Source organism: Dendrobates tinctorius, unplaced genomic scaffold (assembly GCF_039654945.1).
Source record: "Dendrobates tinctorius isolate UK_male_01 unplaced genomic scaffold, ASM3965494v1 ptg000011l, whole genome shotgun sequence".
In the NCBI taxonomy this organism is placed as follows: Eukaryota; Metazoa; Chordata; class Amphibia; order Anura; family Dendrobatidae; genus Dendrobates; species Dendrobates tinctorius.
This window is the reverse complement of record NW_027361679.1, coordinates 95,549,681-95,693,859: the sequence shown is the minus strand read 5'-3', so window position 1 is coordinate 95,693,859 and position 144,179 is coordinate 95,549,681. Positions and strand designations below refer to the sequence as shown.

General features: G+C 46.1%; 2 protein-coding genes and 1 pseudogene across 5 annotated transcripts; 2 read left to right on the top strand and 1 right to left on the bottom strand.

The window, feature by feature from the left end:
* Positions 1–42,562: 42,562 nt before the first annotated feature.
* Positions 42,563–83,595, bottom strand: LOC141100427 (mpv17-like protein 2; annotated as a pseudogene).
* LOC141048866 (mpv17-like protein 2) lies at positions 81,996–128,011 on the top strand. Of its 4 annotated transcripts, none has more exons than XM_073544972.1 (7): positions 82,044–82,127; positions 89,190–89,253; positions 97,238–97,494; positions 101,049–101,210; positions 107,971–108,047; positions 108,526–108,654; positions 126,581–128,011. In XM_073544972.1, exons 3-7 carry the CDS (start codon positions 97,308–97,310, stop codon positions 126,689–126,691), a joined length of 666 nt encoding a protein of 221 aa, XP_073401073.1. In that variant the 5' UTR covers positions 82,044–82,127; positions 89,190–89,253; positions 97,238–97,307; the 3' UTR covers positions 126,692–128,011. The 4 variants fall into 4 exon arrangements, with proteins under 4 accessions (XP_073401062.1, XP_073401073.1, XP_073401068.1 ...); XM_073544967.1 differs by lacking the exon at positions 82,044–82,127 and adding an exon at positions 82,190–82,418; XM_073544961.1 differs by lacking the exon at positions 89,190–89,253 and having other exon boundaries at positions 81,996–82,127.
* On the top strand, positions 114,912–116,651 carry LOC141100170 (uncharacterized). Its single transcript, XM_073588456.1, has 2 exons — positions 114,912–115,113; positions 115,224–116,651. The coding sequence occupies exons 1-2, from the start codon at positions 114,923–114,925 to the stop codon at positions 116,143–116,145; spliced, it is 1,113 nt and encodes a 370-aa protein (XP_073444557.1). The 5' UTR covers positions 114,912–114,922; the 3' UTR covers positions 116,146–116,651.
* Positions 128,012–144,179: the final 16,168 nt, after the last annotated feature.

Below are 144,179 nucleotides of genomic sequence, written 5' to 3'. Positions count from 1 at the left end.
GCAGATGTGACCGCTCTATAGGGCCTCCCAGTGATGAACTGACAGGAGACAATGCCTCCTGCAGTCCATCACTGAGGTTACCCGAGTTCAGAGTCTCACTTTCGTCATGGGACACTCGTTATTGGACTATGGCGGAAATGTGAGTATAGGTTGGTTTATTATTTTAATTTTATTACAGGTGATTGATGACTTTGGGGAATTAGGTGTGTGCGGTATGTACTCTGTTATATGTTGTATGTTATATGTTCTGTATGTTATATGTTGTATGTTATATGTTCTCTATGTTCTGTATGTTGTATGTTCTGTATGTTGTATGTTCTGTATGTTGTATGTTATATGTTCTGTATGTTATATGTTCTGTATGTTGTATGTTCTGTATGTTACAACATACAGAACATACAACATATAACATACAGAACATATAACACAACATACAGAACATATATGTTATATGTTCTGTATGTTGTATGTTATATGTGTTGTATGTTATATGTTCTGTATGTTCTTTTTTTAAAAAATTTTTTATTTTACATTGAACACATTAGCCGGATGGTGGGACTACTACTGTCCCTTCATTGGCTAATGTGTCACTCACTGTCAGGGTAGCAGGCATAGCCCGATGGGACTTGTAGTCCCATCAGACAATGCCTGCATACACACACACACGGCCCCACAGACCTCGCCAGACCCCCCGACAGCCCGATGACTCCCGCACAGGCCCCGCCAGACCCCCTGCCAGTCCGATGACCCCCACATAGGCCCCGCCAGACCACCTGAAAGCCTGATAACTCCCGCACAGGCCCTGCCAGACCCCCCACCAGCCCGATGACCCCCGCACAGGCCCCGACAGCCCTATGACCCCCACATGGCCCCCCCACCAGCCCGATGAACCCCGCATAGGACCCGCCAGATTCCCCAACAGAGGGATGAGCCCCTCACCGCCCTGGTAACCCCCCCTCAAGATCCCCCGACAGCCCGATGCGCCCCACACAGCCCCGGTAACCCCCGCACAGACGCCCGATAAGCCCTGCAGACCCCTGCACACATACACGTCCATTCACCGCCCACACTCTTCCCCCCCTCCCGATCTGCAGTGTTTCATCCGCAGCAACACCGCAGATTTTTTTGAGACCTGCGGTTTTGCTGCAGATCAATGAAAGTCAATGGGTGCAGAAACGCTGCAGATCCGCCGAAAGAATTGACATGCTGCGGGAATGAACCCGCAGCATTTCCACGCGGATTTTTCCGCAGCATGTGCGCAGCGTTTTTCATTTCTCATTGATTACAATGGTACTGTACAGCGCAGGAGATTCTGCTGCGGACCCGCAGGGCCAAATCCGCTGCTGATCCGCAGTAGATTCCGCAACGTGTGCACACACCCTAAGAAGGGAATGCATACAGGGATAAAGGACAATACCAGTCATACAAATATGCTCTCATAAACAAGAGCGGGGAACACCGAGGAGTGAAAGAAGGTTGAACCCAAAGTAGGAGAAGAGGATTTGCCTGCAGCCAAAACCAAGCAACAGTCTTTAGATAAATGCCTCCTCAAACAACAAAACTGCTCCAGCTCCTGAATCATGCAGCATAAAGCTAACATTGGCAATGCCTGCTTGTCAGTATGTAAAGGAGAGGGAACACTGAACAGCTTAGTGCATCAAAGCAGTTAAGCTTCCAGGAGCTCTCATCTGAACCACTGCACTGCTAGAAGAAACCTGCACTGTTCAATGCAAAGGTGAAGTGATTTTAATCAGTCCAGGGGTAGGACAAATCAAACAGTGCGGTATTTCTCCTCTCTGTCACGGTAAACCCGTGACACTACCCCCACTTCTACGAAGGACCTTTGAAGGACCCTTGACAAAATAAAAAAAATTGTGTCCGAAGAAAAATTTTGGGGAAAAAAGTTAAATGTTAATTTTTTCCTTCCACATTGCCTAAATTCTTGTGAAGTACCTAAAGGGTTAATAAACTTCTTGAATGTGGTTTTGAACACCTTGAGGGGTGCAGTATTTAGACTGGTGTCACATTGGGGAATTTTCTGTCATATTGACCCCTCAAAGTGACTTCAAATGTGAGGTGGTCCCTAAAAAAATGGTTTTGTAAATTTTGTTGGAAAAATGAGAAATCGCTGGTCAACTTTTAACCCTTATAACTTCCTAACAAAAAAAAATTTGGTTCCAAAATTGTGCTGATGTAAAGTAGACTTGTGGGAAATGTTATTTATTAACTACTATTTGTGACATAACTCTCTGATTTAAGGGCATAAAAATTAAAACTTTGAAAATTACAAAATTTTAAAAATTTTCATCATATTTCCATTTTTTTCAGAAATAAACGCAAGTTCTATTGAGTAAGTTTTACCACTAACATGAAGTACAATATGTCATGGAAAAACAGTGTCAGAATCAGCAGAATCCGCTGAAGCGTTCCAGAGTTATAACCACATAAAGTGACAGTGGTCCGATTTCAAAATTAAGGCCTGGTCATTATCCTACAGAGTGGCTTGGTCCTTAAGGGGTTAATAGAGTCGCTTACATAATGAGCTCACAGGAAAGACTCCGGGACACTGCTGCTCAGAAGTACTTACTGCCGGCAAGTGGCATCACAAGGCGGCCACAGTCCTCACATAATATCATGTAATAATGGTATAATCACCAGTGCCACCGAGAAAGCTTCAACTGTCAGAGCGCCCCCATAAGCAGTCAGGGAGTACACACAAACAATACCAGAGTGCCCCCATAAGCAGTCAGGGAGTACACACAAACAATACCAGAGCGCCCGCATAAGCAGTCAGGGAGTACACCCAAACAATACCAAAGAGTACATATAACAGTACCAGAGAGCCCCCATAAACAGTGTCAGACAGTACACATAAGCAGTGTCAGGATGTCCATATAAACAGCGCCAGACAGTACACATAATCAGTCCTAAAGAATACACATAAGTGCCAGAGTGCCCCCATAAACAGTGCCATTTGCCCCATAAACAGTGCTATATTGTCCCCATAGACAGTGTCAGACAGTACAGTACCAGAGTGCTCCAATAAACAGTGTCAGAGTACACATAAGCAGTGCTAGAAAGTACACAAATTGTACCAGTGCCCCATCAGCAGTGTCAGACATTACACATAAGCAGTGCCAGAATGCCCCCATAAACAATGCCAGAGTGCCCCCATAAACAGTGGCAGACAGTACACATAACAGTTCCAGAGGGTACACATGCCAGAGGGCCCCTATGAACAGTACTATTGTCCCCATAAGCTGTACCAAGCTACTCACACACACTGCCAGAATGCACCATAAACATTGCCACGGTCTCCCTATAAAAGTGGCAGTGTTCCATTAACAGTACACAAACAGAGCCAGGATGTCCCCATAAAAGTGTCAGTGTGTCCTATAAACTGTCAGTGAGTACACATACACAGTGCTAGAGTCCTAAAAACCACCACCAAAGTGTCCCATAAACAGTGTCAGAATGTCCCCATAAACTACTGTGTCACACACAGTGCCAGTGTCCCATAACCAGTGCCATCATAAAGTGTACTAATGTGCCCACACAGTGACAGTGTCCCATAACTAGTGTGTGTGTGTGTGTGTGTGTGTGTGTGTGTACAGTGTGTGTGTATAGTGTGTGTACAGTAGGGTGACCGCAAAAAAAATCGATGTCGGAATTTTGTCCGTCTGGACCCCACAAAACGATTCCCCTTTCCAGATATTGAGATAGCCAAAATTTGAGCTCGATCAAACGACGTTAACCCGTGCCGCTCGTCGCTCAAAGTTTGAAAAAATCCAAATTGAGGTATTTTAAGATTTAGGTATTTTGCATAGTCTGTTAGACTATAAAGAATGTGACAACAACATTGCAGAAATAGCCCTGACCAAATTTTCGAACCATTTGTGGTATTTGAATGCAGAGTTGGTGGGATTATCGGTTTTTGATCCCACCATTACAGACAATGAAAAGTTGTTAATGGCTAATAAATTGCTCAGTAGCACAGATGAACCATCAGAGCACGCTAGGGTTGTAAAGCCAAAAGTTAGGAAAGAAAAATTAAAAGAGTTGGGAAGTAACCGACTTTAACGACCTTCTGACAAAAGATGAAGAACAAAAGCAATATGTCCTGCAAGTTGTAAGCAAATGCCGAGCATTATATTCTGACGTTTCAAAAACTACTTTAACAAAAGCTCTAGAATAGATTAGATAACTATGTAAAATTATCAACTCATGTAGGTTAGCGTGCTCTGATGGTTCATCTGTGCTACTGAGCAATTTATTAGCCATTAACAACTTTTCATTGTCTGTAATGGTGGGATCAAAAAACGATAATCCCACCAACTCTGCATTCAAATACCACAAATGGTTCGAAAATTTGGTCAGGGCTATTTCTCCAATGTTGTTGTCACATTCTTTATAGTCTAACAGACTATGCAAAATACCTAAATCTTAAAAAAAACCTCAATTTGGATTTTTTCAAACTTTGAGCGACGAGCGGCACGGGTTAACGTCGTTTGATCGAGCTGAAATTTTGGCTATCTCAATATCTGGAAAGGGGAATCGTTTTGTGGGGTCCAGACGAACAAGATTCCGACATTTTTCCCCCCCCATATGAGATCCGGTCACCCTAGTGTACAGTGTCTGTGTACAGTGTGTGTTGGTACGAGCATTTCCGTTGTAACAGGCCAGTTCAAAGCCCCGCCCAGAATATACCCAGGGTTAAAGTGGCCTAGGCCAGATTATACCCCTGCGGGTCAGCATATACCCCAGCTGCTGTAGATCTGGCTGCACACGGGGGGCAGACAGCACACGGGGGCCCCAGGAAGCACACAGGGGGCCACAGGCAGCGTACAAGGGCCCCTGGCAGGGCACAGGGGCCCCAGGCAGCACCCAGGACCCCAGGCAGCACACAGGCCCCAGGCAGCACCCAGGGCTCCAGGCATCACACGGGACCCCAGGCAGAGCACGGGCTACAGGCAGCACACGGGGCCCCAGGCAGTGCACAGGTGCACTGCCAGGGGCCCCTGTATGTTTCCTGGGGCCCCTGTGCGCTGCCTGGGCCCTTGTACGCTGCCTGTGGCCCCCTGTGTGCCACCTGGGGCCCCCCCGTGTGCTGCCTGGGGCCCCCGTGTGCTGTCTGGGGTCCGATTTGCTGTCTGGAGCCCCGTGTGCTGCCTGGGACCCCATGTGCAGCCTGGAGCCCCTGTGTGCTGCCTGGGGCCCCTGTGTGCTGCCTGGGGCCCTGTGTTCTGTCTGGGGGCCCCCGTCTGCTGCCTGGGCCCCCCGTGTGCTGCCTGGAAACCTGCTTGCTGTCTCTGCCCCTGTGTGTTGCCTGGGCCCCCTGTGTGCTGCCTGGGCCCTGTGCGCAGCCTGGGGCCCCCGTGTGCTGCCTGGGAACCCGTTCACTGTCTCTGCCCCTGTGTGTTGCCTGGGGCCCCTGTGTGTTGCCTGGGGCCCCGTGTGCTGCATGGGGCCCCATTTTTGATGGTTCTCAAAAGAGTGAGAAATCTGATCTACAGCAGCTGGGGTATATTCTGACCCGGAGGGGTATAATCTGGCCTAGGCCACTTTAACCCCGGGTATATTCTGGGCGGGGGGTTAATCTGGCCTGTTACACCGGGATTACTCGGCGGGAACGCGGGTCTCCACCCAGCTTTTTTGGCGGACTTTACAGACCCAATCACAATGCAGGGATTGTCTGCCATAGAGGGCCGCCATCAGGGCATTACTGCCCTGACTGGCGTATGGGGCCCGGTGGGCAGAGGTGGCCCGCATCGGGCCCCGTCTCATCTGATCACCGGGCCCCTACTGGCATGCTAAACCGGGCCATGATGGGGCAGATTGCTGGACATGATGGGGCAGATTGCTGGACATGATGGGGGCAGAATGCTGGACATGATGGGGCAGATTGCTGGACATGATGGGGGCAGATTGCTGGACATGATGGGGGCAAAATGCTGGACATAATGGGGGCAGAATGCTGGACATGATGGTAGAATGCTGGACATGATGGGGCAGATTGCAGACACAATGGGGGCAGAATGCTGGACATAATGGCAGAATGCTGGACATGATGGGGGCAGATTGCAGATGATGGGGCAGATTGCAGACATAATGGGGGAAGAATGCTGGATGTGATGGGGGTAGAATGCTGGACATGATCGAGGCAGAATGCTGGACATGATGGGGGCAGAATGCAAGACATGATGGGGCAGAATGTGACAGTGAGACACTGGAGGTGGCAGAATGTGAGGCACTGGGACAGAATGTGACAGTAAGACACAGGAGGGGGCAGAATGTGGCAGTGAGACACAGGAGGGTGCAGGATGGATACGATGGAGACAGATGAGATCATATGGGGCACAATGGATACTCATGAGGGCAGGATGGGAGAACATATGGCTGAAGCCAGGAATGAGACACACGAGAGCCAGGATGGGGAATATTATTACCCCAGGGGCTAATTAAGGGATATTATTACTACAGTGATGTCTTTATTTTATTTTTTGAGTATACTGTTTTAAATGGGGGGATGGTCCTGTTACTGTGTAGAGTGACACTATGTTGCCTTTTTTTCTTCATGTGATGTAATGTAGAAGTTGGGAAAAAAATAAGTAATGTGTTCTGCAAGCGGAGCTCTAGATAACTGTTATTTCCTGCAGAGACGAGTCCTGGCTGGAATACGTGATGGCGGTCTGTGCTGGATGAAAGATGAAAAGCAAAGATGAAGGACTTCACCTACATACATCACTGGTGAGTTAGTGTGTTACCTATACACTGACACTATATACTGTATACTATATACCGAGGTCCTGTGTATAATGTCACCAGTGATCACTGTATTACCTGTACATTATATACAGAGCTCCTGTGTATAATGTCATTGATCACTGTATTACCTGTACACAGACACTGCGTACTAAGTACAGATCTCCTGTGTATAATGGCACTTATGGTGATTGTATTGCGTTTTTTATTACTGATCAGCATTGTAGTATTCAGTCACTATGTGGTGGTAATATGTGGTCTGGACATGGTGTTGTGGTATTTGCCCCTTGTATATACTATTATTTGGTCACTTTGTGGTGGTAATATTTGGTCTGGTCATGGTGCGGTGGTATTTGTTCCTTGTATGTGATATTATTCGGTCACTATGGTAGTAATATGTGGTCTGGTCGTGTGGCGGTATTTTTTCCTTGTATGTGGTATTATAGGTCGCTATGTGGTGGTAATTAGTGGTCTGGACATGGTGCGATGGTATTTGTCCCTTGCATGTGATATTATTGGTCATTTTAAAAATTGAAAAATAAAAATATACTGTACCTAAATTGTATTGCATATTTTAGCAAATATTTAATAGGTTACAGTAGAGTAGGGCTCGGCCAAAAGTGTCTACAGTGTTGTGATGGTGGGTTAAAAAATCTTTTGGCCAAAACAAAACCTGCCGGCTATATGTGTGATCTGGTGATGGGAACTGTTAATGTGTGATTGGTGAGAAGTGGAGTTTTTCCAAGAGAGCGGTGGGACTGTGGACAGTTTGAGGAGTGGAGGCAGGGCTGGGGTGGAGCCTGGGTGGAGTCTAAAGGGGTCCCAAAAATTTTGCTAGTATGGGGCCTCGAAATTCCTAGTGGCAGCCCTGCTGCCAGGCAATGAAACGCTGCAGCCATCTTTGTTGTGGTTGTGCAGTGATTGGCTGGCCGCATAGCATCATCAGGGGTATAAGAGACCGGAAGTGAGCACCAGAAGTGAGTGGTCTCCGCCATCTTTAGTGAGGGAAAATCAGTTTGTTTCAGTTGCTACATTCACATCCGGGTGTTTGGTGTGGCGCAGCAGTCAGCTCCGGATTTAGATAGTGTAGGGAGAGCTGCAGCCTTGACAGGGTCAGAACTGCGGATTTATCAGTCCTTCTAAGGACTAATTCCGGAGTATATAGGTTCCAGCTATAGGCAGGCAGGGTAGTGTATGGCGCTGTATGCACATTAGTGCAAGAGGGTCCATTCCCTTCCTGTGTTCTGGTGCTGCTGCTGCTACCTGCAGGATATATTGGCTGTATATACCTAGCCCCAGGTGTAATTAGCTTTGGAAAGAAATTTTTGGCCAGGGCTAATAGAGCATTTTTTATTGCAAAGCAATCCAGAGATCTTTTTTTTTCCTCCATTTGCTTTTTGACAGTGCACAATACAGCCAAATCCTTTTTCTAGCACAGCGTAAAAATCCAGCTATTTTAAGGGGGTCCAAAAAATCCCTCTGAGTGTGCAGAGTGTTCTGTCCCCACATGAGGCGAATGGAGGTATAGTTGATTGGGGCTGGGAGAGATTCCTACTTTCCGTTTCCTCAATGCAGAGCAGACAGGACCATTGTTGCTGTTTTGCTGTTCATGCGTCCGGAGAGATCATACACACCAGATATTGTGAAGTCCAGACTTGTTTATTGGAAATCTGGACATACAGCGTATGATTGGTAATGCAGTACTTCTCCAGAAATGCAGGTGTAACAACCCAGGTGGTACAGCAATGTGTGTGCAGAAAGGTGTGCAGCAAGTTCGTAGCAAGATGATTCAGCAAATTGAGCAAATTGTGGTAAAAAAAATGATGCCTTCCACAGCCTGGTAAGCGTGTCTCTCCCGGGTGAAAAAGAAACTAGTAATGGCCACTGGCAGGAAGAGAATGAGTCACCTGACCTGGAAGTGGGAGACATGTACTAGAATTAATTAGCTGCCATCTGCTATACAGAAAAAGGACAGCAGGTGGCAGCAGACCAAATGCAAAACTGAACACAAAGAATGGTAACATAACACAATCTATATAAGCATAGTCATAACTTTAGATGGAACAGCACACTCCCCATCTGAAATTCTGTAAGGGATTTCACTATATTAATGTTTTTTGTTTAAATAAAGTTCAATAACCTAGAAAGGAAACACAAATATGCATGCGACAATAACAACTTCAAAATGAGGTAGATGACAGTCAGTTCCTGAGACAATCCAATGGTACCCATCTACGGATTGGAGAAGCCGCACTAGGCCAAACTGTCTCCGACCCAACGGTAATCCAATGGATGAAGTAGTAGCGCAGTGTTCTGTTCGTGGTTCATCCTACTGGAACGTCCTCAATTGGCAATATCAATACGAGCTCGTGGATTGGCCTCTGAAATGTCTTAGGCTCGCCTTTCCTATGGTCCTTCAGCTCCACCTTCCGGACCCTACCGTCTTGACTAGGGAAAGTCTTTGTAACGATTCCCATAGGCCAGTCGATCCTTCGGGCTTGTTCTTTCATTAGTACCACATCTCCTTCTTTCAAGTTCGGTTTATTCTGTCGCCATTTTCTTCTTCCTTGGAGAGTCACGAGATATTCCTTTCTCCACTGGTTCCAGAAGTAGTCGGCGAGGTACTGCACCCGTTTCCACTGTTTCTGGTAGGTGTTTGCATGAGTAAACTCTCCACTAACTGTTAGCGGGTTCCCAGTCTTTTGGGTGAGAGTAGCTGGCGTAAGAATGGTCAGTTTTTCGGGATCCATGGACACTGGGACAAGTGGTCTTGAGTTGATTATGGCAGAAACTTCAGCCAGAAGAGTAACCAAGGTCTCATGTGTAAGCCTTGAAGAGTTTACGTCCATAAACATAGAATTCAGGATGTTGGGTGAGATCCCGATCATCCTTTCCCAGGAACCTCCCATGTGAGAACTATGTGTAGGATTGAAGATCCAGGTGCAACCTCTTTCTGCCAGTTGATCCTGAATTGGCTTGATGTCAATATCCAGCTCTCGACATGCACCGATGAAGTTGCTCCCGCGGTCAGACCTCAACTGTTTCACCGGTTCTCTGATCGCTAGAAACCGCCGGAGGGCGTTGATCAGGCTGGATGTGTCCATAGACTCTATTACCTCTATGTGGACGGCACAGACACTCATGCAAGTGAATAGTACGGCCCATCATTTACTGTTGGCATGACCACCTCGAGTTATGTGTACAGATACCATCCATGGCCCAAAGACATCTAGGCCAACGTAGGTGAAAGGCGGTTCAGCACTCAGTCTGTCAGAGGGCAGGTCGGCCATTTGTTGATGTACCTGTTTTCCTCTGGTTTTCCAACATTGCACATAGCGATGTAGTGATCCTGCTACACGTCTTTTCATACTGTCTTGCTAAATTTTCTCCCAAATTAGGTTATTTACCTTAACTTACGTAGCGCTCACTGGCATCCCAACCAGGCAAAGATTATTGACAATCTTTTATTTTAGCAAGCAATCATTTTGTTTTACATAGCACATGAATAGTCTCAAGATTTAAAAATGACAGTTATGACATGAAAGATTTCAGCATCAATAATAATTACCGAGTTATTGTAGCATCACCCTTCGCATCGGGGGACCTCGATCAGCGGGAAGGGGTTTTCCTCGGTCAGCATCACAGACTAAGTGCGTCCACTTGAATCGTCTGGAAAGTCCCTACCCGCTGAGGAGGTCAGTACTTTTTATAATATTAATTGGAATGATCACGCACTGACATGCGCAGTGAATCAGGTTTCACCTCGATCATGCGCTGTCATGCGCAGTAACTTGTTTTTTTTCACATTCCTCCTTTATCTCAGTTGGTTTGGTTCTCACATTCCTCCCTTCCAACTCCCACAACAATGCCTGAGCAGGTGGTTGCTTTTCACATTCCTGAGTGTGTGCTCTCCTCATGGTAGGAAAAGTTCAGATTCCGGTCACAATCCATAGTATCCAAATGGATGTTTCAATATACTGCAATCACTATCTTATTGACTGGATGCCTATCTATACCAGTCTCTCACTCATGCATATCCCATTTGTATCACAATCGGTCCTTGATTGCAGTCTTTTAAACGCCATTTTTATAGGACACCATGAGCACTTGTGGTTTCTTGCAACACATTTTGTAAGCTATATAGCAATTCCATATGGATAATAGGATCACTACAATAGCCATCACCAACACGGGATGAATCAGCCAATTCAATAATTTGGTAGCTGAGGGCGAATACCCTAGAAAAATATCATACCAATGATGAGAGGTAGCATCAGCAATAATCGATCCCATTTTTACAATCTTATCTGCTATAATAGTGGTGCTTATCACATGCATTTGTATAGTTCTATTTAATTGAGTAATCATATATTTTCCTTCTTCTGATTGTTCAATTATATGTTTCAATTTCGTTAAATTTACCTCCCAATTATTGATTTCTAATGTTGTTGGTTCCCACTCAATAGTGGCAGCAGTTGTTACATCTGAGCTTAACAGAAAAGTTCGATTTTCCCATTGTAGTGCGGTTACATTTCTTAGGCATCCCACATAAGGTACTATCATTCCAGAGATTATTGGAACATCCGTTATTACACATACCTCTTGTGGGGCTATTTCAATCAACATTCTATATGAGGTTGGCAAAATGATGAATTCACATACATTCATAGTATTTTGTAACAAACATGGTTCATATACGGCTGATTGTAACCTGCAAATTTTCCCCTCTAAAGTATCCTCACATAAACTTAAATCATGAGTACGATTATTTTTATCAATATATAACCCATTAAACTTGGGCATCCATAACCACTGTTGTCCAGGAATACCTAATAATAATGGCATCACTACAAATCTACACATTACTTGTTGATTGGTTACATTATAAACAATCAATAGTCCTGAACACAAAGTGTCGTTGCAAACCATCTTAGGAGCTTCTATTCTTAACCAGGAAACCTTGGGGATTGTATTTTTAAATACGGTCCTCCAGACTAACTCATTCCCGGTCATAAGTTGAGTTTGCATATTATTTTTCTGCTGAATTTGATATATAGCTTGCAGCGTACATATTGTCCAGTTAACTATTATACTAACATTAGTATTAATTTCTAAATTTAAAGTATCTGAAACATTTTTCATTTGTAAAAGAAAAGTATCCATTTGTAATGCCTGCTTCCAAGGACGCCAAATAGTAGGCATCCATCTACCTTGTATAGTTAAAGAATCTTGGATATCTTTTCCGGCATTATGCATTTTATTTGCCAAAGTTTCAATATCAAATGAGTTCAAAGTCCCAGTCACAGCCCCGACTCCTCCCAATACTGTATCATACCATGCCCTTTTACCCCTATAATGGCATGCAGGAGTAGGTGGGAAGATTATTTTGGCTGCAACGACAGTCTTCTGCGATTGAGTTCCTGTTTTTACACATGATGTGGGAATCTTCTTCATCTGTCCTGGATCAGCTTTAGTCTGTGACATCAGATACACCCGGAGTATCCTTCTCCATGATACACATGATAAACTAGGTATCCCACAACATAGTCCTGTTCCGTTATAGGTTCCCGTGTGATTATTACAAGGCGGATATTTCTGTCCTGTCATCGCCACCATCTGACGATTGGTGGCATTACCACAAAATATAATCATAGTTTTGTTCAAAGTAAAAGTGAACTCAGTTTTATTCTCCCCTTTTGAACTATAATTATCCCATATCGACTGATCAAAGGTTAATTGTTCAGTCGTCCAACAAATAATATGATCTTCAGCTTGAATATTCAAAGTGTCATTACTATCAGCTAAGTATATAGTAGACTTAGTCCCATTATAATACCATGGTCGGGGAAATTTTGCATTTATGGTGAGATTAACGTCAAAAATCACTTGAGTGGTGAGTTTTCCCCAACCTCCACATCCGGCATTTTCATTCGGGGTGGTTCGGTTGTATTCCTTCCAATCTCCTGACCTCGGAACGTACTCCTTCCTGAATTTTGTAGTCAGACAGATTCCAGGAGTCCAGGCACCGATACTGTCCAAACACGCGAGCCCAAGGATTCCACTTAACCATATTTGAAGATTTGGAATCTATAAAATCAATAATCAACATTATTCTCTCAAATAACATTTTTCTTGTGGGATATATTCCCATTTTTCCACTCCTGGCCTCATAATTAACAGGGTATGGTCTTTGCCTACTGCTATCACTTCAGCCTCTGAAGGCGGTCCTTGGGTATTTTGAACCCAGATTTTGGCTCCCACATTAGTAATGTTAGAAGAGCCAAAACCTTTTGAGCCTCTGATCGTTAATTCTGAAGGGGCTGTTCCCTCTTGCACATCTGACAAATTTATTGGAATCAAAAGCATTTGCGCAATACGCTGTCCTTTTTCCAAAATTAGAGGCTCATTCCCCAAATTTATCATTAATACTTTGATTTGTCCTTGATAATCTGCATCTATGACTCCTCCCACCACCATGGCCCCCTTTAATGCCAAACTAGACCTAGTGGCTATCTGTCCATAGTGGTCCTTTGGAATCTGACACCCCAATCCTGTAGCTATTGGTTTTACTTTCCCCTGTGGGATCACAACAGTTTCCAATGCACTCAAATCCAAACCTGCTGAATGTGGAGTTGCTCGTTCCGGTATTCATGCTTCTTGATCAGTTTTCCACCATACGACGGACCTTATCAGGTGTGCCTCATGTATGGTGAGATTGGGTGTAAGCATCCTCATGAGAGGAGTCATAGAGTCTGTGATAGGCCTGTTGTTAATTATCTGTAAAGCCTCACTCAAATTGTCTCTCCATTGTCCATACTGTGTATCAGATTGATTAAGTTTTCTCAATGTGGATTTTAATAATCCATTCATTCTTTCCACCAAACCTGCTGCTTGTGGATAGTAAGGTATATGATATACCCATTGTATATTGTTGTCCTGAGCATATTTTTTAATGGCATCTCCAGTGAAATGAGATCCATTATCAGTTTGAATTTGTAAGGGGACCCCATAATACTGTGTTATTATCTCTAAGGTCCGCTCTGTGCTCCATTGGGTGGCTGCTTTACACGGAAAGCCCACCATCAGTCCTGAATATGTATCTACTGCAGTACAGACATACTTACACCCCCTACTCTCTGACAAAGGGCCGATGAAATCCATTTGCCATATCTGAGCAGGTAACTGGCCTCTGCCTATGTGTCCCATTACAGTATGTGGTACCTCTCGTTTTTGTGAAAGTTGACATATTGGGCAATGTTGTATAGTTTGTTTTATTATGTCAAGTGTCAGAGGCACACCTCTCTCCTGGGTCCACCTGTAAGTGGCTTTTTCTCCAAGATGTCCGCTTTTCTGATGAGCCCAAACGGCTGTACCTTGCAGCCATGCTTCTTTTTCTCCAGCATCAATCTCAGTAGTATTTTGTCGAATAGCAGCTGCTTTATCTGCTTCAGAGTTAAACAAACGTTCAAGTGAGTCAATTGGCATATGAGCATCAACATGAAAGACAGTGGTAGGTGTCTCTTGCACCATTTCCTCCAAATATTGCCACACTTCCCTACCCCAAATTTCTTTACCATGAATCATCCAATTATGCTTTTTCCATCCCATCATCCATGTTGCTAAACCATTTGCCACTGACCATGAGTCAGTGAAAACATGACATTGTCTCCCTTTTTCAAAAGCTATTGCTAGGAAAACAGCATATAGTTCAGCATATTGACTACTTTTTCCCTCTCCTTCCATTTGGAGATGCTTTTCCAACTTTGGATTATAAGCAACACTTTTCCATAGTCTCTTCCCTCCTACATACCTAGCTGAACCATCAGTAAACCAAGCATGCTCTTGCTGGTCTGCAGTTAGATCCTCATAGGTTTTTCCCCATTTTACAGGGGATTCCTCCATCATAGATGCTTTTTCAAGTGGGTTGACTATGTCATCCCCAATTTCTGCAACTTTCTCATGGAGGGTGGCGGTCCCGCCTTCCCCTTTTTTCGCTCTTTCAGAGACATACCACTTCCATTTGATAAAACTTTGTTCCTGGGCATGGCCCACTCTGTTGGTTTTCGGATTAGACAAGACCCATTGCATGATTGGTATCAACGGTCTGAGTAGGACTTCATGTCCTAATGTCAACTGTTCTGTTTCAACCAAAGCCCAATAACAGGCTAACAATTGTTGTTCAAATGGGGTATATTTTTCTCCCGCATCTGGCAATTTTCTATTCCAAAATCCAAGGGGAACTCTTTTCCCCCCTTGTTTTTGCCAAAGGGACCAGTTAGCATACATATGCTGAACAGTGACATGTAATTCCACTGGCCCATTAGTCATTGGCCATAAATCTACAGCCTGTTGTATTGCTTCTTTTACCATCTCAAAGGCCGTTTGTTGTTCTTCACCCCAATGAAATTCATATTTTTTACGAGTAACTTTGTACAAAGGGGCCAACATAAGTCCCAAGTGGGGAATATGTTGCCTCCAAAATCCAAACAAACCAATGTAGGATTGTGTTTCTTGCTTCGTTTTTGGGATAAGGAAATTAAGTATCTTCTGTCGAGCCTTCGGGAGGATTTCCCGATGCCCTTTGTTCCATTGTATGCCTAAAAATTTAACCGTCTGTGACGGTCCTTGAATTTTTGCCTCATTGATTTCCCAGCCTTTTTGTTTCATATGGGCCAATAGAATGGCAAGCTGTTCTCTTACAACCTCTTCTGATGTTCCTTGAATCATTATATCATCAATATAATGAGAAAATTGCATATCTGATGGTAGTTTTAACTCATCCAAATGTTCTGCCACCGTCCGGTGACAGATGGTGGGACTGTGTAACCATCCTTGTGGTAACCTGGTAAAGGTATATTGTCTACCCAGCCAGGTAAAGGCAAATTGATCTTGTGCCTTTTCTTCTATTGGTATGGTGAAGAAGGCATTAGCCAAGTCTATCACTGCATACCACGTCCCTTCATGGGTTTGAATATTTTCTACAATGGTGATAGTGTCCGGTACAGCCGCAGTCAAGGGGGGAGTATGTTTGTTTAGCTCCCTATAATCCACAGTCATGCGCCAGGAGCCATCGCTCTTTTTTACTGGCCATACAGGATTATTCCATGCAGTAGTGGTAGGGCGCATTACCCCTGCCTCTACTAGTTCTTTCACTGTTTCCCCAATCTCCTTATGTCCTCCTGGAATTCGATATTGTTTCATTGCTACCATTTTGGTGGCAGGAGGCACATGAACTGGGGGCATTTTCACTTTCCCTACTGTAACTGGCCTCATTTGAACATGGCCAGTTTTTACTCCAAAAGAAAATTTTCCTCTAGAAAGGTTCAATGTCATTCCTTTCAGTATATCTATGCCTAAAATATATTCTGGGATGGGCACTATCAACACTGGATATTTTCTAATAGGAAGATTACCTATTTTAAGTGCAACTTTTGTTTGGACTCCGGTGATCAATTGTCCTCCGAGCCCGGCAATTTTTACTTTTGGACCTTTTATTTTATTAGGATTTCCATATATCAAGGTAGCCTCCGCCCCCGTGTCAATCAAAGCGGGAACTCTTTGTACATTCCCTCCTTTCCAATGTATGCTAAGATCGACATAGGGACGTTCGTCCCTTTTAATCCAAACGGGGGCTCGGCTCGCTACCTATAGCTGATCATTATCTTCCTCTGATGATGATAGATTGTGCCCCAAAGTGGATCTATTTTGGGGAAGGACCCGTGTAGCCACAGCAGCGGCCAATTCTTCCCATGGATAGATATTCTGAAAATCTTCCCATGAAACTTTTTTTGGTTTTTCCTCTTCTTTCTCCTTCTTTTGGGGCTTAACTACTCCTTTTTTCGATTCCTCAGATTTATCCACCTTTTTGGCAGATAATACTTTTTGTTTGTATAATTTCCACAAATCCCGTGTATCCTTTCCATCTATTTTATCTTTCTCAACCCCTGCTTTCAAGAGGGCTTGAAACATTTCCCTTCTTGATACTCGATTACCATCCCCTCCAGTATTACCCTTCCAATCGGGATTGTAGGCACTCTTATTACCTGGATGAGGACCTTGGGGTTTTTGTCCCGTTCGCGGGGGCTGATCCCAATCCCCCATATCTTGTAGTTCCCTCATACGGGTTATTACTATATGGCAAGGTTCTCCTGTCATTGCCACCGTTAATGTTAAAATCACAGCTTTATAAGCAGGGGGAGCCGTTTTAACTATCCTGTTCCTCATACTAGCGGTGAGAGGGTATTGCAAATAATCATCCTCCGCTCCCATTACGGGCAAAGCAGTTCTCATTGCTTCTTCTTTGAGACGTTTGATTCCGTCTCGCAATGTATACCATTGTTTGTCACTTATTGGAATATCTGCCTCAGTAGCATATTTGTCCATAATGGCCGATGCCAGTTTAACACTCAAACTTTGCATGGAATGTGCATTATTCTCTGTGAAATAATGTTTCATAGAGCGGGAGATAGCAGGATCTTTGGACAAGGAGATAAATTTTCCTATATCTCCTGCATCCATTTGTATCCCGGCTCCCCCATTGTCATGGATTCTTACCATCCATTCCAATTCACTTTCTCCAGTGCGTTGACCAAAACGTTTGAGAATGTCATCAATTTCATTTTGTGAGTAATCCTCCGTGGTTACTCTAGTACGAATAGGAAGGGATTGTTCATTAGTTATCATAATAGGATTCCCGTCCTCATCAAATTGAGGGTTTCCTTGCCCATCTACGGCTTGGGTATGGGTACCTTGTTGCTCCAACCTTTCTGACCTCTTTTTGATAGGGTTGGCCTTCACCCCTTTGGGTGGATTAATTACGGGAGACGGTGGGTCCTCCCAATCATCCGATGATGAGGTAGAATCCCACACATCCCCATCCCATCTTTCAGGATCCCAATCTACTGCAGCTGATGCAATCATTTTGTGTACTTTAGTCTTATTGATTTTTCCTCACCTCTTCTTATATTTATTTTGGGCTATTTTTACAGCTGCCTTTTCTGCAATATTCTGGTAATGCTCTAACTTATCTTTCAGCAATCGGGTGTTACAGTCTAACAATGTCTTCTGACCTCCCAGCTCAATGGTCTTTTGTTCTAGCTGAGAGCATTTTGCCTGTAATTTTTTATTCCTCTCGTGCATTCCTCGATATGCATTTAAGAGAATCCACATACGGCGCCCTAGCGCCACAACATCACCTGACTTCGCAGGGACACTACCGAGTACAGAAACAACATCGGTAGGTTCACAACCCTTGAGCTTATCCTTCCATGGTTCTGCCAAGCCACACTGAGCCAACTCATGTGCTATTATATTATATGGAGCCTCGGTCCAGCCGGGGATCTCCGTATGAGTCACTTTAGACTTTTCTTTTTTTCTAAACATCTTCAACAATGATAGTAATAACAATTATATTTTTTTTTTTTCCAAATCCGTATATCTATATGCAATATACATATATATATATATAAATTCAAGGATCCTGCCGACTACGCCAATTTATGTCTTGCTAAATTTTCTCCCAAATTAGGTTATTTACCTTAACTTACGTAGCGCTCACTGGTATCCCAACCAGGCAAAGATTATTGACAATCTTTTATTTTAGCAAGCAATCATTTTGTTTTACATAGCACATGAATAGTCTCAAGATTTAAAAATGACAGTTATGACATGAAAGATTTCAGCATCAATAATAATTACCGAGTTATTGTAGCATCACCCTTCGCATCGGGGGACCTCGATCAGCGGGAAGGGGTTTTCCTCGGTCAGCATCACAGACTAAGTGCGTCCACTTGAATTGTCTGGAAAGTCCCTACCCGCTGAGGAGGTCAGTACTTTTTATAATATTAATTGGAATGATCACGCACTGACATGCGCAGTGAATCAGGTTTCACCTCGATCACGCGCTGTCATGCGCAGTAACTTGTTTTTTTTCACATTCCTCCTTTATCTCAGTTGGTTTGGTTCTCACATTCCTCCCTTCCAACTCCCACAACAATGCCTGAGCAGGTGGCTGCTTTTCACATTCCTGAGTGTGTGCTCTCCTCATGGTAGGAAAAGTTCAGATTCCGGTCACAATCCATAGTATCCAAATGGATGTTTCAATATACTGCAATCACTATCTTATTGACTGGATGCCTATCTATACCAGTCTCTCACTCATGCATATCCCATTTGTATCACACATACCTATGATCCAAAGCCCTGCAAACCGTAACTTGACTTCTGTGATCTGCCTGCCTTGGTGCTCGTTTTTTTCATGAAAGTGCCGGATCAGTAGATCAGTGATATGATGTTTAGTGGGAATGATGCAAGGATGTTGCTCTGAAGCCGCTATCTTGGCTTGATTTAAACAACCACTGACTCTCAGCACACCGAAGCCATCCATTACTGAATTCAAGTGGGCGATGGGGCTTTTCAGAGGGATCTGCTGTTTGTGGTGTAGGCATTCCCATTCAGTACTGAATACGCTCTGCTGGACGTAACGTATTATAAGGGACTCACAGTGAGAAATGTCCTCTGCAGAGAGTGGTTTACGGCAGACGTGCCAGCCGTCACAGTCTTTGTCTCCAAGTGAGTTGTGATACGATCTCGCAATGTGGACTAACCTTGCTATAGTCTTGACGAGTCTCATCCAATTGGAGAAGCGTTCAAAGCGCTGGCAACTGAGGCTGGAGGTTGGTTTAGTGTTCGTCGCCAAGGCACTGACCTCGGAGCGGACTTCTGGATCGCCATCTGGATCCTGGATGCTGAAGACTTCCTGGACACGTTCACTTCCCCTCTGTTCCAACAGAAACTTAGGACCTGAAAGCCAAGAAGAGTTAGCAAAGGACCTTATAGACATAGGTCTCGTGGCATGGTCAGCTGGATTAAGTTCAGATGAGATTTGAGATATAGTGCCATTGTTCAGGCTTGGAAGACCTCCTTATTCTTTCGATGCAGTTACTGACGTACACGTAGAAACGCCTTGTTTGGTTGTAGATGTAACCTAAGACAACCTTACTGTCACTGTAGTATTGCACATCATCTATGTTGGTGTCCAGCTCGTGCTGTATAAAGTCTGCGAGTTCTACTGCAAGCACGGTCGCACAGAGTTCAAGCCTGGGAAGTGTGATCAGCCAACTTAGCCTTGCCAAAAACAAATCCAACATGATCTTGATTGTCGGGACCCGTCACCTTCAAGTAGGCGACAGCTGCAATGGCTTCTGTGTATGCGTCTGAGAACACATGGAGTTCGGTCCTAGTGCTGGCCGCAAGTGAGGTTCTGGCGTAGCATCTTGGTATATGGATTTCATCCAAGGCACACAAAGACTGCTTCCAGGTTTCCCATTTCGGTTGCTTCTCAGGAGGGAGTGGGGCATCCCAGTTCTTGACGGTTTTGGAAAGCTGTCTCAGAAAGGATTTACCTTGTATGGTAATTGGTGCTACGAACCCCAGTGGGTCGTATAAGCTATTCACCACTGACAGGACACCACGTTTATTGAATGGTTTGTCTGCACAGTTGATTTGGAAACTGAAGGTATCGACTGACAGGTTCCACCTCAAGCCTAAGCTTCTCTGCACAGGCGGACAGTCTGGTCCCAGGTCTATGTCCTTGAATCCTGGTGCGTGGTCACTTGAATCAAAGGCTCTCATGACAGCCAGGCTGTTTGAAGCAATTTTGTGCAATCTAAGCTTAGCTTGATTCAGCATTCCTTGGGTCCTCTTGAGTAGATCGATAGCCGCTTCTTCTGTGGGCAGAGATTTTAGTCCATCATCTACATTGAAGTCTTTCTCTACAAAGTCTCTGGCATCTGTTCCATATTCGGACTCTCCTTCTTGAGCGGTTCTCTGCAGGCCATAGGTTGCCACTGCGGGGGAAGGGCTGTTCCCGGATACGTGCACCCTCATGCGATACTCCACCATCTCTTTGCTGGGGTCATTGTCCTTGTACCATAGGAACCTGAGGAAATTCCTATGGTCCTCTCTGACTATGAAACAGTGGAACATCTGTCCAATGTCGGCGGTGATGGCAATGGGCTCTTTCCGGAGCCTCATCAACACTCCTACTAGGTTGTTTGTGAGGTTAGGACCCATGAGGAGGACATTGTTGAGAGATACGCCTTGATGTTTGGTGCTTGAATCAAAGACAACTCTAATTTGCTTAGGTTTCCGTGGGTGATATACTCCGAATGAGGGTAGGTACCAGCACTCCTCGTTTTCCTTTTAAGGGAGGCGCTGGCTCCGCATGGTTATTCCAGAATATCTTGCTCATGCAGGTGATAATGTGTTCTTTCATCTCTGGTTTGTTGCTAAGTGTGCGCTGGAGAGAGTTGAATCTGGACAAGGTTTGTTCACGATTGTTCGGGAGTCTTATCCTGGTAGCTCGGAAGGGTAGGGGAAAAACCCAGTGATTGGTCTCGTCCTTAAAGAACTCATTGTTCATTATCCTGACAAATTCCTTGTCTTCCATTGATGGGGCTACTTTGTTGTCATCCTTAGTTGTATGAAACACTGATCTTCCCAAGTCGTCAGCATAGGGAGAAGGAATGACATCAGGCAGCTGTACTGGATCTGGAGGCTTCTCTTTCACCTCATAGTGAAGAGGGCATGGTTTGCAGAAAGTAGCTTGTCAGTCTCTGCATACATAGGTCTTAAAGGAATCGACTCTTGTTCAGTCCAAGCACACATTTCCTATGATTACCCACCCCAAGCCGAGTCTCGGTGAATAGGGGAGAGAGCCGGGACCATTGCACCGTTGGCGGACCTTACGCATCTTAAATTGTCTCTGCCGAGCAGAAGTAGGATTTCAGCATCTGGGTCCATAGGTGGGACAACACCGACCAGGCGCCCCAGGTGTGGTTGGTGGAATGCAGCTTCCGGGGTAGGGATCTCAACCCTTTGGTCGGGTATTTGATCGCATTCGATTAGCGTAGGCAAGGGCATTTCCACGCCTCCGCCGACAGAAGCAATGAAACCCCGTGTCCCTCCGCCGCTAGTCTCCACGCGGCCCGAGCAAGTATTCAGAGCATACGGCGCCGCCGATCCCCTGACTCCAAAGGCCGCAAAGAACCTAGGTCCAGCTAGGGACCGATTGCTCTGATCGTCAATGATGGCATACATTTTTACTGCCTTCCCTGGTTGCCCTTCTGGATAAACTCTGATTAGGCATATCCTGGCACAGCATTTATCACTTTGGCTCTCCCCACATACCTCTGAGCATGAGCAGGAGACAGCCGTGGTAGAATTGGCATTATTCTGTGGCTCCCCGCCATGGCTTGTAGCCGGACTAGAGGTAACTACGCCTGCTGGATCACTGGTGGCTGAGGTTGGATGCAGAGCTGAAGGGTGTTTGTCACTATGACACTCTTCACACTTAATGTCAGATTTACAGTCCTTGGCCATGTGTTCTAATGAGGCGCAGCACTTGAACATACCCCAAGTTCGCTGAGGATTTTCTTGCGCTCCTGCATGGTTTTGGACCTGAAGCTTTTATTATTATTTATTGTTATAGCACCATTTATTCCATGGCGCTTTACATGTAAGGAGGGGTATACATAAAAACAAGTACAATAATCTTAAACAATACAAGTCATAACTGGCACAGGAGGAGAGAGGACCCTGCCCGCGAGGGCTCACAATCTACAAGGGATGGGTGATAATACAGTAGGCGAGGGTAGAGCTGGTCGTGCAGCGGTTTCGTCGATCGGTGGTTACTGCAGGTTGTAGGCTTGTCGTAAGAGGTGGGTCTTCAGGCTCTTTTTGAAGGTTTCAATGGTAGGTGAGAGTCTGATATGTTGTGGTAGAGAGTTCCAGAGTAGGGGTGATGCGCGAGAGAAATCTTGTATGCGATTGTGGGAAGAGGAGATAAGAGGGGAGTAGAGAAGGAGATCTTGTGAGGATCGGAGGTTGCGTGCGGGAAAGTACCGGGAGACGAGGTCACAGATGTATGGAGGAGACAGGTTGTGGATGGCTTTGTATGTCATGGTTAGGGTTTTGTAATGGAGTCTCTGGGCAATTGGGAGCCAGTGAAGGGATTGACACAGAGAAGCTGGGGAATAGCGGGGGGACAGGTGGATTAGTCGGGCAGCAGAGTTTAGAATAGATTGGAGGGGTGCGAGAGTGTTTGAGGGGAGGCCACAGAGCAGGAGGTTGCAGTAGTCAAGGCGAGAGATGATGAGGGCATGGACTAGGGTTTTTGCAGATTCTTGGGTGAGGAATGAACGGATACGTGAAATATTTTTGAGTTGAAGTCGGCAGGAAGTGGAAAGGGCTTGGATATGTGGTTTGAAGGAGAGATCAGCGTCAAGGATTACTCCGAGACAGCGAGCTTGTGGGACTGGGGAGAGTGGGCAGTCATTTACTGTAATTGATAGGTTCGTAGGGGGGGCCACGTGAGATGGGGAAAGATGATGAATTCTGTTTTGTCCATGTTGAGTTTCAGAAATCTAGCGGAGAAGGATGAAATAGTGGACAGACATTGAGGGATTCTGGTTAGTAGGGAGGTGATATCTGTTCCAGAGATGTAGATCTGTGTCATCAGCGTAGAGATGATACTGAAAGCCATGAGATTCTATGAGCTGTCCCAGGCCAAAGGTGTAAATAGAGAACAGCAGGGGCCCAAGGACTGAACCTTGTGGGACTCCGACAGATAGGGGGCGAGGTGAGGAGGTGGTGTGTGAGTGGGAGACGCTGAATGTCCGGTCTGTTAGGTATGATGAGATCCAGGATAGGGCCAAGTCTGTGATACCGAGGGATGAGAGGGTCTGCAATAATAGGGAATGGTCCACTGTGTCAAAGGCAGCCGACAGGTCCAGTAGGAGGACAGAGTAGTGTCGCTTGCTCTTGGCGGTTAAGAGGTCATTGGTGACCTTAGTAAGGGCAGTTTCAGTGGAGTGGTGTGACCGGAAGCCAGATTGTAAGCGGTCGAAGAGGGAGCAAGAAGAGAGATGGGAGGACAGTTCAAGGTAGACGTGTTGTTCCAGTAGCTTGGAGGCGTAGGGGAGAAGTGATATAGGGCGATAGCTAGATAGAGGATGGGTCAAGAGAGGGCTTTTTGAGGATAGGTGTGAAGGAGGCATGTTTAAAGCTTGAGGGGAAAACACCAGTTGTTAGTGATAGATTGAAGAGATGGGTTAGGGTTGGGATGAAGACTGTGGTGAGGTTTGGTATGAAGTGGGATGGGATCGGGTCGAGTGCACAGGTGGTGAGATGTGATCTTGAGAGTAGAGTGGAGAGTCGATCTTCTGTAATGGTGGAGAAGTTGGTTTTGAAGGTGGAGGGCTGGGAAGTCAGGGGGAAGGGCTCTGGGGGTTGTTGACCAAAACTGTCTCTGATGTTATCAATCTTCTGCTTGAAAAATGAGGCAAAGTCTTCAGCTGAGATGAGTGGGGAGGGAGGAGGTGCTGGGGGGTGGAGGAGAGAATTGAAGGTGTTGAATAACTGTTTAGGGTTGTGAGACAGGGAGGATATGAGAGATGAGAAGTAGGTTTGTTTAGCTGTGGCGAGTGTGGTCTTGAAAGTAGTGAGGGACTGTTTGAATGCGATGAAGTGCTTGATGGAGTGGGATCTTTTCCATCTGCGCTCAGCAGCCCTGGAAGCTTGCCTCAGCTCTTTGGTCAGGCTGGTGTGCCAAGGCTGTCTATTGATTTTGTGAGTTTTGGTATGTGTAAGTGGGGCAGCGGATTCCAAAGCTACAGCTATTGTGGTGTTATATAGAGCGGCAGCGTCATCCGCATTGTGTAAGGAACTTATATCTGTATAGAGTTAGAGAGGTTAGATAGGGAGCAGAGGCGGGTGAAGATGAGGTCCAGTGTGTGGCCATCTTTGTGGGTGGCTGTAGACCATTGAGTGAGGCCGAAGGAGGAAGTGAGAGATAGTTTAGTGGCAGCTGAGAGGGAAGTGTCAATGGGGATGTTGAAGTCGCCCATGATGATAGTAAGGATGTCCGCGGAAAGGAAATGAAGTAACCAGGTGGTGAAGTGGTCAAAGAAGGTGGCGGCTGGCCCTGGGGGGCGGTAGATGACAGCCAGTTGGAGGTTGGAGGGGGAGTAGATGCGCACAGAGTGCACCTCAAAGGAAGGGAGGGTAACAGAGGGTGGCAGTGGGATTGGGGTGAAGGAGCAGGTATCTGACAGGAGAAAACCAACTCCTCCGCCATGTTTGCTGCTGGGGCGGGGGATGTGAGAAAGGTGGAAGCCGCCATACGAAAGTGCAGCAGGAGAGACTGTGTCAGAAGGGGTGAGCCAGGTTTCGGTGATGGTGAGGAAAGAAAGTTTGGTAGTGAGTGTGGTTTTTTGTGAATGGGACACTCACGATTGAAAGACTTATCTATCGATGGAATAGTGTACTGTTTATCGGCAGTTACTGCAGGTGGTGGCAGGTTAGTCTTTCTGACACTTATACTGCTCCTCAAGTCCTTGCGTCTATGTGAGACACTTTCATACCTTGATGAAGGTGTTGCTGGAGCTGCAGTGTTAGACTCCAGGAAGGCTAGGCTAGGGTCGTTCCTCATTTGGGCCTGTTCATCGCCAAACTTGCAGAACTGATCGAACGGAAGAAAGGTGACATCATGTCACCTTTTGAACCTGGAAGCGCATACTGCCCACTTCTCTTGCAGACTATGTGGCAGCTTTGAGACGATTGGGTTCACCCCATGGGCAGTGTCCAGGTAGCGTAATCCAGACAGACGAGGGTCTCTTTTTGCAAGTTCCAGCTCCATAAGCAGATCACTTAAGTTCAGAAGCTTGTGGGCTTCCTTAAGGTTGATCCTTGGAACTTTCTGCAGTCTCTTGAATAGGGACTTTTCTATGGCTTCAGCACTGCCATAGGTTCTTTCGAGTCTCAGCCTGGCAGCAGCGAGACCTGCTTCAGCTTGCCCCACGTAGATGGTCTGAAGACTCTTGATACGGTTTGTGGAGTCAGGACCCAACCATTTTACCATGAGGTTGAGCTCCCGTTCTGCAGATAGATTGAGGTCAGCAATGGTGGCCTTGAAGGTTGCTTTCCAGGCTCTGTAGTTCTCTGCACAGTCGTCAAGCTTTGAGAGGCTGGTGCTGATTAGATCTTTGCTCACCATAAACCTGGCTAACTCGGGCATATCCGATCCTTCACTCCTTGTTACCATGTTAGCTTGTGTTGCCTCTCGGGCATATAAGCTGTGTGGCGTGGAAGGGTGAATTGTTCCCCGGTAGAATGATGTTGCTGCAGGGTTGAGCTGTGGTTTAACCTCTGGAGATTTCGATGACTGCGGCTTGAACTGTGGAGATGGACTGGAGTGCATCTTGTGGTGATTGCTGCACATGAGGAGACACATGGCGTTGGTCTTGGGTCTCTGCAGATGCTGTGGGTAACACTAGCACCGTAAGTTGGGCTGACTTGGACGTTTCCACATTGTTGAGTTGAACGTCGCTGGAGAAGGCGTGTGCTGCAGATATCTGTTTCTGCACGTAATCACTGGTACGGACAGCTGGGTCCTCTTCTTCCAGTGGTGGTAGGCAAATCGGGTCGAGGTTTTGCTTCAATGCTAGCTCGAGTATTTTTACTTCAGCTAATGTGATTTTCTTCCTCCATCTTTGCCTGAGCCTCTGCTTGTTTTCTTTTCTGTGTAGGAGCGTCTTAGTTTGGATCGCTCTGCATTTAAACGGGCCTCTAGGATTCTGTCGCTGAGGGCTGAAGTTCTTGAGCAGGATGATTTGTATGACCAAGCAGAGTGTCTGGATGAGCCTGACCTGTGAGATCCAGCTTCTTGCAGATAAGCGATACGGAGCTCCACTTTATCTTTGGCGTCTTGCACAGCGGTGTCCCTTTCTCTTTCTGTGGAATCCACTTTGCTTAATTCTGATGAGGCTTCATCAATATTAGAGTATTTTAGGAAGGCAACGAACCTTGTGGACAGTCTCTTGTATCTTTTGTGTGCCTGTGATACCTATGTGATATGTATGGTGTGTGCATGAAGAAGATAGGTGTCCAGATTCCGGATTAGGTGATCACGGGTCTTATTATTCCTTTTTGCATTTAATTCAGCACAGTTTAAGATGGCTGAAGTGGTTGACCGCTACATGACCTGATAAAAGCATGGGGGTTTCGGTAAAAAAAAAAATTATACAGCGCCTGCGTGACATGAGCTGATTACAAGCTCAAGAATTAACCACGCAGGCGCCAAACAGATAGCTGAAAGGGTTGACCGCTACATGACCTGATAAGAGCATGGAGGTTTCGGTGGGAGACAATTATACAGTGCCTGTATGACATGAGCTGATTACGAACTCAAGAATTAATCATGCAGGCGTCAAACATAAACATGTTATATGAGTACTACTTACAAAAAGTGTACTGCGCATGACTGAACTGATATCTGATCGTAAACAGCATATAACAAAGGGGGTTCTCACTGGTGAGCAGGGACATTCCAGATTTTATGGACGCATAACTTCTGTGATGATGTGCTGCTGGATATTTCCTCCTCACCAGTCGAGTCTCCCGATGGAGGAGTGATGCTGCAATATCTGGTAATATATATTGATGCTTACTTTCTCTATGTTAGAGAAAATCATCATCTATGTTATAGATGATGATGATGATGATCATAGAATCATAGAATCGTAGAGTTGGAAGGGACCTCCTGGGCCATCTGGTCCAACCCCCTGCTCAAAGCAGGATTCGCTAAATCATCCCAGTCAGATGTCTGTCCAGCCTCTGTTTGAAGACTTCCATTGAAGGAGAACTCACCACTTCTCGTGGCAGCCTGTTCCACTCATTGATCACTCTAACTGTCAAAAAGTTTTTTCTAATATCTAATCTGTGTCTCTTCCCATTCAGTTTCATCCCATTGCTTCTAGTCTTTCCTTGTGCAAATGAGAATAAAGTTGATCCTTCTACAATGTGACAGCCCTTTAGATATTTGTAGACAGCTATTAAGTCTCCTCTCAGTCTTCTCTTTTGCAAACTAAACATTCCCAAATCCTGCAACCTTTCCTCATAAGACAGGGTTTGCAGACCGGTCACCATTCTGGTCGCTCTTTTCTGAACTTGCTCCAGTTTGTTGATGTCTTTTTTAAAATGTGGTGCCCAAAACTGGACACAATATTCCAGATGAGGTCTGACCAAAGAGGAGTAGAGGGAAATAATGACTTCACGTGATCTAGACTGTATGCTTCTGTTAATACATCCTAGAATTGCATTTGCCTTTTTTGCTGCTGCATCACACTGTTGACTCATATTCAGTCTGTGATCTATTAGTATACCCAAGTCTTTTTCACATGTGCTGTCACTTAGCCCTATTCCTCCCATTCTATATATGCTTTTTTCATTTTTATTGCCCAGATGTAGTACTTTGCATTTCTCCCTGTTAAAAACCATTCTGTTAGTTGCTGCCCACTTCTCCAGTTTATTTAAATCTTTTTGAATCCTCTCTCTCTCTTCTCTAGTATTAGCTATCCCTCCTAGCTTTGTGTCATCAGCAAATTTAATCAGTTTACCCTCAATTCCTTCATCTAAATCGTTGATAAAGATGTTGAACAATACAGGGCCCAGGACAGAGCCCTGTGGTACCCCACTTGAGACATTCTTCCAACTGGATGTGCAGCCATTTACTACCACTCTTTGGGTCCGATCACTAAGCCAGTTATGAATCCACCTAACAGTTGCCTTGTCCATTCCATACTTAGTCATTTTTTCAATAAGGATTGTATGAGACTTTGTCAAATGCTTTGCTGAAGTCAAGATATACTATATCTACAGCATTTCCTTGATCCACCCAATCAGTGATACCGTCATAGAAGGAAATTAAGTTAGTCTGACATGACTTATTAGTTAGAAACCCATGCTGACTCTGTTTAATCACTTCATTCTTATCCAGGTATTGACATACATGTTGTTTAATAATTTGTTCAAAGATCTTTCCTGGTATAGAAGTCAGACTCACCGGCCTATAGTTGCCTGGGTCCACCTTCTTCCCCTTTTTGAAGATAGGAACAACATTTGCTCTTCTCCAGTCTTCTGGCACTTCTCCTGTTCTCCAAGAATTTTCAAAGATTATGGAGGGGTTCAAAAATTTCTTCTGCTATCTCCTTCAGTACTCTGGGGTGTAATTCATCTGGACCTGGAGACTTGAATTCATTTAGGTTAGCTAAGTGTTTCCTCACTATCTTTCTGTTTATAGATATCCTGGATTCTTCTATTCGCTTAATAGGACAGTGAATAACAGTTGATGTTGCATTTCCTTTCTGAGAGAAAACAGATGCAAAATAGGAATTTAAAAGTTCAGCCTTCTCAACATCCTGTCTTACCATTTCATCATTTTCATCCTGTAAAAATCCTATAGCATCTTTGACTTTTCTTTTACTTTTGAGATATCCCCAAAATCCTTTATTATTGCTTTTGACATCTCTTGCAAGCCTCAGTTCATTTTCAGCTTTAGATAATCTGATTTGTGCCCTGCAGGTTCTGCAGACAGCATTATATTCTTCTTTAGATATGCCTCCCTCTTTCCATTTTATAAACATTTTTTTCTTCCTTTTTAGCATGTGCTTAAGTTCTGTGTTCATCCATCCTGGTTTCCTTAAATGCTTCCTATTCTTCCCTCTTTTCGGAATTGTTAACAACTGTGCTTTGAGAATTTCATTTTTCAAGATTTCCCATCCTTCCTGGACATTTTTGTCTTTAAGGATATCCAGCCATTGGATCCCTCCAATTCTCTTTCTGAATCCCTTAAAATCTGCCTTTCTGAAATCTAACCTTGACGTCTGAGTCTTCACAGGTCTTCCACCTCTAGTAATCCAAAATTCTAAAATAGCATGGTCGCTACCTCCTAGGGTCCCAGCCACTTTTACCTCCTCAACCATTTCCTCCCTGTTTATAAGGATTAGATCCAAGGTAGCAGTTCCCCTTGTTTTCTCCCTTACCTTTTGGAAGATAAAGTTGTCAGCAAGAGAGGATAAGAATTTCCTTGACCAGTTAGTTTTGCCTGAGAGAGATTCCCAACAAATGTCTGGATAGTTGAAATCTCCCATGACAACTATGTCATATTTTTTGGAGAACTTGGCCATCTGATGCATAAAGAGTTCATCTATATCTTCGGCTTGCACAGGCGGCCTGTAGTAAATGCCTACAATGGTGTCCTTTCCATTGTTCTGTCCTTGTATTCTTACCCAAACAGTTTCCACAGAACTCCCAGTCTCTGAAGCTTCAATCTCTGTGCAGATATACGCGTTTCGAACATACAATGCGACACCCCCTCCTCGTTTATCAAGTCTGTTTCTTGCAAATAAGTTGTATCCTTCTAGTCTTGTATTCCAATCATGTGTATTGTCCCACCAAGTTTCAGTGATTCCAATTACATCATATTTCTGTTCCTGTGTTAGTAGTTCCAATTCTCCTTGTTTGTTGCCCATGCTTTGTGCATTAGTATAGAAACATTTTAGTTTGTGATTGGTTTCTCTTTCTCCAATATTTTTATTAATTAGATTCTTTCGTCTTTGTTCTTCCTTTCCACTTCTAATAGCAGAGTTCTCAATAGCATTTGTCAGGTGTATGGCTTTTTCTGGTCTTTTGCTTCCCTTCCCATGTTGTTCTAGTTTAAAGCTCTCCTTACAAGTGTAGCAAGGCGACTTCCAAATACATGCTTTCCAGTCTTCGTAAGGTGCACCCCATCTCTAGCAAGTAGTCCATCGTATAAGTAGTTCACTCCGTGATCCAGAAATCCAAATCGTTGCTGACGGCACCATCGACGTAGCCAGTTGTTCACCTGCAGAATCTTATTCCACCTCCTTGTTCCATGGCCATCCACTGGGAGGATGGAAGAGAAGACCACCTGCGCTCCCAGTTCTTTCACTTTCTTGCCTAAGTCTTCAAAGTCTCTGCAGATGGTTTCCAGGTCGTTTCTTGCGGTGTCATTTGTCCCCACATGTAGTAGCAGGAATGGGTAGTCATCTGTAGGTCTGAAGAGTCCTGATATCCTGTCAGACACATCTTTAATTTTTGCACCTGGAAGACAGCACATTTCTCTTGTAGTTATATCCGGTCTGCAGATAGCGGCCTCTGTTCCTCTCAGCAGTGAATCCCCCATGACCACCACTCTCCGTTTTTTCTTCACAACATTTTTCTTTCTCCATCCAGGAGGACTCTGAGGGCGTACAAGGTTGCTGTTTGTTGGCAAAGTCTTATCCTGATGTATTTCTTCATCGTTTTCCTGCGTGAGAGCCTGGTACTGGTTCCTGAGCAGTATGGGTGCTGACTGCCTCCTGATCCTCCTGCTTCTCTGGGTCACATGTCTCCATTCCTCTGTTTCTTCAGGTGCACTTCGAATTTCTTCTCTTTCTGTAACATGAAGAGATAATTCTGCTCTGTCCAAGAACTCTTCACCTTCCTTAATGATCTTCAACGTAGCTAACCTCTCTTCGAGATTTTGCAACTTTTCCTCCAACAGGGACACAAGCTTGCATTTGTGGCATGTGAAGTTTGGCTTTTCCACTGGTAAATCTGTGAACATGTAGCAAGAAATGCAGCTCACCAAATGGCTCCTGGCCTCTTCCATCTTGAGATTTCTTAAAAACGATAAAAGATGAGCCAAAAGATTTCCTCTTTTCAGCTGCAACGGCCAAAACCCAGTGATCGCTGAGCTCGCGGAGACTCTTCACTTATCCCAGAAGGCACTGGGAATATGCAAATGATCTCCTCAAGACTCTTCCCCTGGTTTTCCGATTTCCTCTTTTCAGCTGCAACGGCCAAAACCCAGTTATCGTTGAGCTCGCGGAGACTCTTCACTTATCCCAGAAGGCACTGGGAATATGCAAATGATCTCCTCAAGACTCTTCCCCTGGTTTTCCGATTTCCTCTTTTCAGCTGCAACGGCCAAAACCCAGTGATCGTTGAGCTCGCGGAGACTCTTCACTTATCCCAGAAGGCACTGGGAATATGCAAATGATCTCCTCAAGACTCTTCCCCTGGTTTCATGTAATGTTAGACTAGTGCCGCTATAATTCATGTGCCTATAATACATATATTGGACTATTATATTAATAAACTATAAATTGTTTTACCGATATAAAGACCTAGTAGTCTTCTTGCCTAATTAGGATATTAGTGAGCGCTACGTACGTAAGGGGCTTGCCCCTCTTAAGGTGAAAACTCGGTAAGACATAAATTGGCGTAGTCGGTAGGATCTTTTTTTTTTTTATTTAAAAAAAAAAAATGTTTAAGAAACGAAAGGAAAAGCAGGAGGATGTTGTGGATGTGCCCGGTTGGACTGAGCCACTGATGTTGTTGAAGTACTCATGGGGAACCCTGCTAAGGCAGGTGATGTGGTTAACCCCTCGATGTTGTTGAATTACTCGGGGGTATCCCTGCAAAGGCAGGTGATGCAGTTAACCCATGATGTTGTTGGTTTACTCATGGGGATCCCTGCTAAGGCAGGTGATGTGGTTAACCCCTCGATGTTGTTGAATTACTCGAGGCTATCCCTGCAAAGGCAGGTGATGCAGTTTACCCCTGATGTTGTTGAAGTACTCAGGGGTAATGTAGAGTCTTTAGGACGGTGTATGTGGATTTTACTCAGTGTATAGCTAGTTGATGTAGAAAAATGGTTGCAGAAAGTAAAAGTAGAAAAAGGGAAAGAATTATGTGCTCTTGGTAGGTGTGGCTGGATCCCGCTATCTGCATATAGAAAACAGCATGAGGAAAAGCAAAGAATGTTAACTAAAGTGCAGGAATTGGAAATACAGCTATGTGAGGCCCAGAATGCATTGATGGCAGCACAGGGTCAGAATAAGTTAGTAATGGACAAATGTGTTGGAACTCAGCATGATGCAGAACAGGCTGATGTATGTGTAAAACAGTATAAGTGAAAAAGAAGAGAGGGAAGGTGAATAGGAAGAAAGCTTTGGCCATAGCCAGAGCAGAGATGGAAAGGAACCCAGATTTGTGGGATAGTGATGCACATGAATCAACTGACTCCGAAACTGTCACCAGCCAAGAGCAGGGGGATGATCATTTTGATGGGGAGATGGAAATGGATCCTCTTCTTAACCCATTAAAAGCTCATCGTATTTGCCAGATCCAGGTTGTAGAGACAGCTACAGGGGAGCAAAACCAGAATGAGGTAGAAGATTGCAGTGTGTCTAATAGATCTGAGTTGCAATCTACCTTAAGTAGAAGAAATACTAGGGGTGGCAAGGCCCCGGCAATGTTCAGATTCAGGCGATCTGATGATCCCATGTTGTTCTGTAGTAATTATTTGGCATTGTACAGAAATGTTTGCAATCATCCAGATATGTCTCAGAATGTTCCTAGTTTTCTATTTTCAATGGCAAATCATTGTAATGTAGATTATGCCACAAGAGTGTCTCTACGAAATACCAGTTCATATGAAAGATTTGTAAAACTATTAACTGGTGTCTTAAGTCAAAAGAGCAGGATGGAGTATCCGAGAATGTGTCTGCTGTTTACAGACCTAGGTATTGCTTTAAATGTGGGAAGATAGGCCACATTAGACGTTATTGTAATCCCAAACCAGAGAGCCATTCATTGCACCAGAATATTGATGGCATGGAGAATAAGGAAGGACTTGCCATCTATGATACTGAATTTACAGACTCCTGTAAAAAAGTCGACATTGCTACAACTGCACAAAAGTCGCAAGAAATGCAGATCCCAACGGTGGATAAGAGTGAGACTGGGAAAGAGCAGAATTTATCATATTGTAGACCCCAAAAAGACGGTGCTACTATTCCTGTGTTATCCTTTTAAGACAGTGTTCTAACCTTTCTGTGTTTTTTTCTTTCAGACTGGACAAACCAGTTTTTCAGAGGAATCGGATTCAATGTATTTAGCTATATATAAGACATGGGGGTAGACTAATGAGCTCAAAGGTAAAGGTTAAAATAATTGTTTGCAAACAATTAAATAAGTAATCATCCCATTGTGATGAATCGGACTGTATTTAGCTAAAAGTTGTGGTTTAGTTTTATGTATGTTTTTAATCTTTATTTTCAATTAGGAACATAATAGGTTTGTAAAATCCATTTGAAAGTTGTATCTTGCACAGTTTTGTTTGATATTTCAATGAATGGAGGTAATGTGATAGATCAGATTTATCCAGGAGAAATGTATGAGTACTGACTAAAGTGACATGTCAATAATACAGAGAGAAGCTAGAATAGCTCAGCCGGTGGATTTCTAAAATTTGGTGGAATCAATTAGGTGTCCAGAATCTGCTCAAGTCATTTCTGAAGTAGCAGTCAATGTGATCTCGATAATAATGTTTTTGTTTTCCCTTTAGATCAAAATCAGATCTGTAAGTGTTGTATTATTGCTTTCATCTTGTGCGACTGCTTTCAAGAGCCAAGCAATCTTCAGACAGATGCCAGCTATGGAAAGTGTGGATTTCTGAAAACCAAACAGAATCTATGGCTTTACTTGGCTCAGTGGATGAACAGATGAACACTAGCCATTTTTGAAGGGCAAAGACGAAGAAGATGTGACCCAAGATGTGAACTGTACAGAAGAAAATTTCTAATGGGAGAAATGATTAACAGAAGGATTCCAAGAATTATGCCAGCTGATCCATGCTGTCAGTGGACTTGTGATAAACATGAAATATGTTGAATCAGACTAGGGATGGGGAGAGGGCTATTATATGTGGCTCCAGTTCAGATAAAAAGTGTAAAAGTATGAGGGTATATCAAAGCACCGTCTTTAAAAGCGATTCGGAACATATGAAGAAGATCCCCTCATCTTGTTTAACGACTGGAATCCAATCACAAAAACTGTAGTGACTGCTATAGTAACTTTTCCGCCTAACATTCTTTGTCCTATTAGACAAAGAAGAGCGTGGTATGACACACTATTAGGAGGGGTGGGAGTGGTTACTGGAACTTTGAATTCCTTTGATATAGAAACATTAGCTAATCGCATGAGTAATGCAGGTAGAGATATACAAGATGTTTTAACTGTACAGGGGAAGTGGATGCCTACAATATGGTACCCTTGGAAACAGGCCCTACAAATAGATACATTTTTGTTAAAAATGCAAAATGCTACGAGTTCTTTTGCTTTGAAAAAAGGATCAAATATTAGTGCCGTTTTTAATTGGACCACGTGTACCATGCAAACCATTTATCAAATGCAACAAAAGGCAACAATGCAGACCCGGCTTATGACAGGAAATGAGTGGGTATGGAGGACCGTGTTTAATAATACGATCCCTGGAGTTTCATGGTTAAAAATTGAGGCTCCCAAAATAGTCTGCAATGATACAGTATGCCAAGGTATATTAAGTCTGTATAATGTAACAAATCAACAAATAATGTGTAGATATGTTATTTTACCATTGCTGTTAGGACCTCCAGGGGACCAATGGCTATGGATGCCTAAAATGAATGGTCTACCGTATTTTTCGGACTATAAGACGCACCGGACCATAAGACGCACCCCAATTTTCAGAAGGAAAATAGGGAAAAAAATAATAATGTGTCAAATGGGGGTCCGTCTTACAGTCCGAATTCAGCTTACCTGGGAAGGGATCCGGCACAGGTGGAGAAGTAGTCACAGGGGTCATTCAGTGGTCCAGGCTTGTTCAGTGGCGGCTCTGTGCTGGGGCAGCTGCGCTGGGGCAGCTGCGCTGGGGCTGGGGCAGGTGGGCTGTGCTGGGGCAGCTGTGCTGGGGCAGGGGTAGCTGTGCTGGGGCAGCTGTGGCAGGGGCAGGTGTGCTAGGGCAGGGGCAGCTGTGGCAGGGGCAGCTGGGCTGGGGAAGCTGTGGCAGGGGCAGCTGTGCTGGGGCAGGTGGGCTGGGGCAGGGGCAGCTGTGCTGGGGCAGGGGCAGCTGTGGCAGGGGCAGCTGTGCTGGGGCAGGTGGCCTCTGCGGTGGTGGCAGCGGGCGGCGCTCTGCGGTGCGGTGGTGGCAGCGGGCTGTCCTCCGGTGCAGGGGCGGCGGCTCCGCCGGCGTTTCTTCGCAGCCCGGAGGCCCCTGCAGTTCCCTTGCTGGGCGCCGCCATGTTGCGGTGGCCTCCGGGAGCATGGACGCCGGCAAGATGGTCGCCGGTCCGGGGACGGCGCATGCGCGGGATCATATCTCGTGCCGAGATCTCGGGGGACGAGATTCAAATCTCTACATGGCATACAAAGTCTTCTGTAGGAAACCAAAAGTGCTGATGGTGTCCTATAGAAAAGGAAAATAATTCCCGTGATCAAGGACCGATTGTGATATCTATGTGATATGTATGGTGTGTGCATGAAGAAGATAGGTGTCCAGATTCAAGATTAGGTGATCACGGGTCTTATTATTCCTTTTTGCATTTAATTCAGCACAGTTTAAGATGGCTGAAGTGGTTGACCGCTACATGACCTGATAAAAGCATGGGGGTTTTGGTAAAAAAAAAACAATTATACAGCGCCTGCGTGACATGAGCTGATTACAAGCTCAAGAATTAACCACGCAGGCGCCAAACAGATAGCTGAAAGGGTTGACCGCTACATGACCTGATAAGAGCATGGAGGTTTCGGTGGGAGACAATTATACAGTGCCTGTATGACATGAGCTGATTACGAACTCAAGAATTAATCATGCAGGCGTCAAACGTAAACATGTTATATGAGTACTACTTACAAAAAGTGTACTGCGCATGACTGAACTGATATCTGATCGTAAACAGCATATAACAAAGGGGGTTCTCACTGGTGAGCAGGGACATTCCAGGAGATTTTATGGACGCATAACTTCTGTGATGATGTGCTGCTGGATATTTCCTCCTCACCAGTCGAGTCCCCCGATGGAGGAGTGATGCTGCAATATCTGGTAATATATATTGATGCTTACTTTCTCTATGTTAGAGAAAATCATCATCTATATGTTATAGATGATGATGATGATGATCATGTAATGTTAGACTAGTGCCACTATAATTCATGTGCCTATAATACATATATTGGACTATTATATTAATAAACTATAAATTGTTTTACCGATATAAAGACCTAGTAGTCTTCTTGCCTAATTAGGATATTAGTGAGCGCTACGTATGTAAGGGGCTTGCCCCTCTTAAGGTGAAAACTCAGTAAGACAAACAGACAACAGGTAGGAATGATAGGAAATTAGTAACACAACCCACATAAGAGTGGTTGGTTCTAACCACCCTAGCGGTACAAAAATGCGGTGTCTATTGTACTAACAGAAGTTGCACAGTTAGTGCAGCTCATCAATGCAAGCTGTTGCAAGAAGAGTAGCTGTGTCTGTCAGCAATCTCCAGAGCATAAAGCAGATACCAGGAGATGTGGGCAACTACCCAGCAGCAGGACTGCTACCTCCTCCTTTGTGCGAGGAGCAGTGCCAGAGCCATGCAAAATGACCTCCAGCAGGCCACTTACATCCATGTGTCTGCTTAAACTGTCAAACGGACTCCATGAGGGTGGTATGAGGGCCCAATATCCACAAGTGTGTGTGTTGTGCTTACAGCCAATCATCATGCAAGGTGATTGCCTATCTTGGTGTTCTCTGGCAAATGCTAGAGTCGACATTTGCTCTCTGTACTCTTCTTACACTAAGCACATGTGACAGTCTGGAGACACCATGGAGAATGTTCTCCTGTCTACAACATCCTCTAGCATGACTGGTTTGGCAGTGGGTCAGTAATGGTGTGGGTAGGCATTTATTTGGAGGGCCGCACAGCCCTCCATGTGCCAGCAAGAGGTACCCTGACTGCCATTAGCTACCAGGATGAGTTCCTCAGGCACATTGTGAGGCTATATGCAGGTGCAGTGGGCCCTGGGTTCCTTCTGATGCATGACAATGCTGGGCCTCTTGTGGCTGAAGTGTGGTCACAGTTCCTGCGTGATGAAGGCATTGATGTTATGGACTGACCTGCCCATTCCCCAGACCTGTATCCAATTGAGCACATCATGTCTCGTTCCATCCAGCAACGCCACATTCCACCGCAGACTGTCCAGGAGTTGTCTGATGCTTTTATTCAGGTCTAGGAGGAGATCCATCAGGAGAACATCCGCCATCTCATCAGGAGCATACCTAGGCGTTGTAGGGAGATCATACAGACACGTGGAGGTTACACACACTACTGAACATCATTTCCTTGTCTTGAGACATTTCCACTGAAGTTGGATCAGCCTGTAATTTGATTTTCCAGACTAATTTTTAGTATCATTCCAAATCCAGACCTCCACTGGATATTTAATTTTGATTTTCAGTGATCATTTTTGTTCTATTCTCAACACATTCCACTATCTAATGAATAGATTTGCAACTGGGATACTTCATTCAGTGATATCTAGGATGTGGTATTTTAGTGTTCACTTTCATATACCATATACACTGCTCAAAAAAACAAAGTGCGGGAGTCAATATGACAAGGTGCTTAGGTAAGTTAATACAAAGATCCCATATATGGTGGGTGGGGATCCTGAATGGAAATAAGACCATGCTAGACCATATGTACTGTATGAGTGAAAAAAATAAGAATCCAAATGTGACTTAAAACTGTGCCGAAAATAGTGACCTGTGCGAAACCTAAAACACTTAAGGCAATTACAAATAGTCTAAAATAAACATTTCTCATCAATATTCATCAATATAATTTGACAGAGATTCACATGAAATGTAAAATGACAAGAAGAAATAGTATTTTGATTGAAATACCTGGAACCTGAAAAACCCATCTTTTCAGGAAAGCTTACAGCCTGCAATAACCATTCTGCCACCTCATCACCACCAGAGCTGCTGCACCCCCGACCTTCTGTCCATTCCCCACTATACCGTAGAATGTAAGTCCGCAAGGACAGGGTCCCCTCCCCTCTGTACCAGTCTGTCATAGTAAATTTATTTACTGTTAACGATATCTATTACTTGTATGTAACCTCTTTTCATGTACAGCACCATGGAATTAATGGCACTATATAAATAATAATAAAGAGGCTATGGATCAGATTAAATGCTTCATGATATAGTTATATCACAATGCTAATAGATGAGGTAACTATAGATGAAACCTCTATTTAATTGGAAAAAAATAGCAGCATAGGTAATAGATGAAGGTGGACAAAGATTAGGTATATCTAAGCAACAAAGTTAAGGGGTTTGTGCACTACTAGGACTACTAGCTGATCCCAGACTTCATGTTCAGTTTGACCAAAGGCGGAGACCGTGACGCCAGTGCTGATTTGGGTGCCAGGCATCACGTGTCATTTCACCGTATCACAACCCCAGGACTGCGAGTCCCGACACAGCTTGATCAGACCCGGCACGGGAGGCGCATAGGCATAATTATTTTATTGGGCTGGAATATTTAGATTAAGAAGGGGTTGTCCTAATAGTGGACAACCCTTTTAAACTAGACTATAAAGGCAGAAATTAAAATTAAATACTGAATAGAACTTAGATGTTATTTATTTTACTCATTTATATAGCGCCATTAATGCCACAGTGCTTTACATACATTATCATTACTGTCCTCGATGGGGTTCACAATCTAGAATCCCTATCAGTATGTCTTTGGAGTGTGGGAGGAAACCGGAGAACCCAGAGGAAACCCACATAAACACTGGGAGAGCATACAAACTCCTTTGCAGATGTTGTCCTTGGTGGGATTTGAACCCAGGACCCCAGCGCTGCAGTGCTAACCACGGAGCCACCGTGCTGCCCTTATGTCCTCTAACTGACATTATTTAGACACACCTAGGTAATGTGTGTCATAATTGCAGTATAACAGAATGCAAGTAAGTATAAATATTAAAAATCAATATGCACACCTAATATCAGAGACCAGTAATTAACAATTAGGTGGTGTGCCTTGTAGCCAACAAAGTGAACTCACTTCTTGAGCTCCAATAATAATCTATTGCTGGCATGCACATGGCCCCCCTCTCTCTATATGCCTCCCTGCTGGTACACACATTGCCCCAGCGTCCCTGTATTCCCCCCGCTGGCATTCACATGCCCCCCCGTCTCTATATTCATCCCCTGCTGGCACATTGTCCCCCTGTCCCTATATTCCCCCCTGCTGTCACACATGGCCCAGTCCCTATATTCCCCCCTGCTGGCATTCACACGGCCCCCTCATCCCTATATTCCCCCTTGCTGGCACACATTGTCCCCCAGTCCCTATATTTCCCCCCTGCTGGCACACATGGCCCCATCCCTATATTTCCCCCCCCCCCGCTGGCAAGCACATGATAAAATAATAAACAGATAACTCACCTTCTGATGATGGCTCCTGCTCCCAGCTCCCCCCCGTGGCTTTCCTGTGTTCGCTGAGATCCTCCTCCCGGGAGGGCGCACACAGCTGCTGCTCATTCAGGCAGCTCATTGTAGCTACAGGACCTTCCATGATGTGACCAATAGGACCTGCGGTCACATGACTCGCAGTTCACACTGGAAGTCACGTGACCGCAGGTCCTATTGGTCACATCATGGAAGGTCCTGAAGCGATGAACTGCCTGGATGAGCAGCTGCTGCCGCGCGCCCTGCAGGAGGAGGATCTCAGCAGACACAGGAAAGCCATGGGCGGAGCTGGGAGCAGGAGCCGAAGGTGACTATAGTGACGGGGGAGAGTGCAGGCACATGTAATATGCACCGTTCCCCTGTCTACCAACTCAGCGCTGCTTCAGCACCGAGGTGATGGACAGCGGGTGCAGTGAATACTACATGAGCCTAATGAGAGGGAGCACAGGACCTCTCGCTGTCTCTGCAGCCAGCCCTCTCCAGCCCCCTGACACCACTCCAGAGCCGCCTCCTCCACTCTATAGCACAGCAGCACACAGATTCTCATTATAAGACGCATCCCCCACTTTCCCCCAAAATTTGGGGGAACAAAAGTGTGTCTTATAATCCGAAAATACGGTAGTGTTTCTGATGAAATTTTATACAAATGTGAATGACAGTAAGACACGCCTAGATACAGCGTTACTTTATCCTTGCACGCTTTAGCATTCATCCCCGCTTGTGCCATGGGCAAAATTGTAAATGTAACATTTTAGGTGCAAAAAAAATAAATGACAATCTTGACATGTAACGGCACGGATTTAAGTGCTTCCATGATTTATTTTTATACAAGGTGTGTTATAATCAGATATCTTCAAAAAGCAATCTGATACAAAGTAAAAGGAATGGTGTAGAAAAGGCAGCTTTGTTTTCGGTCTTTGGCACATTTTACATGCAAACACTATACAGATCAATTGTTTTGCATGCACATTAGAAAACAGCACTTACAGATTGCCAGTTTTAGCAAATGCAAACAGCATTCTAATCGCACCAGTAGAAAAAAAAAAAAATTCTTACATACGGTAATAGGAAGTTTGATAAAAACCCTAAGGCCGGAGTCACACTAGCGATAAAATCGGACGAATGCAATGCGATTAAAAAAAAAAAAAAATCGCATTGCATTCGTCCCAATGTTATTCTATGTTGCTGCTCCCATCATGCGTTTTTTTATCGGATCCGTTCCTCGGACCGAGACAATCGCAGCATGCTGCGATTGTCACCGATTTTCGGATCGGATTCGACAATGCAAGTCTATGGATGCGATTAAAAAACACATTGAAAACGCACCACACGTGTGAATTGCGATTAAATCGCAAGACTTCTCCTGGTCACAGGAAAGAGCATCAGGCATTGGCATTGGATGTCAATTTGATGCTTAGATGTGAATAAAATCGGTTCATCGCAGGAAAATGGGATGACAGACGGATCCATGGACAAGAATTCTTTGTGCGATTTCGTACCGTTAAAATGGGACCGATTTTTTATTCGTTGTGTGTGACTCCAGCCTAAAAAACAATTCTGCAAGTTAAATGTGTGACAGTAAACTTCATTCTCCAAGATAACAGCCAGTGGTCACGGTTCCCCACCGGAATCAGTTTACATTTCAACATTCGCAATCACTTGACCCAGACCTGATGTCAGTAAGTACAGCATGTGGCTGCTGAAGATGTCAGATGGCAATACATCACGTCACTGCTGTTTGAGGACGACCGTGGGAGACTACTGGTCATTTTGCCATTTTCATACATTTCTTTGCAAGATATAACAGTAGGTTTCACTGCTAATGTAATATTAAATCCGTATTTTCTGACCAGTAGATATTAATTAGGCAATCATTTTTAAGCTCATTGTACATACTGTACATATTTAATTACGGTATTTTTCGGACTATAAGACGCACCCCAATTTTCAGAAGGAAAATAGGGAAAAAAATAATAATTGTCAAATGGGGGTCCGTCTTACAGTCCGAATTCAGCTTACCTGGGAAGGGATCCGGCACAGGTAGAGAAGTAGTCACAGGGGTCATTCAGTGGTCCAGGCTCGTGCGGTGGCGGCGGCTCTGTGCTGGGGCAGCTGTGCTGGGGCTGGTGGGCCGTGCTGGGGCAGCTGCGCTGTGCTGGGGCAGGTGGGCTGGGCCAGGGACAGCTGTGCTGGGGGCAGGTGGGCTGGGGCAGGTGGGCTCTGCGGTGGTGGCAGCGGGCGGCGCTCTGCGGTGCGGTGGTGGCAGCAGGCTGTGCTCCGGTGCAGGGGCGGCGGCTCCGCCGGCGTTTCTTCGTAGCCCACATGCGCAGCTTCAGATCTCGTGGGACGAGATTCAAATCTCGGCAACAAGATCTCGTCCCCCGAGATCTCGGGACGAGATCTGAAGCTGCGCATGCGCCGTCCCCGGACCGGCGGCCATCTTGCCGGCGTCCATGCTCCCGGAGGCCACCGCAACATGGCGGCGCCCAGCAAGGGAACTGCGGGGGCCTCCGGGCTGCGAAGAAACGCCGGCGGAGCCGCCGCCCCTGCACCGGAGCACAGCCCGCTGCCACCATCGCACCGCAGAGCGCCGCCCGCTGCCACCACCGCACCGCAGAGCCTCGCCCGCTGCCACCACCGCACCAGGTACCGTGCATTGCGACCATAAGACGCACCCCCCACTTTCCCCAAAAATTTTGGGGGAAAAAAGTGCGTCTTATGGTCCGAAAAATACGGTATATACAAAATACACAGAAAATATAAAGAAATTAAATAGAATTTCAAAAGTACTAGACAGCATTGTAAACCTCCATATAATCACTCGTTTCAGAAGGAAATATCTTGATTTTGCACAGAAATCCCACTTTCATCTCCCATAATCATCTGTTACATAATAAAGCACGGTAATAAGTAATAATGCACAAATACAAATGTCTTAAGGCAATACAGTACAGCACACGAGAAAGGCAAAATGGCTACCATCCAAGTACAAGGAGCATGGAGGTGAAAATAGACATTAGTCAATCATTCATAGTTTTTCATCTATGGTCTTCGGCAAATGTGAGGATGTGCTGCAGATCTTGTCTGGCGTAGATACATTTCTATTATCTGCTTCCATGTCTGCTGGAGACTCCTCAACCTGCAACCCAAGTGACAGGAAAGCCAATGTTATAATCACGTACGGCCTATAGTGGAAACACATGTAGTGCTGCATCGGGCAAGATGCGGTACACACCAGACATGGCTGACCTCCATGGAGGAAAAGGACTCATCAGACCAGCTGTCCTCTTTTCTCTAGATCTCTGGGATTCCCACCCAATCATTAAATAGGGGAATAAGGAAGGGGGGGATGAGTGCATCCTATATGGCTGTCTTCTTGAAGGTCACAAGCAATTCACTCTGGACAACTGCCTAGAGTTCTTTTACATTTACCGTGTTATTGCTGGCCGTTTTTGAGGACACAATAGATTTCTATGGGGCCGCAAAATCGGCCCGCAAAAACTCCACGGTGCGCCGTACTTGGGGCCATGAAAAAAGATCGAGCCTGCTCGATTTTTTTCACAGCTTACGAACACGGCCCCCATTGAAAATCAACGGAAGTTCGTTTTTGCGGTGCACCGTCACTTCCGATTTTGCGGAACGCCACCCCCCCCCACAATACTTCTTCCATAGTATTGGAAATCTGAAAAACGACGATCCGCAAGTTTTTTGCGGTCCGTTATTGGGGCAGGCCGTGAAAATTGCAGCGATATGGCCGCAAAAAACCCGGTAAATGTAAAAGAAGCCTTACCTAGCATGACTCCCAGAAGGGAAAGTTTCTACAGTGTCGGAGTGCAGAGTGTCCCACACCAACGAATCTGATGACTGCTTGAATTTTTTTTTTTTTTTTAGGAAATAAAAAATGGGGGTATGGAATAAAATAAAACCACTGCAGCTGATCATATTTCACATTTCCCCATTTACCAAATTTCTTCCCTCCAAAAAAGGAAAACCTTTAAGGATTGGATGGGACTGTTAAGTTGGAAAACGTTCGGTTGAAGGTTTCCTTTCTAATACAGTAATTGCCTTGCAGGATGACGTTTCAATTACCGAGCCTAAACTGTAAAATACAGGTAAGGAGTACTAGATTTTTGGAACTGCTGTACATTGCGGCAGGATTCTAAACCCTTCCTACACCTAAGATCTGGTTGCTAAAGGCTGCACCGGTCTAACAGTCATTTCCCATGGAGAAGTTAAGACAACAGGGTTTGAGAGTACGGAGGTCTCCGGTATACCTGACAACACAAATGAACAATACCTGCAGAGTCAATTGATAGAAAATCAATTTTTTGCAATTTTAATAGACTTACTGATCCTGTAGTAATTGAACTACATACAGATCAAAAAGTGTTTCAAACTCAAGCGTATAAAAGAAAATTACTTTATTCCAAATATATCTAAAATACACTGCTCAAAAAAAATAAAGGGAACACTTAAACAACAGAATATAACTCCAAGTAAATCAAACTTCTGTGAAATCAAACTATCCACTTAGGAAGCAACACTGATTGACAATCAATTTCACATGCTGTTGTGCAAATGGAATAGACAATAGATGGAAGTTATTGGCAATTATCAAGACAATCAATAAAGGAGTGGTTCTGCAGGTAGGGACCACAGACCACATCTCAGTAGCAATGCTTTCTGGCTGATGTTTTGTTCACTTTTGAATGTTGGTTGTGCTTTCACACTTGTGGTAGCATGAGACGCAGTCTACAACCCACACAAGTGGCTCAGGTAGTGCAGCTCATCCAGCATGGCACATCAATGCGAGCTGTGGCAAAGTGGTTTGCTGTGTCTGTCAGCGTAGTGTCCATAGGCTGGAGGCATTACCAGGAGACAGGCCAGTACACCAGGAGACGTGGAGGGGGCCGTAGGAGGGCAACAACCCAGCAGCAGGCCCGCTACCTCAGCCTTTTTGCAAGGAGGAACAGGAGGAGCACTGCCAGAGCCCTGCAAAATGACCTTCAGCAGGCCACAAATGTGCATGTGTCTGCACAAACTGTTAGAAACAGACTCCATGAGAATGGTCTGCATGCTCGACGTCCACAAATGGGGGTTTTGATCACAGCCCAACACTGTGCAGGACGCTTGGCATTTGCGACAGAACACCAGGATCGGCAAATTCGCCACTGGCGCCCTGTGCTCTTCACAGATGAAAGGAGGTTCACACTGAGCACATGTGCCAGAGTCTGGAGACGCCGTGGAGAGCGATCTGCTGCCTGCAACATCCTTCAGCATGACCTGTTTGGCAGTGGGTCAGTAATGTTGTGGGGTGGCATTTCTTTGGAGGGACACAAAGCCCTCCATGTGCTCACCAGGGGTTGCCTGACTGCCATTAGGTACAGAGATGAGATCCTCAGACTCCTTGTGAGACCATATGCTGGTGTGGGTGGCCCTGGGTTCCTCCTAATGCAGGACAATGACACACCTCACGTGGCTGTAGTGTGTCAGTAGTTCCTGCAAGATGAAGGCATTGACGCTATAGACTGGCCACCCGTTCCCCAGACCTGATTCCGATTGAGCACATATGTGGCATGATGTCTCGCTCCATCCACCAACGTCACATTGCACCACAGACTGTCCAGGAGTTGGCGGATGCATTAGTCCAGGTCTGGGAGATCCCTCATGACAACATCCGTCGACTCATCAGGAGCATGCCCAGGTGTCGTAGGGAGGTCAAACAGGCAATTGGAGGCCACACACACTGCGGAGCATCATTTCCTTGTCTTGAGGAATTTCCACTGAAGCTGGATCAGCCTGTAATTTGATTTTCCATTTTCATTTTGAGTATCCTTCCAAATCCAGACCTCCATGGGATATTAATTTTGATTTACAATTGATCATTTTTATGTTTTCTTGTAATAAATAAAGATTTGCAGCTGCGATTTCATTCAATGATATCTACAATGTGGTATCTTAGTGTTACCTTTATTTTTTTGAGCAGTGTACATATAAATATTAATCCGAGAAAAGATCGTAAAAAAGTGTGCCTCAAACCAAAAACCACACAAAGAGAAGGAGGGCAGCTGAAGCAGCATGCATTAATACACAGGAAACTATATACATTATATCCATCCTCAATGGCATAGAGATAGATAAGTTTCTCCTAGCCAAACATTTCCGCTAGCTATACTGCCTAGAGGAGGTCAGTCACACACACAACCTGCTCAAACGGATGAAAGTTTATGAATTTGTGATTTATTGAAACACTGAAAATCAGATGCTAAAAAAATTAAGTCTCACCCTGTGTTTGAGGTATGACAGGTAGGTGTCCCAGCCTACTGTGATCACATTAATGTAAATGACATGATACTTAGGTGATAGGAAATAAAAGTTGATCATTTGGGCAGCAGGCCACACAGTCCAGTCAGCCTGAAAACAAAACAAAACCTAGTCAGTAATTATAATGTACGGCAACAATAATGCAATTCATGTGATACAGCGCTCCTATAAAATGGCATATAGATAAAACATCAATATAAAATTGAAAGCGGCGTTATTTAAAATACAACGCGTTTCAGCTGCAAACAGCCTTCATCAGGTAATAATGTGTTATGTTCCTAATGAAGCCTTTCGACAGCTAAATGCATTATATTTTAAATAAAGCCACTTTAATTTTTATGGTGAACGTTTAACTACCGTATATGACCCGTGTATAAGCCAGAAACGGGGGGGGGGGGGGTTTAGGGATGACGACCTTCAGCCCAAAAAAATGGGCTGAAAATCTTGGCTTATACACGAGTATATAAGGTACATGTCCACTCACAGGAGCACTGTATCGTCTGGTTTTATTTCAACTTTGTGATTGCCTGGAGCTCTTCTTAAAAGGAGACACCCGTCACATATCTGGTGGGTGGCACAAGGACGAAACGTGATCTCCTCCCTACCTTGAATGCTATACAGAGCTGTGCCCTGGTGTGCATATCTCAGCTAGGTGAGGGTCCTCGAATCACACACCTGCCATAGTATAACGTAGCCGCAAACTGGTATCTCACAAACTGCACAGATGTACTGTACTCATACAGCAAAGTCTATGGATTTACTTTGTAGACTAGTGGGAGCAACAGGTAGAGACTATGCCACAGCATTGGCACTCATTGGGACTCAGGATGTAAATTGCTAATGAACACTTATAGAAACCTAGATAGCTTTGAAGTGTAAATCACTACCTCTTAAAGCACCACCCTGGTGTTTTTTTAATTTTTATTTCACTACTAGTGCTGCTGATACTCACCTGAAGGCATAGTCATCTGTTTGACGCTGCTCCGCTCCACATCCTGCCGTTTGTGACCCGCCCAGCGCTCCAGTGTTTCATTAGGCAAGTCGGAGGTTACTAATAAATGTATGTCTATGGGAGCTTCGATCTGGCTCAGACTTCTATTGAGAATTTGTGACACAGCTTCTGAGTTCTGTTCAGTCTGAAGTTGCGCTTACAAGATGGAACCGCAGGACTGGAGCAGCTCCGAAAAATGGTAAAGACACCGGAGGGTGGGTATATGACTGGGGACAGGGGACTTGCGTTTAAAGCACCATTTCAGCGGTGAAAAGATACAAAAACCACTGGAGTGGTGCTTTAAAGGATATCTGCCTTTAACCCTTTCTCGCCAGAGCCTGTTTTCATCTTCCTGACCAGGTAAATTTTTACAATTCTGACCACTGTCACCTTATGAGTTTATAACTCTGGAAAGCTTCAATGTTTCCCAGTGATTCTGAAATAGTTTTTCATGACATATTGTACTTCATGATCTTGGTAAAATTAGTTCGATAACTTGCGCTTATTTCTGAAAATATCGGAAATTTGGTGAAAATTTTGCAATTTTTCAAACTTTTAATTTTTATGCTCTTAAACCAGAGAGAGATACGTCACACAAAACCGTTAATAAATAACATTTCCCACATGTCTACTTTACATCAGCACAATTTTTTAAACTTTTTTTTGCTACGAAGTTAGAAGGGTTAAAAATTGACTAGCAATTTCTCATTTTTCCAATAAAATTTACAATTTTTTTTTTTTGTTAGGGACCATATCACATTTGAAGTGACTTTGAGGGGTCTACATGAAAGAAAATACCCAAAAGTGACACCTTTGTAAAAACTGCACCCCTCAAGGTGCTCAAAACCACATTCAAGAAGTTTATTAATCCTTCAGATCAGGTGCTTTACATGAATTAATGGAATGTGGAAGGAAAAAAAATGAACATTTAACTTTTTCCCCAAAAAAGGTTATATTAGTCCCAAATTGTTTATTTTCACAAGGTTAACAGGAGAAAATGAATGCCAAAATTTGTCAGGCAATATTTCCTCAACATCCCATATCTGTTGGAAAACGACTGCTTGGGCGCACAGCAGGGTTGGAAAGGGAATATGCGCCATTTTGGCTGGAATAGGTTGCGGATATCATGTCACATTTGAAGAGGCCCTGACATGCCATAACAGAAACCCCCACAAGTATTCCAATTTTGCAAACTACACCTCTCAAGGAATTAATCTATGGGGGAGTATTTTTAACCCTCAAGTGATTCACAAACTTGTGTAACATTAGGCTGAGTAAATAAAATATTTTTTTTCCACTAAAATGTTGCTTTGACCCAAAGTATGCAATTTTTACACGAGGTAATGGGAGAAAACAAACAATTCAATTTGTTGTGCAGTTTCTCCTGAGTACGCCGATACCCCATATGTGGAGGAACACTACTTTTGAGGCACAGTGCAAAGCTCAGAAGGAGAGCCATATTACAGAGCAGATTTTGCTGCACTGGTTTGAGGGGGCCACGTCACCTTGGCAGAGCTCCTGAGGTGCCAGAGAAGCAGAAACCCCCCATAAGTGACCCCATTTTACAAACTAAACCTCAATTATTTAATCTAGGGGTGCAGTGATCATAATAACACCACAGGTGGCTCACAATTTTATACATTTTTAATCACAAAAAAATTGTTTTAGCCCCAGATTTTACATTTTCACTCAGAAAAATGGGTAGAAATGGTGCTAAAATGTGTCACACAATTTTTGTTGAACGTGGCAATACCCCTTATGTGGCTGTACAGTACTGCTTAGCCACACGGCGAGGCTCGGGAGGGAAGGAGCGCTATTTGCCTCTTAGAGAACAAATTATTGTAGTATAGTTTGCGGACTCCATATACAGAGCCCTAAAGTGCTAGAAGGGCACAATCCCTCGTCAAAGTGACCCCATTTTGGAAATCACATCCTTCTCTGGGAATTTATCTACAGTTGAAGCGCCGATTTTGACTCCATAAGCGTTTCCCAGAAACAAGCAACCGTGGATGTTGCTGAGTAAAAGTTACAAAGAGCCGTTGTAGTGACCGCTATATTGTGCCCAGCTCATGTTTCTTTAGACATGCACCTGAAAATTAGGTGGGCTATCATCATTACAGAAATGCCAAACATGTGGATACTAAATGTGGTTTAGATACACTGTGGGGCTCAGAAGGAAAGGGGGGCATTTGATTTGGATTTGGGAGCACATAATTTGCTGAATTTCTTTTGGAAGGGGAGGAGCCATTTCGCCTTTGTGCTACAAGTAACATGGAAGCCCCCTATCTTTCTAGTAACAGATGACTGACCTGGGTGAGGGTTTGCTTTTTTTTTTGTGGATTGAGTTGAAGCTTTTATTGGGAACATTTTACATAACGTTAGGCAGGGCTGTGGAGTCGGTAAGCCAAACCTGCGACTCCGACTCCCACATATATTGCTTATATTTAAGTGAAAAATTTATTGTAGTACAATGTGAACATCAGACATTTAATCATTTCTATGATCCAATAATCAAGATATTTAGATAGAACATAATATCTATTTATTGGAATACAACTTTAGAACACAAAAAACTGTAATAAATTGTAAATATGTAATACACTGTATACATGTACATGTATACGGTACAGACCAAAGTTTGGACACACCTTCTCATTCAAAGAGTTTTCTTTATTTTCATGACTATGAAAATTGTAGATTCATTCTGAAGGCATCAAAACAATGAATTAACACAGGTGGAATTATATAATTAAAGTGTGAAACAACTGAAAATATGTCTTATATTCTAGATTCTTCAAAGTAGCCACCTTTTGCTTTGATTACTGCTTTGCACACTTTTGGCATTCTCTTGATGAGCTTCTAGTGGTAGTCACCAGAAATGGTCTTCCAACAGTCTTGAAGGAGTTCCCAGAGATGCTTAGCAGTTGTTGGCCCTTTTGCCTTCACTCTGCGGTCCAGCTCACCCCAAACCATCTCGATTGGGTTCAGGTCTGGTGACTGTGGAGGCCAGGTCATCTGGCGTAGCACCCCATCACTCTCCTTCTTGGTCAAATAGCCCTTACACAGCCTGGAGGTGTGTTTGAGGCCATTGTCCTGTTGAAAAATAAATGATGGTCCAACTAAACACAAACCGGATGGAATAGCATGCCGCTGCAAGATGCTGTGGTAGCCATGCTGGTTCAGTATTTTACCATGAAGGCCTGCTGCACAAATTCTCCTCTTAACAGTTGTTGTAGAGATGTGTCTGCTGCTAGAACTCTGTGTGGCATTGACCTGGTCTCTATTCTGAGCTGCTGTTAACCTGCTATTTCTGTGGCTTGTGACTAGGATGAACTTATCCTCCGCAGCAGAGGTGACTCTTGGTCTTCCTTTCCTGGGGCGGTCCTCATGAGAGCCAGTTTCTTTGTTTCGCTTGATGGTTTTTGCCAATGCACTTGGAGACACTTTCAAAGTTTTCCCAATTTTTCGGACTGACTAACCTTCATTTCTTAAAGTAATGATGGCCACTCGTTTTGCTTTACTCAGCTGCTTTTTTCTTGCCATAATACAAATTCTAACAGTCTATTCAGTAGGACTATCAGCTGTGTATCCACCAGACTTCTGCACAACACAACTGATGGTCCCAACCTCATTTATAAGGCAAGAAATCCCACTTATTAAACCTGACAGGGCACACCTGTGAAGTGAAAACCATTTCCTGTGACTACCTCTTGAAGCTCATCAAGAGAATGCCAAGAGTGTGCAAAGCAGAAATCAAAGCAAAAGGTGGCTACTTTGAAGAATCTAGAATATAAGACATATTTTCAGTTGTTTCACACTTTTTTGTTAATTATATAATTTCACATGTGGTAATTCATAGTTTTGATGCCTTCAGAGTGAATCTACAATTTTCATAGTCATGAAAACGCTTTGATTGAGAAGGTGTGTCCAAACTTTTGGTCTGTACTGTGTGTGTATATTATATATATATATATATATATATATATATATATACACACACACACACACACATACACATACTATGACTTATCTCGGCTAAGATAAAGCCTAGATCCTCAGGCTACGTTCACACTATGGGCGCATCCAGGATCAAACCTGGGGGGGGGGGGGGGGGGGCGGAATCTCATACTGTTCCGCAGAAATTCATACTGCACACTTCAGCTGCTGCAGAACCTCATACTTTACACCCCTACACTTGAAAATAAAGCCTGCACCTTAAGAAGATGTGGTGATGAATGCAGTCTATTTATTCCAACTATCAATTGATGTTGATGTTACTGAAGACGAGCAATGCCTGTCCTGGGCGTCCTTTTCGGCAGCTATGAGGTGTACCTGACTGGTGCTAAAAAAAAGGAGTGTTAGTCTGTGTGCTATCCGGCTTTCATTCTTTTTGGTATAGATATGATATGGATAGACAGATATGGATAAATGGATATATAGATAGAGCAGATTTATAATCTGCTTTTGCTATTGAAAACATTATCTATGAGCTCAAAAACCTTTCAGGTGATGTGGTTTTTTAAAAAGCTGATCTGCTTTTGCAACTGAAAAACATATCCTCAAAAAACGCAGGAAAAACGCTGTGTGTGAATGTAGCCTTAGATCAGGAATAGCACAGCCATTTATAGGACATTTCATAACTTTCCCAAATTCCTATGAAAAAATATTCAGCATATTCTGCATTGAACTACTGTACCCAATTTATTATATATTTTAGGAGTCGGTCCATTTTATACCGACTCCAACTCCACCAAAATGAGCACCGACTCTGACTCCGAGTCCACAGCCCTGACGTTAGAGATCACATTTATCCGCCGCTCTACACTGACCACTTAAGTTTGGGGTTTACATCTAAGGCCGGGATCACACATGTGAGGAATACGGCTGAGTCTCGCATCCTAATACCCGGCACTCGTATCGGAGCATGCGGCCGCATAGAAATACATGGAGCCGCAGGCTCCGCTCCCGAGTCCCAGTGGCAGTGCCAGGTATTAACATGCGAGACTCTGTCGTATTGCTCGCATGTGTGATTCGGACCTTAATCTCTGAGTGACATGACAGCCGAAACCCCCCCGAGGGAGCCACTCTCTATAATGAGGCCTGGCCTCTATTCAGCGTTGTCCTTTTTCAGAAGTGCACAAAACTGTTATGGACTGCACTTTCATGCACACCTAAAAAGACGGACACCACCGGACCATAGAACAGACGGCATCCACAGTGCCTCCCATCTGCCTGATTATAGGGAATCTTCCGCCAGAGGTTCCGTCTGAATCCCGTATTTCATAGATTTACAAGAAAACCCCGATGTAAGCGCTAAGCGCAGGATAAAAGTGAGCTGAGCCATACTGCGACCTTAGGGAGAAAGAATGAACAAATCAACAGTAGGTCAAGAACTGGTTTCATTTATTTTTTTAAGCCGTTCCTCGTGCGGTATAAGTGATCCTAGGGGTCCTGAACGCTGTGACACCACCGACCATTGATAAACGTCAGCGCTGCATAAAGCGCAGGAAGCGCTGATGTTTATCTACAGTGGGAGGTCAGGAAGCGGTTAACACTTAACAGCCATGAACTAGGGCATTTATTATAAGCCATAGTGCAAGTGCACCCAGTATGCTGCCTTTAATAAAGCATTTTGTAAATGCACTTTCTGAAGTGCTGAGCAGGGAATTAAAATTTAGTGTATGCTATATGTATGACTGACACGCTAATGCTACATTCAGGTGAACGTGTTAAAGGGAATCTGTCAGCAAGAGAAGTAGGGAGGATTCAAATTTTTTATATTTAACCCCTTCCTTACCGATGACGTTATAGTACGTCATCGGTAAGGTCCCCTGCTTTGAGGTGGGCTCTGGCGGTGAGCCCACCTCAAAGTCGCAACATGTCAGCTGTTATGAACGAGCGGAATCGCCGTCCATCTGCGCCTATTAACTAGTTAAATCCCGCTGTCAAAGCTGACAGTGGACATTTACATAGCATTTCCTGCCGCCGGGCCAGAAATGAGCTCATCGCCGACCCGTCATGTGATCGGGGGTCGGCGTCATGTTGCCTGGACAACCACAGGTCTCTATGAGACCTCTATGGTTGTTCCAGGCAGATGGCTTTGAGTGCCGCCCGGTGGTCTGCTATTGAAGCATGCTAAAAGTAAAAAAAAAAAAAAAGTTTAAAAATAAAAAAAACATAAGAGTTCAAATCACCCCCCACCTTTCGCCCCAATCAAAATAAAACAATAAAAAAAAACCCCACATACACATATTAGGTATCGCCGCGTTCAGAATCGCACGATCAATAAAAGCATTAACCCAATCGCGTAGTGGGAAAAAATTCAAAACGCCAGTATTACTTTTTTTGGTCGCCGCAACATTGCATTAAAATGCAATAACAGTGATCAAAAGACCGCATCTGCACAAAAGTGGTATCATTAAAAACGTCAGTCCGGCCCTCAAAAAATAAGCCCTCACTCAACCCTAGATCACGAAACATGGATTTTTGTGATAAACTCACCGTAAAATCCTTTTCTCCGAGACGCTCATTGGGGGACACAGATACTGTGGTGTATGCTTCTGCCGCTAGGAGGCTGGCACTAAGTGAAAAAAAGAGGTTAGCTCCTCCTCCGTCGTATACACCCTCGCCCCTATTGCGGGCGGAACTCAGTTTGGTGCCAAAGCAGTAGGAGGACAACAGAATCAGCCTTAATACAGGTACAACATGTCCAGAAAAGGACCACCCTTATATCATATAAATAAATGCGTATTAATTAAACAAAAACAGAGCCAACTGGCTAATAGGGTGGGTGCTGTGTCCCCCAATGAGCATCTCGGAGAAAAGGATTTTACGGTGAGTTTATCACAAAAATCCATGTTTCTCCTTCGCCTCATTGGGGGACACAGATACTGTGGGACGTCCTAAAGCAGTCCCTGGGTGGGAGATTGACTCACCGATCCAAGCTACATGCACCTCTTGGTTAAAAGGTGCGCCACCACTGCTTGGAGAATCCTTCTACCCCGGCTCGCATCCGCCGAGGCCTGAGTATGACTATTATAATGTCTGGCAAATGTGTGCAGGCTGGACCAGGTTGCTGTTCCGCCGAAGCCTGATGCCGAAGCGCCCAAGAGGCGCCCACTGCCCGAGTAGAGTGCGCTCTGATTCCTGCTGGAATCGGCGTGCCTCTAATGCGGTAGGACTCCTGAATAGTCAAACGAATCCATCTGGCTATGCTCGATTTTGAGGCAGCGAGTCCCTTCCTGCGCCCTTCAGGGAGCACGAACAGCGTGTCCGTCTGACGCAAGGGCGCTGTCCGCGACACATACCTCCGGAGGGCTCTTAACAGGTCTAACGTGTGAAGAGCCTTTTCCATACGGTGCACCAGTGCTGGACCAAATGAAGGCAAGACAACATCCTCATTAATGTGAAATGACACGACTTTCAACAGAAAAGGAGGGGCTGGTCTGGGCACCACCTTATCCTTCTGGAAAGTGAGGAACGGAGCTCGGCAGGATAGGGCCGCCAGCTCTGAAAACCCTCCTGATAGAAGTGAGGGCCACTAGGAACACCACTTTCCAGGAAGGTACCTCAAAGAGATATCCTGAAGCGGTTCAAAATGGAGCTTCCTACAGAACACTTAGGACCAGGTTAAGGTCCCAGGCGTCCATAGGCGCCTTCTAGGGAGGTACCAAGTGGGAGACTCCCTGGATGAAAGTCTTTACCTGCAAATTGGTCGCAATTCTGGGCTGGAACAGGACGGATAAGGCCGATCTTTGTCTCCTGTGGGAACTTGGGGCCAAGCCCGAGTCTAGGCCCGACTGGAGAAAAGCCAAGATGTTGGTGATCGAGAATCTCAGCGGAGAAACACCGCGGCCTTGACACCGATGAAAGAACACCTTCCAGGTGTGGTGGTAAATTCGTGCTGAAGCAGCCTTCCGGGCGCTAACCATTGTGGCGACCACCTTGCTCCCAAACCCTGCCTGGGTTAGAATCCAAGATTCAACAGCCATGCCGTCAAACACAGGGCCCCTGAGTTCAGGTGGCAAGTCGGCCCTTGAGAAAGTAGATCTGGGCGCTCTGGCAAGCGCCAAGGAACGTCGGCGAGCAGCATTAGATCTGCGTACCACGCTCGACGGGGCCAGCCGAATTGCCGGAACCCCTTCCGTCTTGATGACCCTCGGCAGTAGTGGCAGCGGGGGAAATAGATATGGGAGGCGAAACTGGTTCCATGGCAGAACCAACGCGTACACAGCGATCGCTTGCGGGTACCTGGCCCGAGCGACATATGTGGGTACCTTGGCGTTCACCCTGGAGGCAATCAGGTCCACATTCGGAGTTCCCCACAGTTGACAAATATGCTGGAAGACCTCAGAATGTAGTGACCACTCTCCGGACGCAAGACCCCGCCGGCTGAGAAAATCTGCCGCCCAGTTCTCCACACCCGGGATGTGGACTGCAGAAATCACTGAGTGGTTTCCTTCGGCCCACTGAAGAACGTGCCCCACCTCGCGCATAGTTGCTCTGCTGCGGATGCCCCCTTGGTGATTTATGTAAGTCACCGCCGTGGCGTTGTCCGATTGAATTCGGACAGGGCGGCTGCTAAGAAGTGATGAAACTGCTGCAGAGCCAGCTGAATTGCTCGTATCTCCAATAAGATGATTGGGAGATGTGCCTCCTGTGGCGACCACCGTTCCTGGGTTGTATGGTGGCGAAACACCGCTCCCCCGCCGAGGAGACTGGCGACGGTTGTTACCACCAACCAATGGTCTGGGGGGAGGAAGGGTTTCCCCTGGGTCAGAGAGGAACAGGTTATCCGCCAACCGAGCGACTGCCTGACTTGAGAGGACAGTCGGCACCGCCAATCGAGCGTGAAAGGATTCTTATCCCAGGCTGCCCAGAGGGCGTGCTGCAGGGGGCGAAAATGGAACTGGGCGAACGGTACCGCTCCCATTGCTGCCACCCTTTTCCCTAGAATCCTCATCCCGAAACGAATGGTATGAGGGACTGGTTGGCTAAGAGTCCGGACTCCCTGCCGGAGAGCTAGGGCTTTTTCCTGAGGGAGAATTATCAACCCTCGAAAAGTGTCGAAGATCATTCCTAAGAAGGAAATCCTCTGAGCTGGCACAAGGGATGACTTCTTCGCATTGACCAGCCACCCTAAGCAGGCAGGAGTATCTAGCGTGATGCTGACATTTTCCTCACGTGCCCATATTGAAGGGCCTATGACCAATAGGTCGTCCATGTAAGGCAAGATGACTATGCTTCAAGAATGCAGTATGACCATGACAACTGCCATAACCTTTGTGAACACTCTGGGAGCCGTGGCTAAGCCGAAAGGAAGCGCCACGAACTGACAATGTCGACCGTTGATGGCGAAACGCAGTAACCTTTGATGAGGAGGAAAAATGGGACTATGCAGATATGCGTCCTGGATGTCGATCGAGGCCAAGTATTCTCCCTGCTCCATGGCCAATATGACTGAACGGAGAGACTCCACCCAGAAAGGTCTGATCCTGATGAATTTGTTCAGATGTTTGAGGTCCAAAATCAGTCTGACATACCCGTCCTTTTTGGGAACCGCAAACAGGTTGGAATAGAAGCCCTGAGTCCTTTCGTGCTCTGGCACGGGAACAATGATCCCATTGCGCCGGAGCGATTTGATGGCTCCAACAGAGCTCTTGCCCGGGTATCCACCCTGAGAAGACGAGAAAGAAAAAACCGTCTCTGACAAATTCTATTTTGTAACCTGAGGCCACCAACTCCTTTACCCATGTGTCGTGCGCGACACTGAACCAGACGCGGCGAAACCAGAGTAGCCGGCCGCCCACCTTGCTGGTGTCGTCTGGCAAGCGCCTCAAGTCATTAGGCTGACGATCTTTGGGATCTGGATCCCCTCGATCTGGCTGTTGAGTTCGCATTCTCCCCAATGGGTTGGTTCTTTTGAGACCTGCCGCCCCCATCCTGGTTGGGGCGGCCTGAAGCGGCGGAATTGGCCGCTGTGGTCCACTCGGTGTTGCGAAAGGCCGAAAACGTGCCTAAAAAGGGTGGCGAAAAGGCGGTTTGACCTTTTGTTGAGGGAGAAAACCGCTCTTTCCTCCTGTGGAGTCGGAGATAAGTTTATCCAACTTCAAGATTCCACGGCCATGCCATGTCCTTAACTATAGAGCTCTTCTGATAGAAATTGCGTTAGCGGCAGCAAGTGCTGAGCAATTGGCCGCATCCAAAGACGCATTGATTACGTAATCACCGGCCATCGCGATCTGACTCGCGATTTCTGATCTTTCTGCAGGTAGCTCTTGCTCCTGCGCGACATTGTTTAATGATTCTGACCATGAGATCATGGCCTTGGCTACCCAAGTTGCTGCGAACGAGGGAGAGAGCGCTGATTCGGACACCTCATATACTGAGCTCTCTATGAGGCGACCCGTGGGATCCTTAATAGAGGAAACGCTAGGCCTGGATAACAGGGTTATAGTGGCTAGGCGCGATACCAGTGGATCCACCGTCGGAGATTCCGTCCATTTTTTATGGAGGTCCGGGGAAAATGGATACCTTGCTTCGAGTGCCTTTTGACCCGAGAAACGCCTGTCTGGTCATTCCCTGTGTCGCTGCACTATGTCTTCAAACTCAGGGTGAGGGGAAAAAATTCTGTGAGGCCGCTTCACTCTCTTAAACGGCACCTTATGCCCCGTAGCCGCTGCTGGATCATCCTCAATCCCCAAGGTCTGATTGACGGCTTCTATGAGGCTGTCCACTGTTTCACGTGACGCTGGAGTATCCAGGTCAAGGGGCTTGTCTGAGTCGAATTCTGAGGTCTGCTCGCTATCAACCACTGGTGACGGGGAACGAGAAGCAGAACTTATGCATGCCAAGGCACCGGATGGACTGGGAGACACCGTGTGGATTTGTTTCCCTCGGGTCTGCCTGGAGTGAGAGCAGCCCCTGCAGGCTAGAGGCTCTTGTGAGGTGGGGGTCCCCTCTAAGGCCGGCGAGCCACTGTCCCTGCCCCCATCTGGGGCCTGAAGGGACTCAATTGCATTAACTGTGACAGTGATAGGGTCCCCTCTGGGGGGCTTGGCACATTGGTCGCAGGGGAGGACGGACACTGAGGTTCTGTTAGGCGTCGGGTTCCGGGCGCTGCACAGCGGGAATCCCGAGCCTTGTCCTCTGCGGTCTGCCCACACCAGCATTGTGGGTTCGGTCGCAGGGGAGGGGCTCCTGGGCGCATTTGGAGTCGCCGGCTTTGCCTAATCGCTTGCTCTGCGCCCCCGACAAGAGATGCATGCTGCTTCTTCGGACATGCTGTATCTGTCCGCTGCTGGGGATGGGGGGGGGGAAGGAGGTAGCACCTCGTTTTCCTCTCGGGCAGCACTTACCCCAGCCTGTGCCCCGGTTCCTGGACTCCTCCGCACAAAAAAAAAAATTGCGCGCCAACGGCTGTGGGGCGGACCGGTACTTCCGAGTCTCCGAAGCCGGGGACTAAATTTATCCACCGCCGCCCAGGCCTGGGGGGCGGGCCGCCGGAAGTGACGCGCGGCGCGGAGGCGGAACATTTCCTGTCGCGGCCTAGCTTCGGCTAAAGCCGCGGCCTCAATTTATCCCCTGCCCGCGACGGGGGTGTGTGTGTGTGTGTGTGGGGGGGGGGGGAACGGGGGGGCGCGAACTCCATGGCACCACAAAAAATGGCACTACTTAATGGTGCGGGCTTCTCCGCACCGCTCTGCAGCCACGCTCAGCCAGACATGGCTGGTGGCATCTGACAGCTAAGGGCTCCAGCCCCGAATCTTCGCCGCAGGAGCCCTCCCAGGCCCTCTCCTCACTGACGATCCTCTTCAGCTTCCCAGCTCAGGTATGTGAGGGGGCCTTGACAAAATAGGACGGTGCAGGCACCCTAGCTCCATCTAACCCCTTCAGGGGGTGAGGAGAGGGACCATCCGCCGCCTTGCAGAACGGCAGTCTAAGCATTGGTGTCTTGTGCCTCTGTACAGCCCATGGTTTCAATACCCAGGGGTGGTCAGGGCTAAGTCCGGCATTGTGTCCCACGTCGGAGAGGATACGTGGAGGGACACTCGCACATGCTCGCACGTTGATGGTTTGGTGAGATCGGACCCTTTCAATAGGGTCCATCGACCCTTTCAATAGGGTCCGTCGTCCCTGTCTCATCTTCATGGAAAAAAACAAAAAAAAACAAAACAAAGTCTGGAGCAAAACCAGACGTGTGTGCCTCCATGGACACTAAGCAAAAAACTGAGTTCCGCCCGCAATCGGGGCGAGGGTGTATACGACGGAGGAGGAGCTAACCTCTTTTTTTCACTTAGTGTCAGCCTCCTGGCGGCAGAAGCATACACCACAGTATCTGTGTCCCCCAATGAGGCGAAGGAGAAAAATGGAGATGCTACGGGTCTCAGAAAATTGCGCAATTTTTTTCTTTTTTTTTTTTTAGCAAAACTTTGGATTTTTTTTCACCACTTAGATAAAAGAGAGACTAGACATGTTTGGTGTCTATGAACTCGTAATGACCTGGAGAATCATAATGACAGGTTAGATTTAGCAACTAGTGAACCTAGCCAAAAAGCCAAGCAAAAAACAAATGTGGAATTGCACTTTTTTGGAATTTTTTTCCGTTTTTCGAGTACACGACATGGTAAAACGAATGATGTCGTTTAAAAGTACAACTCGTCTCTCAAAAAATAAGCCCTCACATGGTCATATTGACGGAAAAAGATGGATTTTTAGTTCTTACCGTAAAATCTCTTTCTTGGAGCCTTCATTGGGGGACACAGATTACCATGGGTGTATGCTGCTGCTGCTGCTAGGAGGATGACACTATGCAAAACAAGAAAATTAGCTCCTCCCCAGCAGTATACACCCACCGACAGGCACCAAGCACCTCAGTTGGTGAGGAAGCAGTAGGAGAAGCAATGAGAAAACTCTAAACATATGTACCAACCCAACAAGGGACTCTAAGACCCAACACGGTACAACTTAAACAGGGAGGGTGCTGTGTCCCCCAATGAAGGCTCCAAGAAAGAGATTTTACGGTAAGAACCAAAAATCCAACTTTCCTTATCGCCTTATTGGAGGACAGATTACCACGGGATGTTCCAAAGCAGTCCCAAGGGCGGGAACAGCAATAAGGAACAAAAGAACCGGAAAGGCTTAGGTCGGCTGGTGAGCCACCGCCGCCTGCAGAACCTTCCTACCAACAACTGCATGCATAAGACGAGGCCTGGGTATGAACCCTGTAGAACCTCGCAAAGGTGTGCAAGGACGACAAAGGTTACGGCCCTGCAAATTTGCAAGGCCGAAGCCTGGTGACAAGCTGCCCACGAAGCCGCCACAGCCCGGGTGGAGTGAGCTCTTACTCCTGGAGGGGGCCGTTTTTCCTGAAGTCGGTACGCTTCCAGAATGGTAGAACGAATCCAGCGAGCGATTGTGGATTTGGATGCCGGAAGCCCTTTCCGGCGACCTTCAGAGATGACCAGCAAGGAATCGGACTGATGAAAAGAAGAGGTCCTGGCGAGATAGACACGCAGGGCTCTAACTACGTCCAGTTTGTGGAGAGACTTCTCAAGAGGGTGAGAAGGAGCAGGACACAAAGATAGGAGAACGATATCCTCATTGATGTGGAAAGAGGATACCACCTTTGGAAGAAAAGAAGGAACGGGTCTGAGGACGACCTTATCCTGATGGAGAATCAGGTAAGGGGAACGACATGACAAGGCCGTCAACTCAGAAACTCTTCTGATGGATGTAATGGCAATCAAAAAGGTTACCTTCCACGAGAGAAGGGACAAAGGAATTTCCTGGATAGGCTCGAACGGCGCCTTCTGGAGAGCGCTAAGGACGAGATTGAGATCCCATGGGTCTATCGGCGAATGATGAGGAGGAGCCACATGGGCGACCCCTTGGAGAAAGGCTTTGACCTGCGGTAAGGAAGCGAGCTCTCTTTGGAAGATAGAAAGAGCGGAGACCTGGCCCTTGAGGGTACTGAGGGACAGCCCCGCATCTAAGCCAGACTGGAGAAAACCAAGTATAGATGGAATGGAGAAGGACATTGGAAAGACTTTTTTATCGTCGCACCAACGGAAAAAAGCCTTCCAGTACCTATGGTAAATGCGGGAAGAGGCTGGTTTTTTGGCTCTGATCATAGTCTGAATCACTGGTACACCTTCCGATTTTATCCTTTTGACCACTCGTGGGATCAAGGCCAGAGGCGGGAACAGATAAGGAAGTTAGAACTGGGACCACGGAATTACTAGAGCGTCGCATGCGATGGATAGAGGGTCCCTGACCTGTCTACGAAACGCTGAACTTTGTGGTTCATCCGAGATGCCATGAGATCGACGTCCAGGGTGCCCAAACGGTGGCATATCTGATTGAAGACTGTGGGGTGAAGGGACCATACGCCTGACGCTAGGCCTTGACGACTCAAAGTCAGCTGCCCAATTTTCCATCCCTGGAATGTGAACGGCGGAGATTGCCGGAATGTAACGTTCTGCCCAGCGGAGTATCCTGGCCACTTCTGACATTACTTGCTTGCTGCGCGTGCCCCCCTGGTGGTTTATGTACGCCACAGCCGTGGCGTTGTCCGACTGAATACGGACCGGCTTGCCGGAGAGGAGAGGCTACCAGTGAAGAAGGGCCAGGAAGAGTGCTCTGATCTCCAGAAGATTGATAGGGAGAAGAGCCTCCTGTGGATTCCAGCGTCCTTGGGCCGTTTTCTGATGGAACACGGCTCCCCATCCTAGAAGGCTGGCATCGGTGGTGATGACTTTCCACTGAGGTGGAAGGAAGGACCTCCCTTGGAGAACTGACGCTGGCAGTGACCACCAAGTGAGGGATTGCCTCACTCTGAGATGGAGGAGAATGGGACGGTCCAAGGACATCGTGGTCTTGTCCCAGGCTGAAAGCAGAGACAGCTGGAGGGGGCGAAGATGAAATTGTGCAAAGGGCACTGCTTCCATTGGAAGCCACCATCTTCCCCAGAACCTTCATGCAGGACCGAATGGGAATGGGAGTTGGCCGTTTGAGAATTCTGATGCCCTTGGAAAGAGCCGCAAATTTTTCCTTCGGAAGAAAAACCGGGCTAGATTCGTGTTGAATTCCATGCCCAGAAAGGTCAGATGCTGAGTGGGGATCAGAATGGATTTCTCCTTGTTGACTAGCCAACCGAGGCGGCAGAGAGTGTCCAGGGTTATCTGAAGACTCTGAAGGCAGTCCTGACGGGACGAGCCCTTGATCAAGAGATCGTCCAGATAAGGGATGATGAGGATCCCTCTGGAGTGAAGGATGGCCATGATGGTCGCCATCACCTTCGTGAAAACACGGGGAGCGGAAGCTAGGCCGAAGGGAAGAGCCATAAACTGATATTGATCTCCCTGAATCGCAAATCGAAGATATTTCTGATGTTGCACACAAACCGGAATGTGCAGATAGGCGTCCCGTATTTCCACAGAGCAGAGGAATTCCCCGGGTTCCATGGAGGCTATCACCGACCGAAGAGACTCCATTTTGAAATGAAGAATCTTCACGTGGCGATTGAGCAATTTGAGGTCCAGAATTGGACGAAGGGAGCCGTCTTTCTTCGGGACTACGAAGAGATTTGAGTAGAACCCTGAAAACCGTTCGTTTGGGGGGATGGGAACAATCACTCCGGCGGAAAGAAGGGAGGAAATGGCCTGAAGGAACCCCGGAATCTGGGACCGCTGTCTCGGAGGCCGAGACAGGAAAAAAAGTCTGTTCGGGGGGGGAAGCAAATTCGATCTTGTATCCGGATGCGACGATTTCTCTGACACAAGCGTCGACGACAATAGACAGCCAAGCATCCACGAAAAAGAGTCTGCCTCCCACCCTGGAAGAACTTCCAGGTGGGGGTGACCTGTCACTTGGAGGAAACGCTGCCGGAACTGGCGCCTGAAGACCTGGAGTATTGTCCTCTAGATCTCCAGCGGGGAGCGGGCTTGTAAGATGTTTTTTTCTGTTCTCGCTCTCTAGTGGCAGAGGAGCGATCTTGCTGGGCAGATCTGTCCGTGGAAGAGAAGGGACGAAAAGGCCTAAACGGCCGAAAACCCTTTCTATTAAAAAAAAAAAACGTTTTGGTCGAGACTGGGGAAGAGAAGTGCTTTTACCACCAGTGACATCGGAGATTATCTGGTCCAGCTTGGCTCCAAAGAGCCTAGAACCGTGGAATGGCAGATTAGTAAGGGACTTTTTTGAAGTGGTATCCGCATTCCATGACTTTAGCCAAAGACTCGGCGTATAGCTACTATGTTGCTATTAGCCCTTGCTACGCACCCGGCCGCGTCCAAGGAGGCGGCCAAAAGGTATTTACCGGCATGGTTAATCTGATCTGCCAGATCTGCCAACTCGTCCTGAGGAGCTGTCGCCAATATGCCCCTGCGAAGGATTTTTGCCCAAGCGCATATGACTTTCGCTACCCAGACGGATGCAAAAATAGGACAGAGGGAGGCACCGGATGCCTCAAAAATTTACTTAGCCAGAGATTCAATCTGCCTATCCGTAGGCTCTTTAAGCGATGCCCCACCTGGCAGGGATAGAACCGTTTTAGAGGCTATCCGGGAAACTGGGGGATCCACCTCGGGAGCCTTGGTCCATTTTGTGAGCAGGACTGCCTCAAAAGGGTACAGCACATCTAAGTACTTGCGGCCTGAGAAACGTTGCTCAGGGCGCTCCCAGTGTTTGGACAAGGTAGTATCAAACTCTTTGTGATTGGGAAAGGTTCAAGACGGAGGTCTTGCTCGTTTAAGGAGCACAGAGCATTCCTGGGGGGGGAGCCTTACCTTAATTTTAAAGGTTTGAAAGATAGCCGAAATGAGACTATCGACCATGTCCCGTGTTTTAGAAACGTTGTCTGCTTCTGTACTAAATTCCGATTGAGAGTCATCGTCGGAGGAAGGGGAATGAAACCTGGCAGACTCAGAGGGACCCTGCGAGCTAGAGGACGAAGTAGACAGAGCGCGCTTCCTAGAGCTCCTGCCCTGTCTGTCTCTCGGAAGGTCACGGTCAGGAGCGGACGACTCACCCTGAGAGGTGGTCGGCGCACAGGTGGCAGTAGATAGCTGTGGTAGTCGTTCTAAGACCTGGACCAGAGACTGAGAAACCTTAGTAAAGTCCGAGACTGACTGAGACATTACAATGGCCCACTCCGGGGAGGGGGGGGGGTGGAGTGCTCCTGAGATGCAGACATAGTGGAAGGACTGCAGGACGGGCAGAAGGGGACGGCCGACCCGATTCCCACTTCTTTTTACAGCGCGCACAGGCGTAATGAGTAGCGGTGGGCCTGAAGCAGAGATCCCTTGAAGGATTGGGCATAAATAAAACTGTGCTGAGAGACCGCAGTAGATCGGGAAGAAACTGCAGAGGGGAGCTAATTTGAGCCTCAGCGTAGAGCCTACCCAGATTCAGGCGAGCAGCAGATCGCCGAAGTGTCCCCCAAGCAGCGCAGGAATAGAAGTGAAAACCAGGAAACACTCGATAAAGGAGGAAGGGGGCGGAGCTTAGCGGCTGAGCTGCGATTGGACAAAAGCGGTGAAGGGGTGCGGTAAAGAGGGGAGGCTGGCATATCAAAAAGGAAAGGAGCCCTGTGATGGGCTAGTAAAGGCGCGCAGAAAAGCGCGCTCAGAACGGGGGAGGGAGCGCGCTGAGAGCGCCGAAACGAAAGTGAAAGTAAACTGAGGACGCCGCAGCCCCGTACTGCCTGTGCAGAAAGGAAGGAGCGCGATATAACTGGTATTGCCGGTAGGATACTTGCTGTGGCTGGGTATGATCAATGTCCTGTCCCCTTGAAAGTGCAGTGAGAGAGAGAGAGACTCGCGGCTGTGAGATCGGCGCGCGTCAGGCAGGGAAAAAGAGGCGGGAGGAGATTTAAACTCAGGGAGCCCAGTAAATGCTGCCGATGGTATTTCTGGAGATGATGCGGGGCTGGAGGGATCGTACAGGCTCTTACCTGACGTCCCTGAAGAGGATGACCACAGGGGCCCACGGAGATAAGGCAAGCCGCTGGAGAGAATCCTCTGTGCCCGCATCTTGCAGAAGACGGCGTAGACCTCGAGCGACCGCCGTCTTCCTCTCAGCCCTGTCCAGAGAGAGGGGTGAGGAGGGGGATTGGCAAGGACCAGCCACCTGTCCACAGCCCATAGCACCAGAAGGTGATAGGGTAAAAGTCCTGCCTGCGGTACTGAGAGGTGCGATGTGGATGACACCACACTGCTCGCTCAGCCGCCTGATATGGGAAATCAGGATGATAGTTACACCCTGTTTCCCGACGGAGAACCTGAAAAATAAAAGAGAAAAGATTAAAAGGTTCGACTAAAAACCTAAAAGAAAAAAGGTATTAAGAGCGGATCTGGGAAGATCCCGGTCCGCCTCCTACAGACACTAAGCACAAACTGAGGTGCTTGGTGCCTGTCGGTGGGTGTGTACTGCCGGGGAGGAGCTAATTTTCTTGTTTTGCATAGTGTCAGCCTCCTAGCAGCAGCAGCATACACCCATGGTAATCTGTGTCCCCCAATAAGGCGATAAAGAAATCAAAAAGTTATGGCTCTGGAAAGAAGGGGAGCGAAAAATGAAAACTCGAAAAAAGCTCGGGGAGTGAAGGGGTTAAAGAAAACAATAGATCAGTGCACCCTTGGGATTCACACAGTAAATTCTGCTGCCAGAGACAGTTGTTTTTTTAACAGGTTAATAACACTGGATGGAGCTCAGCTCCGCTTGCGACTGTTAGAAGCAGATATAGTGGAGTACTGTAGCCACCATCTGCACAAAAAGCAAAATAAAGCTAAATTGGGGTCCCGACATATGGTGTATTGGTCGAGAAGGGTTCTAATGTTGTAATAAAATCTTACCCAAGAAGTACCATAGCCCGAGAAAAGGGGAAGCCGCCAGTTAGTCAATTAGAATCTTTCGCAAAACAACTTTAATCCCACGGCCCGGAAAAGTCCTATCCAGCCACGAATACCAAAAGTGCATCACTGGGCCCATAAAGCAACCTATAGCGAACATACGACCTGCCAGGAAAATCAGAATAAAGGTCACGTTTCGCTATAATATGCCAGTACATCAAACCACTTCTGTTATATTTTATATTAGGAACAGAAAAAAAAAATGTACGTACACAACACATGGTTTTGTAGCCAGACATGATATCTGCTATTGTAGGCATGGAGTGGGATATTTCAACCACAGAACTTAAAGGGGATGTTCAATGAAAACAAGTTATCACCTACCCAGAGGCCAGTTGTGTTTCCACTGCTGCTCCCGGTGCCAGTTATTGGGCTGCAACTTTATCACTAAGCTCAGCAGCTCATCCCGACTACAAGAGCAAAGCTGCTGAGCTCACTGATAGTGAGCAGTCTATCAGCACCGTAGACAATAGGCACGGAACACCCCAGAGACAGAACTGGACCCAGGGACAGGGAATCTGTGCCTGTGTACAGGGGTTTCTGAAAACAGAAAACACCTTTTAATAAATATTACCATACCTTTGAAAGGGCTTTGTCTACAATGAAAAAAAAATTAAATGGATGGTTTTATAAGAATAAACCGGACCTTTTGGACTTTGCAGCACACCCATTGATTCAGTGCAGGACGAGCTCCATTTGGAAGTCAACAAAAACACTGAAGCCTGTGACTGGATGCACCGGTCAGGTGACTAGGCATCACCTGATGACACCGCCATTCTAGTCACCGGGCCACTGCGGCCAATCCCAGGCTTCAGAGGTCTTGATAACTTTCTAGACTGAGAAGCTAATGATTCTGGATGCAGTACAGATCTCCGAAGCAGCCACAGGGGTGCTAGATGCTGAGTAGGGTTCCGTTTATGGCTTTAAAAACTCGCATGCCTAAATAAACTTTCCTTCTCAGTCTCTGAAAACTTTTTTCAGCAGTTCTTTACTTAGTCATTAAGACAGAGCATTTACCTGTCCGCATCCAGTCTCGCTGCTTATCTGGATGTCTTCTCAGCTCTCGAGTCTGCTGGATAGTATCACCAATGCCCAGCAATGCTCCGCAGCTAACTGTGTTGGTGACCAAGAGAAATCGCCCCCTAAAGAAAGGCTTCCAATAGTCTGATACTCGAGCTAGCAGCACTCTACCCTGGAGAAGCATCTTGTCCAAATGTTACTGACTGCTGGACACAGTCCCACATGGGCCTGGGACAGAACTCGCTGAGCGTTACCTGTAGGGTACATAACACCAATAGGAATGAGCAACAATATGTCTACATCACACCAGCTTTTCAAGTCCTAATTTCACGCTTCCAATAGGACATGATTATTCACCGCATGGGCTACTGCTGCCTAACAGCATTTGATTTCCCATACTAGCACAGAGATAGCTTTCAGTTCCCTCTATCAGTTTAACTCTTTACATGCTGCAGTCAACAGCGACCAATGAAGGTAAAGAGTGTGACAGAGGGAGATCGCTCCTTCTGTCACTTCACTGAATCCCTGCAGCATAATAAGGTCACAATGAAGGTCTAACAATTACCTACAGTTCTGCCATAGATCAAAATAAGAAAATATTTTTAAAAATTGTAAAAATTTAATATAAACTAAATAAATTTACTATTACCATCTTGTTGACATGCAGAAAAAAGTGGCACGTTATATACAGCTCCGGAAAAAAATTAAGAGACCACTTTCAAATGTTCAGTTTCTCGGATTTTTCAGTAAATTGTTCTTTTAGTCTACAAACTTCAGACACTCCGAATTTCCAAGCAATACATTTTGTGGCTTTTTTTCTCTGAAAATGAGAAATGGTCAAAATTAGAAAAAATTCCCAGTGCTTTCAGACCTCAAATAAATGAATATGAACTTGTTTTCTTTGCATTAACAACAATACTAAATGTTTTTCCTCAAGAATAATTCAGAAATCAATATTTTGTGGAATAACCATGATCTTTAAAAACAGCTTTCATGCATCTTGGCATGCTTTCCACCAGGCTTTCCCACTGCTTCTGGTGCACAAATTTAAGCAGTTCTTCTTTGCTTGATGGCTTGTGACTATCCGTCGTCCTCTTGATTACATTCCAGAGGTTTTCAATGGGGCTCAGGTCTGGAGATTGGGCTGCCATGACAGGGTTTTGATGTGGTGGTCTCTTAATTTCTGCCAGATGGGGGTGTTTGTGTGTGTATATATGTCTTGCGAAAGTATTCGGCCCCCTGGAACTTTTCAACCTTTTCCCACATATCATGCTTCAAACATAAAGATACCAAATGTAAATTTTTGGTGAAGAATCAACAACAAGTGGAACACAATTGTGAAGTTGATCGAAATGTATTGGTTATTTTAATTTTTTTGGAAATTCAAAAACTGAAAAGTGGGGCATGCAATATTATTCGGCCTCTTTACTTTTAGTGCAGCAAACTCACTCCAGAAGTTCATTGTGGATCTCTGAATGATCCAATGTTGTCCTAAATGACTAAAGATAAATATAATCCACCTGTGTGTAATCAAGTCTCCGTATAAATGCATCTGCTCTGTGATAGTCTCAGGATTCTGTTTGAAGCACAGAGAGCATCATGAAGACCAAGGAACACAACAGGCAGGTCCGTGATACTGTTGTGGAGAAGTTTAAAGCCAGATTTGGATATAAAATGATTTCCAAAACATTAAACATCCCAATGAGTACTGTGCAAGCTATCATATTTAAATGGAAGGAGTATCATACCACTGAAAATCTACAAAGACCCGGCCGTCCCTCTAAACCAGTGGTTCCCAAACACCAGTCCTCGCGAATCCCAACAGGTCCTGTTTTCAGGATTTCCTTAGTATTTCACGGGTGATGGAAGTATCATCAAGGCATCAGGAACTCTCTCACATGTTTAACTGTGGAAATCCTGAAAACATGACCTGTTGGGGTTCGCGAGGACTGGAGTTTGGGAACCACTGCTCTAGATGAACTGCAGAGATCTACAGCTGAGGTGGGACAGTCTGTCCATAGGACAACAATCAGTCATACACTGCACAAATCTGGCCTTTATTGAAGACAAGAAGAAAGCTATTTCTCAAAGATATCCATAAAAAGTGTTGTTTAGAGTTTGCAGCAAGCCACCTAGGAGACACACCAAACATATGGAAGAAGGTGCTCTGGTCAGATGAAACCAAAATCAAACTTTTTGGCAACAATGCCAAACAATAGGTTTGGCGTAAAGGCAACACAGCTCATCACCCTGAACATACCATCCCCACTGTCAAACATGGTGGTGGCAGCATCATGGTTTGGGTCTGCTTTTCTTCAGCAGGGACAGGGAAGATGGTTAAAATGGATGGGAAGATGGATGGAGCCAAATACAGGATCATTCTTGAAGAAAACCTGTTGGAGTCTGCAAAAGACCTGAGACTGGGACGAAGATTTGTCTTCCAACAAGACAATGATCCCAAACATAAAGCAAAATCTACAATGGAATGGTTCACAAATAAATGTATCCAGGTGTTCGAATGGCCAAGTCAAAGTCCAGACCTGAATCCAATCTAGAATCTGTGGAAAGAGCTGAAAACTGCTGTTCACAAACGATCTCCATCAAACCTCACTGAGCTCGAGCAGTCTGCCAAGGAAGAAAGGGCAAGAATTTCAGTCTCTCGATGTATGAAACTGATAGAGACATACCCCAAGCGACTTGCAGCTGTAATCACAGCAAAAGGTGGCGCAACAATGTATTAAGTTAAAGGGGCTGAATAATATGGGCAGCACGGTGGCTCAGTGGATCGGACAGCAGCCTTGCAGTGCTGTAGTCCTGGGTTCGAATCCCACCAAGGACAACATCTGCAAAGCGTTTGTATGCTCTCCCCGCGTTTGTGTGGGTTTCCTCCGGGTAGTTTCCCCATTGGGGACATGTGACCCCCATTGGGGACAGTGATGGTAATGTGTGAAAACTGTAAAGCGCTGCGGAATAGGTTAGCGCTATATAAAAATAAAGATTATTATTATTATACGCCCCACTTTTCAGTGTTTGAATTTCCCCAAAAATGTAAAATAACCAATAAATTTCGTTCAACTTCACAATTGTGTCCCACTTGTTGTTGATTCACCAACAAAAATTTACATTTGGTATCTTTATGTTTGAAGCGTGATATGCGGGAAAAGGTTTAAAAGTTCCAGAGGGCCGAATACTTCCGCAAGGCACTGTATACAGACATATTTACAGAATTATTGTTTCATTCCACCTTCCAAAAATTGTATTGAAAAGAGAAATGGTACCAGTGGAAACTACAGCTTGCTGCTGGAAAACTGTTCAACTTACCGTATATACTCGTGTATAAGCCGACCCGTGTATAAGCCGACCCCCTAATTTTGTCACAAAAAAACTGGGAAAACTTATTGACTCGCGTATAAGCCGAGGGTGCACAGTGAGTGGCCCCAGTTACGCTGCACAGTGAGTGGCCCCATGATGTTGCTGCTGCAGCCCCTGCCTCCCTTACAAAAAAAAAAAAAAAACTATACTCACCTCCGTTGCTGCCCCCTGCTCATCAGCGTTGCGGGCTCTGCAGTGACTGTGCAGGCAGAGGGCAGGATCGCACCCTCTGACCTGAATGTCACTGCAGAGGATGCAAGACAGCAGAGCGCAGGGACAGGTGAATATGCCTCCCCCCCCCCGTTCATACTAACCTGGTCCTGGCGCTTGTCTCTGCAGCTCTCCTGCTTGTTCCATGTTGTCGGTGCCGCTCTCTTCCTGTTTCAGCGGTCACGTGGTACCGCTCATTAAATATGCGCATATTTAATGAGCGGGTATCATTTGACAGCTGAAGCAGGAAAAGAGCAGCGCCGACAACATGGAACAAGCAGGGGAGCTGCAGGGAAGGGCGAGTAAGATCCGACACACCCGCTCCCCCTGTATATGACTCGTGTATAAGCCGAGAGGGGGACTTTCAGCCCCAAAAAATGAGCTGAAATTCTCGGCTTATACACGAGTATATACGGTACTAATTGTATGCTAGACTAACATTTACAATAAAATTTATTTTTGGTAAAAAAAAAGAGAGAAGACATTTTATTTCATTACTATATATTAGGGCAGTATTTTATTGCAGCCATTAGCATTGTTTAATACAGCAATGGGGCCGCAGACCATATACATTGTGTAGCTCTACTCCCATCGAGCCAGATGGATTGGTGAGAGTATTTTTGCTGGAGCCAGACAAGAACAGTAGTTTTACTACATAAAAAAGCAAAAATAATTGTACATCATGACGTGACAGTCAGTGGTGAAGGGATTGGTACCAAACCCTACTGGGCACCTAGGATCTGAAGAGGAGGATTGGCCTGCTAGAATCAATGAGTGATATCAACAGGAAGCTCTTAAGGATGTCCTGGGAAGTCGCTGAGAAGGAAGGTATCGGACAGCCACTTCCAGATGGTTCTTCCAGCTGTATGGCATTCGTGACATAGCTGGGAATCCGGCAGTGGGCAGTTTGTAAGATACAGTATGCAGTTTCCAGGGTCTCTGCTTTGGTTTATATGAGGGATTCTATGCGAGGGTCTGCTACAAATATATCCAATGTAGGTCACTTCTGAGAACATTACCTGCAACTGTCTGCGCCAGCAAGTAAGTCACAATATATGGCCTTTGTTGAAGATTTTGTCTTCGCTATTGAATGCAAGAGAGAAAAACCACAATATTAAGGCTATGTGCCCACGTATGCAGAAGTTTCCTGAGCAAAACCTGATTCCTTCCCAGGAACGCCGCATTTTTATTTTTCGCATTTTTTTTCCGGAGCATCCACATTCTCATTGAATATAGTTGGAAATCCGCAAAATTAAGGAACATGCTGCATTATTTTACACAATGCGTTTTTTATGTGAAAAAAAAACGCATAATGTGCACAAAAATTGCAGAATGCATTATAAGAATGGAATGCTTAGTGTATACATTTTTTAAGCATTTTTGCATGGAAAAAGCGCTTAAAAATGCGAAAAAAAAACGCTTACGTGGGCACACAGCCTATTAGAAGATTTGGTGTCCAGATACCAGGATGCGATGCGATTCCAGTACATAAAAGGGTACTTTCCCCACCGCAGATATACTGTAGTGAAATACACACCAGTAAATATTGCTGAACAAATTTCTGCAAAAATGGCACACAGCGTGTGCATTTCTTAATAAAAAACGCTAAAATAAACAGTTTAAAAATCCCTGATGTCCCCTTATCCTTTTGCGCTTTTCCTTTTTGTGCTGTGTCACTCCATTGCAAAGATATTCATATTTATTGCTTTGCAGCTCAGTATGTGAAATCTCTGCTGGCAGTACAACTGGGCGTTTCTTCAGTTTTCTCTGGGGTCGTGACTTTTCATCCCTCTGTCCCAGCCACTACCAATAAGAGTTCAGCAGTAGATCTAGCATTCTATCAGTCACCGCAGAGGAGGCTGCTCAGCAAAGGCGTCGTTCCCGACATCTTGCTCAAGCTAGTGCTGTCCGGTTGGTTGCTGCTGCCACCTCTGGTTCAGTTTTAGCAATCCGCACTAGCCAGCAGCAAGCAGCTCCACAGGCTAAGTCCTTTTTGCAGCCTACTGAGCATGCCCGTGGCACAACCTTTCATTGGAGGTCAGAGGTCACATGCTCAGGTCCTCAAGCAGCTTGGATTGGACCATCAGGAAGGTCCCAGAAGGACACTGCTATAAGGTTTGCTCGGCCATGCGCTAATATAGACTCTGATGGCTAGTTGTGTGTGTGATGACGGATGTATGAGACTGGTGACTGACACATTATGAAACCCCTACCCTCGGTTGTGTATGAGTTAGGGTTTAGGGAGTTAGAGTCAGCGCCAGTAGTGGCATAATCTATGTGCCACAGAGCATCCCGCTCTCCATACGAGCGTTAGTGCCAGGCACCACTGGACCGCATGTGCAGCAGCGTTCCTCGCAGCGGCGCCGTGCGCAAGTCAAGCGCTTGCCACCCTGCTCTGGGTGGTTAGTGGCGTCAGCTGAACCGGCGCAGTGCGATTATATTATTTAGTTCAGGCATCGCAGTTGCGGTGTCGAACGCTAGTGGGACTAGAGGAACTCTAAACCTGTGTCCTTGTTCACCTTGCCAAGTCCTGTGAGGTTAACAGGCTCCAGTACTTGTGTTCTGCGGCTCTGTGCAGTAACAGAGCTCGCTCCTGTACACACCGGGTCAGCAGTTACCCCGCCGGTGTTCAGTCAGTGTTTGCCATTAGGCCTGTTTCACATTTCAGTTTATTTGTGTCAGTTAAAATCCGCCAAAAGCGGATCCGTTGCTGACGGATCCGATGAATGAAGAATTTCAAAGGAAGCGCAGCCCGGGGAGGAGAGGGAGAGAGAGAGGGAGGAGGAGAGGGAGAGAGAGAGGGAGGGGGAGGGGGAGAGGGGGAGGGGGAGGGGGAGAGGGGGAGAGGGGGAGAGGGGGAGAGGGAGAGGGAGGGGGAGAGGGAGAGAAAGGGAGAGGGAGAGAAAGAAAGAGAGAGGGAGAGAAAGAAAGAGAGAGAGAAAGAGAGAGGGAGAGAAAGAAAGAGAGAGAGAAAGAAAGAGAGAGAGAAAGAGAGAGAGAGAAAGAAAGAGAGAGAGAGAAAGAGAGAGAAAGAAAGAGAGAGAGAAAGAGAGAGAAAGAAAGAGAGAAAGAGAAAGAGAGAGAGAAAGAGAGAGAGAAAGAGAGAGAGAATAATGAGGCCTCATTGTACAGGAGAGACCGGAGCGAGGAGCCGGGGCCTGATCACAAGAGCTGACAATGAGGAAGCAGCAATGCTGAATAACAGTCTACACTGCGTCACTAGATCCTTATACAGAAGTATAATGAGGCCTCACTGTACAGGAGAGACCGGAGCGAGGAGCAGGGGCCTGATCACAAGAGCCGACAATCTGAGGAAACAGCAATGCTGAATAACAGTCTACACTGCGTCACTAGATCCTTATACAGGGGTATAATGAGGCCTCACTGTACAGGAGAGACCGGAGCGAGGAGTCGGGGCCTGATCACAAGAGCTGACAATCTGAGGAAGCAGCAATGCTGAATAACAGTCTACACTGCGTCACTAGATCCTTATACAGGAGTATAATTGTTAAGGCTGGCGGAACGCACCAACTTATAAAATAGTAGTAGATGCGTTCGCAGCCCGGGGTCCACCGTGCAGAGGTGGTACACTGCTGCTAGATAATGGTGGGAGACTTAAGCAGTGTGAAAACAGTCACACGTGGGTTACGTCACCCAATGTGAACAGTAGCGAACTCTGTTAACTCACAGAGCCGCACCACCACTGAACGTAGATGCCGGAGCCTGTTTAGCTCACAGAGCCTGGCCAAAGGAGCGCACAGTGAACGGCCACAGAACTCTACCCCAAGGACACGGGGTTAGAGTCCCTCTAGGCACACTGAGCGTGCGGCATCGCTGCCACGAGTGCCACTAAAGACACTGGCTATGGAGTGTGGAGCACTCGCACTGAGGCGTGCCGAGTCACTGATGTGGACTAAAGCCTGACTCCAACTCTGAGCTACCGACACCTAAGCCTGGGTGCTAGCAGGCTAGGCTGCACAACAAATGCGTACCAAGGGTAGGGGTTTCTTAATGAGTCAGTCACCAGAGACATTCATACGTGCATACACCACTCACTCCTCATAGTCTGAAATTACAGTCTATCCTAGCGCATGGCCGAGCGGCCATGCGAACCTTTTATAGCCGCGAGCGTCCGGGACCTTCCTTGCTTCTCGGATGGGCCAATGCGAACACGAGCAGGAACTGAGCACGTGACCTTCGACCTCCAATGGGAGATCACTCCACGGGCATGCTCAGTGGCCCGACATGAGGACTTAGTCCCTGGAGAATCTCGCTGCTGAGCAGCATGCATTGCCATAGCTGTGCCAGAGGTGGCAGCAGCAAGCAAACCCATGGAGCTGGTCTGGGCAGAGCGCCGGGACCGATGAGTTTGCTGAGCAACCTCCTCTGCGGCTGGAGAGGAATGGGAGACCGTCAGAGGCAAGGCTCGGGATTCTCGCTGTTCCACGGCAGAAATCTGACACCTACCATCACCCCCCCTTGCCTCGCTCCTCTCAAACTCTGCAATGAGAAGAGGGTGGATGTTCTCCACCAGCTCCCAGGTCCAGGCCTCTGGACCATGACCCTTCCAATCCACCAAGTAAAACTTTTTGCCCAGCATCACCTTGCATCCCACGATGGCATTGACCTCAAACTCGTCAGACGACAGGTTTGATGTCCCGGCAGATGGCTCAGAAAACCGGGACATGTGAACTGGCTTGAGGATAGACACATGAAATGTGTCCGAGATAGCCAAGTGTGGTGGAAGGGCCAGGCGGTAGACCACAGGGTTAATTTGCTCAAGGACCTTGAAAGGACCAATATAGCGTGGTGCGAACTTAGCAGATTCCACCTGCAGCCTGATGTTTCGAGCGGATAGCCACACTAAGTCGCCAGGGGCAAAGGTCAGAGCAGGGCGCCGGCGAGTATCAGTGGAGGACCTCATTCTCTCCTTGGAGGCCCGGATAGCATCCTGCGTGCGGTCCCAAATGTCACGTGCCTCCACCGCCCAGCCTGCCACCCTAGAGTCGGTGGATGTCACGGGCATGGGCACGGGGACACGCGGATGCTGACCGTAATTTAAGAGGAATGGGGTCTGACCGGTGGTGTCGGCCACCATGTTGTTCAAGGCGAACTCCTCCCACGGCAGCAAGGATGCCCAATCATCCTGCCTGGCCGAGACAAAATGTCGCAGATATGTCACCAGGGTCTGGTTGGCTCTCTCCACCAGCCCATTCATCTTGGAATGATAGGCCGAGGAGAGATTTAGCTCAATGCTGAGCAGAGAACAGAGATCTCTCCAGAACCGAGACGCAAACTGAGGATCCTGGTCGCTGACAATCTTATCCGGAAAACATGTTTAATAAACAATGCTGCCAGGCCTCGTGCCGAAGGTAGCCGAGAGTGGTACCAGATGCACCATCTTGGAGATATGATCGGTGATCACCCAAATGACGGTGCTGCCACTGGACTTGGGCAGACCCAACACAAAGTCCATACCGACCATCTCCTAGGGCCTGTCCGCAACCGGCAGAGGATAGAGTAACCCAGCGGGCCGCTGCCGAGAGGACTGATTCTGGGCACAAGAGATGCACGCCTGAATATAGTCCCTGACGTCACGGACAATATGCGGCCACCAGTACGTCCTCGCCAGGAGTTCAGAGGTCCGTTTGATCCCGAAATGGCCACCCACTCTGGACAAATGAGCCCAACTGAGGACCTCTGGTCGCAGATGGGCAGGGACAAAAGTCTTGCCCGGAGGTACAGACTCGAGAGCAATCGGAGCCACGGTCCTCAGGCTCTCCGATGGGACTATCAGTCGAGGCTCCTCCTCCTCCGATGACACCACGGAGCGAGAAAGAGCATCGGCCCAGACGTTCGTCTCCCCGGAGAGAAAATGCAGTGTGAAATGGTATCGGGAGAAAAACAAGGACCATCTGGCCTGGCGAGAATTCAGCCGCTGAGCCGTCTGTAAATAGACCAAATTTTTGTGGTCGGTGAACACCTGGAAAGGGTGGCGAGCCCCCTCCAAAAGGTGTCTCCACTCTGAGAAGGCCAGCTTCATTGCTAGCAACTCCCTGTCCCCGATGGAATAATTCCTCTCCGCCGGTGTGAAGGTCTTGGAGAAGAAGAAGCATGGCTGCTTCCGACCTTGCGAGTCCTTCTGAAAAAGGACAGCTCCAGCACCAACAGAGGAGGCCTTCACCTCCAGAATGAATGGCTTATCTACATCAGGGCGATGTAGAATGGGAGCACTAGCAAAGTGGGACTTAATGGAGGCAAAGGCCTTGGAGACCGTTTCCGACCACAGTTTGGGATTTGCACCCTTCTTGGTGAGGGCTACCAAGGGTGCTACCAAAGTTGAGAAATGGGGAATGAATTGGCGATAGTAATTTATGAACCCCATAAAGCGCTGCACCGCTTTGAGAGAATGGGGTTCCTGCCAATCCATCACCGCCTGCAGCTTGGCAGGATCCATGGCCAAACCCTGGGCTGAGATGATGTAGCCCATGAAAGGCAAGGACTCCTGCTCAAACACACATTTCTCCAATATGGTATAAAGAGAGTGGGCCGGCAGGAGATCGAAAACTTTGCGAACATCTCTCTGGTGGGAGTCAATGTCTGGAGAGTAAATGAGAATATCATCCAGATAGACTACTACCGAGGTGGCAAGCATATCCCGGAAGATATCGTTCACAATGTCTTGGAAGATGGCTGGGGCGTTACATAGCCCGAAGGGCATCACCAGGTATTCATAGTGCCAGTCTCTGGTGTTAAAAGCAGTCTTCCAGTCTTCCTCACAAATGCGAATCAGGTTATAGGCTCCCCGCAGATCAAGCTTAGTAAACACTCTCGCTCCCCGTAGCCTATCAAACAGTTCCGATATCAGGGGCAGAGGATACTTATTCTTAACGGTTATGGCGTTAAGGCCCCTGTAATCGATGCACGGACGTAATTCTCCATTCTTCTTTTGGACAAAGAAGAATCCGGCCCCCGCCGGAGACACCGACTTCCTAATGAATCCTCTTGCCAGATTCTCCCTCATATACTGAGACTTGGCCTCTGTCTCTGGGAGAGATAGGGGCATACTTGACCCCGGGGAGGCTCAGCGCCGGGCAAGAGGTCAATAGGGCAGTCGTAAGGGCGGTGCGGCGGAAGGGTCTCCTCCGCCTTCTTGGAGAAGACGTCTGCTGTTATGATGAGTCACCGAAGGAGGAAAAAACAAAATACCAGCTAAGTCCAGAAAAACCAGAGAGGTTGGCAGCTATCTGATTGCAGACCCCTGAACCTATCCACAACAACTAGCAGTAGCCGTGGGGGGTTCCTACGGTGCCCTAGACCCCTCGATCACAGCCGGAGAACTATATAGCCTAAAGACAGAAAGGGGAAAAACTAAACTGCCCCAGAGCAGACACCAAAGCAATAGGCAGCCCCCAACATATAATGACGGTGAAGCAAGATGAAAACACTAACACAGATAGAAAGATAGGTTGAGCAAATGATGGGGCCCAAGCTAACTACATAGGACAGGATAGGAAAGCTGCTGTCTGCCATCCGCAAAAACCCTATCAAAATGAGCCAACCGACTGATAGGAAAAACAGGCCCTGAAGTCGCTAGGCTTCAAAAGACTATATCAGCACTCAGGTATATTCTAAAGACAGAGCAAAATATCAACAGATCAGAGACAAAAATGGAATTCAGCTCACCCCCGGCCGGGGATGGCAGAACTCCCAAAAAACGAGGCAAAACAAAAACAAAACTGAAGAGTACAAAGAGAGCAGAAAAACTTAACTTTGAGATGCAGGAATCAGACTGGTCTCCAAGAATCCAGCAGGAAAATCACCAGCCAGGAAGAAGGGCGTCGGCAGCCTTATATCCAGTCCTCAATTCCAGCCACCCAGTCATTATCTAGCTGCCCAGGTGTTTGGCAATCAGTCTCACTACCTTCCTTCACTAGAGGAGGGAGTTCATCAGACCTCAATGGTGAAGGGAAAAATGAACTCACAACAGTCTGCTAACTGCTGATATGGCTTGGGAAGCGAGGAGAGATCTGCAGGAACCTCGGAAGTAGCGACCTGTACGCAGTCCCTCAGACACCTACCCTCGCAGGACTTGCTCCAACCGAGGATTTTTCCCGAAGACCACTCTATGTAGGGAGAGTGAGCTCGTAACCAGGGAATCCCTAGGAGGACCTGGTCGTTACCTTCGGGCATCACAAGGAGAGACAGCATCTCCTGATGAGGAGACAGTGAGAGTCTCAGTGGAGCCATCTGGTTAGTGATTTGGGACGGGAGTGTCGCCCCATTCACCACCCTGATGGTGACTGGCTGAGGTAGCAAGACCAGGGGGACTGCGTGTTGTTGAGCGAAGGCAGATGACATGAAATTGCCCTCCGCCCCAGAGTCCACGCAAACCTCCACCATCAGAGTGGAAGAATCAAACTCTAACACCCCTTTAAACAGGAGCTTGGAGGAGAAAGTTGCGGTGTCTAGTAGCTCCCCCCCCCGATAACCACTAGATGGGAGCGTTTCCCAACCGCTGTGGGCACTGGTTGGCAAGGTGCCCAGTCCACGCAAACCTCCACCATCAGAGTGGAAGAATCAAACTCTAACACCCCTTTAAACAGGAGCTTGGAGGAGAAAGTTGCGGTGTCTAGTAGCCCCCCCCCCAATAACCACTAGATGGGAGCGTTTCCCAACCGCTGTGGGCACTGGTTGGCAAGGTGCCCAGTCTGCCGACAGCGGAAGCAGACTGGAGGTACCCGCGCGGCCCGGGCCCCGTGCGGGACACCTCCATGGCCTCTGGAGGCTTGGGCGGTGGACCGGGAGGGTTCCAGTGGTCTAGCAAAATTTTGAGCCAACTTATAACGTTGGTGGGACCTGGAGCCCTCCAACCCTCGCTCAGAGAAACGAACGTCAATTCGGGTGGAAACCGTAATGAGCTCCTCTAGAGTGGTGGGCACCTCCCTGGTGGCCAGGGCGTCTTTGACATGATCAGCCAGGCCTCTCCAGAATATGGGTATGAGAACCTTATCTGGCCATTCCAGCTCTGAGGCCAGAGTTCTGAAGAGGATGGCATACTGGCTGACCAAAGACGAACCGCTAAAGCAACTGAAGTGCCGTATCGTGCGTGACCCGAGGTCCCAGGAACACCTGTTTCAGAGTAACCAAAAAATGGCTGGCACTCTGTACCAGGGGATCACCGCGCTCCCACAGCGGGGTGGCCCATTCCAAGGCCCTGCCCGACAGGAGGGAGATGATAAATCCCACCTTGGCCCGCTCAGAGGGAAATCGTGTAGCCAGCAACTCCAGGTGAATGGAGCACTGACTCACGAAACCCCTGCATGAAGCACTATCACCCGAGAACTTCTTGGGCAGCGGGAGGCGGGACAAGGTCGGGGCAGAACTGGCCATGGAGACACGAGCGACAGCCTCTGTAGCTGCCTGAACGGCGACCGAAGTAACATCCGCAGCTGAGGTGAAACGTTCTAGCGCTGCCAAACTACCCTCCAGCTGCTGGATGTACCTATGCAGTCGTTGTTCATCCGCCATTATTAGCCAGACCCTGGCGCTAGGATAATGTTAAGGCTGGCGGAACGCACCAACTTATAAAATAGTGGTAAGTGCGTTCGCAGCCCGGGGTCCACCGTGCAGAGGTGGTACACTGCTGCTAGATAATGGCGGGAGACTTAAGCGGTGTGAAAAAAGTCACACGTGGGTTACGTCACCCAATGTGAACAGTAGCGAACTTTGTTAACTCACAGAGCCGCACCACCGCTGAATGTAGATGCCGGAGCCTGTTTAGCTCACAGAGCCCGGCCAAAAAAGCACACAGTGAATGGCCACAGAACTCTACCCCAAGGACATGGGGTTAGAGTCCCTCTAGGCACACTGAGCGCGTGGCGTCGCTGCCACGAGCGCCGCTAAAGACACTGGCTATGGAGTGTGGAGCACTCGCACTGAGGCGTGCCGAGTCACTGGTGTGGACTAAAGCCTGACTCCAACTCTGACCTACCTACACCTAAGCCTGGGCGCTAGCAGTCCAGGCTGCACAACACATGCGTACCAAGGGTAGGGGTTTCTTAATGAGTCAGTCACCAGAGACATTCATACGTGCATACACCACTCACTCCTCATAGTCTGAAAATACAGGCTATCCTAGTGCATGGCCGAGCAGCCATGCAAGCCTTTTATAGCCACGAGCGTCTGGAACCTTCCTGGCTTCTCGGATGGGCCAATCCGAACACGAGCAGGACCTGAGCATGTGACCCTTGATCTCCAATGGGAGATCACTCCACGGGCATGCTCAGTGGCCCGACATGGGGACTTAGTCCCTGGAGAATCTCGCTGCTGAGCAGCATGCATTGCCATAGCTGTGCCAGAGGTGGCAGCAACAGCAAGCAAACCCATGGAGCTGGTCTGGGCAGAGCACTGGGACCGAAAGTTTGCTGAGCAACCTCCTCTGTGGCTGGAGAGGAATGGGAGACCGTCAGAGGCAAGGCTCTGGATTCTCAGGCTGTGTGCACACGGTGCGGATTCATCCGCGCAGATTTTGCAAAATCCGCAGGTGAAACCGCAGGTCAAAATACCTGCGGATTGCCCTGCGGTTTTTCATCTCCTCAATGGAGGAGATGGCAAACCGCAGGGGAATCCGCAGAAAGAATTGACATGTCAATTCTTTCTGCGGATTGAAAACCGCAGATAATCCGCGCGGAAAATTCTGCACCGTCTGCACTGCGGTTTTTGATTCCCATAGGGAATCATTGTTCTGTACACCGCAGCAAAAACTGCTGCGGGTCCGCAGCGGCCGGAACCGCAGCAAAATCCACAGCGTGTGCACACAGCCTCACTGTTCAGTGACAGAAATCCGATGCCAATAATGATGCCTCACTGTACTGGAGCGAGGAGCCGGGGCCTGATCACAAGAGCTGACAATCTGAGGAAGCAGCAATGCTGAATAACAGTCTGCCCTGTGTCACTAGATCCTTATAAATGAGGCCTCACTGTACAGGAGAGACTGGAGTGAGGAGCAGAGGGCTGATCACAAGAGCTGACAATCTGAGGAAGCAGTAGTGCTGACTAACAGTCTACACTGTGTCACTAGACCCTTATACAGGGGTATAACGAGGCTCTATCTTTACAGGCAGAGACCTAGAACGATGACTGTGGAAAACGTACTTCTATATAAAAAAAAAAAAACTGTTAAAAGAGCCGGCTCTTTTTGGTGAGCGGAGCAGAATGAGCCGGATCACCAAAAAGAGCCGAACTTCCCATCACTAGCGGCGACAGTCACTTCCGGTTATACGGCTGGCGCCGCAGTCACGTGTTCAGCAGACGCCTGAGCTGTGCCCTGTGCCCCCAGCAGGTGAGTTCACCCCGGTGGCATATCGCGGCAGTATATAAGTGATGCCCCGTTACCGCCCCCAATGTACTGGCGCAGTGCGGGGACCACGTGATGCAGTCTGCCGCCACTAGGGGAGTAGCAGCGTTCTGAGGAGCGCGGGCTCCGGTGCACGGCTCTGCTTGCTGTCAGTGAATGCAGGTTCCGGGGCTGTAGCACGGCAGGTGTGCGCTGAAGCTGCCTGTAGGGAGCAGCAGGCATGATTAACCCTCTGTCAGCCTGGCGCAGGAATATTTGTTGTCTCCCCTTTTAGAGGTAATACTAAGGCTGTAATCTGCCCGGCTCTGAGAGGTTTTATTTTTTCTTGCCTAATCTGTATTTTTTTCCAGAGCACCACTTTTTGTTTTGTTAACCCCTTCCTGATATGGGATGTGCTGTACAGATATGGCCCATTCAGGTGGGAGTGTTTGGAGCGGGCTCAGAAGTTGGGTCCGTTCCATTTGCGACTGGTGCCAGCTGTGTTACGCAGCCAACACGTGCCTCCAACAGCAAAGGGTTAGCTCGAGGGTGGGTGGGGACTATTATCTAATTGTAAAGTTTTCACCCCCCCCCCACAAACACACTCCTTTTCCCATCCCCAAAACAAACCCATTTAGTATTGTGAAAGTCCAAACTATGAAAATCTAAAATGTGGCTCATAGGGTGACGAGTCAAAAAGAATGAAATCATCAGCTCTGACGCGTTTTAGTCATTTACTCCAAAATTGTGCGCAAGTGATCAAAAAGTACCAATAAAAACTGCTCACCCTACAAGAAAAACAAGGCCTCGTACAGTTGGATGGGAAAACAATAAGTTATGGGCCTAGACTAAAGAATGGTGACAGTCATGAATTTTCCAAAATAAGGCGGTAATTTTCCAGCGCTATATGCAGGGCGCGCCGTCGGCGTTCAGCACGTGTGTGTGAATAATCTTCAGTGGCACGCAATGCAATAATAATGTCCATGCACTAGAGCGGGGACCCTACCTGTAGCCCGGATCCTCGTGTCTCGTGGTCCAGTGAATTGTGGCTCACAGCTGTCCGCTAGACCTGGAGCTAATGCACCAAGTCGGCAAACGGCTGAAAATGGTGGATTTTGTGAGTAGCCCTGCACAGCAAAGTAGGCCTGGGTGCACATATACTGGTCTTAGGGGATGATAGTACCCGTCTGAGGAGGGACTTCAAGATGGATGCAGCAGTGTTGGGGGTGCTTGATAGGAGAATACTGAATGGGGGTAAGGTGGGAAACCCTGGAGCTTGGTATACCTTTTGTGTGACTTCTTTAGAAAAGCTTTGGCTGTCATTCTACTGTAAGAGGGGGCTATGGGTGACACAATGGTGAGAGGCTGAAGGAGCTGGATGCAGCGCGCGACCCACCCTCTCTCGGAGCTGGATGCGGCGCGCGGCCCTCCCTCTCTCGGAGCTGGATGCGGCGCGCGGCCCTCCCTCTCTCGGAGCTGAATGCGGCGCGCGGCCCTCCCTCTCTCGGAGCTGAATGCGGCGCGCGGCCCTCCCTCTCTCGGAGCTGAATGCGGCGCGCGGCCCTCCCTCTCTCGGAGCTGGATGCGGCGCGCGGCCCTCCCTCTCTCGGAGCTGGATGCGGCGCGCGGCCCTCCCTCTCTCGGAGCTGGATGCGGCGCGCGGCCCTCCCTCTCTCGGAGCTGGATGCGGCGCGCGGCCCTCCCTCTCTCGGAGCTGAATGCGGCGCGCGGCCCTCCCTCTCTCGGAGCTGGATGCGGCGCGCGGCCCTCCCTCTCTCGGAGCTGGATGCGGCGCGCGGCCCTCCCTCTCTCGGAGCTGGATGCGGCGCGCGGCCCTCCCTCTCTCGGAGCTGGATGCGGCGCGCGGCCCTCCCTCTCTCGGAGCTGGATGCGGCGCGCGGCCCTCCCTCTCTCGGAGCTGAATGCGGCGCGCGGCCCTCCCTCTCTCGGAGCTGAATGCGGCGCGCGGCCCTCCCTCTCTCGGAGCTGGATGCGGCGCGCGGCCCTCCCTCTCTCGGAGCTGGATGCGGCGCGCGGCCCTCCCTCTCTCGGAGCTGGATGCGGCGCGCGGCCCTCCCTCTCTCGGAGCTGGATGCGGCGCGCGGCCCTCCCTCTCTCGGAGCTGAATGCGGCGCGCGGCCCTCCCTCTCTCGGAGCTGGATGCGGCGCGCGGCCCTCCCTCTCTCGGAGCTGGATGCGGCGCGCGGCCCTCCCTCTCTCGGAGCTGGATGCGGCGCGCGGCCCTCCCTCTCTCGGAGCTGGATGCGGCGCGCGGCCCTCCCTCTCTCGGAGCTGGATGCGGCGCGCGGCCCTCCCTCTCTCGGAGCTGGATGCGGCGCGCGGCCCTCCCTCTCTCGGAGCTGAATGCGGCGCGCGGCCCTCCCTCTCTCGGAGCTGGATGCGGCGCGCGGCCCTCCCTCTCTCGGAGCTGGATGCGGCGCGCGGCCCTCCCTCTCTCGGAGCTGAATGCGGCGCGCGGCCCTCCCTCTCTCGGAGCTGGATGCGGCGCGCGGCCCTCCCTCTCTCGGAGCTGGATGCGGCGCGCGGCCCTCCCTCTCTCGGAGCTGGATGCGGCGCGCGGCCCTCCCTCTCTCGGAGCTGGATGCGGCGCGCGGCCCTCCCTCTCTCGGAGCTGGATGCGGCGCGCGGCCCTCCCTCTCTCGGAGCTGGATGCGGCGCGCGGCCCTCCCTCTCTCGGAGCTGGATGCGGCGCGCGGCCCTCCCTCTCTCGGAGCTGGATGCGGCGCGCGGCCCTCCCTCTCTCGGAGCTGGATGCGGCGCGCGGCCCTCCCTCTCTCGGAGCTGGATGCGGCGCGCGGCCCTCCCTCTCTCGGAGCTGGATGCGGCGCGCGGCCCTCCCTCTCTCGGAGCTGGATGCGGCGCGCGGCCCTCCCTCTCTCGGAGCTGGATGCGGCGCGCGGTCCGAAAGGTTGAGACTGCTCGCTCATGGTATAATGGGATTGGTGTTAGTCCTGATATGCAGATCATAAGTTCGGGGCATGAACACTATAAATGAGATGTATCTTCGTTGTGAGCTGCAGAGAACGGGCTGAGAGTGACACAGCGGTCTTGGAATTTGTGCATGGAATCACTTTGAACTAGAGTGATGGCAGTGGTTAAAGGGGCACCCATTCATAAGTGACATAGAAGTCATAACTGACGTGTTAAAAAGGATTTCTAATAGTTATGTGATCAGTTCACGCTGAGATAGCTATGAGCGCAATGATAAAGTGCCAGTCTATATACAGGGCACTGATTACCGTAGATAAGAGCTTGCCTTTATGGAAGTCTTTGGACGTTAGAGAGACTGAGGGTAATTGTCTTCTTTATGCACATATTAGGTATCTCCTGAGGGACAGATAGTGCAGCAGAGTAGTTCAGATCCTGGTAAGACTATTTGTATATCTGTCATGATCCATGCTGGATCATGACAGATAAAATGCACTAGTAACCTTTTTTTTTTTTTTTTTCCTTAAGCTGTGTCGCTTAAAGATAGTTTTACCCCCGGTGGCCGTTGGGGTCATTGCACTCTGGTTTCTTTAGTTTAGTGCATGTGATTATAAAGCAGGTGTGATTGCTATGGCTCTGCTATAATAGTGTCAGGTGTTGCAATCACAGTTGGTGATAGTGGTCATTTCCAACCATCCTTGGTGGAGGAAGGAGCTAGAGAGAGTTCCTTGCCGCACAGTCAGAGTCCTGGTGTGGAAGGAGTCACAGAGGGGATTTCTTTGCAGCTCTGACAAAGCTTGGTGGCAGCTATTCAGGAGGAAAGCTGCATTCTGGTGGTGGACTCTGTTGCTGGGAGCAAGAGCAACAGAGCAAAGCTAAGTGGTGTTTCCCTGTTTGTATTTTTCCCTGGTGTGTATTAGTACAGCGGTGGGGCCAGTGCCTGCATCACCCAACTTCCTAGCAAGGGATAGGTATAGGGTGTGCTAGGGTGACAGGTTCCGGCTCGGCGACAGGTGAGGAGCCTGTATAGGGAACGTTAGGAGTGTGAGGGACACTGACTCAGGGGAGTGCAGAAGGTCTCCACGTCCCTGTTCCCTATCGCAGGGCCCACCATTGTAACTTTTTCCCCTTCCCCCGGGTCTTGTTGTTTTAGTACCGGCCTGCGGGTCGTGTCACACAGGACAGTTACACGTGCCGTGTCTTGTTGTTTGTTACCGGCCTGCGGGTCATATCGCACATGACTGGTCCACGTGACAAGATCTTTGTGAGGTTGTTTATATGTAATTTAGAATAAAATTTAAGTTTTTATCCCTTTTTTTCAGTGATTTTTGCTTTTTTTTTTTTTTTTTTAAATGAAGGGATTCTAAATAGTTTGACAATATTTTTAAAGTGCAATCAACACCATAAAAGCAAAACCACCCAAAAAATGGCAAGATTGTTGTTTTGGTATCCAAACTCACTGTGGTTAAAGAAAAAAATGCCCCCCCTCCATTGTTCAGTATATTGTATGGTAAAGTCAATGTTTCCATTCAAAAATAACTTGGCCTCCAAATAAAACAAGCCCTCATATGGCTATGTAGTTGGAAAAGTCATAAAAGTTATGGCTCTTGTAGAAAAAAAAAAAAGGGAAAAAAAGAGCGTGGAGTTGACTTTGTTCGGCCAAAGGGGTCAGCCACCCTTTTTTCATTTTGAAAAGCAGCCCAGCATGCTGTAAATATAGAGTGTACAGTACAGTCATGGCCAAAAGTTTTGAGAATGACACAAATATTAATTTTTACAAAGTCTACTGCTTCATTTTTTCTAATGGCAATTTGCATATACTCCAGAATGTTATAAAGAGTGATCAGCTTAACAGCAATTACTTGCAAAGTCAATATTTGCCTAGAAAATGAACTTTATCCCCCAAAACACATTTCAACATCATTGCAGCCCTGCCTTAAAAGGACCAGCTAACATCGTTTCAGTGATTTCTCCATTAACACAGGTGTGGGTGTTGATGAGGACAGGGCTGGAGATCAATCTGTCATGATTAAGTAAGAATGACACCACTGGACACTTTAAAAGGAGGCTGGTGCTTGGCATCATTGTTTCTCTTCTGTTAACCATGGTTATCTCTAAAGAAACACGTGCAGTCATCATTGCATTGCACAAAAATGGCCTAACAGGGAAGAGTATCGCAGCTAGAAAGATTGCACCTCAGTCAACAATCTATCGCATCATCAAGAACTTCAAGGAGAGAGGTTCCCTTGTTGCCAAAAGGCTCCAGGGCGCCCAAGAAAGACCAGCAAGCGCCAGGACCGTCTCTTAAAAGTGTTTCAGCTGCGGGATCGGGCTACCAGCAGTGCAGAGCTTGCTCAGGAATGGCAGCAAGCAGGTGTGAGTGCATCTGCACTCACTGTGAGGCGGAGACTCTTGGAGCAAGGCCTGGTCTCAAGGAGGGCAGCAAAGAAGCCACTTCTCTCCAGAAAAAACATCATGGACAGACTGATATTCTGCAAGAGGTACAGGGAGTGGACTGCTGAGGACTGGGGTAAAGTCATTTTCTCTGATGAATCCCCTTTTCGAATGTTTGGGACATCTGGAAAACGGCTTATTCGGAGAAGACCAGGTGAGCGCTACCACCAGTCTTGTCTCATGCCAACTGTCAAGCATCCTGAAACCATTCATGTGTGGGGTTGCTTCTCAGCCAAGGGAATGGGCTCTCTCTCAGTCTTGCCTAAAAACACAGCCATGAATAAAGAATAGTACCAGAATGTCCTCCAAGAGCAGTTTGGCGATCAACAATGCCTTTTTCAACATGATGGAGCACCTTGCCATAAAGCAAAGGTGATAACTAAATGGCTCAGGGAACAAAACATAGAGATTTTGGGACCATGGCCTGGAAACTCCCCAGATCTTAATCCCATTGAGAACTTGTGGTCTATCATCAAGAGACGGGTGGATAAACAAAAACCTTCAAATTCAGACAAAATAAAAGCATTGATTTTGCAAGAATGGACTGCTATCAGTCAGGATTTGATCCAGAAGTTGATTGAGAGCATGCCAGGGAGAATTCCTGAGGTCCTGAAGAAGAAGGGTCAACACTGCAAATATTGACTTGCTGCATTAACTCATTCTAGCTGTCAATATAACCTTTTGTTACTCATAATATGATTGCAATTATATTTCTGTATGTGATAAAAACATCTGACAAACGCACAAAAAACCAGAGGCCAGCAGATCATGTGAAAATATAATATTTGTGTCATTCTCAAAACTTTTGGCCATGACTGTATATTCACCTAGTAAATATCCTTGCTTTCTATACTAGTCTCCTTGGTGATACAGACAGTGAATGTTTTTTTGCATTTTAAATTATGCTTTTTATTTTCAATGCATGTGTTAATTTGCGCTTACAGTATATTCCCTCAGCAAATTAGAAGGAAAATCACTGATTTACAGTAGCGGCACTTTGTATGAGCTGTAAAGAGGGCCTGTTAATTTATCAGTAAATGTCAGTAAAATCCCTGAGCTCCCCTGATTATGCCACTATCTTCCATTGTGCGTGACCTTGCTCCATTGCAATGATATTCGCATTTGTTTATTTTGCAGGGCGGTATGGGAAATTTCTTCTTGCAGTTCAGCTGGGTGTTTTTTCTGAATCTCCATACCAGATGTTGCAAATCACAGATCAGCCACATGTGACTGATAGAATGCTAGATCTACTGCTGAACTCTTATTGGTAGTGGTTGGGAGGGATGAAAAGTCACGGCCCCAGAGAAAACTGAAGAAACGCCCAGTTGTACTGCCAGCAGAGATTTCCCATACTGAGCTGCAAAGCAATAAATATTAATATCTTTGCAATGGAGTAACGCAGCACAAAAAGGAAAAGAGCAAAAGGGAAAGGGGACATCAGGATTTTTAAACTGTTTATTTTAGCATTTTTTTTTATTAAGAAATGCATACGCCGTGTGCCATTTTTACAGCGATATGTTCTGCAGTATTTACTGGTGTGTATTTCACTGCAGTATACCTGCGGTGGGGAAGTACCCTTGTATGTACTGGAATCACATCGCATCCTGGTATCTGGACACCAAATCTTCTATTAATATTGTGGTTTTTCTCTCTTGCATTCAATAGCGAAGATAAAATCTTCAACAAAGGCCATATATTGTGACTTACTTGCTGGCGCAGACAGTTGCAGGTAATGCTCTCAGAAGTGACCTACATTGGATATATTTGTAGCAGACCCTCGCATAGAATCCCTCATATAAACCAAAGCAGAGACCCTGGAAACTGCATACTGTATCTTACAAACTGCCCACTGCCGGATTCCCAGCTATGTCACGAATGCCATACAGCTGGAAGAACCATCTGGAAGTGGCTGTCCGATACCTTCCTTCTCAGCGACTTCCCAGGACATCCTTAAGAGCTTCCTGTTGATATCACTCATTGATTCTAGCAGGCCATTCCTCCTCTTCAGATCCTAGGTGCCCAGTAGGGTTTGGTACCAATCCCTTCACCACTGACTGTCACGTCATGATGTACAATTATTTTTGCTTTTTATGTAGTGAAACTACTGTTCTTGTCTGGCTCCAGCAAAAATACTCTCACCAATCCATCTGGCTCGATGGGAGTAGAGCTACACAGTGTATATGGTCTGCGGCCCCATTGCTGTATTAAACAATGCTAATGGCTGCAATAAAATACTGCCCTAATATATAGTAATGAAATAAAATGTCTTCTCTCCTTTTTTTACCAAAATGAATTTTATTGTAAATGTTATGTTTTCTGAACTCTCTAGTTAGTCTAGCATACAATTAGTAAGTTTACCAGCAGCAAGCTGTAGTTTTCACTGGTACCATTTCACTTTTTAATACAATTTTTGGAAAGTGGAATGAAACAATAATTCTGTATATATGTCTATATACAGTGCCTTGCGGAAGTATTCGGCCCCCTGGAACTTTTAAACCTTTTCCCGCATATCATGCTTCAAACATAAAGATATCAAGTGTAAATTTTTGGTGAGGAATCAACAACAAGTGGGACACAATTGTGAAGTTGAACGAAATTTATTGGTCATTTTAAATTTTTTTTGGAAATTCAAAAACTGAAAAGTGGGGCGTGCAATATTATTCAGCCCCTTTAACTTAATACTTTGTTGCGCCACCTTTTGCTGCGATTACAGCTGCAAGTCGCTTGGGGTATGTCTATCAGTTTTGAACATCGCAAGACTGAAATTCTTGCCCATTCTTCCTTGGCAAACAGCGCGAGCTCAGTGAGGTTTGATGGAGATCGTTTGTGAACAGCAGTTTTCAGCTCTTTCCACAGATTTTCGATTGGATTCAGGTCTGGATTTTGACTTGGCCATTCTAACACCTGGATACGTTTATTTGTGAACCATTCCATTGTAGATTTTGCTTTATGTTTGTGATCATTGTCTTGTTGGAAGACAAATCTCCGTCCCAGTCTCAGGTCTTTTGCAGACTCCAACAGGTTTTCTTCAAGAATGGTCCTGTATTTGGCTCCATCCATCTTCCCATCAATTTTTTTCCATCTTCCCTGTCCCTGCTGAAGAAAAGCAGGCCCAAGCCATGATGCTGCCACCACCATGTTTGACAGTGGGGATGGTGTGTTCAGGGTGATGAGCTGTGTTGCCTTTACGCCAAACACATTGTTGCCCAAAAATTTGATTTTGGTTTCATCTGACCAGAGCACCTTCTTCCACATGTTTGGTGTGTCTTCCAGGGGGCTTGTTGCAAACTTTAAACAACACTTTTTATGGATATCTTTGAGAAATGACTTTCTTCTTGCCACTCTTCCATAAAGGCCAGATTTGTGCAGTGTATGACTGATTGTTGTCCTATGGACAGACTGTCCCACCTCAGCTGTAGATCTCTGCAGTTCATCCAGAGTGATCATGGGCCTCTTGGCTTCATCGTTGATCAATCTTCTCCTTGTTTGAGATGAAAGTTTAGAGGGACGGCCGGGTCTTGGTAGATTTGCAGTGGTATGATACTCCTTCCATTTCAATATGATCGCTTGCACAGTGCTCCTTGGGGTGCTTAAAGTTTTGGAAATCATTTTGTATCCAAGTCCAGCTTTAGGCTATGTGCATACGCTGCGGATTCACCTGCGGGTTTTTCTGTGTGGAACTGCAGGTAAAGTGACCTGCGGTTTCACACCTCTACTATGTTAAAGGTGTGAAACCGCAGCGGAATCCGCAGAAACAATTGACATGCTGCGGTTTATAAACCGCAGCAAAACCGCAGCGTGAGCACAGCAGTTTTTAAAACCCGTAGGGTTACATGGTACTGTACCATGTCTGCGGAACTGCTGCAGTTCCGCAGGGCCAAAACCGCAGCGGAACCGCAGCATGTGCACATAGCCTTAGGCTGAGTGCAGAACGTACTTTTTGGCCCTGCGGATTTTTCCGCGCAGAATGGAAGAAATCTGCAGGTCAAATGACCTGCATTTTTCCTGCAGATTTCTTCCATTTTCCATGCGGTTTTTGTGCGGTTTTCCACTGCGGTTTTCCCCCTGCGGATTTGGTGACAGGGGAGATGGAAAACCGCACAAAAGAAGTAACATGCTGCGGATTTTGTACCGCAGGAAAACCACACGGAAAAATCCGTAGCGTCTGCACAGCGGGTTTTTTTTTCATTGATTTTAAGGCTACTGTACATCACAATGTGGATATGCAACGTTTTTGTGCGGTAAAATCCGCTGCAAATCTGCATCGTGTGCACACAGCCTTAAACTTCTTCACAACAGTATCATGGACCTGCCTGTTGTGTTCCTTGGTCTTCATGATGCTCTCTGTGCATCAAACAGAACCCTGAGACTATCACAGAGCAGGTGCATTTATACGGAGACTTGATTACACACAGGTGGATTATATTTATCATCATTAGTCATTTAGGACAACATTGGATCATTCAGTAATATAATAATAAATGTTATTTTTATAGCGCCGACATATTCCGCAGCACTTTACATTTCAGAGGGGATTTGTACAGACAATAGACATTACAGCATAACAATAATCACATAGATTATAACAAATACCAAGAGGAATGAGGGCCCTGCTCGCAAGCTTACAGTCTATGAGGAAAGAGGTAGACACGAAAGGTGGGTGGTAACAGTTGCCCTGATTGTATGGACCAGCCATAATGTTAAGCGTGTAACAGTACAAACACAGAGGGCTATTGGATGCATAAAGCATGTGGGAACATGATGCGGGGAACCTGGTTATGGTAAAAGTTTTGGCTGTGCCACACAGGGATAGATTAGGTTAATGTGTTGAGGCGATAGGCCAGTCTGAATAAATGCGTTTTCAGGGCACGCTTAAAATTGTGGGGATTGGGACTAATCGTATTGACCTGGGAAGTGCATTCCAAGGAATTGGCACGTGTAAAGTCTTGGAGACGGGAGTGGGAGGTTCTGACTATTGAGGATGCTAACCTCAGGTCATCAGCAGAACGGAGGGCGCGGGTAGGGTGGTATACTGAAACAAGGGAGGAGATGTAAGGTGGTGCTGAGCTATGGAGGGCTTTGTGGGTGAGGGTAATAAGTTTATACTGAATTCTGGAGTGGATGGGTAGCCAGTGTAATGACTGGCACAAGGTAGAGGCATCGGTGTAACGATTGGTGAGGAATATGATCCTGGCTGCAGCATTCAAGACAGATTGGAGAGGGGAGAGTTTGGTAAGAGGGAGACCGATTAGAACAGAGTTACAATAGTCGAGACAAGAATGAATAAGAGAAACAGTAAGAGTTTTTGCAGAGTCAAAAGTAAGAAAAGGTCGAATTCTAGAAATGTTTTTGAGGTGCAGATGACAAGAGCGAGCCAGTGATCGAATGTGGGGGGCAAAGGAAAGCGTGGAATCAAGTATGACCCCAAGACAGCGGGCCTGTTGCTGGGGAGTAATAGTGGAACCACACACAGAAATGGCAATGTCGGGTATAGGTACATTAGTAGAGGGAGGAAACACCAGGAGTTCAGTCTTTGACAGGTTCAGTTTCAGATATAGTGAGGACATGATGTTAGACACAGCATTTAGACAATCGCCGGTGTTTTCTAGAAAGGCTGGCGTGATGTCAGGAGAAGAAGCGTATAATTGGGTGTCATCAGCATAGAGATGGTACTGGAAACCAAATCTACTGATTGTTTGACGAATGGGGCAGTGTATAAGGAGAAGAGGAGGGGGCCTAGAACCGATCCTTGAGGGACCCCAACAGTAAGGGGAATGTGAGAGGAGGAACCGGCAAAAGATACAGTAAAGGAGCGGTCGGAGAGCTAGGAGGAGAACCATGAGAGAACGGTGTCCTTGAGGCCAATGGAACGGAGCATAGTGAGGAGGAGCTGATGATCCACAGTGTCGAATGCTGCAGAGAGATCCAAGAGAATTAGCATGGAGTAATGACCATTTGATTTAGCTGTTAGCAGATCATTAGAGACTTTAGTGAGGGCAGTTTCAGTGGAGTGTAAAGAGCGGAAACCGGATTGGAGAGGGTCGAGAAGAGAGTTTTCTGAGAGATAGCGGATAAGACGGGAGTGGACCAGGCGTTCCAGGAGTTTAGAAATGAAGGGAAGATTAGAGACAGGTCTATAGTTAGCGGCACAGTTTTGGTCGAGGGATGGTTTTTTAAGTAGTGGATGTATGATGGCATGCTTAAATGAGGAGGGAAAAATACCAGAAGAGAGAGAGAGAGAGGTTAAATATTTTAGTTAGGTGAGGGGTGACAGCAGGGGAAAGGGACTGGAGGAGATGTGACGGAAATGGGTCACTGGTGAAAGTGGTTGGGCGAGAAGATGCAAGGAGCCTGCTTACTTCTTCTGTGACTGGTTCAAAATCAGAGAGTGAGCTACAGTCATGGCCAAAAGTACTGACACCCCTGCAATTCTGTCAGATAATACTCAGTTTCTTCCTGAAAATGATTGCAAACACAAATTCTTTGGTATTATTATCTTCATTTAATTTGTCTTAAATGAAAAAACACAAAAAGAATTGTCCTAAAGCCAAATTGGATATAATTCCACACCAAACATAACAAAGAGGGTGGACAAAAGTATTGGCACTGTTCGAAAAATCATTTGATGCTTCTCTAATTTGTGTAATTAACAGCACGTGTAACTTACCTGTGGCACCTAACAGGTGTTGGCAATAACTAAATCACACTTGCAGCCAGTTAACATGGATTAAAGTTGACTCAACCTGTGTCCTTGTGTATACCACATTGTGCATGGAGAAAAGAAAGAAGACCAAATAACTGTCTGAGGACTTGAGAAACCAAATTATGAGGAAGCATGAGCAATCTCAAGGCTACAAGTCCATCTCCAAAGACCTGAATGTTCCTGTGTCTACCGTGCGCAGTGTCATCAAGAAGTTTAAAGCCCATGGCACTGTGGCTAACCTCCCTAGATGTGGCCGGAAAAGAAAAATTGACAAGAGATTTCAACGCAAGATTGTGCGGATGTTGGATAAAGAACCTCCACTAACATCCAAACAAGTTCAAGCTGCACTGCAGTCCGAGGGTACAACGGTGTCAACCCGTACTATCCGTCGGCATCTGAATGAAAAGGGACTGTATGGTAGGAGACCCAGGAAGACTCCACTTCTTACCCCGAGACATAAAAAAGCCAGGCTGGAGTTTGCCAAAACTTACCTGAAAAAGCCTAAAACATTTTGGAAGAATGTTCTCTGGTCAGATGAGACAAAAGTAGAGCTTTTAGGGCAAAAGCATCAACATAGAGTTTACAGGAGAAAAAAGAGGCATTCAAAGAAAAGTACACGGTCCCTACAGTCAAACATGGCGGAGGTTCCCTGATGTTTTGGGGTTGCTTTGCTGCCTCTGGCACTGAACTGCTTGACCGTGTGCATGGCATTATGAAGTCAGAAGACTACCAACAAATTTTGCAGCATAATTTAGAGCCCAGTGTGAGAAAGCTGGGTCTACCTCAGAGGTCATGGGTCTTCCAGCAGGACAATAACCCAAAACACACTTCAAAAAGCACTAGAAAATGGTTTGAGAGAAAGCACTGGAGACTTCTAATGTGGCCAGCAATGAGTCCAGACCTGAATCCCATAGAACACCTGTGGAGAGATCTAAAAATGGCAGTTTGGAGAAGGCACCCTTCAAATATCGGGGACCTGGAGTAGTTTGCCAAAGAAGAATGGTTTAAAATTCCAGCAGAGCATTGTAAGAAACTCATTGATGGTTACCAGAAGCGGTTGGTCGCAGTTATTTTGGTGAAAGGATGTGCAATCAAGTATTAGGCTGAGGGTGCCAATACTTTTGTCCTGCCCATTTTTGGAGTTTTGTGTGAAATGATCAATGTTTTGCTTCATTCTCTTTTGTGTTTTTTCATTTAAGACAAATTAAATGAAGATAATAATACCAAAGAATTTGTGTTTGCAATCATTTTCAGGAAGAAACTGAGTATTATCTGACAGAATTGCAGGGGTGTCAATACTTTTGGCCATGACTGTAGATGCAGTGGGGGAGGGAGGACAGTGCATGGTATGAGGTGATTGGGAGATAATTTCCTGTCGAATCTGGTCAATTTTTTCTTTGAAGTAACTGGCTAGATCGTCAGCTCGGAGCTCCGTGGTTGGGGCCTGTACTCTTGGGTTGAGTAGAGAATGAAAAGTGTCAAAGAGACGTTTCGGGTTATTGGACAGTGAGGTGATGAGGGTGTTGAAATAGGCTTGTTTGGAGAGGTGAAGGGCAGTGTTGTATGTTCTAAGCATAAACTTAAAATGGATGAAATCTTCGTGTAGATATTCAAAGATCCACAATGAACTTCTGGAGTGAGTTTGCTGCACTGAAAGTAATGGGGCCGAATAATATTGCACGCCCCACTTTTCAGTTTTTGAATTTCCAAAAAAATTTAAAATAACCAATAAATTTCGCTCAACTTCACAATTGTGTTCCACTTGTTGATGCTTCACCAAAAATTTACATTTGGTAGCTTTATGTTTGAAGCATGATATGTGGGAAAAGGTTGAAAAGTTCCAGGGTGCTGAATACTTTTGCAAGGCACTGTGTGTGTGTGTGTGTATGTATGTATGTGTATATATATATATATATATATATATATATATATATATATATATATATATATATATATATATATATATATATATATATATATATATATATTTTTTATACATATACAGCTCTGGCAAAAATTAAGAGACCACCACATCAAAACCGTGTCATGGCCTGCCCAATCTCCAGACCTGAACCCCATTGAAAGCCTCTGGAATGTTATCAAGAGGAAGATGGATAGTCACAAGCCATCACACAAAGAAGAACTGCTTACATTTTTGTACACGGAGTCGCATAAGGTCACCCAAAAGCTGTGTGAAACACTGGTGGAAAGTATGCCAGACGCATGAAAGCTGTGATTAACAATCATGGTTATTCCACAAATTGATTTCATTGATTTCGGAATTCTTCTTGAGGAAAAACATTTAGTATTGTTGATAAATGATTATGAATTTGTTTTCTTTGCATTATTTGAGGTCTGAAAGCACTGGGAATTTTTTTAATTTTGACCATTTCTCATTTTCAGAACCACACACACACACACACACACACACACACTTTATTGCTTGGAAATTCGGAGACATGTCAGAAGTTTGTAGACTAAAAGAGCAATTTACATACTGAAAAATATACCTATAAAGAGAAAAATCCGAGAAACTGAACATTTGAAAGTGGTCTCTTAATTTTTTTCCGGAGCTGTATATAACGTGCCACTTTTTTCTGCATGTCAACAAGATGGTAATAGTACATTTATTTAGTTTATATTAAATTTTTACAATTTTTAAAAATATTTTCTTATTTTGATCTATGGCAGAACTGTAGGTAATTGTTAGACCTTCATTGTGACCTTATTATGCTGCAGGGATTCAGTGAAGTGACAGAAGGAGCGATCTCCCTCTGTCACACTCTTTACCTTCATTGGTCGCTGTTGACTGCAGCATGTAAAGAGTTAAACTGATAGAGGGAACTGAAAGCTATCTCTGTGCTAGTATGGGAAATCAAATGCTGTTAGGCAGCAGTAGCCCATGCGGTGAATAATCATGTCCTATTGGAAGCGTGAAATTAGGACTTGAAAAGCTGGTGTGATGTAGACATATTGTTGCTCATTCCTATTGGTGTTATGTACCCTACAGGTAACGCTCAGCGAGTTCTGTCCCAGGCCCATGTGGGACTGTGTCCAGCAGTCAGTAACATTTGGACAAGATGCTTCCCCAGGGTAGAGTGCTGCTAGCTCGAGTATCAGACTATTGGAAGCCTTTCTTTAGGGGGCGATTTCTCTTGGTCACCAACACAGTTAGCTGCGGAGCATTGCTGGGCATTGGTGATACTATCCAGCAGACTCGAGAGCTGAGAAGACATCCAGATAAGCAGCGAGACTGGATGCGGACAGGTAAATGCTCCGTCTTAATGACTAAGTAAAGAACTGCTGAAAAAAGTTTTCAGAGACTGAGAAGGAAAGTTTATTTAGGCATGGGAGTTTTTAAAGCCATAAACAGAACCCTACTCAGCATCTAGCACCCCTGTGGCTGCTTCGGAGATCTGTACTGCATCCAGAATCATTAGCTTCTCAGTCCAGAAAGTTATCAAGACCTCTGAAGCCTGGGATTGGCCGCAGTGGCCCGGTGACTAGAATGGCGGTGTCATCAGGTGATGCCTAGTCACCTGACCGGTGCATCCAATCATAGGCTTCAGTGTTTTTGTTGACTTCAGAATGATGCACGTCCTGAACTGAATCAGTGGGGGTGCTGCAAAGTCCAAATGGTCTTGTTTATTGTTATAAAACCATCCATTTAATTTTTTTTTCATTGTAGACAAACCTCTTTAACCCCTTCCCGAACTTTGACGCCACATAGGCGTCATGAAAAGCTGTGCCAATACGACCCATGATGCCTATGTGGCGTCATGAATTGATTGCCCCCCAGCGGGTCGGGTGACCGGGGTCACTGAAAGGTCACCCGACCCCCAGGTACAGGGGGCTTTGTACTTCACCACAGGGGGGGTGGCTTAGCCCCCACGTGGCTACGATCGCTCTGATTGGCTGTTTCACTTTTAACAGCCAATCAGAGCGATTATAATATTTCACCAATGAAATTAGGTGAAATATTACAATCCAGCCATGGCTGATGCTGCAATAGCATCTGCCATGGCTGAAGACACCGATCAGACCCCCCCCCCACACTGACTGACGGCATCGATTGGCTGTCATGATCTGCTCCCCCCCACCTTCCGATCACCCCCCTCACCCTGCACGGTGCCTCCGAAGTCCCTCTGGCCGTCCCGGTGTCCCGGATTATGGGCGCTGACATCTTGGAAACTGGTGGGCGCATGCGCCCGCCGGAATCTGCAAAGCTGCAGATTCATTCATTTATTTTGATCACTGTGATAAACTCTCACAGTCCTCAAAATAAAAAAAAAAAAAAAAGTAAATCACCGCCCCCCCTTATCACCCCCATAGGTAGGGACAAATAATAAAGAAAATATTATTTTTACATTAGGGTTGGAATTAGGGTTAGGGTTGGAATTAGGGTAAGGGTTGGAATTAGGGTTAAGATTAGGGTTAGGGGTGGGTTGGGATTAGGGTTAGGCTTGTGGTTAGGGGTGTGTTGGGGTTAGGGGTGTGTTGGGGTTAGGGGTGGAGACAGAATTGAGGGGTTTCCACTGTTTAGGCACATCACGGGGTCTCCAAACGAGACATGGCGCCACCATTTATTCCAGCCAATTTTGCGTTCAAAAAGTCAGTGCTCCCTTCATTCCGAGCCCCGATGTGTGCCCAAACAGTGGTTTACCCCCCACATAAGGGGTATCAGCGTACTCAGGAAAAATTGCACAACAACTTTGGGGGTCTAATTTCTCCTTTTACCATTGTGAAAATAAAAAAATAGTGGGCTAAAAATCATTTTTGAGGAAAAAAAATTTTTATTTTCACGGCTCTGCGTTATAAACTTCTGTGAAGCACTTGGGGGTTCAAAGTGCTCACTACACATCTAGATTAGTTCCTTGGGTGGTCTAGTTTCCAAAATGGGGTGACTTGTGGGGAGTTTCTACTGTTTAGGCACATCAGGGGCTCTGCAAACGTAACATGACGCCCGCAGACCTTTCCATCAAGTCGGCATTTCTAAACGTCACTACTTCCCTTCCAAGCCCCGACGTGTGCCCAAACAGTGGTTCCCCTCCACATAAGGGGTACCAGTGTACTCAGGACAAACTGGAGAACAACTTTGGGGGTCTAATTTCTCCTGTTACCGTTGTGAAAATAAAAAATCATTTTTGAGGAAAAAAAATGATTTATTTTCACTGCACTGCGTTATAAACTTCTGTGAAATACTTGGGGGTTCACAATGCTCACCACACATCTAGTTAAGTTCCTGTGGGGGTCTAGTTTCCAAAATGAGGTCACTTGTGGGGGAGCGCCAATGTTTAGGCGCACAGGGGCTCTTCAAACGTGACATGGTGTCCGCTAACGATTGGAGCTAATTTTCCCTTCAAAAAGTCAAATGGCGCTCCTTCCCTTCCGGGCCCTGCCATGCGCCCAAACCACATATGAGGTATTGGTGTACTCTGGAGAAATTGCCCAACAAATTTTAGGATACATTTTATTCTGTTTCCCATGTGAAAATTAAAAACTGAGGCTAAAAGAAAACTTTTGTTGGAAAAATTAAAATGTCTATTTTTTTTCCTTCCACGTTGCTTTAGTTCCTGTGAAGCACCTGAAGGGTTAATAATCTTCTTGAATGTACGGTAGTTTTGAGTAGCTTGAGGGGTGCAGTTTTTAGAATGGTGTCACTTTTGGGTATTTTCTGCCATATAGACCCCTCAAACTGACTTCAAATGTCAGGTAGTCCCTAAAAAAATGGTGTTGTAAAAATGAGAAATCGCTGGTCAACTTTTAACCCTTATAACTTCCTAACAAAAAAAATTTTGTTCCAAAATTGTGCTGATGTAAAATAGACATATGGGAAATGTTATTTATTAACTATTTTGTGTCAGATAACTTTCTGGTTTAACAGAATAAAAATTAAAAATTTGAAAATTGCGAAATTTTCTCCAAATTTCCAATTTTTTTTCACAAATAAACGCAAAAATTATCGACCTAAATTTACCACTAACATGAAGCCCAATATGTCACGAGAAAACAATCTCAGAATTGCTATGATGCGTTGAAGCGTTCCTGAGTTATTACCTCATAAAGGGGTGTTCCGTGCCTATTGTCTACGGTGCTGATAGACTGCTCACTATCAGTGAGCTCAGCAGCTTTGCTCTTGTAGTCGGGATGAGCTGCTGAGCTTAGTGATAAAGTTGCAGCCCAATAACTGGCATCGGGAGCAGCAATGGAAACACAACTGGCCTCTGGGTAGGTGATAACTTGTTTTCATTGAACATCCCCTTTAAGTTCTGTGGTTGAAATATCCCACTCCAAGCCTACAATAGCAGATATCATGTACATACATTTTTTTTCAACTCCTAATATGAGGGTACGTGCACACATTGCAGATTCTGCTGTGGAATTTTCCACGCAGATTTTGCTAAATCCTCAGGTAAAATGACCTGCGTTTTGCCTGTGAATTTAGTGCAGGTTTCCTGTGGATTTTCTGCAGTTTTTGTGCGGATTTCCCCTGCGTTTTGACACCTGCGGATTCCTATAATGGAGCAGGTGTCAAAACGCTGCGGATCTGCACAAAGGAAGTGACATGCTGCAGTTTTGAATCCGCAGCAAATCTGCGCAGAAAAATCCACAGCGTGCGCACAGCGTTTTTCATTTTGCCTTCACTTTAATGCTACTGTACACCGCAGCAGAATCTGCTGCGGATCCGCAGGACCAAATCCGCTGTGAATCCCCTGCAGAATCCGCAACGTGTGCATGCACACACCCTAAAATATAACAGAAGTGGTTTGATGTACTGGCATATTAGTGAAACGTGACCTTTATTCTGATTTTCCTGGCAGGTCGTATGTTCGCTATAGGTTGCTCTATGGGCCCAGTGATGCACTTTTGGTATTCGTGGCTGGATAGGACTTTTCCGGGCCGTGGGATTAAAGTTGTTTTGCGAAAGGTTCTAATTGACCAACTGGCGGCTTCCCCTTTTCTCGGGCTATGGTACTTCTTAGGTAAGATTTTATTTCAACATTAGAACCTCTCCTGACTAATACGCCATATGTCAGGTCCACAGTTTAGCGTTATTTTGCTTTGTCTGCAGATGATGGCTGCAGTACTCTACTATATCTGCTTCTAACAGTCGCAAGCGGAGCTGAGCTCCATCCAGTTTTATCAACCTGTTAAAAACAACTCTCAGTCTCTGGCAGCAGTATTTACTGTGTGAATCCCAAGGGTGCACTGATCTATTGTTTTCTTTAAATATAAAAAATTGAATCCTCCCTCCTTACTTCTCTTGCTGACAGATTCCCTTTAACACGTTCACCTGAATGTAGCATTAGCGTATCAGTCATATATATATATAGCATGCTCTAAATTTTAATTACCTGCTCAGCACTTCAGAAAAAGCGTTTACAAAATGCTTTATTAAAGGCAGCATACTGGGTGCATTTGCACTATGGCTTATAATAAATGCCCTAGTTCATGGCTGTTAAAGGGAATCTGTCACCCCTTTTTTGAGATATCATATAATGATATCATTCAATTGTGTGTCACATAAGGATTCTCTTAGTACTTTTGCTTCCCCCTGACCCCGCACCTTTCATGCATAAATACCTTTTTTATATCGGTTCAGATGTATGTAAACTGCTGCTGTCCGGTACGCTGGGCGGGGCTTATTCAACTGCTCCCCCCCTCCTTGTCTTGCTCTACGCATTTCTTCTTGTGTAGAGCAAGACGGGGGGGGGGGGAGCAGCGTTCAGGACCCCCAGGATCACTTATACCGCACAAGGAACGGCTTAAAAAATAAATTAAACCAGCTCTTGACCTACTGTTGATTTGTTCATTCTGTCTCCCAAAGATTGCAGCATGGCTCAGCTCACTTGTATTCTGCTCTTAACGGGGTTTTCGTGTAAATCTATGAAATACTTGATTCAGATGGAACCTCTGGCGGAAGATTCCCTATAATGAGGCAGATGGAGACACTGTGGACGCAGTCTGGCCAATGGTCTGGTGGTGTCCTTTTTGGGTTTGCATGAAAGTTCCGTCGGCCACAGTTTTGTGCACTTCTGAAAAAGAACAACGCTGAATAGAGGCCAGACTGAGTCCAGAGTAACTCTGCTGCCTCGTTATAGTGAGTAGCTCCCTCGGGGGTTTTATCTGTCACGTCACTCAGATTTAGATGGAAACCCCAAAGTAAGTGCTCACCATAAAGCGTCGGATAAATGTGATCCCAAACATTATGTAAAATGTTACCAATGAAAGTTTCAACTCAATTCACAGAAAAAGCAAGCCCTGGCTCAGCTCTGTCATCTGTTAACAGAAATATAGGGGATTCCATGTTACTGGTAGCACAAAGGTGAAATGGCTCCTCACCTTGCAAATGAAATTCAGCAAATTCTCCGCTCCCAAATCCAAATGCCCCCTTCCTCCTGAGCACCACAGTGTACCTAACCCACATTTAGTACCACATGTTTGGCATTACTGTAGTGCTGAGAGCCCGCCTAATTTTCGGGTGCATGTCTCCAGAAACATGAGCTGGTCACAATGTTGCGGTCACTACAACGGCAGTTTGTAATTTTTACTCTGCAACATCCACTGTTGCTTGTCTCTGGGAAACACTTATGGAGTCAACATCGACACTAAACCTGTAGATACAGTGCCTACAAGTAGTATTCAACCCCCTGCAGATTTAGGCTTTGATAAGATTCAAATAAGTTAGAGCCTTCAAACTTCACACAAGAGCATGATTTATTATGCATAAATCTTACAAACCAAAAAGTTATGTTGCTCAGTTAAATTTTAATAAATTTTAAACATACAAGTGTGGGTCAATTATTATTCAAACCCTAGGTTTAATATTTTGTGGAATAACCCTTGTTTGCAATTACAGCTAATAATCGTCTTTTATAAGACCTGATCAGGCCGGCACAGGTCTCTGGAGTTATCTTGGCCCACTCCTCCATGCAGATCTTCTCCAAGTTATCTAGGTTCTTTGGGTGTCTCATGTGGACTTTAATCTTGAGCTCCTTCCAAAAGTTTTCAATTGGGTTAAGGTCAGGAGACTGACTAGGCCACTCCAACACCTTGATTTTTTGCCTCTTGAACCAGGCCTTGGTTTTCTTGGCTGTGTGCTTTGGGTCGTTGTCTTGTTGGAAGATGAAATGACGACCCATCTTAAGATCCTTGATGGAGGAGCGGAGGTTCTTGGCCAAAATCTCCAGGTAGGCCGTGCTATCCATCTTCCCATGGATGCGGACCAGATGGCCAGGCCCCTTGGCTGAGAAACAGCCCCACAGCATGATGCTGCCACCACCATGCTTGACTGTAGGGATGGTATTCTTGGGGTCGTATGCAGTGCCATCCAGTCTCCAAACGTCACGTGTGTGGTTGGCACCAAAGATCTCGATCTTGGTCTCATCAGACCAGAGAACCTTGAACCAGTCTGTCTCAGAGTCCTCCAAGTGATCATGAGCAAACTGTAGACGAGCCTTGACATGACGCTTTGAAAGTAAAGGTACCTTACGGGCTCGTCTGGAACGGAGACCATTGCGGTGGAGTACGTTACTTATGGTATTGACTGAAACCAATGTCCCCACTGCCATGAGATCTTCCCGGAGCTCCTTCCTTGTTGTCCTTGGGTTAGCCTTGACTCTTCGGACAAGCCTGGCCTCGGCACGGGAGGAAACTTTCAAAGGCTGTCCAGGCCGTGGAAGGCTAACAGTAGTTCCATAAGCCTTCCACTTCCGGATGATGCTCCCAACAGTGGAGACAGGTAGGCCCAACTCCTTGGAAAGGGTTTTGTACCCCTTGCCAGCCTTGTGACCCTCCACGATCTTGGAATGCTCCTTTGTCTTTCCCATGTTGACCATGTATGAGTGCTGTTCACAAGTTTGGGGAGGGTCTTAAATAGTCAGAAAAGGCTGGAAAAAGAGATAATTAATCCAAACATGTGAAGCTCATTGTTCTTTGTGCCTGAAATACTTCTTAATACTTTAGGGGAACCAAACAGAATTCTGGTGGTTTGAGGGGTTGAATAATAATTGACCCTCTGAATAAACTTTTCACAATTTAAAAAAAAATTAAACAAAGAAATAACATTCTTTTTTTGCTGCAGTGCATTTCACACTTCCAGGCTGATCTACAGTCCAAATGTCACAATGCCAAGTTAATTCCGAATGTGTAAACCTGCTAAATCTGCAGGGGGTTGAATACTACTTGTAGGCACTGTAAATTCCTAGAGAGGGTTGTGATTTCCAAAATGGAGTCACTTTGAGGAGGGATTCTGCCCTTCTAGCACTTTGGGGCTCTGTATATGGAGTCCGCAAACTATACTACCATAATTTGTTCTCTAAGAGTCAAAGAGCGCTCCTTCCCTCCCTCGCCTCGCCTTGTGGCTAAGCAGTACTGTACAGCCACATAAGGGGTATTGCCATGTTCATCAGAAATTGTGTAACACATTTTGCCACCATTTCTACCCATTTTTCTGTGTAAAAATGTAAAAGCTGGGGCTAAAACATTTTTTTTGTGATTAAAAATGTAATTATTTTTTTCTTCACTGCATAATGATATAAATTGTGACACACCTGTGGTGTCATTATGATCACTGCACCCCTAGATGAATTTGTTGAGAGGTGTAGTTTGTAAAATGGGGTCGCTTATCGGGGTTTCTGCTTCTCTGGCACCTCAGGGGCTCTGCCAAGGTGAGTTGGCCCCTCAGACCAGTGCACCAAAATCTGCTCTGTAATATGGTTCTCCTTCCCTTCTAAGCTTTGCACTGTGCCTCAAAAGTAGTATTGCTCCACATATGGGGTATTGGCGTACTCAGGAGAAATTGCATAACAAATTGAATTGTTCGATTTCTTTTATTACCTTTTTTTAAAAATTGCAAACTTGGGGTCAAAGCAACATTTTAGTGGAAAAAAATAAATATTTTATTTACTCAGCTTAATGTTCCTCCCCTCGATGAATTCCTTGAGAGGTATAGTTTACAAAATTGGAATACTTGTGGGGGTTTCTGTTTTGTCATGTCAGGGGCTCTTCCAAATGTGACATGGTGTCTGCAAGCTATTTCAGCCAAAATAGCCCTTTTTCCCTTTCCAGCCCTGCAGTGTGCCCAAGAAATCGTTTCCCAAGAAATATGGGATATTGATGAAAAATTTCCCGACAAATTACTCTGTTACTCTTGTGAAAATAAACAAATTGGGGCTAATGCAAAAATTTGTGGGGAAAAAGTTAAATGTTCATTTTATTTTTTCCTTCCACATTTAATTAATTCATGTGAAGCGCCTGAACTTCTTGAATGTGGTTTTGAGCGCCTTGAGGGGTGCAGTTTTCTACAGTGGTGTCACTTTGGGGTGTTTTCTTTCATATAGACCCCTCAAATTCACTTCAAATGGTTTTGTAAATTTTGTTGGAAAAATGAGAAATCGCTGGTCAATTTTTAGCGTAACAAAAAAAAAGTTTAAAAAATTGTGCTGATGTAAAGTAGACATGTGGGAAATGTTATTTATTAACTGCTTTGTGTGATGTAACTCTCTTTGGTTTAAGGACATAAAAATTAAAAGTTTGAAAATTGCAAAATTTTCACCAAATTCCGATATTTTCAGAAATAAACGCAAGTTATATCGAACTAATTTTACCAAGATCTTGAAGTACAATATGTCACGAAAAAAAAACTGACTCCGAATCACTGGGAAACGAAGCATTCCAGAGTTATAACCTCATAAGGTGACAGTGGTCAGAATTGTAAAAATTTGCCTGGTCAGGAAGATGAAAACAGGCTCTGGTGCGAAAGAGGTAAAGGCAGATATCCTTTAGAGCACCACTCCAGCATTTTTTGTACTTTTTTTTTTCACCGCTGGAGTGGTGCTTTAAACGCAAGTCTGCTGTCCCCAGTCATATACCCACCCTCAGGTGTCTTTACCATTTTTCGGCGCTGCTCCGGTCCTGCGGCTCCATCTTGTAAGCGCAACTTCTGACTGAACAAAACTCAGAAGCCGCGTCACAAACTCTCAATACAAGTCTGAGCCAGATCAAAGCTCCCATAGACATACATTGATTAGTAACCTTCGACTTGCCCCTGACGAAGTTACCTCTGTGGTAGCGACACGCGTCGGGCACTTTCCACAGGCTCCCCCTAACTTTGGTATGGTACGGCTGCTATGCATTTAAGCGCACAGGTTATGCGCTATTCTGGAGTATGGCCATTTGGCTCTGTATACCATTTTTCGGGGCTTAGATGTACCTTGAGATATTTCTCTCGTCTCTAGATTATGTCCTTCTCTTACAATTTAGGGCAGTTTGATCTATGATATATTGTATATAGCAGCCTGCTATTGGGTTCTTATTGTGTCCATTTTTTCTATGTATGTTTCTGTATTACATCTATATTGTCTTAATTACATGATATTATCAGTGATTCCATGGACCAATTATCTGTCTTCATTATACCTGTACCAATAGTTATAGGGGTACCTTCATAGGTTATGTTATTAACCTTTTTGGGTGTACTGTCATTTAATGACTTTTAAATGTTTTTAATCATGTTTTGGTCTGTTTGGCACTTAATAAAAATTTGATATTTTTTGTGGTGATCCCAGTTCTTGGTCAGTAGCTTTCTCTTATTACTTTTTGGCTTCTTATACTGACCATTGGTGTATCCCCCTATCTATTGTTGGTGGTGCCCTCCCTATCTTTATTGTTAACCTTCGACTTGCCTCATGAAACACTGGAGCAGCTGGGCGGGTCACAAACTGCAGGTTGTGGAGCGGAGCAGCGTCAAAAACAGATGACTATGCCGTCAGGTGAGTATCAGATTGGGCAGAGGACTCGGATTTCTGCAGCACTATTGGTGAAATAAAAATTAAAAAGACACCGGGGTGGTGCTTTAAAGGGAATCTGTCACCCTTTTTCTGGCTTTGCAGCTGCTGGCATAGACATCGGGGGCTTATCTATGGCATTCTGTAATGCTGTAGCTAAGCCTCCGATGTAACCTGAAAGAGAAGAAAAACACGTTATATTATACTCACCGAGGTGGGCGGTCTGGTCCTATGGGTGTCGCCGTCCCGTCCGGCGCCTCCCTTCTTCATGCGATGACGTCCTCTTCTCCCATCCTGTAATGGCGCAGGCGCATTGCTCTGCCCTGTTGAGGGCAGAGCAGAGTCCTGCAGTGCGCAGGCGTCGGGAGAGGTCTGGTGCCTGCGCACTGCAGAATTCTGCTCTGCCCTCAACAGGGCAGAGCAATGCGCCTGCGCCGGAGTCATTTCAGGACGGGAGAAGAGGACGTCATCGCATGAAGGGAGGCACCGGACCGCAACACCCATCGGACCGGACCGCCCACCTCGGTGAGTATAATATAACGTGTTTTTCTTCTCTTTCAGGTTACATCGGGGGCTTATCTACAGCATTACAGAATGCTGTAGATAAGCCCCCGATGTCTATGCTGGCAGCTAATAGGGGATAAAAAGGGTGACAGATCCCCTTTAAGAGGTAGTGATTTACACTTCAAAGCTATCTAGGTTTCTATAAGTGTTCATTAGCAAATTACATCCCGAATCCCAATGAGTGCCAATGCTGTGGCATAGTCTCTACCTGTTGCGCACGCTAGTCTACGAAGTAAATCCATAGACTTTGCTGTATGAGTACAGTACATCTGTGCAGTTTGTGAGATACCAGTTTGCGGCTAGGTTATACTATGGCAGGTGTGTGTGTATATATAATATATATATATTTATTTTAGTATTTGCTATTCTTCATACCCTTGTCTGTGTACAGGTATGGGCCTAATGGAAGGACAGAAATTAGAAGACAGCTTTGCTGAGTTTAAAGACAAGTTTTGGGAGTTTTATAAGGTGCGTGTGCGCGACTGATTCGAGGACCCTCACCTAGCTGAGATGTGCACACCAGGGCACAACTCCATGTAGCATTCAAGGTAGGGGTGAGATCACGTTTCATCCATGTGCCACCCACCTGATATGTGACGGGTATCTCCTTTTAAGAGCTCCAGACAATCACAAAGTTGAAATAAAACCAGACGATACAGCGCTCCTATAAGTGGACATGTAGTTAAAAGTTCACTATAAACATTAAAGCGGCTTTATTTAAAATATAATGCATTTAGCTGCTGAAACGTTTCATTAAGAATATAACACATTATATACCTGATGAATGCTGTTTTCAGCTGAAACGCGTTGTATTTTAAATAACGCTGCTTTCATTTTTATAGTGATGTTTTATCTATATGTCATTTTACAGGAGCGCTGTATCACCTGGATTACATTATTGTTGCCATACATTATAATTACTAACTAGGTTTGGTTTTGTTTTCAGGCTGACTGGACTGTGTGGCCTGCTGCCCAAATGATCAACTTTTATTTCCTTTCACCTAAGTATCGTGTCATTTACATTAATGTGATCACAGTAGGCTGGGACACCTACCTATCATACCTCAAACACAGGGTGAGACTTAATTTTTTTAACATCTGATTTTCATTGTGTCAATAAATCACAAAATCATAAACTTTCATCCAATTGAGCAGGTTGTGTGTGTGTGTCCTACCTCCTCTAGGCAGTATAGCGGAAATGTTTGGCTAGGAGAAACTTATCTATCTCTATGCCATTGAGGATGGATATACCGTATATACTCATGTATAAGCCGACCACACAAAAAACTGGGAAAACTTATTGACTCGCGTATAAGCCTAGGGTTGAAAATGCAGCAGCTACTGGTAAATTTCAAAAATAAAAATAGATACCAATAAAAGTAAAATTAATTGAGACATCAGTAGGATAAATGTTTTTGAATATCCATATTGAATCAGGAGCCCCATATAATGCTCCATACAGTTCCTTATGGCCCCATAAGATGCTCCATACAAAATACACCCTATATAATGCTGCACAAAGGTTAATAATGCCCCCATAAGATGCTTCATAGAATAATATGCCACATATAGTGCTCCATAGATTATGCCGCCCATAAGATGCTCCATAGAATATGCCCCCATATGCTGCCCCCATAAGATGCTCCATATATTATGCCCCCCATATGCTGCTACAAAAATAAAAATGCCATACTCGCCTCTCCTGCTCAGGACCCGGAACCTGAGATATTCACCTGTCCCCTGTCCATCACTGCTCACCACTATCTGCCACGTCGTATGTCAGTGACGTTCAGGCAGCAGAGGGCACGGCATGCACTAACCACGTCACTGCGCCCTCTGCTGGCTAAACGACACTGACACAGGACGCAGCAGACAGCGGTGAGCAGCGATGGACCGGGGACAGGTGAATATCGCTATACTTATCCCCCTCCTGGCGCGGTCTCTTCAGCCCCACTTCTCCACGGTCTCCCTGCCTTCAGCGGTCACGTGATACCGCTCATTACACTCATGAATATGCGCATATTCATGAGTTTAATGAACGGTACCATGTGACCGCTGAAGGCAGGAAGGGAGACCGTGGAGAAACGGGGGGGCTGCAGAGACCGCGCCAGGGGGGTAAGTATGATCTGTGACACCCGCGCTCCCCTGCCAACCCCCCCCCCCCCAGGTATATGACTCGTTCATAAGCCGAGAGGGGGACTTTCAGCCCAAAAAAATGGGCTGAAAATCTCATCTTATACACGAGTATATACGATATATATATATATATATATATATATATATATATATATATATATATATATATATATATATAAAATATGGCAAGGGAAAAAGTGCAGGGACCCATACTGTCAGTCACCGCACTCAGGGCGTTTTGATTAGTCAGTTAATTTGACTGATCGATCACAACATGATCGTGCAGGAGGTGCTGAAATGTAAGCACCTTCCGCCCTTTCATAGCAGGGCCGAGCTCCTGCTTTGACAGAGAGGGACTGTGCCAGCACCTCCTTTGGCTGTTTAACCCCCTAAATGCTGCGATTGCTCTCAATCGTAAAGTAAGGCTCGGCATACATTTATACTATGCTCTGTGCTGAGCACTTACACCGAGGTTTTCATGTTCTCTGAAATACGTAATTCAGACTGAACCCTCTGCAGAAGATTCCCTATATTGAGGCTGATGGAGGTACCGTAAACGCTTTCTGACGTGTGATCCATCAGTGTCGGTATTTTTAGGCGTGCATAAAGGCACGGTCCACCACAGTTTTGTCCACTTCTGAAAAAGACCATGCTGAACAGAGGCCAGACGGAGTCCAGAGTAACTCTGCTGCCTCTTTATAGTGAATGTATCCCTTGGGGTTTCATCTGAGTCACGTCTTTCAGAGATTTAGATGGAAACCCTGATGTAAGTGCTCAGCCTAGAGAACCAGATAAATGTGATCCATCCCAAATGTTATATAAAATGTTCCCAATAAAAGCTTCAACTCAGTCCACAAAAAAACAAGTGCCGACTCAGGTGATTCATCTACCAGTGGAAATATAGGGGGCTTTCCACGTCACTGTTAGTACAGAGGCCCTGGAAAAGTGCTGTTGTTCCTCGCTCCCCAAAAGAAATACAGCACTCCCAAATCCAAATGTCCCATAGTATCCCTAAACCACATTTATGGTCCACATGTTTGTCAGGTGGTATAATTTCCAAAATGGGGTCTCCTGAGGGGGGATTCTGCTCTTCTTGCACTTAGGGGCTCTGTATATGGAGTCCACAAACTATTTTCGAATCCTGCTCTTCAGGATGCAAATAGCGCTCTGTCCCTCCCAAGTCAGTTTATTTCTCCTTCGTCTCATTGGGGGACACAGAGACTGTGGGTATGTGCTACTGCCATCTGGAGGCTGACACTAAGTACACAAAAAACAAGTTAGCTCCTCCTCCGCTGCATACACCCTCGCCCCGATAGCGGGCGGAAACCAGTTTTTGCTTAGTGTCTGATGGATGCACACGCAGTCTGGGTCTCTCCAGACTATTTTTTTTTTTATATATATATTTTTCTTGCTATGAAGAGGAGACAGGGGCGACGGACCCTATTGAAAGGGTCCGATCTCCCCAAAACATCAACGGGTGAGCACGCGCAAGTATCGCCTCCGCGTATCCTTTCCCGCACCGAGGGACATCTCTGGGACTTTTCCCCAGACATCTATTTTTATTTTTTATTTTCTGAGAAGATAAGACAGGGGCAACGCATCCTATTGAAAGGATCCGATTTCCCCAAACCAACAACGGGCGACCACGTGCGAGTGTCCCTCCACGTTTCCTCTCCCGCGACTTGGGACATTATACCAGACTTAGCCCTGTCCACCCCTAGGTAGTGAAACCATGGGCTTGCACAGAGGCACAAGACTAGTCTGTGCGCCCCCACTGCTCCACCAACGCATGGCGGCGGACGGTCCCTCTCCTCGCCCAGGCAAGGCGGACGGAGCTAGGGTGCCTGCACCATCCGAAAATAGATTACCTCATGGCCTCAAGGAGGTATGGTTGGGCTGGGAGGGCCCCTGGGCAGCGAGAGGCTCCAGGCTTAGGAAGAGCGACGAACACTTTAATACATTTCGTATCCCCCAGCAACTCAGGGCTGGAGCTGCAGAGTAACCAAAGGCGGTGATCAGCAGCAGCTGCCTCCTTCCTCTCCCCTCGCCGCTTCCTCCCTCCTGCCTCCCTTTCTCCTTCCTCCCTTCCATACCTGTAGCCAGTGGGCGCAGGGAAATCCCCCAGCTGGGGAAGGGGGTGCTTCAGGGGGGTATCGGGGGAGTGCAGGATCCAGCTCCGGTACACAAGCGCGCCCCTACTCGGGCGGGCAGTGTTAAATTTAGCCCGCGGCTTCGGCCTAGGCCGCGGGGGGAGGGCCCGGGAGGGGAGGGCCCGCCCCCGACGTGACGTCAGATGCGGCCCGCCCCCCGACGTGACGTCAGATCCGGCGGCGCCCCCATGTCCAGGCCGGGCGCTGGATAAAATGGAGGCCCCGGCTTCAGAACAGGGTAGGCCGCGGTCAGCAGAGCATCGCAGCCTACCCAGAGAGGAAGCGACAGCAAGATCAGGAGCGCGGGGAGACAGCAGGAGCCGGGTAAGTGCGACCCCGTCCCGGAGCCACACTAGGGCAAGTGTTCCTCCTTCTCCTCATTCCCCCTTATGGTTTAAAAAAAAAAAAAAGGGGGAAAAAGAGAGAGAAAGTTGGCCTTTTCTGCATTATGTCTGGAAAAGGGAAAAAGCACACGTTCCTTTATACCGCATGCTTTTCCTGCGGGGTGGTGTTTGCGCGAGCGCAGACTATTAAGTTATGTGAAGCCTGTAGTTCCGAACGCGCCCAGGAGCCCTCCCCTCCAACGGAGCCCAGGGGTTCGGACCCCCCGGAATGGGCGTTATCACTTTCTCGGTCTATGGTTTCGCTTACGAAGGCGATTGAGACCCTTCAGGCCCCAGATAGGGGTAGAGACAACGGCTCGCCTGTTTGGGAAGGTTCATCCACCTCACAAGAGCCGCCGACCTGCAGGGGCCGCACTCTCTCTAAGCAGACGTACAGGGAGAGATCCCATATGGCGTCTCCGGGCCCCTCCGGTGCTTCGGCATCCGTGAGTGTCACAATCCGTCACAATTGTCTGGGAGCGAGCAGAGTTCGGATGAGGACATGCAGGAATCCCTGGACCTGGATACCCCGGGGTGTCGGGAGACGGTAGACAGTCTCATTGAGGCTGTCAATCAGACTCTAGGTATTGAGGAGGATGTCTCCCTAACCGCAGGGCATAAGATATCTTTTAAAAAGACCAGGCGACCTCATAGGGTGTTTAGCACTCATCCAGAATTCGAGGACATGGTACAACGGCACAGGGAACGTCCAGATAAGCGCTTTTCGGTACAGAAGACGCTAGAGACGAGGTACCCGTTTGCACCAGAGCTCTGTAAGACATGGGCGGAATCTCCAATTGTGGATCCCCCAGTGTCACGCCTGGCCTCAAGATCATTGTTGTCAGTGCCTAGTGGTTCTTCCATTAAGGACCCCACGGATCTGCTCATGGAAGGTTTAGCCCGCTCGGTGTATGAGGCATCGGGATCAGCACTTTTGCCTTCATTTGCGGCAACATGGGTGGCCAAGGCTATGATGTCATGGTCAGTCTTTGAATAGAGTCCTGCAAGAGAGAGATTTGCCGATAGAGGTGTCTGAGATAGCAAATCAGATCGCGATGGCGGGTGACTATCTAATTAAGGCCTCTTTCACACATCAGGTTTTCGCCGTCAGGCGCGATCCGGCGCTTTTGACAGAAACCGGATCCGGCTAAATGCAATGCCGGATCCGGTTCCCCCCCCATTGACTTGCATTTGCGCCGGATCGCGCCGGATGGCCATGCGTTTCATCCGGTTTTCGCCGGATCCGGCAATGTGTCGCGATCCGGCGTCTGGAAAAAACGTCTACTGTAACGTTTTTTGTCTCTGGCGAAAAAGCCGGACACGCCGGATCCGGCGCGTCTGGCTTTTTCACACAATGAAAGCCTATGAGCGCCGCAATGCGCCGGATCCGGCGAAAGCCCTATCCGGCGGCCGTATCCGGTTTTTTGGTCTGAGCATGCTCTGCCCACAAGACATATATAAAAGCAAGACCGTGGGACCCACAGCCACACCCAACATGCCACCCAAGAAAGCAACCAAGCGAAGCAGGAGAAGGCAGGAGACCACTGCAGCACCATCCGCACCACCACCACCCCAAATGGAGCAGCAAATAGAACATGCTGAGGGGAGGCCAGCAGCAGATGAGAGACGGTAATTATCAAATAACCCATTCCTCCAAACTAGGGCTATTGAATATCAAGATATTCATTGGCCCTTTGTTTCTCTTTATTCAACAGCCGCCCAATAGATGCAGCAGCAGCAGCAATGGCAGCAGCTGGAACACCACCCACAGGCATGGAGTGTGGCCACCAGGAAGACAGCACATCATCTTCTGGGAGCCCTCCCTCGCATCGTCAGCGTTTGACGGTAAGTTTTTATTTCCAAAATCCATCTTCTCTGTAATATATGTCTATTCATTGCCTTTTATTTCAAAACAGGAATCACAAGATGAAGAGGAGCTCCCAGAAGAAGGAAGGGGTGGACAGACACCTGGAGTGGGCTCACAATTGGTAAGTTTTTTGCATCAAACGCAGAAACACAACATCACACTACACACAACACATAGAAAACAATGTTCTGCAGACCACACACAGCAAACAAATGCCTACATCCAAAGACATAACATTTTTTGTTTTCTTCTCTAGTCTTCCCAATCTGGTGCTTGGCCAAGAGGTCCTCGCAGTGCCTCCCATGGTCGTCGGCGACAGCAACGCGGCGGTCACCAGCGTGTAAGTATAAATATTTTTGCTTTGTTTTTTTGCACTTTTTATTTCATTTCTTTTGTGGAGGCTAATTTATGTTATTTTTGTCTTTTTCTTTAACAGCCTTCACAGCGTGCTCCAGACTCTGACGGTGAGGATGGAGGGATTGATGTGGACCGCCTCATCGATCTCGTCAGAGAAAGGGAGCCGCTCTGGAATATGGCTGACCGCCGCCACGCTGACCTGATCGTTACCCGACGACTCTGGGAGGAAATCTGTTCGCTCCTTGTGGGCCGCTGGGAGGACCTCGAAGCTCGGGCCCAGATTAAAGAGCGTAAGTATATACAGTACCGGTTGCTTGATGTAAACCAGTGTTTCCCGAACTCCAGTCCTCGTGGTCCCCACGGATCATGTGTTCAGGATTTCTATTTACTATGGAAATCCTGAAAACATGACCCCTGGGGACCATGAGGACTGGAGTTTGGGAAACACTGATGTTGTATACTAACCACTCCTTTCTCGTTTCAGGGAACAGAATTGTGAATCGGTGGCGGTCTGTGAGAGATCGTTTCAAGAAGGAGTTCAATAAAGAGATGCGGGCCCCGAGTGGATCTGGAGGACGCAGGAGCAAGTACAAGTATGCAGAAGCCCTGTCGTTCCTCCGGGAAACAATGGTCACCAGAAGGTAAATATTACACACCACATGTGAAAAAAAATGTTATATGTAAAAAAATTTTTCAGCCAGGGCCATACCATGTCAGTATTTTAATTGTTTTTTTTCTCTTTATTCCACAGCACGGTGAGCAGCACTCGGGAGCCGGCACGATTGGACCCTTCTGAGGCGATCCCTGAGGAGACCGGCACCGAGGGACACTTCGACCGCCCCGGTACATCTGCACCTTCCCAGCCTTCCCACACATTCGACCCATCTGTCCCATCCACCAGCACAGGAGCATCGTGGCCGCCTACATTACATGAAGCTGCTGGTGAGGAGATCGCTTTCCCTTTACCCCACCCTTCTGCCCCTGCCACCTCTAGTACACCTGCGGGTACTGGGCGGCAGCGGCAGAGGGGTCAGGAAAAGACTTATGCGCCAGAGTTCTTGCATCTGAATGCATCTTTCCAGAACTGTCTAAAAGTCTTGTCAGAGCAAATCTCCGCAGGCTATCAGCAGATCAACTCCAGCATTCTGGAGGTGAAGACACTTCTGCAAACCATGCATTCAGAAGCAAGATCTTCGCCAAACCACACCTTTTTCAGGTCTGTTGTGGAGCGCATGGAAACGCTCTCTCCTGCCCAGCAGATGCATGTAATGCATTCATGCCACGCTGCTCTCCAGCAAGTTACCTCCCAACCTCCTCCTCCTCCCACCACAGTAGTTCCTCCACCTGCACCCCCTCCAGCCACTTTCCATCCTCCCCCTCCTATTACATCTACACCCCCTCCAGCCACTTTCCATCCTCCCCCTCCTATTACATACCATCCACCTCCCCAGCACCATCCACCTCCCCAGCACCAGCCACCTCCCCAGTACCAGACATCTCCCCACTTCCAGCAACCTGCCCCGTACCAGACATCTCCCCACTTCCAGCAACCTGCCCCGTACCAGACATCTCCCCACTTCCAGCAACCTGCCCCGTACCAGACATCTCCCCACTTCCAGCAACCTGCCCCGTACCAGACATCTCCCCACTTCCAGCAACCTGCCCCGTACTAGACCTCTCCCCACTTCCAGCAACCTGCCCCGTACCAGACATCTCCCCACTTCCAGCAACCTGCCCCGTACCAGACATCTCCCCATTTCCAGCAACCTGCCCCGTACCAAACTCCTTCCCCATACAATTTGCCATCAACATCATCTGCTCCTACAGTCCCTGCCCAACCCTCCATTCCACCACCCACCACCTCTTCTGCTTCCCACATGTCCACCCATTCTGTAGTTTTTTCCACACCTTCACCTCTAACTGTTCCTTCCCCACCACGATCCCAGTCCTCTCTCCACACTCCCAGTGTCGAAGTGTCCCGCAGCCCCTACAGCAGTATTTCCACCACACACTACACAGATTTATAATGTGTGTATTTAAATAAAAATGACCAGTTTTATGGTTTCAGTTTTATAGTTTCAAAGTTTTATTAAACAAGTTTATTAAAATTTTAAAAAAGTTTACTAAAAAAAACATTTTTCAATAAAAGTTAAATTATTTTACACTGGTTGTCTGTCATTTCTTTCTGCGGCGAAAAAGGTTAAATACAGGGTATTTAAAAGGTGAAATGGTATTCAAAACTAGGTATATAACTGTGGGTAAATTTTAGCTTTTTGCCACAGTTGTGTTCCTGGTTGTGTTTGAAGCAAAGTATTTCACCTAAAAAGTTGTGTTTATTGTTGGTGATTTCCTAACAATGTACACAACTTTTGTTAAAAGGTGAAATACTTTGCATAAAACACAACCAGGTACACACCTGTGGCCTAAAGCTAAAAATAGAGACCATGACAAGATAGCCAACTTTGGTTGGCAAAGGTATATACTGTTGGTACAGAAGGTACACAAGTTTGGTTAGGGCACAAATCTTTCACACTCTGTCATCCTGCCAGTGTACTCTGCCTTGAGGTGACATAAAGTATAGTGCAAAATTGTCCCTCATTACTGAAACCGTCACAGAACTTCTAGTGGTAATGTCATGGTAATCTTGCAAGGTGGTTTCTTCAGAGGTGTCCTCAATGGAAATGGGTTCCTTGCAGATAACAAAATTGTGGAGTACCACGCACGCTTTGATCACCTCGTCCACAGTTTCTGTCTTGAGGTTGATCGCAGTCAATAGGACCCGCCATTTGGCTGTCAGAATACCAAAGGTACATTCAACCATTCTTCTTGCTCTTGTGAGGCGGTAATTAAAAATGCGTTTTGGTCTTGACAATCCTCTGCTAGAGTACGGTTTCAAAAGGTGTTCTGACAGCTGGAAGGCTTCATCCCCTACACCAGGGTTCCCCAACTCCAGTCCTCAAGGCCCACTAACAGATCATGTTTTCAGGATTTCCTTAGTATTGCACAGGTGATAATTGCTTCACCTGTGCAATGCAAAGGAAATCCTGAAAACATGATCTGTTGGTGGGCCTTGAGGACTGGAGTTGGGGAACCCTGCCCTACACAGACAAATGGCATAGGTGGACCAGATGTTTGCGGCAGCGGTCTAGGTGGTGGGAACTGGAAGGTGTTTCCATACAGTTTACGCCCCATGGCAGACAGTTTGAAAACTTGAGAGTCATTGGAGCGGCCATAGGCCCCAATATCAACCGCAATAAATTTGTATTCCGCGTCAGCGATGGCCATGAGGACAATTGAAAAATATTTCTTGTAATTGAAATATCCCGATCCAGCTGGCTTTACAATGCGGATATGTTTCCCGTCCACAGCGCCCAAGCAGTTTGGAAACTGACATATCTGTTGAAACTTGTCAGCAATTTCAATCCACCTCTCTGTTGTGGGCTCTGGTAAAAACTCTTCAGCTAAGGAGTCCCACAGTGCACGGCATGTGTACTTCACAATTCCAGATATGGTGGAAATCCCGAGTCTGTACTGGAAATGCAGTGACGAAAGGGATTCTCCAGTTGCAAGAAATCTGTGGGGAATTAAAAAACAATAAATTAGTTTTAAATCACAGCATTACATACCAAAACTGACCTATAACACTTGGAGATACAAATTACCACCAACAAGATTGCAGTGAAAGTGTGCTCTGATGCGATCATATCCAATAAATGTGGCTTACCTTAAAGTCACCATCAGACGCTCTGCGGGTGAAACAGAGAAGCGGCAATAGGTGTCCGCTTTTCTTATGAGGTGTGCAATGCGCTCCACCAAGTAATCAAAATTCTCCATTTTCATCCTAACATATCCAAAAAATGTATCCGGGTTTCGTCGAAGGTCCATGCATAGTGTAGAATAGACCCCACGCGTCATTCTCTTTGCTGTGATGGGGTGGATCCACAAACGTCGTCTACGATGCCTGATGCGCTGCTGTCTCGCTCTCTCCTTCTCCAGAACAATCACCCTCAAACGATTTGCCTCCGCTGTAAAATCCGCCAAATTCTTCAAAATATTTCCAATGACAACATCCATCTTCGCCAGTAACTTGCTCTTCTCTCCAACCTGCACTTTCTCCTCTACAACCTGTCAAAGAAGGGCTGTAGGAACATGCTATATATAGTTTTCCAGTAGCCAATCCCGTTCGGAAGGCCACAAGGGTCAATTTTAAAAACCGGATCCGGCGTAATCCGTCGAAAAACGGATAGAAAAACGGATGAACCGGATGAGACGGATCCGGTTTTGTCTGTCCAGAAAAAGACGGATCCGCCAGAAAACCGGATCCGTCACATCCGGTTTTACGAAACATTTGCCGGATCCGGCGTTCCGGCACGACGCCGGATCGCACCTGACGCCGAAAACCTGATGTGTGAAAGTAGCCTAATGCATCCTTGGATGCGGCTAATTGCGCGGCACTAGCGGCAGCAAACGCTATCGCCATTAGGAGAGCCTTGTGGCTAAGGCTATGGCAGGCTGATTCAATTTCTAAGAAATCGTTAACGTCCCTGCCATATCAGGGTAACCGACTTTTTGGAGAGAAATTAGACAAGCTCATTTCGGATGCCACAGGGGGAAAGAGCAGCTTTCTCCCACAGCAGAAGAGTAGACCGCCCTTTCGTCAACCGCAGGCGCGCTTTCGGGCATTTTGCGCCCCCGGATGGGCAACAGCGGCCAGTTCTACCGCCCCAGCTCGCTACAACCAAGACAGAGAGCGCCAGGTTACGTATAAAGCCAATCTGCTGGGGTGGATGCGGGGCTGTCCACCCAGGTCAAGGGGGGCCAGGTCCCAGAGGCCCTCAGCAAAATGACTCGAGGCTTCAAGTACCCGAAGACAGCAGAGTAGGCGGTCGTCTGCTCAGGTTCCGCCACGTCTGGGTCAAGGTGGCACACGACGCATGGGTGGCGGAATTAGTGTCATCCGGGTACAAAATAGAGTTTATCGGACATCCGCCAAGGCGATTTTTTTTTTTTTCTTTCCCGGCTTCCCAAATCGGAGTCCCGGGCAGAGGCGTTGCTAGGAGCCATCAGGATTCTTCAGTACAACGGGGTCATTGTCCCGGTACCAGAGGGTGAAAAGGCTCAAGGATTTTGTTCCAACCTGTTCGCGGTCCCCAAGACGGACAGAACAGTAAGGCCGGTTCTGGACCTAAAGCTCCTAAACAGGTTCATCAGAGTCAGGCACTTTCGGATGGAATCCCTCCGGTCAGTGATATCAGCCATGGAGCAGGGAGAATATTTAGCCTCAATCGATGTTCAGGATGCCTACCTGCACATCCCTATTTTTCCCCCACATCAAAAGTTCCTTCGGTTTGCAATCGATGGCCGGCATTTTCAATTTGTGGCTCTGCCATTCGGGTTATCCACGGCTCCCAGGGTATTCACGAAGGTAATGGCGGTTGTTATGGCCATTCTTCATTCTCGTGGCATAGTGGTTTTGCCGTACTTAGACGACCTCTTGGTAAAGGGGCCGTCCTTTCAAGCATGCGAGGAGAATGTCAGCATCACGCTGGATACCCTATCTCGCCTAGGTTGGTTGGTCAATGGAAAAAATTCATCTCTTATCCCAGCTCAGAGGATTCCATTCCTAGGGATGATTTTCGATACTTCCCGAGGGTTGGTAATTCTCCCTCAGGACAAGGCTCGGTCGCTCCGGCAGGGAGTTCGGAGTCTCCAGCAACCAGGCCCTCACATGATTCGATTTGGGATGAGGGTTCTAGGGAGAATGGTAGCGGCAATAGAGGCAATTCTTGGTTGCTCAATTTCATCTTCGGCCCCTGCAGCATGCTCTCTTGGCAGCGTGGGACTGCACTCCGTTCTCCCTAGATAATCAGTGCAGGTTGTCCGTTCAGGTCCGACGAGCACTTCAATGGTGGACGCGCGACTCCTCTCTCCTTCAGGGGAAACCATTTCCTCCAGACCAATGGTTGGTGATCACAACCGACGCGAGTCTTCTCGGTTGGGGAGCAGTATTTCGTCATCACACGGCACAGGGGCAGTGGTCACCCCAGGAGGCTCATCTTCCGATCAACTTGTTGGAGATTCGAGCGGTGCAGTTGGCGTTGCAGCATTTTCAGCACTGTCTAGCAGGTCGCCCAGTCCGGGTCCAGTCAGACAACGCCACGGCAGTGGCGTACGTGAATCACCAGGGAGGCACGCGCAACAAGGCAGCTATGCGCGAGATAGAGCATGTACTCCGGTGTGCCAAGAGGCACCACTCAGTAATCTCAGCAGTTCACATTCCAGGCGTGGAAAATTGGGCAGCAGATTTCGGCAGTCGGCAGGGTGTCATGGCCGGGGAATGGTCCCTGCATCCCGAGGTCTTCCAGCAGATTTGCCAACGGTGGGGGACTCCGGACGTGGACCTGATGGCCTCCAGGGAGAACGCCAAGGTGGGCCTGTTTGTCGCCCGGTCCCAGGATCCGCGAGTAATCGCAGTGGATGCGTTGGTCCTTCCATGGGGCCAGTTTCGGCTCCCATACCTGTTTCCCCCTCTGCCTCTTCTACCGAGGGTCATCAGAAAGATCAAGATAGAGAGGGTCCCGGCAATTCTGCTGGCTCCAGACTGGCCCCGTCGAGCTTGGTACGCGTATCTAGTACAGCTCCTCGCAGACGTGCCATGGCGTCTACCAGAATGGCCAGACTTATTGTCCCAGGGGCCGATCTACCACCCGAACTTAGGGGCCCTGTGTTTGACGGCATGGCCATTGAATCCTGGATTCTGACCCAGGCGGGGTTTGGGCGTGAAGTGGTGGCTACAATGGTTAGCGCCTGGAAGCCGGCCTCGGCGAGGGTTTATCATAACACTTGAAAGGTTTTCTTTCTCTGGTGTCGAGAGCACAGGGTTACGCCTTTGTCCTTCTCGGTTCCCAACATCCTGGCTTTTCTGCAGTCAGGCCTAGACGCAGGTTTGGCCCCGAGTTCCCTGAGGAGACAGATATCGGCTTTGTCTGTCCTTTTCCAGCGAAAGATCGCTACCAATATGCAGGTCAAGACATTCATTCAGGGGGTCTCTCACTTGGTGCCCCCCTTTAGAGCGCCCATAGACGCCTGGGACCTTAATCTGGTTCTGGGTGTCCTGCAAGAAGCTCCTTTTGAGCCGTTGCAGGAAGTCGCATTGTCATACCTTTCCAGGAAGGTCGTGTTTTTGGTAGCCATAACTTCCATTAGGCGGGTCTCGGAATAGGCAGCCCTATCCTGTAGAGCTCCGTTTCTGACCTTTTTTAAGGATAAGGTAGTCCTTAGACCACCGCCGCCGTTTCTGCCGAAGGTTGTGTCCTCTTTCCATATTAATGAGGACATTGTTTTGCCTTCTTTTTGTCCAGCTCCAGTACACAGAGTGGAGAAGGCGCTCCACACGCTGGACCTAGTAAGGGCCCTCAGGAGGTACGTATCAAGGACAGCACCTTTTCGCCAAACAGACTCGTTGTTTGTGATCCCCGAAGGGCGCAGGAAAGGGCTCGCAGCCTCACGGTCGACCATAGCCAGATTGATTCGCCTAACTATTCAAGAGGCTTACCGTATCAGAGGCACGCCGATTCCAACTGGAATAGGGGCGCACTCGACTCGGGCAGTGGGCGCCTCTTGTGCGCTTCGGCACCAGGCTTCGGCGGAGCAGGTATGCAAGGCGGCGACCTGGTCAAGCCTGCACACGTTCTCTAAGCACTACAATGTGCATACTCAGGCTTCGTCAGATGCGAGCCTGGGTAGGAAAATTCTCCAGGCAGCAGTGGCACACCTTTAAACAGGTGGGCATGCGGTTTGGATCGGTGAGTTGCTCCCACCCAGGGACTGCTTTAGGACGTCCCACAGTCTCTGTGTCCCCCAATGAGACGAAGGAGAAGCATGGATTTTTGTGAGTACTCACCGTAAAATCCTTTTCTCCGAGACACTCATTGGGGGACACAGCACCCACCCTGATAGCCAGTTGGCTCTTGTTTATTTGATTAGTATAATTCCTTGTTTAATGTAGGGTGGTCCTTTTTTCAGACATATGATTTTCTGCGTTAAGGCTAATTTATTGTTATGTTCTCCTACTGCTTTTGCACTAAACTGGTTGCCGCCCGCTATCGGGGCGAGGGTGTATGCGGCGGAGGAGGAGCTAACTTGTTTTTTGTATACTTAGTGTCAGCCTCCAGATGGCAGTAGCACATACCCACAGTCTCTGTCCCCCAATGAGCGTCTCGGAGAAAAGGATTTTACGGTGAGTACTCACAAAAATCCATGTTTTTTCTTCACACAGCCCAATGGTATAAAATTCTGTGACCCACCTGTGGTGTTAAAATGATCACTGCACCACTATATGAATTCATTGAAAGGTGAAGTTTGTAAAATGGCATTACTTATGGGGGGATTCTTCTGTGCTGGCACCTCAGGGGCTCTTCCAGTGGGGCATGGCACCCACAAACCATAACTGTAAAATCTGCACTCTAATATGGCGCTCCTTCCCTGATGTGTCTAAATAGTGGAAAACACCCCCCCGCCAACCCCATTAGTGACCCTATATTGGATTTGATCTAGTATTTTCCTGCTTTGTGAATTTTGTGGTTGCATGCGTAAGTAGTGTAGAGTGCATCAGGTTGGCATGTAAGTTGTGTGGTTTATGTCAGGTTGGCATAAGCGAGTTGTGTAAGTCAGAAATAAATTTTAGTCCATGGATGAGTGGTAGACTCTGAAACAGTCTTTCATACACAGACCCGGCTTGTCACAGCAGGTATAAACACCAAAGCCCCAACAAGCTGATTAGAGCAAAAAGGGGAGTCATAGAGTATATTAGACTTAAATTTATAAATTAATTAACATTAAATAACAAAACATTAAAATAAAAACAGAGTGTCACTACTTATGCAGGATTTCATTGGGAATCCAGAAAAGAAGTAGTGCTGAAGAATACAGGTGACTATTGGCAAGAGTTTAAGTACAGAATATAAAGCAGGTGCATACATTAGGCAAGTACTTACAAATATGGTACAGTGATAGGATCCCCCGGCCTGCCTCCCCTAATAACTTATCTAGTTACACGCCACCCTGACGACATTACGGTTACTGGACTCTGCTCTCGCCGTTTATGAGCAACTGCCTAATTGGCGTCCTAGGGAGGCCTTTCTGATTTTTGTAGACAGTACCGCATGGTGCGGTACCTCATGCAGAGAGGAACTTGAAGAGAAGGATGCTGCTATAAAAGTTATCTACATAGAGGTGATGACCTTTATCCAGAAGAGGGTGCACCAAATCCCACACAATTTTCTCACTCCCTTCATAAACCCTAAACTTGTGGGTACTCTTGCACAGATTGTACAGCTTAATTCCGTACCTGTCCCTCTCATTGTGCAGATATTGTCGTAATTTGAGCCTCCTTTTTAAATTGATTAGGGATTCATCCACGCAGATTTCACTTTGGGGGTTGTACACATCAGCAAACTTGTTGCTGAAGTGCTCAATGAGCGGCCGAACTTGAAAACGTCGTTCCAGGTTGGGGTTATCTCTGGGAGGACACCATGCATTATCACTGTAACGTAAGAATTTGTGGATGGCCTGAAAACATGTTTTCCAAGAAAAAGACCGAAAAAGTTCTGTGAGGCCGGTGGTGTCAAATTGGATTCCTGATTACGGGGTCAGTAATGGGAGTGGTTCATTTTCTGTCCTGGGGCATCTGTGTGGCATTTCGGTATTACTAAAGGAAGATGAGGAGGAGGAAAAAAGAAGGTGGGACCCTATCCCTCACTGTCAGAGGCAAGGAAAGCGTATGCCTCCATCGCTGAGTACCGAGTTTGGGTCGAGTGGGAGAACATTTTTTCACGTATGTGGTGTTGGTGTGTATGTGTGTACCAAATTTTACTCAGGTGTGTCTGAATGCATGGGGTAAATATATATATATATATTATAATGTAGAAGGCAGAAGAAAAAAATTACAGAAAAATATATAAATTTTGTTATACAAACTTAGTAACCGGACTTCAGTAAAGAAAATTAAAAAAAAAAAAAAAATTAATAAGCGCCCACAGCTGACACTAAACCTGATTGACGTCAGTAAAAAATAATGAACTATTCGATTAGTATGGTATATTTTTACTGTCCATAATATAATCCTATCAACTAATCTAATATTTTCTTTCCTATTTGCGGTCACTAACGCAATTCCGTAAAAACTACTATCGTAGATGACCATTATGACAGTATATGTTTACTAATAATCACAGTAATGGGGAAAGAGTCAACCAGCCGTCTGGTAAAATTTATATAATAGAAGTAAACCTGAGGCTATTTCATTCGATCGAATGAGATAGCCTCAGGTTTACTTATAGTATACTGTATGTTTACTGTCTCTAACTAATCCTATCATTTAATCTAAATGATTTTTTACTTGATTCTTTTTTCACTAAAAAAATTTAAACAAACGGAGACTGGGTTATTGGGTGATAGTCACTGACCAACGCTCGACGGCTGTAGAATGCATGCACAGATCTGGCACAAAAAGGGGATAAAAAAATAGACGGGGCAAAAAGTCCCTGCCAAAAATGAGCACTGGTTCTAATCAGTGGTGTACCTCTGATCAGCCGCTGGAGGATGCACACAAATAGTGGTGCAAAGGAGAGGGGGTAGTTAGTGGGGGAAAAAACCTCACTGAGCTCGAGCTGTTTGCCAAGGAAGAATGGATAAGAATTTCAGTCTCTCGATGTACAAAACTGATAGAGACATACCCCAAGCGACTTGCAGCTGTAATCGCAGCAAAAGGTAGCGCAACAAAGTATTACGTTAAAGGGGACGAATAATATTGCACGCCCCACTTTTCAGTTTTTGAATTTCCACAAAAATTTAAAATAACCAATAAATTTCTTTCAACTTCACAATTGTGTTCCACTTGTTGTTGATTCTTCACCAAAAATTTACATTTAGTATCTTTTATGTTTGAAGCATGATATGTGGGAAAAGGTTGAAAAGTTCCAGGGGACTGAATACTTTCACAAGGCACTGTATATTTCCGAACAGTCCCATAGACATTGAATGCAGCAGTGTTGGAAAATGTGCACATCCACTCCATTCAAGACAGGGTTCTGCAGGGCCCCATTTCGATAAGTTAGCCATTATCCATTAAGCTATTCAATGATTTTGGTATACCCTTGTAACTTCAGTGGAGGTGAACCGCAATACCATACAAACCCTGTAACAGGATAACAGTTTTTGGAAGAAAGCTGCCATGATTTTCCAATCCTGCACAACCTCTATAAGGAAAATGACTTTTCCATTGACACAGAGAATTTTTACAAAATGAGAAAAAACAAGATTTTCTATAAATTGACTCTGCAGGTACTGTTCATTTGTGTTGTCAGGTATACCGGAGACCTCCGTACTCTCAAACCCTGTTGCCTCAACTACCCCATGGGGAAATGACTGTTAGAACGGTGCAGCCTTTAGCAACCACATCTTGGGTGTAGGGAGGGTTGAGAATCTTGAAGAAATGTACAGCAATTCCAAAAATCTATCACTCCTTACCTGTATTTTACACAGTTTAGACTCGTGTGCTGTAATTGAAACGTCATCCTGCAAGGCCATTACTATATTAGAAAGGAAACATTCAACCCAACATTTTCTAACTTAACAGTCACATCAAATCCTTAAAGGTTTTACTTTTTGGAGGGAAAAAATTGTTAAATTGGGGAAATGTGACCTATGATTAGCTGCAGTGGTCTTATTATTTTATTCCATACTCCCATTTTTTTTATTTCCGAAAAAAAAAACCCAATACAAATTCAAGCAGTCATCAGATTCATTGGTGTAGGACACTCTGCATTGCGACACTGTAGAAACTTTCCTTGGAGGGAGTCATGCTAGGTAAGCTTGGTTTAGGCAGTTGTCCAGAGTGTAATGCTTGTGACCTTCAAGAAGACAGCCATATAGGATGCAGTCATCCCCCTCTTCCTCATATCCCTTTTAATGACTGGAGTCCCTTTCCTCCATGGAGGTCAGCCATGTCTGGTGTGTACCGCATGTTGCCCGATGCAGCACTACATGTGTTTCCACTATAGGCCGTACGTGATTATAACATTGGCTTTCCTGTCACTTGGGTTGCAGGTTGAGGAGTCTCCAGCAGACATGGAAGCAGATAATAGAAATGTATCTACGCCAGACAAGATCTGCAGCACATCCTCACATTTGCCGAAGACCATGGATGAAAAACTATGAATTACCAATGTCAACTTTCACCTCCATGCTCCTTGTACTTGGATGGTAGCCATTTTGCCTTTCTCGTGTGCTGTACCGTATTGCCTTAAGACATTTGTTTTTGTGCATTATTATTTATTACAGTGCTTTATTATGTAACGGATGATTATGGGAGATGAAAGTGGGATTTCTGTGCAAGATCAAGATATTTCCTTCTGAAACTAGTGATTATATGGAGGTTTACAATGCTGTCTAGTACTTTTGAAATTCTATTTAATTTCTTTATATTTTCTGAATATTTTGTATCTAATTAAATATGTACAGTATGTACAATGAGCTTAAAAAATGGTTGCCTAATATATACTAGTTAGAAAATACGGATTTAATACATTAGTAGTGAAACCTACTGTTATATCTTAGAAAGAAATGTATGAAAATGGCAAAATGACCAGTAGTCTCCCACGGTCGTCCTCAAACAGCAGTGATGTATTGCCATCTGACATCGTCAGCAGCCACATGCTGTACTTACTGACATTAGGTCTGGGTCAAGTGATTGTCTGCAGCAGTCAAAAACAGTACCTTGTGAATGTTGAAATGTAAACGGAGACCGGCGCAGCGCCATGGCACTGGCTGTTTTGGAGAATGAAGTTATTTTACTGTCACACATTTAACTCGCAGAATTGTTTTTTTAGGGTTTTTATCAAACTTCCTATTATGTAAGAATTTTTTTTTACTGGTGCGGTTAGAATGCTGTTCACATTTGTCTAAAACTGGCAATCTGTAAAGGTACTGTCACACTTAGCGATGCACCAGCGATCCCGACCAGCGATATGACGCGGTCAGGATCGCTGGTGCATCGCTAAGTGGTCGCTAGTGAGCTGCTGCACAGGCAGATCTCACCAGCGACATAGCAGGGGTCGGTGGTCGCTACTTACCTGTCGGACGAGGCGATTCTGACATCCGCCCGCCCGCGTCCACGCGTCGCTCGTCGGCACCACAAGAAGCCCAGCAGGAAGCTGACGACGAGAAACGGTCCAGGACGTTCTCGCGCGATCAGCGATAATCAGCGGGGGAGCCGGTCGGAGGTAAGTATCAGACAAAGCGATATCGCTAGCAATATCGCTGCTACGTCACAAAAACCAATGACGTTATAGCGATATTGCTAGCGATATCAATGAGTGTGACAGGCCCTTAAGTGTGCTGTTTTCTAATGTGCATACAAAACAATTGATCAACAACGCTGCCTCTTCTACACCATTCCTTTTACTTTGTATCAGATTGCTTTTTGAAGATATAATTGTAACACAACTTGTATAAAAATAAATCATGGAAGCACTTAAATCCGTGCCGTTGCATGTCAAGATTGTCATTTATTTTTTTGCACCTAAAATGTTTTAATTTACAAAGAGTGCAAGGATAAAGTACCGTAACGCTGTATCTAGGCCTGTCTTAATGTCAATGCACATTTGCATAAAATTTCATCAGAAACGCAAACTAATTAAGTCACGACCTTTGGCTGATGCTTACCTGATCATTATCTTCTTTACTGTTGATTTTTTTTTTGCCTGTTTTTCCACTGGGATCATTAACTATGTTGCCTAGTTGAAGCCTGCTGCTTTACAGAACCTCAGGCTGCTATACATCCTCTCTATGCTACAGCTGTACTTAGACTCGGATGCTCGAGTGATGTCTTTTTTTTTTTTTTTTTTTTTTAATCAAGTTTCCAAAAATAATGATGCCTGAATGATCAGATATAGGTCCTATTAAATGAGTTTAACAGATGCCCTTGGAATAACAAGCCAGGTAGTGCTTTGAAGTGTTGCTAGAAAGAAGGTCCTATACCCTTGTTATTCATTCAACTCATTTGGTCAAGGGGAGGCCGCTTGAACATTACTAGTACTTATTTACTGTCCTTATACAAAAATTATATACAAGTACATATTCATATAAGTACATATAAGTATATACAAAAATTGAGTACATTCTGGTCATTGTGATATATATACACTCACTGGCCACTTTATTAGGTACACCTGTCCAACTGTGTGTTAAGACTTAATTTCTAATCAGCCAATCACATGGCGGCAACTCAGTGCATTTAGGCATGTAGACATGGTCAAGACAATCTCCTGCAGTTCAAACCGAGCATCAGTATGGGGAAGAAAGGTGATTTGAGTGCCTTTGAACGTGGCATGATTGTTGGTGCCAGAAGGGCTGGTCTGAGTATTTCAGAAACTGCTGATCTACTGGGATTTTCACGCACAACCATCTCTAGGGTTTACAGAGAATGGTCCGAAAAAGAAAAAAAATCCAGTGAGCGGCAGTTCTGTGGCCGGAAATGCCTTGTTGATGCCAGAGGTCAGAGGAGAATGGGCAGACTGGTTCGAGCTGATAGAAAGGCAACAGTGACTCAAATTGCCACCCGTTACAACCAAGGTAGGCAGAAGAGCATCTCTGAACGCACAGTGCGTCGAACTTTGAGGCAGATGGGCTACAGCAGCAGAAGACCACACCGGGTACCACTCCTCTCAGCTAAGAACAGGAAACTGAGGCTACAATTTGCACAAGCTCATCGAAATTGGACAGTAGAAGATTGGAAAAACGTTGCCTGGTCTGATGAGTCTCGATTTCTGCTGCGACATTCGGATGGTAGGGTCAGAATTTGGCGTAAACAACATGAAAGCATGGATCCATCCTGCCTTGTATCAACGGTTCAGGCTGGTGGTGGTGGTGTCATGGTGTGGGGAATTTTTTCTTGGCACTCTTTGGGCCCCTTGGTACCAATTGAGCATCGTTGCAACGCCACAGCCTACCTGAGTATTGTTGCTGACCATGTCCATCCCTTTATGACCACAATGTACCCAACATCTGATGGCTACTTTCAGCAGGATAATGCGCCATGTCATAAAGCTCGAATCATCTCAGATTGGTTTCTTGAACATGACAATGAGTTCACTGTACTCAAATGGCCTCCTCAGTCACCAGATCTCAATCCAATAGAGCATCTTTGGGATGTGGTGGAACGTGAGATTCGCATCAGGGATGTGCAGCCGACAAATCTGCGCCAACTGTGTGATGCCATCATGTCAATATGGTCCAAAATCTCTGAGGAATGCTTCCAGCACCTTGTTGAATCTCTGCCACGAAGAATTGAGGCAGTTCTGAAGGCAAAAGGGGGTCCAACCCGTTACTAGCATGGTGTACCTAATAAAGTGGCCAGTGAGTGTGTGTGTATATATATATATATATATATATATATATATATATATCATACAAATCGGTTCAAGAGACCCAAAATATTAAGTGGTCAGATTTAGAGGAAAATTATAGGAATAGAAAATACCGAGTTAGGAAATTGAGTGTAGTTTTGATGGAGGGCGCTTTATGAATGTCCCTGTAAAGCCTTGAGAGAAATAATTGGCAATGTTAAGGGGTGTATTAATTGTGGTAGGTAAAAAAAATATTATAGCCTAATACATACCGATAGTCAGAGTGCTGCTGTGACGCAGGTAAATCTAAAAGTAAATGCAATATGTAGTGCCATTAGCTGGTGGTAAAATACTAAGAACAAGTGGTAGTGAATACCACTGTGTGCAGTGAGGTTTTACCTTAGTCTGTGGCAGGGAGAGCGCGAGCCTGGTCCTCCTGGACGCGGGTTTCCACCGCTTGTCAGCGGGGACAGCGGCGCACTCAGTTAAAGGAAAGATGGGCGGGACTAAGGCCATGACAAGCACGGAGGTAGGGCCAATGGGCAAGAACTGAATAGTGACGTCAGAGGAAGTAAGATGGCCGTGCGCTCCACCACACTAAAGTATGCGTTTCAGTGCAATAAGGGAGCATTTAGCTAAAATAAAAGGTTTGGGTGTTATTTATTAGCGGTATGAGAGGGGAATGTGAGGAATGTAAAAGAGAGATCGTTGTAGCGCTGAAAAGTTTAACACTGTAATGGGTGTTATGTAGTCACTATGTGGAAGAGTTATGCATGATATGGTAAACAGTATGCATAAGAGAAAAAAGGGAAAAAAATGAGAAAAAGAAATACATCTAGTAAGGATACACAGAATAGGCATGGATCCAAGATTATAGTAGTGAGATTTTCCAGGAGGATACACAGAGTAAGATGAGTGCAGTCCAAACCGAGCCATAGGTGCGGATCATATCAATATAAGTGACTCTAAAGAGAAAGAGACAACAATTAGTCATCATACATACTGATACAATTGTAATCAAAAACCTGGTACGAAAAAAATGTAAAGTTATTATACAAAAGATAATAAATCATAATCACGATTCAAACCTTTAGGTTCGAGTGTCTCAAGAGTATGTATCCAAAATACCTCTCGACGTTTGAGAGTAGTGATCCTGTTGCCACCTTGTCTGGGTTGTGGGACATGTTCAATGACCTGGAATTGTAGCTGGGAAATATTATAGCCAAAAGTGGTAAAGTGAAAAGGAATGGGGAGCAAGAGATTTTTGCACCGTATGGTGGATTTATGTTTAGATATCCTATCGCGAATAGCCTGGGTGGTTTCACCAACATATAGTCGTCCGCATGGGCATTTTATGAGATATATGACAAAAGTGGTGTCTCACGTGAAGAACTCATTTGTTGGGAAACTCTTTCCAGTGAGGGGATGATGGAATTTGTTCCCTTTGAGTACATTACTGCACTGCATACAGTGAAGACAGGGAAAAGTACCATTCTTGGGTCTTTGTAGAAAGCGTTGAGGTTTGTGAAGGGTAGTACCTATATCAGCTTTTACTAGACTATCCCTGATATTCGGTGCTCTCCGGAAACAAGGCAAAAATGGATGCTGAAATTCTGGAATGTCAGGATGGGCGGTAGAGAGAAGATGCCAGTTTTTTCTGATGGATCTGTGAAGGATATAGGAAAAAGGATGAAAGGAGTGGACAAACGGGATTCTGTTGATAGATCTGTTCTGTGAGGATATTCTTTGGGACCTTGCTTTCTGAAGTATCGAAGAAGGGTAACCCCTTTCTGCAAATCTTGTAGACATCTCATTGAGACGTTCAGAGCGAATGGTATTGTCCGAGACAATTCTAGATACCCTGTGAAACTGCGACCTCGAAATGGCATTTTTTTTGTAGAGGGTGGGTGTAAACTCTGATAGTGAAGCAAACTGTTACGGTCAGTGGATTTAATATACAGATCAGAAGACAATGTACCGTTGGGATCCTTGATAATCATAGTATCCGGAAAGTTCATCCTATGTAGGTCATGGGATATGGTGAAAGTAATACCCGGCCAAGAGGAGTTGAGTATATTGAAGAAGGAATGAAGAGACGCCAACGTGCCCCTCATATGCAAAAGACATCATCAATGTAACGTCTCCACAGAAGAACATTTGAGATGAACCCCTTAACATTGCCAATTATTTCCCTCAAGACTTTACAGGGACATTCATAAAGCGCCCTCCATCAAAACTACACTCAATTTCCTAACCCGGTATGTTCTATTCCTATAATTTTCCTTTAAATCTGACCACTTAATATTTTGGGTCTCTTGAACCGAGTTGTATGTTCTATATATATCACAATGACCAGAATGTACTCAATTTTTGTATATACTTTATTTATGTTTGTTCTTTATTTGTTTTTTTCACCTTGTAGTGACTGATGAAGGTCTACACTGACCGAAACGTTTTTGGTACTGCAATAAATCGTTCCACTATAAAACTGCCCTAACATGCCGGCCACCAGGTCCATCTCTGACACTTATTTAAAGGGAATCTGTCACCCTATTTTTCGAGTATCAGCTGCCGGCACCGCCATCAGGGGCTTATCTACAGCATCCTGTAATGCTGTAGATAAGCCCCCGATGTAACCTGAAAGATTAGAAAAAAGTTAGATTATACTCACCCTGGCGTTCGGTCGCAGGAGCCACGACAGGCAGCAAAGAAGAGGACGTCGCCGTTAGAAGATGGGAGGCGCCGGACGGCAACACCCATTGGACCAAGACCGGGCCGCCCCCCCCCCGGTGAGTATAATGTAACTCATTTTTCTTATCTTTCGGGTTACATCGGGGGCTTATCTACAGCACTACAGAATGCTGTAGATAAGCCCCTGTTGTCGGTGCCGGCAGCTGATACTCGAAAAATGGGGTAACAGATTCCCTTTAAGTTGCTGTCCACTGCCTGTTAGGCTATGTTCACACTAGGTGTTTTTATATCAAATTTTCAGCTGCGTTTTACAATACCTGTAAAGTCTATCAGTGTTTTTTCAGTATTCACCCATTAAAAGTAATGGGTGGTGAAAAAAACCCTGAAAATCAGCACCAAAAAACAGGTCTTGCAGTGTTTTTTGTGCCAAAGCCTAATTAATTAGAATGAGATTTTTTTTGCCCTAAACTTTATCAGCATGTACAAGAGACAAATGTAGCGTGGAAAAAAAAAACACAAGAAAAAAAACAAGCAAAACCTGCTTTTTTCTGCATCTGTCTTGCCAAGAGAACAGGTTTTGCGGTAGAAAAAAAAGAGAAAACTCCTAGTGTGAACCTGGCCTCAGGTAAAATTCATCTTTAGCTGCAGTGATATAGAGACAAATTACAGGAAGGGATTTGGTCTCCTGTAAAGTACATACAGTGCCTTGCGAAAGTATTCGGCCCCCTGGAACTATTCAACCTTTTCCCACATATCATGCCTCAAACATAAAGATACCAAATGTAGATTTTTGGTGAAGAATCAACAAGTGGAACACAATTGTGAAGTTGAACAAAATTTATTGGTTATTGTAAATTTTTGTGGAAAGTCAAAAACTGAAAAGTGGGGTGTGCAATATTATTTGGCCCCTTTACTTTCAATGCAGCAAACTCACTCCAGAAGTTTATTGTGGATCTCTGAATGATGCAATGTAGTCCTAAATGACTAATAATGATAAATATAATCCACTTGTGTGTAATCAAGTCTCCGTATAAATGCACCTGCTCTGTGATAGTCTCAGCGTTCTGTTTGAAGCACAGAGAGCATCATTGAGACCAAGGAACATGACAGGCTGGTCTGTGATACTGTTGTGGAGAAGTTTAAAGCTGGATTTGGATACAAAATGATTTCCAAAACTTTAAACATCCCAAGGAGCACTGTACAAGTGATCATATTGAAACGGAAGGAGTATCATACCACTGCAAATCTTCCAAGATCCAGCCGTCCCTCTAAACTTTCATCTCAAGCAAGGAGAAGACTGATCAGAGATGCAGCCAAGAGGCCCATGTTCACTCTGGATGAACTGCAGAGATCTACAGCTGAGGTGGGACAGTCTGTCCATAGGACAACAATCAGTCATACACTGCACAAATCTGGCCTTTATGGAAGAGTGGCAAGAAGAAAGTCATTTCTCAAAGATATCCATAAAGTGTGTCATTTAAAGTTTGCAACAAGCCACCTGGGAGACACACCAAACATGTGGAAGAAGGTGCTCTGGTCATATGAAACCAAAATCGAACTTTTTGGCAACAATGCCAAATGATATGTTTGGCATAAAGGCAACACAGCTTATCACCCTGAATACACCATCCCCACTGTCAAACATGGTGGTGGCAGCATCATGGTTGGGGCCTGCTTTTCTTCAGCAGGGACAGGGAAAATGGTTAAAATTGGTGGGAAGATGGATGGAGCCAAATACAGGACCATTCTTGAAGAAAACCTGTTGGAGGCTGCAAAAGACCTGAGACTGGGACGGAGAATTGTCTTCCAACAAGACAATGATCACAAACGTAAAGCAAAATCTACAATGGAATGGTTCACAAATAAACGTATCCAGGTGTTAGAATGGCCAAGTCAAAGTCCAGACCTGAATCCAATCGAGAATCTGTGTAAAGAGCTGAAAACTGCTGTTCACAAACGATCTCCATCCAACCTCACTGAGCTTGAGCTGTTTGCCAAGGAAGAATGGGCAAGAATTTCAGTCTCTCGATGTACAAAACTGACATACTCCAAGCGACTTGCATCTGTAATCGCAGCAAAGGTGGCGCAACAAAGTATTAAGTTAAAGGGGCCAAATAATATTGCACACAGCACTTTTCAGTTTTTGAATTTCAAGAAAAATTTAAAAAAAAAAAAACAAATTTCGTTCAACTTTACAATTGTGTCCCACTTGTTGATTCTTCACCCAAAATTTACACTTGGTATCTTTATGTTTGAAGCATGATATGTGGGAAAAGGTGGCAAAGTTCCAGGGGGCCGAATACTTTCGCAAGGCACTGTAGTGTTAGGTAGAACCTGGTCATCAAATAATCAAGAGCCGATGCTGATGGCTTCCTTTTTCATTAATGTTGTCCCAGATGGGCTCAATGGGATGCAAGTCTGGAAATGCTGCAGGCTATGAAAGCAATATTAGGTCGTACAAGCTGCTCACATAGTATGAGCAACGTACGGCCTGGTAATGTGTTGAAAAATGGCTTCTGGGACACTTTAAAGAAACTACCGTAACACTTCTTATACAACCAAAGAAACACCAATTTAGTGTTCCTGTAATGAAAAGTAGAAAGGTCTGGCCACTGTGCATTATGCCACCCCATACCATAACCCAAGAGGAACGATCTGTCTGATGTTCCCTCATAAAATCGTCTTCGTGACTTTGCCCACGTGGTCTCCAGACCAATCTCGGTATCATTGCGTTCATGACAACCTGGACTAATTTTTGAAGAGGCACAAAAAGAAAACACAGAATGACAAATGTGCAAAAATACTCTGCAGTAAAAAATATAACAGCAGTCAGCAAGTGCTGGTAAAAAGATTATAACAAGTACAGTACATTTCTGAAGAGGATAGACCTCTGTTACAGTCTTGCTCTGCAGCATGATAGCCTTTGAGAGCAGTGGTATTAGGTCAGTGGAATATCTGTAGATGATGCCTGGCTCATAGCCCATTGTAGTGTAAACGGCTTCTGATGGTTTGATTAGACCCTGTGACGCCTTTCACTTGGCATGTGATGCCCAATTTCACTTGGAGTGTAGGATGGGTCACTGGCTATGGGTCCTCCATAGCCAGTTATGTCAAGGGCTATCTGTAAGGGTAAAGGATTCCTCTGCTTTGTATGGGATTCTGGTTTCCCTTGAGGCAGCCATGTCTCTGGCTATTGGGGTGGATCGTCTTCTCCAGAGACAGAAAGAGATGCTCCAATTTGCGGGGGTTCTGGGGTCAAGGGAACCTTGGTCTGAGTCCACTGAGGAATCCATGCAATTGGATGGGGCAACTCATTCCATTCGTCCAACTGTAGTTCGGCGTAAAGGAGGAGTGTGTTTTCACTGGTGGGAGGGGACATTTTGTGAGTACTTGTCCTTCCCTACCACACCAAAAACAACTGCCAGAAAACTAAGGAGCCCAGGTTGCAGGGAGGTTAGCACCCTGGGTGTGCATGTCTCCTCCGTGTGTAGATCATAATTTTTTCTACCAGCTGAGATCCTTCTTGGCAAAAAAAGGTGGATATTTCTGCCTTTCAGGACAGTGGGGCAGGGTTTCACTGCATGGGCACTCGGATAGCCAAGATGAATACCCAATCTGTACCTGAATACCTGTCTGACTTTGGGGATGTGTTTTGGAGTTGGGGTAAGTCCTGGGGCAAGCTGCCAAAGTGCAGGCTATATAATATCTCTGGTCCAGAGAGGCAAACCATGAAGAACAATATGGCAGAAAGTCTGGCAAAGCATCATATCAGACCATCCTCATCCACAGTTGCTGGGGGGGTGTTTCTTTGTAAAGAAAAAAAAGGTGGGGTTTAAGCCCCTGCCTCTATTTCTGCAAACTCAATCAGATCACGTTCCGGGATACGTATCCTCTCCCTCTCCTCCTGGACCTCTTTGACCAGATTGTAGGAGCAAAATGGTTTTGGAAACTGGATCTCAGGGGGGCATATAATCTCATTAGTATTAATGAGGGGGATGAGTGGAAAACAGCCTTGAATAAATCTGATTGACACTATGAAAACCTTGTGATGCCATTTGGATTGACTAATGCTCCCACCGTCTTCCAGCACTTTGTAAATTACATTTTTAGTCACCTGCCAGTTATATTTGTTGTGATCTATCTTGATGACAAATTAATTTACTCGCCTGACCTTGAGTTACATCAGGTACATGTCAGAGAGGTATTTTAGGTACTCAGAGACCATAAATTATTTGTCAAACCCGAGAAATGTATGGTCTCAGATGAGATTATTTTCTACGTTATGTCTTATCGTTCATCGGTTTTCGCATGGATTCGTCGAAATTCCGGGTGATACTGGATTAGAATCGTCCTGAAGACTTAAAGGCGTGACAAAAGTTCATGGATTTCGCCAACTACTACCGTAAGTTCATCAAAAACTTTTCGATAGTGGCCAAACATCTAACATATATGACCAGGAAAGGGACTGACTTTTCCAAATGGTTCAGTCCGGCCAGGGAGGCATTTAATACGCTGAAAGAGTGTTTTGCATCTGCACCGATTCTCACGGTTCCATGACAATTGTGTACAAGATAATTGTGTACGGACAATTGTGTACAGAAAATTGTGTACAGGCCAATTGTGTCCAAGGACAATTGTGTACAAGGACAATTGTGTACAGGGCAATCGCCTCGTACACAATTGCCTTGTACACAATTGTCATTGTACACAATTGGCCTGTACACAATTGTCTGTACACAATAGTCCGTACACAATTATCTTGTACACAATTGTCCTGTCACCGATTCTCACACAGCCCGACGTCACTCAGCTATTTATTGTAGAAGTTGATGCATCTGAATTGAGGGTGGGGGCTGTATTGTTGCAGGGTGCATCTCCTGGTAAATGGCATCCGTGTTCATATTTTTGTAAGCAAATGCTGTCTGCTGCGAAAAACTATAACTGATAATGGAACTGTCATGGTTTGAACAGGGTTCTTGCCCTGCACTCACAGGGTTAAGTGTTCGTGGGTTCTTTCTGGATCTGGGAGGGGTATTTATACTCGCTCTTTACCAGGGTTCTCTGTCAGCTATACTGTTGTTCTGGTGTGTCTGACCCCTGGTGTGCGTGTATTCTGCGTTGCTTGCTTCCTTCCCGTGTATGACCTGGTCCATTCCCTCACTCTGTACTCCGTCTCTCGTTTTAGTACTATTGTCTTTTCCGGTTCTGACCTGGCTTGGCTATCGTTTCTCCGTTACAGTTTGTCCCTATTGTACCGTCTATTGCCCATTCTGGTTTTCTGATCTATTGGTACGTCCTGACTATCCATTCTGTCTAACCCTTTGGTACTGTATTGCTATCTCGTGCTTTGACCCGGCTTGATCTGGTTTCTGTCTCTGTCTATGCCCCTTGGTAATATTGTCCAGTAGTTACCTTTCTAGGAGTTTCCCTGCAGCTCCTGGCTCTGTGGCGCTGAGGCCACGCCCCCAGCAGTCACGTGCTTCAGGTCCTGTGAGCTTGCAGCATGCATCGTCACCACTAAGACCCCGCTCCTCAGGTATCTTTGTGCACAGTCTTTGTACTCAGGACACGTTCACTGGCTCAGTGAGCAAGTGCAGTGCGGTGTTCCTGACAGGAATTCTTGGCAACTAAGTGGGCTTTTGAATGAGCTTAGCGTCATTTTGTTTGAGGGGGTAGTTAATCTGGTCATGGTAATCACGGATCATAAAAATCTTGTATATCTAGAATCTGTGAAACGCCTAGACAGGCAAGTTGGGCATTGTTCTTCACCAGATTTAACTTTTTTGTTATGTATAGACCGGGAAATGAGAACATTAAGGCAGATTCTTTATCTCGTTTTCTTTGGGGTGGAGATAATTGTGAGTCAGTTCCTAAAGTGCAAAACGGGGTGTTTTTTACTTCTTTATGCTCCGTTCTTGAGAAGGAGGTTGTAGAAGCTCAGGGGGATGCCCCTGCTGCCTGTCCATTAGGTAAACTGTACCTGTGAATCTCCATCTAAAAGTTTTAAGTGAACATCATGATTCGGTCTTGGCCAGACATCCTGATAGTAAAGCCACGACAGATCTCCTTAGGCTAGTTTCACACTAGCGTTTTTTGCCAGCAGCACACGCCGCCACTAAGCCCCGCCCCCTGCCTGCCCCCTCCGGTCATCTCCGCCTAGTATCGCACACGGTTGAATGCGATCTGCACACCCTATCTTTAGCATAGGGTGCGCTGACCTACTCTAGTAGAATTTAGCGTGCGCTGCGCCCTTTTGACGGTGCGCCGGTGCACGCCGAACGCATCATGTTGCATTTTCGCGCACTCGGAGCACCGTCAATAGGGCGCAGCGCACGCTAAATTCTACTAGCGCACGGTCTGCGCACCCTATGCTAAGGGTGTGCAGATCGCATGCAGCCGTGTGCGATACTAGGCAGAGATGACTGCAGGGGGCGAGGCTTAGCGGCGTGCGCTGCTGGCAAAAAACGTTAGTGTGAAACTAGCCTTACTCAGCGTTTTTGTGGTCAGGGGAACTCCAGAATGTTTGAGAGTCTGTAGCTGCCTGTAATGTGTGTGTGCGCGTTCTAGGTCCCCTCATACTCGTCTGTCTAGGTGTCTTCAACCGTTGGCGGTGAATAATCGTTGTCTTGAGTCTACTGGTAAGTCCCCATTCTTCGTGACATACGGATTTCATCCTCAGTTTTGCTCTTTAAATAGAGATTGGTCTTCATCATCTATTACATCTGTGTGGCAAGGGATTTTGAATAATATGAAGAAGATGGGTTTCCAAATATAAGTGTGTGGCTGATCGGAGACGCCTGGTGGATCCGGACCTGTGTGTTGATGACTTGATGTGATTGTTCTCTAAGAACATTAAGTTAAAAGTTCCTTCTTGGAAACTGGGACCTAGGTTTATCAGTCCTTATAAGATTATGGCCAATGTCAATTCTGTAGCATTCCGCCTTGCTTTGCTGTCCATCTTTAAGATTCATAATGTGTTTCCCCGGTCTCTATTCAAAAAATACATTGCACCCTCTGTACCATCACTAATACCTCCATCTCCCATAATTGTTGATGGGAATTTGGAAATTCAGATTGCTAAGATCGTTGATTCTCACTTGGTTCGTCTGTTTCTTCAGTATCTGGTACACAGAAGGGTTATGGTCCTGAAGAGAGAATGTGGGTACCAGCATCTTATGTCCATGAGGACAGGTTAATCTGCTTTTTTTTTCACGCAGCACACCCAGATAAACCTGGCCCTGAGATCCATCGTAGAAGGGGGGTGGTACTGTCACGGTTGTCCCACGACAGATAGGAGCCAGAAGACCGCGTTGTCTGATTTCTCCTACTCCTGCACTGATAAGAAGCACTTCATCTTCAGAATAAACAGTGCAGGTTTCTTATAGCAATGCAGGGGTTAATCTGTTCAATTGAGAGCTTCTGGAGGCTTACCTGTGTTGATGGCCTCAGCTGTTCAGTGCCCTCATACTGTGTATAGGAGAGCTGTCGGAGGATCATACTGTGTATAAGGGTGTATAGAGGAATCAAACTGAATATAGGGTAGCTGTGGGAGCCATAATACTGTGTATAGGGGGACTGTGGGGGAATCATACTGTACAATGCATATAATAACTGTGTGAATCATACTGTGTGGGGGATTTTTTTTACTGTGCATAGGAGGTGTAGGGACATCAAACTATAAGAGAGTTGTTGGGGCCATCATACTGTACATAGGATCTATGGGGGCATCGTACTGTGTTTATAGGATCAATACCATACTTTGTTAGGGTATTGTAGAGGCCTGGGTCTAGCACCACATTCTGCAGGAGGTAAGATTTCAAATGCTATGAGTATTTTTTTCTTGCTCACTATGCTCCTCCATAATAGTGACATGGTTTCTAATGGGCATTCATGGTCTGATATACAGATAATGTTCTTGAATTATACATGTCCCTTATACACTTTCTATATAAAATGAATCATCTCATTTTATATACATCATTATAGTGGGGCATTGTTTGGTTAATCTTCTATGCCATGTCTCTATATAAGCCTCTATCTTCCTCCTGCTATATATTTTGTGGAGTTGTGGTGCCATCTTGTGGTTTCCCACTATTTCATCAAATTTTGATGTATTGTCTTTTGTTGAAATAATTAATTTTATATTTTTGCTACATATGGTTCGGTTGTGCAATATTTGCATGATCCTTTATTAATCGGTATTGAACCTGTTGGTTCCATGTACATATTTCGGCACTACGTTGTTCTCGGTAATTACTCATATATGTGCCGTGACTGTCTACACTTTTTGACTTTATAAAGACCTAATATACAGGAGGATGGTGCCTCCAGATTTCTGTATAGACGTTTTGGCAGGCCAACTAAGAATTTTTTAATCTCTCTTCTTCGAGTCCTGAATTTTTATCTAGCATGTCACCTTCAGGCTTATACCCATTGGTCTATTCTTAAAAACCCTAAACAATATTTTCACAAACTTCTAATTCTAGCGAATCAAATATGGACTAAAGAATTAATTCAGTACTGTGGGCTTCCCGAAGATATCCCATTATGGGGCAATGCAGTGTTGACCACCTATTAACACTAGTGAATAATCACGTTTAGAAAGCCTATAATGTTAGGCTCTGTTCCTGGAGCTTTCAGCAGCAATGGGACCACCGGCATGTCTTTGGATGTTGTGGAGTCACCTATAGACGAAGAATTACAAGGAACAGAAGAGATAAGGCAGGAGAGAGAGATGCACAAAAACACAAGTGTTGCGAACACTAATTGTATTCCTAGGTATTTAATCCATCATCCGTGTGTGCTGTCTGACACGTGTGAACTGAATCATATGTTGTAAGATTTTTTCATGGTATTTAATCCATCATCCGTGTGTGCTGTCTGACGAGTGTGAACTGAATCATATGTAGCAAGATTTTTTCATGGTGTTTGATCCATCACTTCTCTGGTGGGTCTTTTTTTTTTTTTTTCTTTTCTGAGTTCTGCTTTAAAGTGTTCAAAGCAATTTGTTTTTCCTTTCTTTCACTGTTTTATGGCCTTCTTCAGCATTGGTTGCTTACCCTACATAGTAATGCCTGCTCTGGCCTTGTGCTAATTGGTTAAATACTGATTGTGACCATTTGGTGCCTGATGCTAGCAGACATTTCATTTCATATATATTTAGCTCTGGCTGGGATAGCACACATGCGGGGTCACGCGTGCAACAGATATTAAGTGCAACAGGATAAAGTGCTTGGCAGTTAGACAATGGCAGTTGGACAGGGCAGGAGACAGGTAAAGTGCATAAGTTTTTCATACAAACATGCTTCATGGTCAGTCGTACTACATTATGCATTGATCATATCAATCTGCTGCTTATTTTACTTCTGCTTTCTCACAACTCGCCCGACCTTTAACACCTTGTGTACTCTCTCCATATCCACCCCTCCCTTCTCCCCTCTCCCATGTATAACTCTGAGGCTCTACTGACATTTCTTACCCACTCCAAACCATCCAATACCTCCATGCAGCACTAAAAATGTTCATACAAATCATCCCACCACCTGCTCTGTTTTTTATCCTTTTACTAGTTGCAGGTGACATCTCCCCCAACCCTGGCCTCCCTCCACCAGCATACATTACTCTCCTCCTGCTGCATATAGAAACCCTGCTAATCTTATTAACATTCAATGCATGCCTTCTATCGCTTTCCAATGTGCTATCTGGAATGCACGGTCTGTGTGTAACAAACTAACTTACATTCACAATTTTTTCCTCTCTAATTCCCTTAACCTTCTGGCTATTACAGAAACCTGGATCCAGCATTTAGACACCACCGCTGCTGCCGCTCTCGTTTGGTGGGCTGAAATTTTCACATACCGCCAGACCTGAGAACAGACAGGGTGGAGGTGTTGGTTTGCTCCTTTCATCACAAAGTGCTTTCCAGCTCATTCCCCCGGTTCCCTCGCTTACATTTCCTTCCTTTGAAGTCCACACCGTCAAACTCTTTAAGCCCTTTTCCTTACGAGTGGCAGTTGTTTATTGCCCTCCAGGCTCCTCCCGCCAGTTTCTAGACCACTTCGCTACCTGGCTTACTCACTTTCTATCCTGTGACATCCCCACCCTCATCATGGGAGACTTTAACATCCCCATCAATGATCCCCTCTCCCATTCTGCCTCTCATCTACTTTCTCTAACTTCTTCATTCGGCCTCTCACAGTTTACTAATTCTCCTACACATGAGGACGGGAATACTCTGGACCTGGTTTTCTCCCGTCCCGGCTCGCTGCACGACTTTACTAACTCCCCTCTCCCGCTCTCGGACCACAACTTTCTTTCCTTCTCTGTCAAGAATTGTCTCCTCACCCGGGACACCCCCACTTACCACACTTATTGGAATACACGTACCATTAATACCCAGCAGCTTATGGACAATCTCCACACATCTTTAGCCCCCATCTCCTCCCTCTCCTGTCCAGACTTAGCATTGTCACACTTCATTAATACACTGAAGAATGCCCTAGATGAAACAGCATCTTCTACACACAGAAAGACCCGACACAGACAACGGCAGCCCTGGCACACAATGCAAACACGCTTTCTTCAGCGCTGCTCAAGGTGTACAGAGTGGCAGTGGAGAAAATCTCTCTTAGCAGAAGACTTCATCCACTATAAGTTCATGCTCAAAACCTTTAACTCTGCCCTTCATCTGGCCAAACAATCTTACTTCACCACCCTCATCACTTCACTATCCAACAATCCAAAACGACTTTTTGAAACCTTAAACTCCCTCCTGAAACCTAAAGTACAGGCCCCCATCACCAACCTCAGCAGTGAGGATCTGTCCACTTAGTTCCTAGAAAAAATCAACCACATCCATCAGGATATCTCAACCCAATCTCCTCAGTGCCTGGATCCCCTTCCCTGCCGCACCTCAAGCTCACTAGACATCTTTGAACCTGTTTCAGAAGAAGTTTCCAAGCTCCTCGCTTCTGCTCGGCCTACAACCTGCAACAGTGACCCCATTCCTTCACATCTCCTGCAGTCTCTCTCACCAGTGTTCACCACTCACCTGACTAAAATATTTAACCTCTCTCTTTCTTCAGGTATATTTACCTCCTCAATTAAACATGCCATCATAAACCCTTTACTTAAAAAGCCATCCCTGGACCAGAACTGCACTGCTAACTACAGACCTGTCTCTAACCTTTCCTTCATATCTAAACTCCGGGAACGCGTGGTCCACTCCCGTCTAATCCGCTATCTCTCGGATAACTCTCTTCTCGACCCCTTACAATCTTGTTTCCGCTATTTACACTCTACTGAAACTGCCCTCACTAAAGTCTCTAATGATCTAATAACAGCTAAATCGAAAGGTCATTGCTCCCTGCTGATTCTCCTGGATCTCTCTGCCGCATTTGACACTGTGGATCACCAGCTCCTCCTCACTATGCTCCGCTCTATAGGCCTCAAGGACTCAGCCTTCTCCTGGTTCTCCTCCTACCTCTCTGACCGCCCCTTCACTGTATTTTTTGCCGGCTCCTCTTCCTCTCCTCGTCCCCTTACTATCGGGGTCCCGCAGGGCTCAGTCCTAGGCCCCCTCCTCTTCTCTCTATACACTGCCCCTATTG

Bases quoted from the DNA above. Each gene is read 5' to 3' on its own strand.
- LOC141048866 (XM_073544961.1), top strand. From the start codon at position 97,308: ATGCTTCCCCAGGGTAGAGTGCTGCTAGCTCGAGTATCAGACTATTGG. The intron at 101,211-107,970 runs GTAAGATTTTAT...GTCTGTGTACAG, and splicing joins CGGGCTATGGTACTTCTTAG to GTATGGGCCTAATGGAAGGA. The intron at 108,048-108,525 runs GTGCGTGTGCGC...TTTTGTTTTCAG, and splicing joins AGTTTTGGGAGTTTTATAAG to GCTGACTGGACTGTGTGGCC.
- LOC141100170 (XM_073588456.1), top strand. From the start codon at position 114,923: ATGTTGTATACTAACCACTCCTTTCTCGTTTCAGGGAACAGAATTGTG. The intron at 115,114-115,223 runs GTAAATATTACA...TTTATTCCACAG, and splicing joins GAAACAATGGTCACCAGAAG to CACGGTGAGCAGCACTCGGG.